The sequence below is a fragment of the Salvelinus namaycush genome, chromosome 14, assembly GCF_016432855.1.
Source record: "Salvelinus namaycush isolate Seneca chromosome 14, SaNama_1.0, whole genome shotgun sequence".
In the NCBI taxonomy this organism is placed as follows: Eukaryota; Metazoa; Chordata; class Actinopteri; order Salmoniformes; family Salmonidae; genus Salvelinus; species Salvelinus namaycush.
Genome location: NC_052320.1, coordinates 21,171,627 through 21,315,805, shown reverse-complemented (window position 1 = coordinate 21,315,805; position 144,179 = coordinate 21,171,627). Strand labels below are relative to the sequence as shown.

Sequence of the window (144,179 nt, the reverse complement as noted above, 5' to 3'; positions counted from 1 at the left end):
TTCAATTAAGACGAGCAGATGATGGGGAGTTCCTTACTAACTAGTGACCTTAATTCATCAATCAAGTACAAGGGAGGAGAACCCACAGACATTCAGCCCCCCATGGAATGAGTTTGACACATGTTGCTTACACTGATAAACTTTACTTTTTTCCTCCACCACACAATCATGATCCAGATGACCTCTGAAAGATAAATGTGTAAATATCACAGTATCTAGCTTAATAAAATCAAACATGATCACAGATGTGCATGAGACAGGCTAAGCAAGCAGTCTAAAGCATGTTTAATGTGTAGGCCTAATCTAAAAACCATGATGCAACATTGAGCTCAGAGGAAGTGGGTTTCAATAGAATCTACCCTATTTATTTAATAGATAATGATTAGTTGCATTATTCATAAATGTGTGATTATAACAACATTGTTTATTGCTTCAAGTAGTCTAAAACCAATAAATAATATACTTTTGTCATGTTGTTCACCTCAAAACAGCAGCTAATGACACCTCTTTGTTTACGTCTGCAGTGGTCTCATGTCCTCTTCCTGTTGTTGAGAATGGCGTTCGGATTGCAGGCCGTCCCCCCTATACGCACAAGTCTTTTGTGACGTATGGGTGTAACGCTGGATATGAGATGGTGGGACAAGACAGTCTGACCTGTGAAATAGAAGGCTGGTCAGCTCCTTACCCAACATGCAAAGGTAAGACTGATTTCAGTGTTTGTTATTTAACACAATTTAGCCTATAATTTAGCTCAGATATTTTGCATCATTTGGTGTTTATGACCAGAAGACCAATGTGTCAGCAAACTGGCTTTTTTAATGGAACTGACCTCTACTCATATAAACGCAATTACTTTTCATGAGACAAGATGGTATTTGAATTAATGTTCATGTTAATTGTTATTTTTCACCATATGCATGCCTGTGCATAGCAATCTCAAGTATTTATTTTGTCTATATACATTATAAGTTTGGATTTGGTCATTTTAGTTTCCATCTATTATTTCTGTCCTGTTTTTGATCCATTCCTTGATACTGGCCTCTGCATTTTTAGTAGCAAAGCTGGTTACGATTGAAGACAAACTGGTGTTCAAGTTCAACATTTGACCCATTAAAATAACCCAATGGTCTAGTGAGCTGCTTACCTTCCATTGACCACTGCTACCTTCACACTTTGAGAGGTTGACTAACCATCTTGTCCAAGACCATTCTATTCCTCAGACCACACTGGCTGACTAAAGCATTTGAGGGATCACAGCAGTAAAGTGTTGTGACAGACTGGACAAGAATAGTTAGGCTACTGGCCTAATTGTATGTCATGTCTTTATAGCCCTTCTGACTACGACAAAGCCCACTACTACAAGGAGAACCACAATCCAAGGTAGAGTCCATTTTAATCTTATATGTGTGTGTTTTAGGGCAGTCCCCGACCCCAAAATAAATTATTGGTAGACCGAGAGTCGTCTGTTCTTTCGATTGGTCGACATTTTAAAACATGCATTTTTCCCTATATAGACACACCCTATGTTTGAATAAAATCAACTATGTGTGGACTACTTTGCCTGATGCTTTAAGCACTGAAATTAAAAACTAAGACACACACATTACTGAAGAAGGATCCAGAAATCAATATAGCCTAACCAGAATAATAAAAAACTGTTCCCGATCTGCGTGCCAGTTATGGATTTCATATGCAGATTTTTGTGGCACAGTTTCATTTCATTTAAAATAAAGTCTTCATTTAAAATAGTCTTCATATCTGAAAATCAATGTCATGTGGTTAATCAAAATTCTATCTAAATGAAAATGATAGAAATTTAAAAGGAACTTCTATTGCCAATATGTAAAAATAGCCTACATAAAGCCAACAAATAAAAACGTTGCAGCGCCGCAGGTAGAAAATATCCTGATCAAAATAAATATCCTATAAATGACATTTCTATGCATGGCCTGTTTGCAAGGAACTTGAAACATTGTATCAAATATTTAACTTGGGTCCTGCCTGAAGCTTGCAATAGCGAACTTGCATCATTGTATGAAATATTCTGGGCCCTCAGTGAGGATAAGTAATCAGCGAGGCCTTTTTTATGAAATTTCCACCAGATCAGTGACTTTTATTCCCCTCCCCTTTCTTGCTTAGTAGTTATCAAAAGGGAAAGAGCTGGAAAGATTTTTCAAATATGTTACGTTGAGGAGCTATTTTCATTCTTAATTAATGTAAAACGGACTTTGTTTACTTGCTTTTTGAGGCAGAGAAAAACTACTTTTAGAAGCTCCACGGTGATTGTGCGTTAAGACAATCAGATATACACTGCTCCAAAAAATAAAGGGAACACTTAAACAACACAATGTAACTCCAAGTCAATCACACTTCTGTGAAATCAAACTGTCCACTTAGGAAGCAACACTGATTGACAATAAATTTCACATGCTGTTGTGCAAATGGAATAGACAAAAGGTGGAAATTATAGGCAATTAGCAAGACACCCCCAATAAAGGAGTGGTTCTGCAGGTGGTGAACACAGACCACTTCTCAGTTCCTATGCTTCCTGGCTGATGTTTTGGTCACTTTTGAATGCTGGCGGTGCTCTCACTCTAGTGGTAGCATGAGACGGAGTCTACAACCCACACAAGTGGCTCAGGTAGTGCAGCTCATCCAGGATGGCACATCAATGCGAGCTGTGGCAAGAAGGTTTGCTGTGTCTGTCAGCGTAGTGTCCAGAGCATGGAGGCGCTACCAGGAGACAGGCCAGTACATCAGGAGACGTGGAGGAGGCCGTAGGAGGGCAACAACCCAGCAGCAGGACCGCTACCTCCGCCTTTGTGCAAGGAGGAGCACTGCCAGAGCCTTGCAAAATGACCTCCAGCAGGCCACAAATTATGGTCATTTTACTTAAGGCCCTTGGAAATGACCTGCATACAGTGAGGGAAAAAAGTATTTGATCCCCTGCTGATCTTCACAAGGTTTTCACACACTGTTGCTGGTATTTTGGCCCATTCCTCCATGCAGATCTCCTCTAGAGCAGTGATGTTTTGGGGCTGTTGCTGGGCAACACGGACTTTCAACTCCCTCCAAAGATTTTCTGTGGGGTTGAGATCTGGAGACTGGCTAGGCCACTCCAGGACCTTAATGCTTCTTACGAAGCATTTGTGAACCTTGTGAGCGCTCCAAACAAAAGACAATGAATAAATTGACAACTTGTAAATAGAATTACATAAAACCAATAGATTTTCCTCAAGTCTAGTCTAGGTTGTGCACTCGGCCAACACCGTGTCCACTCCTACAATGACAACGGTAAGACTGTAGTAATAATAATATATTGAATGCATTAACCGAAATTACCGTAACCAAATAAACATTGTAGATTAGAAATTATGGTAATTAACGGTAAATGTACCGCTGGTGATACTGGTGTGCCTTCCCTGCGGCCTCCACAATGGATTAGTCCACTCCAGACAGGCGTGAATCAGACAGGTGTCTCGTGTGCCATACATAAAAATAAATAAAAAAGTTAAAAAAATTTACTACATTTGCCACTGCTCGACTAGAAAATCCAACAGTCGACTAAATGCGGTCAGCCCTAATGTTTGTGTGTGACCAAAGGTATGTGGACACCTGCTCGTCAAACATCTCATTCCAAAATCATTGGCATTTATATGGAGTTTAACCCCCCCCCCCTCCCCTTTCCTGCTGTAACAGCTTTCACTCTTCTGGGAAGGCTTTCCACTAGATGTTGGAACATTGCTGCGGGGACTTAATTCCGTTCAGCCACAATAGCGTCAGTGAGGTCAGGCACTGATGTTGGACGATTAGGCCTGGCTTGCAGTCGGCGTTCCAATTCATCCCAAAGGTGTTCCATGGGGTTGAGGTCAGGGCTCTGTGCAGGCCAGTCAAGTTCTTCCACACCAATCTCAACAAACCATTTCTGTATGGGCCTCGCTTTGTGCACAGGTGCATTGTCATGCTGAAACAGGAAAGGGCCATGCCCAAACGGTTGCCACAAAAGTTGGAAGTACAGAATTGTCTAGAATGTCATTTTATGCTGTGGCGTTAAGATTTCCCTTCACTGGAACTAAGGGGCCTAGCCTGAACCATGAAAAACAGCCCCAGACCATTATTCCTCCTCTACCAATGCATTCGGGCAGGTAGTGTTTTCCAGGCATCTGCCAAACCCAGATTCGTCCGTCGGAATGCCAGATGGTGAAGCATGTTTAATCACTCCAGAGAACGTGTTGCAACTGAACCAGAGTCCAATGGCTGCAAGCTTTACATCACTCCAGCCAACGCTTGGCATTGCGCATGGTGATCTTAGGCTTGTGTGCGGCTGCTTGGCCATGGAAACCCATTTCATGAAGCTGACGTGGCTTCCAGAGGCATTTTGGAAGTTGGTAGTGAGTAATGCAACCAAGGGCAGATGAGTTTTACACACTTCAGCACTCGGCGGTCCTGTTCTGTGAGCTTGTGTGAACTGCTGAGCTGTTGCTCCTAGACGTTTCCACTTCACAATAACAGCCTATGACGGTGCCACGTTGAAAGTTACTGAGCTCCTTCAGTATTTTTATTTTAACCTTTATTTAACTAGGCAAGTCGGTTAAGAACAAATTATTTACAATGACGGCTTGCACCGGCCAAACTCGGACAATGCTGGCCCCCTGGGACTCCCAATTATGGCCGTTTGTGATACAGTAAGCCCATTCTACTGCCAATGTTTTTCTATGGCGATTGCATGGCTGTGTGCTCTTTTTTTTACGCACCTGTTTGCAACAGGTTTGGCTGAAATAGCCAAATCAATTCATTTGAAGGGGTGTCCACATATATGTGTGTGTGCTTGCGATGGCTTTGCTTCTGACCCCTATCATTACCTAGCCTACAGGAAATCAGAGTGCCTGTTGTACAGCTGAATAACCTTCACATATTTGTTTTAGTGTTGATAAAGAGAAGATATTATGCCAACACTTTGTCACCTCACACCTTAACTCATTGTATTAGCCAAACCTTTGATCCTTTGTGGTAATAGTCTGAGGCTTTTGAATGACCTTAACACCAAGTTAATGTCAGTCTCTGGCTGAGGTGAAGAATCATCATTGGTTCTGTGAGGTATACACAGCCTAGTATGCTCAAAAAATTCCCCTAGTTATTTGTCTAAACTTCCATTGACACTTGAATTATACATTCAAATGGAATCTGGACGGCATCCAGTGGTAGTTTATGGTGGCTTTTCTCCATCAGACTCTCCTTCACCTGAAACAAAGGATTGATTGTGATCTGAATATATGTAACAATGTACCTGTCAAGTGGTCATGGAGAAAAACTTAACCCATATCAAATGCATGAAGTAATCCTCATTCTGCCCTCACAAACAGCTGAATCCTATCTGGAGCTGTGTGAGCTCATGGCCTCTAACAGGAAATAAAGTGTTGAATGTGTTGAAATGTAACACCAGTTTGTTGACTAGTATGCCATGCCACTAACTAGAGCTGGAATGATAAACTTGTCTACAGCGACCATACCGATCACTTATCGCGTTTTGTTGATATCGTTCATTACGTTAAGTAGCCTATACTATAGAAATGTGAAGTTTGAAATGACATTTTTGCTAATATGGATGATTGTTAATGGGACAATTGATGGCTACAACCATCAAAGTAGTAGTTTAGTTTAAAGGTTGATAATATATAAAAAAGACTTATCAACAAAACAATAATTTCATAATGTGTATCGCATCAATTCCGGAAATGTATCGCAATATGGATATTTTTTTCCCATATCGCCGAGCTCTAACACTAACACCACCTCCATGCTTTCACTACATTTATTTTGATTTGTTTTCTCTAACATCAGAATGTTTTATTAGTGTGTGTGTTAACCCCAATGTCACTTCTTTATGTTACAGATCGTGTACCTCGTCCCACTGATCTAACCCCAAAGGCCAACGGTAAGCTATGCCCCAGTTGCCATCTATCTAAATCAAATAACATTTTATTAGTCACATGTGCCGAATACAACAGTGAAATGCTTACTTACGAGCCCCTAACCGACAATGCAGTCGGTGATGTAAGGATGGGCATTTGAAATTATTTCAGTATTCAAATAATATCATATTTTCAGATATCCGGAGAGTCGAAATAGATGTTTTAAAGAAAATGTTGGTGTTATTTCTGTTTACTTCAATGGAGACGTCTGTGTGGCACAGAGGGGAGAGCAAGACCGAGAAAGTAGCCAAACCGACTCGTGCTAGTTTGACAAACTTGTTGCTGCCTTAGGTTATCTATCATACCATCTGATAGATCCTTGACTGCATCAAATTGTGGTTAAGCTAGCTAGCTAAAGTAGCTTGGCTAATTGAGGTTATTTTTCAGCGCTCCCTGTCCAATGTATACAACTCCATTCATATTTGAATAACCGTGCCCATCCCTAATATTGTTACAACAGTTAACCACTGGGTGATGGCCATCTATCAATTGTTGCACAACAGGATGGAATCTTTTGATGGTTCAAGCAGTATTTAGACTTGATGAGTCACCTTCACTGCAAATTCATGTCACCTTCCTTCTGTGTATGCTTATTTATTTACAGACAACACTGGGGTAATAGCAGGCTGTGTTGTAGGTGTACTTGGTAAGTTGCAGCAGATGTTATTTTTGAATGACGAGCTATGTGGATAACAACAATATCAATCAAGGAAGATACTATAGTCTATTGCAGTCTACCATTAGCGTCATGCTAATAAGTGGGAATTTGGTCAAATTCGCAGAACTATTCTTCTGAAGAAGAGTCATTGGATTGGCAACTTTCTTTTCAAATCAAGTTATCATTCAACAATTGTGTACTTGTTGCTGTACTATTAATTAGTTTTCTAACATACTCACCAATGTATAGACTTTATGTTTCTTGTGCAGAACTGACAGTTATTGAATAATAATTTGCTATTGTTACTGGCATACCAATATTATTTTTTCATTATATTCACAGTAAGGGAAAAGGAGCAGGAATGTTTTGGATTTAAAATGTATGCCAAGTAAAAATGAACTACCTCAGATGTTAAACAGAATAATACCTAATGGTTTCATATTTATTTTTCTCTCTAGCCATTATTTGTCTTGCAGTAGTTGCAGTCTGCAAAGTTAAACGAAGGTAAGAAGTTCTCATTTCATTAACTAACATCCAACCAATGCTTGCTTCGTCATGGCTCCTCCCTCTTTTCTTCATAACTCACTAAAATGTTTGGAGCTCAGTTTCATGTGTTGTTCTTGCACCGATGCCGGTTTCTGCCAATGCTGCATCATTTACGTTTGTAAAGCTTTCTGGTGTTTTGATATCAATACACCAGCCACAGTAGTGGAGCAAAGTGAAGGCAATGGCCATGTCAGAAGTTAATTGCTCTTTTAGCATTGAGCTGGTTGGTGTGTGTCATTGAAGAGGTCTAGAGGGGTAGTCACTTAGGTGGTGGGCAATGGTGGCGGTTTTCTACGGGTGAGAAATAGCGGATGATGACCAGTGCTCGACTTCTGGGTTACAGCTCTCGAGGCGGCTACTCATCAAATGTGGCCACTAAAAACTCTGAAGACAATGAGTTGTAGCATCCTCTGCCATGGTAAGAAGGCTTCTGAGCACACAGTTTTTATTTAATAAGAAAAGGTGGGTGGTATGTGATTTGAGAATGAATTGGCAGTGAAATGCAAAATGTTTTGTTTTTTTGAAGGGTGAGCATGAACCTTGACCTGAAACATAATGATCTCCAACTTGGCTTCAAGCTGACATGTTGTGGCAGCTATTCAGTGATATGTGTCAAAGTCCAACAGATTTGATCCAGTTTGTGCTCCACAGGTCCATGTTGGTTTTTGTTTAGCTGGGCAGATAGTTATTATCAGTATATAAATACATGTTTTTTCGGGAGTTGTCTAACAATTTTATTTGTATGTTTTTTCTTTTTAGTGCCAAGTAGCCTAATTTGCCTTAGTCGTCTCCTGCTTCATTGAGAAAGGAGTCACAGAGAACTAGCTGCTGTGACGGTGCCTCCGAATCATCTACTACCCTCCCGCTTATGAACGCAGCAGGCCCTCCCAATTACCGGGAATGGTTCATATCCTTTCAAAGGAAGCTCTATTACGTGATGATTAGGAACCTCCTGACGAATGTATTGCTTCTCTCCCATTTGGAAGCTTGTGCATAAGGAGTGGCCTAACTTGATTAGTTAATAACTATTAATGTTTCCAGTATACTTCACATATCACCTTTTCTTAATCTAAGCCTGCTTCATCTCATTGCCTACATTCTGATGTTAAGTCCCACATATGTATGGAAGCTGCTCTTTAGGGCGACCATGCATCACAAAGCCAGTTTTACCTCCTATGAAATAAAAAGATTTAAGGAAATCATATCCTTTGCAATATAAAAAAAAAACTCACAATATATCATGCAGTTTGACACCAATGTCTTGATAAAGTCATACCACCAAAGGTCAACACTGGTTTCATAGACTAGGTTGCAGATGTGTTGAATGTTACCTGGAGTTCATGAACAAAATCGGGGTTCAAAGAGAATCAATGGGCACTCACTAAGTTTAGCTCTAATCATTGGCCTTGGTCTTTAATTGTGTAAATGTCAGGTTCATTTAAAAAGGTTGGTTTTATAAGGAGACCATGGAATTGATGCAGTATGCTTATTTTGTAAAGTGCTAGTTCTTTGAAGGATCAAGGACTCATGATCCAGCTTTGGAATCTTTATTTGCACTTATAGCCTATTTATATTGTCTTGGAGTTATATTGTAGATAAGTCAATGAAAGATTTATTTTAAAAAATGTAAATGCATCTTGTTTTAATGAAGTTAAATGGGGAAAATACATGCTTACAATGTCTATTTTCAGAGATGAGTCATATTTCCGTGACACATTTTCCCTCTAAACTGTTCTGGATTTGTGTGTAATTGGCTCACATTGCATGTGTAAGAATAACTATGGAAACTGATTTAAGCAGATTGAGCAAATATATTGGAGATCTGCTATTCAACCACTTGTAATATAACATCCACCATACCCAACAGTTGAATTACTGCCTTGAGTAAATGTACAAAGTGACGTTAACCACAGTGCAAGACTATCTGGATCATGGTGTTCTGTAGGCAGGAAACCTGCAGCTCTCTGTAATAATCAGGCTCAGCTTAGTGCATTTAGAATGTTCAAAGTGCTCTGGATTCTTCACAATGCCTTATCAAGGGAAAATACCAAATATTTTGCAGTTGTACCCTTTTATTTATTTTGTATTATCTTAACAGACATTTTCCTCTGCCCTTTTTATTACATTGCTTGGTTGACTCTTTTACAGGTTGTCCTGTTTTTCTTTGTTAATGAAAACAACAGATTTAATGTTGTGATCTAATAGCACTTGTGTGGCTAAAACCAGGTTCTTATTTATTAGGCTACAAAGTTTAGGACGTTGCAAATAAAAGTGCAATGAAGAATATTTTTGGAGTTTGATGTCTATTGTATAGCCTACAGTGAATTTGCTTTATTCTGATCAATGTACCCTACTAAGCAGAGCGGTGTTCAACATATCCAAACAAGACAACCCCACTTGCCATGTTTTCAAAATGGAATAAATACATGTTCCAGAATGTCGTCTTTCATTTGATCTTTGAAACCACTATCAAATCAAATTTATTTATATAGCCCTTTGTACATCAGCTGATATCTCAAAGTGCTGTACAGAAACCCAGCCTAAAACCCCAAACAGCAAGCAATGCAGGTGTAGAAGCACGGTGTCTAGGAAAAACTCCCTAGAAAGGCCAAAACCTAGGAAGAAACCTAGAGAGGAACCAGGCTATGAGGGGTGGCCAGTCCTCTTCTGGCTGTGCCGGGTGGAGATTATAACAGAACATGGCCAAGATGTTCATAAATGACCAGCATGGTTAAATAATAATAAACACAGTAGTTGTCGAATAGAGTAGCACATTGAACAAAATGTATTAATGTAAATGTATTAATGTGTAAAGGAATACCTAGGATAGGATAAAGTAATCCTTCTAACCCCCCCCCCCCCCTTAATAGATTTAGATGCACTATTGTAAAGTGGCTGTTCCACTGGATATCATAAGGTGAATGCACCAATTTGTAAGTCGCTCTGGATAAGAGCGTCTGCTAAATGACTTAAATGTAAATGTAAATGTGTTTTGAAGTATACTGTAGTGGCACTATTCAATCTGTATTGCTGAAGCATTACAGATTGCGTAATGTAAAGGTAATATCTGATTGGTTGACATTCAGTGTTCACTGTGAATGCAGTCTCTGCTAAAGCTGGACCAATATCTTTATTTTAATCAAGCTTCCTATAAGCTGTACTTGTCTTTGGTGTCGGTGTGTCTGTAACCTGTTAAATTCAGTGTGGGACCACTAAACTGGTATGTTGTGGTTAGCCAGTTATGAAAAATATTTTTAGCACTTGTTTGTACATTAAGTTAATCAATTAAACAGCAGTCATTTTAACATGAACTGGCATCATGTCTTTGGCCATGCTTTACTCTTGATACTGAACTAGTATCTATATTTACTTTTACATTATGCTGTGTTTTGGGTCATGGCAGTTGTTGGTTCTTGACCTAATATTTACACATCTCAGATTGGTCTGTGTTATCTTGCCAAAACTATGGTTGTGAATATTTTATTTTGCTGAAGGAAATGTGGTCATACATCATGAAAATAAAGAAATGTATATGTTACTAGACATGCCTTATCTATGAACATAGACAGGGCTCTAACTCCTCTAGCTCTACAATGGGATAGGGTGCAGGCCAGGCAGCAGGCTGTTAGCCAGCCTGCCAGCTTAGTGGAGTCTGCCACTAGTACAGTCAGTGTAGTCAGCTCAGCTATCCCCATTGAGACCGTGTCTGTGCCTCGATCTAGATTGGGAAAAACTAAACTGGCTGTGTTCGCTCTAGCTGGAATAAAGACCTTCTCCATTCCTGTCATTATTGAAAGAGATTGTGATATCTCACATCTCAAAATAGGGCTACTTAATGTTAGATCCCTCACTTCCAAGGCAGTTATAGTCAATGAACTAATCAACTGATCATAATAGAGATGTGATTGACCTGACTGAAACATGGCTTAAGCCTGATGAATTTACTGTGTTAAATGAGGCCGCCTCCTGGTTACACTAGTGACCATATCCCCCGCGCATCCCGCAAAGGTGGAGATGTTGCTAACATTTACGATAGCAAATTTCAATTTACAAAAAAAAGTGCATTTTCGTCTTTTGAGCTTCTAGTCATGAAATCTATGCAGCCTACTCAATCACTTTTATAGCTACTGTTTACAGGCCGTATACAGCGTTCCTCACTGAGTTCCCTGAATTCCTATCGGACCTTGTAGTCATGGCAGATAATATTCAAATTTTTGGTGACTTTAATATTCACATGGAAAAGTTCACAGACCCACTCCAAAAGGCTTTCAGAGCCATCACCGACTCAGTGGGTTTTGTCCAACATGTCTTCAGACCAACTCACTGACACAGTCATACTCTGGACCTAGTTTTGTCCTATGGAATAAATATTGTGGATCTTAATGTTTTTCCTCATAATCCTGGACTATTGGACCACCATTTTATTACGTCTGCAATCGCAACAAACAATCTGCTCAGACCCCAACCAAGGATCATCAAAAGTCGTGCTATAAATTCTCAGACAACCCAAAGATTCCTGGATGCCATTCCAGACTCCTCCACCTACCCAAGGACATCAGAGTACAAAAAGCAGGTTAACCACCTAACTGAGGAGCTAAATGTAACCTTGCGTAATACCCTAGATGCAGTCACACCTCTATAAACAAAAAACATTTGTCATAAGAAACTAGCTCCCTGGTATACAGAAAATACCCGAGCCCTGAAGCAAGCTTCCAGTTAATTGGAAATGGCGCTACATCCAAACTGGAAGTCTTCTGATTAGCTTGGAAAGACAGTACCGTGCAGTAGTCACTGCTGCTCTATCATCCTATTTTTCCAACTTAATTGAGGAGAATATAAACAATCCAAAATGTATTTTTGATACTGTCGCAAAGCTAACTAAAAATAAGTATTCCCCAAGAGGATGGCTTTCACTTCAGCAGTGATAAATTCATGACCTTCTTCAGCGAAAATATTATGATCATTAGAAAGCAAATTCCAGACTCCTCTTAAATCTGCGTACTTCTCCAAAGCTCAGTTGTCCTGAGTCTGCACAACACTGCCAGGACCTAGGATCAAGGGAGACACTCAAGTTTTTTAATCCTATATCTATTGACACATTCATGAAAATATTAATGGGCTCTAAACCTTCAAGCTGCATACTGGACCCTATTCCAACTAAACTACTGAAAGAGCTGCTCCTGTGCTTGGCCCTCCTATGTTGAACATAGTAAACGCCTCCCTATCCACCGGATGTGTACCAAACTCACTAAAAGTGGCAGTAATAAAACCTCTCTTGAAACAGCCAAACCTTGACCCGGAAAATATAAAAAAACTATCGGCCTATATCGAATCTCCCATTCCTCTCAAACATTTTTGAAAAAGCTGTTGTGCAGCAACTCACTGCCTTCCTGAAGACTAATGAAATGCTTCAGACTGGTTTTAAACCCCATCATAGCATTGAGACTGCACTCGTGAAGGTGGTAAATTACCTTTTAATGGTATCAGACCAAGGATCTGCATCTGTCCTTGTGCTCCTAGACCTTTTAAAAAATATATATATTATTTAACCAGGAAGGGCTCATTGAGATTTAAAATCTCTTTTTCAAGAGCGTCCTGGCCAAGATAGGCAGCACCAAGTCATTACAAAAATTACAGACAAACATGAAAAACTACAAGTAATCTAGTAAAAACCACAGAATTCACAAGAGTATAACAAAAATCAAAACCAGCAAATTAAAAACATTGACAGGTCAGGGAATCAGTCTCAAGATCATTCATCAGTGATTTAAAAATACCAATCGGGGACAAGTTCTTCCAGTTTAAAAGTATTTTGTAAGGCGTTCCAAGACGATGGGGCAGAGTACATAAAAGCCCTTTTACCAAATTCAGTTCGGACATTTGGAACAGTTAGCAGGATAAAGTCCAGCGAACGAAGAGAGTACCCACCACATTTCTGAACAATAAAAATGCCTAAATAAAAAGGTAGTAAACCCAAAATGGCTTTATAAAAAAAAGTATACCAGTGACTGAGCCTACGAGTGACTAGAGAAGGCCAGCCAACCCTGGTATACAAAGTGCAGTGGTGCGTAAGGGTTTTGCAGTTTAAAATAAATCTCAAAGTGTCATGGTAAAGAGTGTCAATTGATTTCAAACACTGAGCGGAAGCATTCATATATAAAATATCCCCATAGTCTAGTAAAGGCATAAATGTAGCTGATACTAGCCTCCTTCTGGCTTCAAACGAAAAACAGGCCTTATTCCTAAAATACAATCCCAATTTCAGCTTAAATTTTTTTGTAAGTTGTTGAATATGCAATTTAAAAGAGAGGCCGTCATCAATTAAAATTCCAAGATATTTATATGAGGTTACAATTCAATCTCCTTGCCTTGACAGGTAGTAATAGGTGAAAGGTTCAGAGGTCTATTTCTTGCTTTAGAAAACACCATTAGTTTAGTTTTGTCAAGTATTGAGGATAAGCTTCAATTGACACAAGGTATGTTGAACAGTATAAAAAGCAGTTTGCAAGTTCTGGAAAGCTTTTGTAAGAGATGAGGCACAACAGTAAATAACAGTATCATCAGCATAAAAATGAAGTTGCGCATTTTGGACATTTTTGTCTAAATCATTTATATAAATAGTGAATAAGAGAGGACCAAGTACAGAGCCTTGTGGCACACACTTAAAGACAGACAATTTAACAGACATAAGCCCATCAAATTGAGTGCACTGAGTTCTATCAGACAGATAGTTAGCAAACCATGCAACTGCATGCTCTGAAAGACCTACACTCGACAATCTCTGCCTTAGTATAGCATGATCAACTGTATCAAAAGCCTTAGAGAGAGATCAATAAAAAGTGAGACACAGTGCTGTTTTTTGTCAAGGGCTTCAGTAATATCATTTAAAACCTTCATGGTTGCTGTAATTGTGCTATGCTTCTTCCTGAAGCCCGATTGGTACATTGATAAAATAGTTATTTTAACTATTTTAGCTGTTCACTCACAAGGGTTTCAAGTATCTTCACCAGGGGTGACAGCTTTGAGATTGGCCTATAATTATTTAAAAGAGTTGGATCTCCCCCTTTTAAAAGTGGTAGGACAAATGCTGATTTCCAGATTTTTGGAATTTCATTACATTCCAGGGTTACATTGAACAGATATGTAAGTGGTTCAGCTATGAAATCAGCTGCCAGATTTAAAAAGCAGGGATCCAAAAGATCAGGACCTGCAGGCTTTCTCTGATCTAAGGATTTCAGGGCTGTATGTACCACCTGCACTGAGAATGGCAAAAAGCTAAAAGTTTGACCAGCTCTCACTGGTTCATCCACACAGGGTTGTACAGAGACAGAGGACACTGGTTCATCCACACAGGTTTGTACAGAGACAGAGGACACTGGTTCATCCACACAGGGTTGTACAGAGACAGAGGACACTGAATCAAACATTTACATTTACATTTAAGTAATTTAGCAGACGCTCTTATCCAGAGCGACTTACAAGTACATACATTCATACTTTTTTTTTTTTTTTGTACTGGCCCCCTGTGGGAAACGAACCCACAACCCTGGCGTTGCAAGCGCCATGCTCTACCAACTGAGCTACACGGGACTAAACAGCCTACCAGATGATACAAAGTGCTCATTGAAACAATTCAGCATTTCAGTTTTGTCATATACAGCAACAGAGTCCTTCAAAACACATGATGGTAAATCATTAACATTACTGTTACCAGACATAGACTTAATAGCCTGTCTAGGGTCATTCAGGTTATCAGTGGTAACAGACATCAAATATTCAGACTTGGCCTTCCTGAGAAGAAAAGAACACTTGTTTCGTAACTGCCTAAAAATAAGCCAATCAGCATCAGAACATGATTTCCTTGCTTTAGCCCAGGCTAGATTACGGTCGTGAATAATACAAGACAGCTCAGAAGAAAACCATGGATTATCCCGCCCTTTAACCCTGAACCTGCGGAATGGGGCATGTTTGTTTACTATTTGGAAAAAAACATCATGAAAGAATATCCAGGCAGTTTCCACATCAGGGATAAACTCAATCTTGCTCCAGTCAAAATAAAACAAATCATGAAAGAAAGCCTGCTCATTAAAACACTACAAATTTCTCTTACAAATAAAACGTGTCTTCGTTTTAGGAACCTTAGTATTTCTAACAGCAACAACAGCACAATGGTCACTTAAATAATTACAAAAAACACCAAACGCAGAATATTTATATGGAACATTTGTTAATATCAAATCAATCATGGTAGATTTATCTGGGCATTTAAGATTAGTGCTGCTTTTGATACCATCGATTGCCACATTCTTTTGGAGAGATTGGAAACCCAAATTGGTCTACACGGACAAGTTCTGGCCTGGTTTAGAGCTTTTCTGTCGGAAAGATATGTTTGTCTCCGGACGACACTGGGCCAATTGTGTGCCGTCCCATGGGTCTCCCGGACACGGCCGGTTGTGGCACATCCCGGGAATGAACCCAGGTCTGTAGTAACGCCTCAGACCGCTGCGACACTTGGGAGGCCCCAGGGCATATCATTTCATTAGAAATCTGATTTTTTCACATGGCGATGTGGGAAGCTAATCAACTTCAAAATCACTTCAACTTCAAGATTGCTGTCTTGGTTTAGCTTAGCATTAAATAAGCAGCCTATTTTGCATTGATAACCAAATATAATATCAGCGACTGTTGTTCAAACAATAAACCAAACAACATTGTAGTCTTATAGAATCCATTAAAAAAGTATTTTGTTTAGAAGTGATATTGTTATTCTAGGCTAAAACAGATAGCCATGTGCTTTTTTTCTCCATGACTATTTTGAGCTGATTTGGGTATACACATTGAAGCAGCCTACAATATCAAATTAGGATAATGTTTTAGGTTACACTGGCAAGTATAAAAATATTTACAGGGGCATATTATTTAATTATGGAGATGTGCGAAGCTAAGAAGCTAGCTAGCAGTGTTTAGCCAACTTGCTAGCAAGTGAAGACAAGACGAGATTCTTCTTTTGCTTTCACAACAAATGAGAAAAAAACATGGAAACCCAAGAATCCACTCAAAATGTATTTAGAAGTAATAACTAGTGATTACAGGCTATTGTGAAATGGTCAAACCTGCTGTAGCCTACTAGCTAGCCATGTGCATTTTTCTCCGTGACAGAAACATGACATTCTATTTTTAGCTGATATGCGAATGAATACACAAGCAGCTATCAAATTGGGATAAGGTTTTAGGTTCTACCAGCAAGTATACGAATATTTTCCAAGCATATTTTGTTATTAGAAATCAGATTTTTTTCACATGAGCTGGGTTCGAATACTCATACTAACTGCACTAACTGTACTATTTGTGATGTGAATTGAGTATATAGTATGCTTATTGGTCATAGTAGGGATATAGTTAGTATGACAAAAGTTCCCGGATGTCGTACAAAATTCGCCAAAATACGAAGTATACATGTAGTGGACACTCTTTCCGTGCGTATCGTTAGGATCGTAAGAAAATCCATATGTAAATTGTTAGGATCGTAAGAAAAAGCATGCATTAAACATGAAACGTAACCGTTAAATTAGATCTGTAAACGTACAAACCCTATGTTACGACTATGAATGAACATTTACACGTTCAATTCTTACTTTACATCTATGGAAGACCAAGTGTTTCAAATCGTCTTACCCGGAACACGTCTTAACACTTGTAATGATCATTTTTCACTTGCTTTTTTAAGTGTCAAATGTCATTTTTTGTACACGTGATTATTTCACCAGTCCAGTGTGTGTTTACATGCGATTTGAACACTTGTTATGGACATTTTTACACGCGTTCAAAACACCTGTTCAGTGTGCATTTACATGTGTGTTTAAAGTAACCTACTTTTCCAAAACCCCATTTGTTTTATGAATAAGTTAAAGCAATAATAGTCACTATACTTTCCAAATCACAAATGCTGAATCAAAATGTTTTCTAAAAATAATTTATAAACTGTTACGAGGCAGCGGAGGAAGGACCGGGGTGCACGACATTTGAGATAAATAAGCTTCTTCTGCATATGGAAAATGTCTGGGATCTTTAATTTCAGCTCATGAAACATGAAACACGAGACCAACACTTTACATGTTGCATTTATATTTTTGTTCAGTGTATAACTAAAACTAATGAGATTGTTTCAGCATGTAAAAAGTAACAGTACAAAACATACATTATTTTAGCAAACAAAATAATAAGTGAGTTTTGACTGAATATTTAATAAACATTTCAAAACAATACATTATACTATAGACCTGCTAAAATACTCACATCCAGCATAAAAAAACATTAGAAACAGAATAAACTAAAATAATTCCGTATTTATTTCAGATGTAACAATTGTTCATGAAGCAAACATTGTATGACTTGGTGAAGGTGTGGTAGAAAGAAGCAGTCAGTTTTCCTCCCCCTCCTTCATCCATGGTGCTCATTCAACATGGCATTTGGAGATTCCTGTGAACATCAACAGTCATAAACATGTCATTTTGAGCAGCAACATCTTCCTAACAAGAATTTAGACCAGTTGACAGTTCAACAGAATTCAGTCTTGTTCATGTTGATGATCGGTACTAGAGGTCGACCGATTAATCGGAATGGCCGATTAATCGGGGCCGATTTCAAGTTTTCATAACAATCGGAAATCTGTATTTTTTTACACCTTTATTTAATCTTTATTTAACTAGGCAAGTCAGTTAAGAACACATTCTTATTTTCAATAACGGCCTAGGAACGGGGCAGAACGACAGATTTTTAACCTTGTCAGCTCGGGAGATCCAATCTTGCAACCTTACAGTTAACTAGTCCAATGCTCTAACACCTGATTACATTGCACTCCACGAGGAGCCTGCCTGTTAGCGAATGCAGTAAGCTAAGGTAAGTTGCTAGCTAGCATTAAACTTATCTTATAAAAAACAATCAATCAATGACTGTCATTGCTCCAATGTGTACTTAACCATAAACATCAATGCCTTTCTTAAAATCAATACACAAGTATATATTTTTAAACCTGCATATTTAGCTAAAAGAAATCCAGGTTAGCAGGCAATATTAACCAGGTGAAATTGTGTCATTTCTCTTGCGTTCATTGCACGCAGAGTCAGGGTATATGCAACAGTTTGGGCCGCCTGGCTCTTTGCGAACTAATTTGCCAGAATTTTACGTAATTATGACAACATTGAAGGTTGTGCAATGTAACAGGAATATTTAGACTCATGGATGCCACACGTTAGATAAAATACGGAACGGAATAAACGTTTTGTTTTCGAGGTGATAGTTTCCGGATTAGTCAAAGGTATATGGTTTAGAGAGAAATAGTCGACGCGTTATAATTCCTGTAATAACTTGCGGCTGAATTTGAAAGGGGTTCCTTCGTTATTTTACCGTTCATGTCTTCCATAGAGAATGTCTTGATCTACTTCAAATAAGGTCTGTGTTTCGTGCAGGCTTAAACCGCCTCGACGTTTTGATACCCGTGTAAATCTCACTAGGATAAGGTAACGTTTGTCAACATATTTTCATAAATCCACTCTACAATTTTTTTTATCTTCGCTTATATTAAGCCAATATTGATCAGAGTTACCTTGTCCTATGGATATCTACACAGTTATAAAATTGGCACGGTGATGTAAGCCTACACAAAACACAGACCTTATTTTAAGTGAATCTAAAAATATCCTATGGAATAAATGAAGGAACCGCTTTTCAGATTTTGCTAGAAGGTGTCATGGGAATTATGACTCGCACTTTGGTTGTCAATTCTTACCATGCCCATTATTAAAATAGGATTTCCTGCATATAGAAATTAAAGTTTTTGTTTTCAACATTCATCACAAGTAACTTAAACTCTCTTTTTATTCAAACAGTTGAGAGTATTTGTCTCCTAAGCAGACTCTTCAGTATCATTGTCACTTCAGAGCTGTGTGCGTGTGTGTGTATTTATGTATTATATTAAGTTAAAATAAGTGTTCATTGTTCATTCAGTATTGTTGCAATTGTCATTATTACAAAAATGTGTGTGTGTGTATGATATATATATATATTTAAAAATATATATTTTTTAAATAAATCGGCCGATTAATTGGTATCGGCTTTTTTGTCCTCCAATAATCGGTATCGGTATCGGCATTGAAAAATCATAATCGGTCGACCTCTAATCGGTACAACATGAGACAGATAGCAAAATAGCAAGCCATGGTATATCAGACCGTATACCAGGGGTATGAGTCAATATTACTTGTTTACTGTTGTAATTACATTGGTAACCTGTTTTTAATAGCAATAAGGCACCTTGGGGGTATATGGCCAATATACCACGGCTAAGGGCTGTATCCAGGAACTCCGCGTTGCATCGTGCAAAGAAAAGTCCTGAGCAGTAGTATATTGTCCATATAGCACAAACCCCTGAGGTGCCTTATTGCTTAAATATATCACAGATACATGCGCATGTGAGGTTTCAAATAATAATGTTACTACTACTAGCTTGCTCTCTCCCTGGTTCTCCTGAACATGTTTATCTGATATAGCTAGTTGTTATTGTTCTTCCTTGCTCATCCAAAGCAGGCTTTTCTCCTCACTAGTCTTCAGATGCTTAACTACATGATCATCATGTTGTGGCTGTAACATGGACATTGCATTAGAACAACAACTAGATACACTCTTAGAAAAAATGGTTCCAAAAGGGTTCTTCAGCTGTCCCCATAGTATAACCCTTTTTGATTCGAGGTAGAACCATTTTGGGTTCCATGTAGAGCCCTCTGTGGAAAGGGTTGTACATGGAACCCAAAATGGTTCTACTTGGAACCCAAAATGGTTCTACTTGGAACTGTTAGGGTTGCGTAAGTTCAACTGAGATAGGAACAATAGGACACCTGAACTTGATCAAAATAATTGTTTAATTCAAAAGTTAATAAATGGCAAATGCATTTTTCGTATATACGGGTCCACTGCACCACCCCGCAGGGTGGAAACAGAGAAGACACTTGTTACTGACAAAGACATTATAATAAATACTCATGACAGAGATAGTTCCCACTTCTGAGCCGGCCTGTCAGAGTAGAGACTGGGTGTGGTTTAGACTCACCCAGCCTATCGTTGATGTTGGCACACAAGCTGGTCCCAGCTTCTTTGCGCTCTCTGTTGTCCCTTCATTGTTGCTGTGTAGATTACGCTCCTTCACCCCAGAGACTGGGGTCAGACAGTTTTATAACATTGTCTGAGATATCTGCACCTGTATACAATGTCCACTGTTCTCGCTCAAGGCTAGCTACAGCTTCCCAGCTTCTTATCTGAGCTAACTGTTACTTCCAGCACACACACACAGACATCCAGGCGCCCAGACCAACAGGTTGTCAATATCAAATCACATTTAATACAGTTGCTAATCACGTTTGTTATAGTATTCAATCACATATGATATAGTTGCTAATCACGTTTGTTATAGTATTCAATCACATATGATATAGTTGCTAATCACGTTTGTTATAGTATTGGGTTATAGTCCATTGTACACCACAGTCAGCAGTCTCATGATTCACCCCCTCCTGTGTCTCTCTAAGATTAGCACAGTCTCAGTCACACAGTACAGCGCCCACCTGCTGATACATTTGTTTCATACCCACACATATTTCATACACACACACATTTCAGACTGCTTGTTCATATCTTATGCTCAGATACATTTGTTGCAATTTCAGGCTGTGGCCTCATGGTTAGACAGAGCACTTTCACACTTTAATGCATAAGAAGCCCTACTAGCTTATAGTTAGTTAAGCATGTCAAAAAACCTTACAAAAACCCCACAATCCCCCGTTTGACACCTAAAGGTGTCAACATAAACATTTTTGATTAACATAGACATTTTTTATTACATAAACATTTTTGATTGACATTTTTATTTTTGATTCCCCCGTTTGACACCTGTAAGGTGTCACAACCAATAAAAATTCCATCCCTTTTCCATATACTAGGTGGGCTCGTTACCACCCAGGAACTTAAAACCTTCTTAGGGAGAACAGTGTTATTAATAAACCTCCTTTACAGCAAACCATGGGTCATCCTCAGTCAAACCCCTCTGTTCATTGGTCTCGGCATCCTCCCCACTAGCTGCAAGCAGGGGCATCATGCCAGAGGCCTTAGCAGCATCTGCAATAGATCTCTTGGCACAAGGTAAAATGCAAGCAGCGCAACAGATTAACACAAGAAATACAATATTAGGGTCAGAAATCCAGTAACCATCAATGCAGTGTACTCACCAAACCAACCACCCAGCCAGGAGAACAGTCCACTCTCCTCCACACCTGCAAGACCCTTCATCTCCACAGATAACTTTTCCAACCCGCTCAGAGCTTTTGAAATGCTCCCATCCGGACTGGTATTGTTAGGGATAAACGTGTAACATTGTTCTACAAACATTTTACATACACCTCCCTGGTTGGCCAGAATCATGTCTAGTGCTAGCCTATTTTGTCTAGCGGTTCGAGAGGTGGCATCCAATTGTTCAGCCATCCCCTTAAGTGCAGTGTGGGTGTAGTTAACAAATCGTTGTTGATTAATTCGTGGGGGACCCCTATTGGGACCCCAACAGGTTGGTGTGGATGTTATCTGTACCCTCGGACCAAGGAGCGTCACGTTTCTGCCGTCTCCTGGGTTGGTCCCGAGGCTCTTTGTCATGTGCAGCTCCCAGGAGTTGGTTAGCTGTAACCTCAATAATAGTCAATGGTGTTATCAGACTGGCCAAAGCACATGTGCCCTGACAATCTCCTTTCAAAATGGGGGTCAACCGCCTGGCAGGTCCACACATCCACCATACATCAGCAACACCTCTAGTAATAGTGACATTAGTAATGCAGGCAGTAGTAGGGAGCCTCCCATAGTCTATACCCCTACCTGTACCAGTGTTACAGCTGTAATTTCCCCCATATGCCTCAACTCCCCATGATGCCTTCTGGGAAGGGACTTCTGGGAACACAAGACTCAGAGTTTTATACAGGGTTGAATTTGGCTTAAACTTTCCAATATGCACATCCAACCTTCCCCATTACTTAGGGCAAATGGGTGAGTAGCCAGAGTAGGTCTGGCATGCCCACATACGACACAGTCCTTTCTATTAAGTGTTTTGGCAGTGTATCTCATATAGGCCAACCACATATTCTCCCTTCCCTCATAACCAGTTTCAGTCCCCAATTGGTCACTATCTGAGATGTCTTTTACATTTATTACCTGTACCGGATTGGAGGGCTTAGGTGATGGCGTGGGACTTGGTCTTGAAGTGGTGGAGGAGGCCGGCTGAACCTAGTCTGTTGGAACTGGTGGTGGTTCTGGCAGTACTGTGATGGTAACATCCCCATCGTATCCTAATCAGACAGCTCAGGAGTACAAACAGTCCTGTAAAGCCCCACCCTCTCCCAGAGAAAACATCATCAGCAAGAAGCCAGACACACTTTCACTTCTATGAACGTACACAGTGAGGAAAGGTCGGGGGCAGGGAATTTTCATTAAGGAGTTGACCCCCGAACTCTATTAGCAACGGTTCTTCTCCTTAACTCTGTGATCATTCGGCAGTGTCAGTGTGTCTCACCCTCCAAATGCGATATGCCCCCAGGTCGAGTGAATCACCTTCTCCTTTAATTCACCTGTAATGCATAAAATCTTGGACATACATGTTTGGTTAACAAACAGTTTCTCATTTGTTCAATCTGATTCTATATTTTTATTTTTTATTTTTTTTAAATTCGTTTATTATCCAATAGGCCCCATCCTATCCTAGACCACAATGTACCCCTCCCCCGTTTGATACCTGGCCCTGGCCAGGTAACAACCTTACCTACTCTAAATAATGACTTAGGTAAGATTAGTAAAATATTCTTATGTTCTTCCATTCGGCAGCGGTCTTCATAGTCCTACGATACAAGGCATCTAGTATTATTCCGGGTTCTCCCTCAGTTGGCAGGCCGGAAGGATCTAGAATGGAACCATCATCTATCCATTCTGTCAAGTGACTTATCTACTTTAAAATATATCTGTGCTGCTTATATATGTTAACCCCCCTCTCACCTATCTTATTCCACAGTCTACCTTGCTCATTTCCTGGTCCCCCTCTCTACTCTGCTCTCAAACCTTCAAAGTCTCAACAGTACGGGGTAGACCCATCTGTCTGCCTTTTTCTAATAATAGTCAATAACAACTATGTGTTCCTTTGCAATATTAACTAAGTGTCTCAATGTTTTGACTTTATCTGAAATCATGGATTTAAAAATAACAACATGTCTTATAGTGTCAATCTCTAAAGTCCTTACATAACCTTAATAAACCTATCTCTATCCTATCAATAATCCTAAATCATCACATATGTCATATACCCCTGTCAATTTTAATACTATTTAAATAAAAATCTTCTAATGGCCAAAAAAATGCTAACCATATAAAATCCTTTCTTTACTAATAAGCTCTCTTTCCCTCCAGGATCACTCCTCTGAGAACTGAAACCTATTTCTTTACATTAATAATTTAAATGTTTATGTATTTTCATGCCCTATAGGCTTAAAATATCTCCTGTTCAAACCTCAATGTATCATATCATTCCATATTTATTATCGATGACAAATGGGATTTTTTCTGTTGTAATACCAAATCAATAATAGCCAATTCAAAACCTTCATAGCCAATGTTTAAAAACAGAATCCTGACTCCTCAGTGGTTCAAACTACAATTATGTTCAAGAGCTATAAACTCCATTATATGATTTACCTCAAAATTAGTATTCCAAATGACCACAAATTCATTATCCTCACTACATTCCCCCGTGGGTGATCAATCCACAGGAAAAATGCAACGAAAATAGGTCAAAAGGTTACACCTCCCCCTTACATTCGTGTTCCATACCATATCTAGACATATCAAAAGAACCCTTTATCTTAAAAAAGTCCCTTGTCTAAATAAAACTCAGAAAGTAAAACTCCTAATATTATCTTGTCTCTCGGAACACGGAAACCCCTTAACCCAAACGTTTACCACAAAAACAAAACCTAATAATTATGATAATACCCTCAAATCATTCGTTTTAAATTTCCCCGATGTTTCATGTAACTCATTCACACAACTGTGATAAACGTGTACTGTCCCTTTAAAAACTCCCAGCCAGCCATACCAGTTTGCGGGTCGGTCATTGTTCTCCATAATGAAAACAGATCATGTTTAGAATACGTTTACTTCTTGTTCGAATTCCCTGGTGTTACCTAAACAATAACTTTTGGCCACTTTTGAAAAGTGACTCAAAGCCATAATGTACGCATTTTCCCTCTAAATGACACAACCAATTTTTCTCTCATAATTTGATACGGCCACACCCGGTGGGGAAAGTACAAATTGTATCCCGTTCCTAATATAATACCCAATGCCAAAATCAAAGTTGTGGTTAAATATATGGATCTGCCAATCATTATCAAATGTTGAATATACAGGTTTAGTAATTTTATCAAATAGATTAGTATAGTTCAAATAAAGATATGCGTTTACTAGCGCTCAACCTGTGTTCACTGTAAATCATTGTTAAATAACTGCAACAGGCAATAGTACGGATTCGATAAACCAAACCCAATTTAACACAAAGGTTGGATCTTGAATAGAATATACAACGTCAATCAACATCTCTTAATCAAAACTATACTGCAAGAAGTAAAGAAAATGGTGTACCTGAACAATGACCAAATCCATTCGAGTAACGTAATCGTGTATCCCCCCTAGTGACGTTGTTCTACGTCGTTACAAAACAAATCATCCTGTCCCTAGCAACGTACCCTGAAAATTAGTAGCATCAAAACTATCGTATAAGTAAAATCAACTTCTCAACTTTCTCTACTCCAAAGTTTAAACGTACCATATACTTCGCTAAATTTATATCGCATGTCAGCCAATCCATAACAATAATAACATTAGTCTGTAAATTTAACCTAAATAAGTTATTAAATGTATTCTCTCTACTCCGAATTGGTTTTAAGTTTTTCTCTATGTCACCAGCATTCAAACAGGCTCCCCGTCGGCTGGGAGACCGTTGAGTGCTGCAATACTGCCCTCTTCTGTCCATACTCTGTACAGCTCTCCACTTATTTCTAGAGTAGATTTCAGTGTTATCATCACTTTTTCAATGTGGGCCATTATAGTTAAATATTTATTCCCAATGGGTATATTTGTGTAATGTGTCCTAATGTGACTATGATTAAATAGTGGGAATGTGTGTTACTGTCTATGGTATTATTAGAGTATACCTAACTACATTATATTCTTACTTCCTCTTACATATAAGCCTGACTTATTTCATACACACAATCATATAGCAACAGACATACAGTGTGACTTATCTTATATCCAACACGTCTTTATTCAATCAGTAAACTTATCTTATCTCCAAAACATTGTTGTTCGGTAATATGCGCATATAAACCCAACTTAAAATATTTTGCCGTTTACTTGTTACAGGGAACTTGTCTTACTCAGTGTATTGCCGTCGAGGGTCCACTACACCTAGACTTATCTTATATCCAATACTTCTGCCTTTCCCTGGACTATGTTGCCGTCCACTTTTAGTCGAGGGTCCACTACACCTAGACTTGTTAATCGACAATTTGTCTTATATCCCACATACCATGTAAATACATAAAAATCCGTGAAGTCGGTATATTGCCGTTCAATTATTAGAACTTGTCTTATTTCCAATATTCCGCCTGTCACGGTGGTTATGTGGCCATTGTCCTCAATCACTTCCCTAAAGTCTTATAGACTTTTAATAAAACAACCCTAGCCTAGATACATACACACACACAAACAGGCTTTTAATATCACGTCATACACACAGTCATTCCATTGTCATTCTGTTGGCCAACTGAAAATGCATTCGCCATCAAGTAGTACGTAATGAAATAATACGTAATTAGTTTTATCCTTACTTTACTAAAATGAACATATGGTTCGAAAATTTAGTAACTTACACCAGTTAGGTTTTCTCACAAAATAAATTTGGTTAAGGCCAATGTGCAGAACTTTAGTATATTAATACAATAGGTATCTGCTTACCTGTTTAAGTAGACCGGTCTTTTTGTGAGAGGACCCCGTCTGGCGACAGTCTAGGCCAAAGGCTGGATGCCTCAATGTCCAGCGAAGTTCCCTCAGTTCACGGTCGGGGTCACCATTTGTTAGGGTTGCGTAAGTTCAACTGAGATAGGAACAATAGGACACCTGAACTTGATCAAAATAATTGTTTAATTCAAAAGTTAATAAATGGCAAATGCATTTTTCGTATATACGGGTCCACTGCACCACCCCGCAGGGTGGAAACAGAGAAGACACTTGTTACTGACAAAGACATTATAATAAATACTCATGACAGAGATAGTTCCCACTTCTGAGCCGGCCTGTCAGAGTAGAGACTGGGTGTGGTTTAGACTCACCCAGCCTATCGTTGATGTTGGCACACAAGCTGGTCCCAGCTTCTTTGCGCTCTCTGTTGTCCCTTCATTGTTGCTGTGTAGATTACGCTCCTTCACCCCAGAGACTGGGGTCAGACAGTTTTATAACATTGTCTGAGATATCTGCACCTGTATACAATGTCCACTGTTCTCGCTCAAGGCTAGCTACAGCTTCCCAGCTTCTTATCTGAGCTAACTGTTACTTCCAGCACACACACACAGACATCCAGGCGCCCAGACCAACAGGTTGTCAATATCAAATCACATTTAATACAGTTGCTAATCACGTTTGTTATAGTATTCAATCACATATGATATAGTTGCTAATCACGTTTGTTATAGTATTCAATCACATATGATATAGTTGCTAATCACGTTTGTTATAGTATTGGGTTATAGTCCATTGTACACCACAGTCAGCAGTCTCATGATTCACCCCCTCCTGTGTCTCTCTAAGATTAGCACAGTCTCAGTCACACAGTACAGCGCCCACCTGCTGATACATTTGTTTCATACCCACACATATTTCATACACACACACATTTCAGACTGCTTGTTCATATCTTATGCTCAGATACATTTGTTGCAATTTCAGGCTGTGGCCTCATGGTTAGACAGAGCACTTTCAAACTTTAATGCATAAGAAGCCCTACTAGCTTATAGTTAGTTAAGCATGTCAAAAAACCTTATAAAAACCCCACAGAACCCAAAATGGTTCTACTTGGAACGAACAAAGGTTCTACCTGGAACCAACATGGGTTCTTCATAATGTTATCATATGCGGTCAGCTGAATAACTTTTTAAGTTCTAGATAGCACCTTTTTTTCTAAGAGTGTAGCTATATCAGATAGACATTTTCAGGAAAAGCAGCTAATTTAGCAAGCCAATAAAATACCTATTGCATTGGTTCAACCTTGAAATATAACTACTAAAGATAGAGATCTTACCTTTTTATCTCTGTAGCAGTTTGAGCTCACCTCGTCTGGGCACTGCAACAGCCAGATCTTATTCCCCATTCTTTATTGCCTAGAAGATTCTGCAGGGAGCTAGCCTGTTCTCCTAAAACATTAGCTAATAGCTAAATTAGCCTAATTGAGCAAATCAATCTCAGCTTGCTAACTAGCAAAGCCAACCAATTATACAACAAATATACACAAAGTAAACAATTATTTTCTAAAATAATGTTAGTCTCAACCAAATGACAAGTACAAAGAACTACTGCTCTGTTCCCGAAATGTAACAACCATTAGTTACAGGCTAGACAGAAGACTATTGCTAGCTAGCTAACCAGCCATGCTATTTCAATGAAAAGAAGCTAACTTGCCAGTGTCACCTTTGTAGTTGTAATGCTATGTGGAAAAAGTAGTTTTCATTTCTTCCTCCATTTTTCTCACCAACACTTACAGCCAAATGTTTAATACCCCGGGTATTCCCAGAACACATTATGGAAAGTCTATAGAAACAGTGGTTAGTGGTCACTTTATTAGGTACAACCCCCTTTGCATCTGGAACAGCGTGAATTCAAAACTGTTGATGAAACTGGGAAAGGAGATAGACTGTTCAAGTTTTTAAGTTCAGTTGGAGTTTATTACAGTCAGTACAAGTTTTGGAACTTTTCTGAGTTACAAAAGACAACCACAGACTGTGCTGTCATTTTGCACATTCTAAAGTTCAAACAAACAGTAACAGAATACCTGAATACTTCTCTGCATGCTTTAGTGTCAGTATATATAAATATAGAAGCGCACTGATTGATTCCTTTAAGTAAGTTTAACATCGAAAAACATCGACCTCCTCCTTTAACGTTACCAATCTGTAAGTGAGCTATTTTATTTCCAGATTTTAGATATGTATTTATGCGTTCCATCACAGTTTACAACTAGTACCGTATAGCATTTATGGATGTGTATTTCTCTATTGAAAGTCCGCTAGCATGTTGTGCTAACAAGCATCCCATACCTTTCTATTGTATTTTAGCTAGCTAAGTTAGCTGGTTAGCTGTCTTTTATACTGACTAACGTTAGCCAAGAGGGTGTTGTACCTAGTTTGTTTACTCATTTCATAGAGAAGACATCGCCCTTTTCTGACAAGTCATTTCATGCCAACTGTCAGCCCAGTAACTTGTGATAGAAATGCATGCCATCATCGTTATGTTACTGAAACTAACTTTGTAATCTATTTCATGCCTGCTAGTTAACAGTATAATGTTAGCTAATTTGTGTGCTAACCCAGCTAGCTATTTATTGTTCAAAGGCATGAAAGAGACACTGGATGTATGTCAGAGACACATACAGTAGTAACCCTCTGTAGCATCCCTGTAGGCTTGTTTGATGACATCTACCAAGCGGTCTGGACCTTTAGGGCTCAGAAAGAACAGAATAGGTCTACACAAAGATACTGGTGATATAGCTATTGGCAAGTGTGCATAACCTACACTGGTCCCACTCCTCTCCCTCAATTACTACAGTAGCATTACACTACAGTAGCATTACTTGAACTTCTATTGCTGCATACTGGAGCTGGTATAAATACCATCCTCCTGTATCACCAGCAGGTTGGAGATGTGGCCACCACCATTCCCAGTATGTACCACTTCTGTTTTTAATTTCTTTCTACTTGGAAAGGTGGTTCATGCACTTTATGTTGTCTAGTTCCAGGTGCATACAGGGATAATTTATTTTTGTGTGCTCTACTATAATAAATAGGCTTTCCACATGTCAAAAATAAAGTGGATGGTTAAAGGGCATTCCTTTCTTTGACATGTGTGCTCATATCTCAAGGTGTTTAATCTCGGTCATTGTGTTTTACAGCAATCGTCTTCAACGTGGAGACAGTGACGTACAACACCCTGAAGTTCCAGGTGTGGGATCTTGGTGTATGAGTGAGTATCATGATGAGTATCAGGTAATTACATGAATACCACAACAAGCCTTTCATGTATATGCATAAACACATAGACATTGTTGAGTGTAAAAGGAAGACAGAAGCTTCCTCAAGGCATCACAACTTGCCATACATTATTTTGCCAAGCCTCTTTGTATAATGGTTTGGTCTAGTTGCCAATGCTCGCCATATTCTTTCCCCTAACCCTTGTTTCTCTTTCCCCATCCTAATTTTTTACCCCCAAATCCTGAGCTACTGAGCTAATTGATCAGTTCAGTTATTGCCTTAATTCAACACACCTGGTCTACCAGGTCGGTTAATCAAAAACATGAAGTGCCTGCAGCACTACAGGACCAGGGTTGCCAACCTCTGACATACTGTATCGGATGGAACACACACACACTGCATTCATTGTGAGATTTCTGCAATACAACCAAATAAAATTGGCCACGCTGTTGATCCCTCACTTAAACCACACACAGCGTGCAAACATTTCATTTAAGATTACATTACATACTGGTACTTTATTTTAAATCACACCCCTGCAATCTGAAGGCCACATTCTGTAAGCCTGTGTACGTGGCAGAGATGGCAAAATATCAATGCCATCAACTGGCACTTATATCCAAGGCTGTCCGAGCATGATACAAGTTTCTGGTATTTCCAATACTTGTCAGCAAAGGCCTGATCCATTTAACAGTGAAATGAGCAGCCCACTCCTCCCCCCAATAACAATATTTGTTGTATTTGGTACAGAGGAAACCATATCATCATCAAACCAGCTTCCGCTTACACAAGAATGTTTATAGAGGTGTGTTTGCTGTTGGTGAGGCTACATTTCTCACCTCAATGGCTATCTGGTCATTGAGGCGGTCATGTCTAGCTGTATACATGTCTTTGTATGAACACCAACCATTCAACACACTCCATTACATTTGACAGCGTGTAAGATATTGAATGGGTCAGGGTTTGCAGTGCACCAGAGTGCTACATAGTTTTTTGTTGTTGTTTGAACTTGAGGTCTCACATTACCAGAAAAGTTGAGCATGTCCTTGACAATAGCAACATTCTGGTAAATGAGATTGGAGACAGTGGTCAGCATAGTCCAGCAGTGAGTTTCCCCTGCAGCCTCAGGCTCGTCCAGTGACTTTCCCCTGCAGCCTCAGGCTCGTCCAGTGAGTTTCCCCTGCAGCCTCAGGCTCGTCCAGTGACTTTCCCCTGCAGCCTCAGGCTCGTCCAGTGACTTTCCCCTGCAGCCTCAGGCTCGTCCAGTGAGTTTCCCCTGCAGCCTCAGGCTCGTCCAGTGACTTTCCCCTGCAGCCTCAGGCTCGTCCAGTGAGTTTCCCCTGCAGCCTCAGGCTCGTCCAGTGACTTTCCCCTGCAGCCTCAGGCTCGTCCAATGCTGCCACACACACAGTTGTTCAACATGGCTTATTTGTCTTCCCACTAACATGCCATTCAATAATATAAGATGAGAGAATGTAGAGTATGAAGAATGATTTCTCGTACTATTTTACGTTACATAATTAACAACTACTTCTGAAAAACAGTAATTATTCTAAACTTTCGTGTGTTTTCCGTGTTGGTTTTTTCACAGGGAAATGCACAAATAGTCCACATGCAGTATGTCCTGACCTGGGGTTTGTCTGAAGTTGGGAAGCAGCTTCACCTTGGAAACACAAATGGGCTGTTCACACAAGCCAACACTTTTAGAGTGAAACTGTGGTATTCAGTCACGACCATGTTCTGTATCAGAATCAACGTTATGAATTGCTTTGTCTTGAAATCCATTTTCCTTACCTTATCCTGACACTTTTTATGGAACCTTTAGATATAAATGTATTGTGTCGAACAAACATGCCTCACTGACTATAGAATAACAAATCATGTCAGCTCTATTCATAACATTTCTATCTGCAACGATCCACAATGAAAGTGCCCCAGTGTAACAGTATAACTTTAAACCGTCCCCTCGCCCCGACACGGGCGCGAACCAGGGACCTTCTGCACACATCAACAACGGTCGCCCACGAAGCATCGTTACCCATCGCTCCACAAAGGCCACGGCCCTTGCAGAGCAAGGGGCAACACTACTAATAGGTTTCAGGGCAAGTGACGTAACTGATTGAAACGCTACTAGCGCGTACCCGCTAACTAGCTAGCCATTTCACATCCGTTACACTCACCCCCCTTTCAACCTCCTCCTTTTCCGCAGCAACCAGTGATCCGGGTCACGGCACCAATGTAACAGTATAACTTTAAACCGTCCCCTCGCCCCGACACGGGCGCGAACCAGGGACCTTCTGCACACATCAACAACGGTCGCCCACGAAGCATCGTTACCCATCGCTCCACAAAGGCCACGGCCCTTGCAGAGCAAGGGGCAACACTACTAATAGGTTTCAGGGCAAGTGACGTAACTGATTGAAACGCTACTAGCGCGTACCCGCTAACTAGCTAGCCATTTCACATCCGTTACACCAGGAAATAGAGGAGTCCAATCAGAGGTGTATTCATTACACAAATTCTATTGCAAAACGTTTTGTAACAGAAACCGTTTACTGCAAATGCTGTCCAGTTCCATGTTGTTCAAAACTCCCTTTCCTATAGTACTCGTTTTCCTAGCTTCCTTTCCTATCGTTTCTGTGCTTCCTTTTCTTTTCTCCTTTCCCGGTTCATTTAATGATTTATTTTCCTTATATCCTAGCTCCCTTTCTTTCTTTTCTTTGCCATCTACCTTTCCTTTTCTCCTTTCCTATTCTAGCTCATCTACCTTTCCTAGCTCCCTTTGCTTAGCATTAGTGTTATTAATATCTAGTTTATCAATATGTTCAACACTATTTGGATTGGGATATTATAAATTGCTATGATTTTTTACATTTGTGAATGATGCAAGGTGGCTGACTGTGTGTGTGTATATATATTTATTATTATATAATAATAAAAAAGCTATTTTGTCAGTTCTAAATTAAATGCCACTTTAATTGTTGTGGCAGTGAGGGCTTCAAATAGTGATCAAATAGTGTATTGGTCACATAGTTTAGCATATCAAAGTGCATTTGGAATTTTACACCGGTAACAAAGTGTACACGCTACTTATTTTCCCCAATGTAGTGATTTTTTTAAATGTATAAATTTTAAATATTGTATAACATATCATGGCCTAGCGTACTGCTTGGGCTTATTAGTCAACCACAAATAAATAAACATGCCTATTCCCTATTTTTATTTTGTGCAATGGCTTGAATAATTTGCTCAGGACATGAATGTGGCCTGTTAATATTTGTCATGGTTTCACAGTCCAACCATTTATGCTACTTTGTTGATAAGCAACACACAGTATTTAAATACTTGGATGGCTCACAACTTCCTCTAGCTAAATCAAGACAAGACCAGGGTACTTATTATTGGAGCCACAGCACAGAGAGAGAATCTGGTCGCACATTTTAATTCACGGCCACTAAATATTTTTTATTCTGAACTCAATTTCTAATCACACATTACGAATGTGAACAAAATAGCATTTTACCACCCCTCAGGTGCCAAGGTACGTCCGTTTCTATCTCAGGCTGATACGGAGATGCATCCGTTCTTCTATTACAAGCAGGCTTTTGACTACTGTAATGCTCTCCTGTCTGGTCTACCCAAGAAAGTCATTGGTCAACTGCAAAACATACAGAATGCTGCAGCACAGGTACTAACCAAGACCAGACAGAGAGCACATTACACCGGTTTTAAGGTCTGCACTGGCTGCCTGTGAGTTTTAGAATTCATTTTAAGATTCTTCAATTGGTTTTCAACTCAATCCATGATTGTGCACCTCAATACATGTCAGACATGCTTTTAAGTTATGTACCCAGTAGATCTCTCAGGTCCTCTGGCACTGGCCTTTTAACTATCCTGAAGCATAGGACCAAGAGGCATGGAGAGGCAGACTTTAGTTATTACGCCCCCAGCCTCTGGAATAGCTTGCCAGGGAACCTGAGGGGCCAGAAACTGTGGACATATTTAAAAGGGATCTTAAAACACACCTTTTTAGCTTTTCTTTTCCTTAGGGTGCTTTTTTAGTCTTTTAGTTTAAAAATCTTATTCTTTTGTTTCTATTGTAAATATTTCCTTTTTCCTGTGAAGTGTTGCATTCATGTCTGAAATGTGCTATATTTTTTATTTGACCTTTATTTAGCTAGGCAATTCTTATTTACAATGACGGTCTACACCAGCAAAACCCAGACAACGCTGGGCTAATTGTGCACCGCCCTATGGGACTCCCAATCACAGCCGGTTGTGATACAGCCTGGATTCAAACCAGGGTGTCTGTAGTGATGCCTCTTAGCACTGAGATACAGTGCCTTAGACTGCTGCGCCACTCAGGAGCCCAAAGGCTGGAGGAACATATTGTTACTATAAAATAATGAATACACAATGGAGGGGATTTGTTTTCACATGGACTTAGCTTGGTACGTCAGAGGCAAAATTGTTGATATCCAGAATATAGAAATGAATGTATTATCAGGGAACAATCTTTGCAAAATAAGGCAATTGACATGTTATTAACTTGAGGTATGAAATAAGGTATCAAATAATTGGAATGTTAATGACATCTTCATGGGTCCACCTTGGGTGGGTCAAAGGTCATGCAGTACCTGTATGCATTTTGGGGTATATTGATGAGACAGAATGGGCAGCATTGGGATGTGCTTTATTATCACATGCTACCCTAGATGATAACTACACCTAACTTCCCACAGAACAAGGAGACCCATTGGAAAAGTTTCATAGAGTCATCATGGATTCAGTGTAAAATCAGTCAATGCAGCCTATTTTCAAATTGGCCGCCATTTACTTCAATGTGGAGGGACTGAATAGATTTTTCAGGGCAGAAATTAATAATTTGTGTAATAAGACCAATAAAGACTGAACATGTGTATTACTGTGAGGAAAATGCTAAAAGATGGCACAGAGAGTGAGTTACAGTATATGTATTTAGCTAAATATTACCAGAACGTCTGCTTAATTACTCAAATGTAAATGTAATCATGGTAGAAAATGACTGAAGTTAAGATGGGCTCAGGGGATCTTATACATTTTTTTCTATGAGATAATATCAGTCATTTAACATGACCTTTATGACCTTTTTTTCAATGCATAAATGCTTTAAAAAAAATCACAAAATGTGACATTAGCTACCAAATAAGTTTTTAACAATTAATGAACGTGTGTAAAAATGACCATAACAAGCATTCTAATCACCTGTAAATGCACACTGAACAGGTGTAATGAACGTGTGTAAAAATGACCATAAGTGTTCTAATCACCTGTAAATGCACACTGAACAGGTGTAATGAACGTGTGTAAAAATGACCATAAGTGTTCTAATCACCTGTAAATGCACACTGAACAGGTGTAATGAACGTGTGTAAAAATGACCATAAGTGTTCTAATCACCTGTAAATGCACACTGAACAGGTGTAATGAACGTGTGTAAAAATGACCATAAGTGTTCTAATCACCTGTAAATGCACACTGAACAGGTGTAATGAACGTGTGTAAAAATGACCATAAGTGTTCTAATCACCTGTAAATGCACACTGAACAGGTGTAAAAAAACACGTGTACAAAAAAATGACATTTTACACTTGAAAAAAGCAATTGAAAAATGATCATAACAAGTGTTCAAATCACCTGTAAACACACTAGACAGGCAAAAAAATCAGGTGTACAAAAAATTACATTTGACACGTGTCTGTAATACCAATGTGTTTCAAGCAGACCACCATAGTCCCTGTGCCCAAGAACACAAAGGCAATCTGCCCAAATGACTACAGACCCGTAGCACTCACGTCCGTAGCCATGAAGTGCTTTGAAAGGTTGGTAATGGCTCACATCAACACCATTATCCCAGAAACCCTAGACCCACTCCAATTTGCATACCGCCCAAACAGATCCACAGATGATGCAATCTCTATTGCACTGCACACTGCCCTTTCCCACCTGGACAAAAAAAATATTCATTGACTACAGCTCAGCGTTCAACACCATAGTACCCTCAAAGCTCATCACTAAGCTAAGGATCCTGGGACTAAACATCTCACTCTGCAACTGGATGCTGGACTTCCTGACGGCCCGCCCCCAGGTGGTGAGGGTAGGTAACAACACATCTGCCACGCTGATCCTCAACACTGGAGCTCCTCAGGGGTGAGTGCTCAGTCCCCTCCTGTACTCCCTGTTCACCCACGACTGCATGGCCAGGCACGACTCAAACACCATCATTAAGTTTGCAGACGACACAACAGTGGTAGACCTGATCACCGACAACGACGAGACAGCCTATAAGGAGGAGGTCAGAGACCTGGCCGTGTGGTGCCAGAATAACAACCTATCCCTCAACGTAACCAAGACTAAGGAGATGATTGTGAACTACAGGAAAACTAGGACCGAGCACGCCCCCATTCTCATCGACGGGGCTGCAGTGGAGCAGGTTGAGAGCTTCAAGTTCCTTGGTGTCCACATCAACAACAAACTAAAATGGTCCAAACACACCAAGACAGTCGTGAAGAGGGCACGACAAAGCCTATTCCCCCTCAGGAAACTAAAAAGATTTGGCATGGGTCCTGAGATCCTCAAAAGGTTCTACAGCTGCAACATCGAGAGCATTCTGACTGGTTGCATCACTGCCTGGTACGGCAATTGCTCGGTCTCTGACCACAAGGCACTACAGAGGGTAGTACGTACGGCCCAGTACATCACTGGGGCTAAGTTGCCTGCCATCCAGGACCTCTACACCAGGCGGTGTCAGAGGAAGGCCCTGAAAATTATCAAAGACCCCAGCCACCCCAGTCATAGACTGTTCTCTCTACTACCGAATGGCAAGCGGTACCGGAGTGCCAAGTCGAGGACAAAAAGGCTTCTCAAAAGTTTTTACCCCCAAGCCATAAGACTCCTGAACAGGTAATCAAATGGCTACCCAGACTATTTGCATTATGTGCCCCCCCCAACCCCTATTTTACGCTGATGCTACTCTCTGTTTATCATATATGCATAGTCACTTTAACTATACATTCATGTACATACTACCTCAATTGGGCCAACCAACCAGTGGTCCCGCACATTGGCTAACCGGGCTATCTGCATTGTGTCCCGCCACCCACCACCCACCAACCCCTCTTACGCTACTGCTACTCTCTGTTCGTCATATATGCATATTCACTTTAACCATATCTACATGTACATTCTACCTCAATCTTCTTGACTAACCTGTGTCTGTATGTAGCCTCACTACTTTTATAGCCTCGCTACTGTATATAGCCTGTCTTTTTACTGTTGTTTTATTTCTTTACTTACCTATTGTTCACCTAATACATTTTTTGCACAATTGGTTAGAGCCTGTAAGTAAGCATTTCACTGTATGGTCTACACCTGTTGTATTCGGCGCATGTGACAAATAAACTTTGATTTGAAGTGTCAATCACGTGAAAAATGATAAATACAAGTGTTGAGACGTGTTTGAGGTAAGACGATTTGAACCTTTTGGCCTTCTACAGGTTACAGATCTTTTTTATACATACAAACTTTTGTCAGGAATGTGGTATCTGCAAAGAACATGAACCGAACGTAGCTACCGTAGTCGAAGTTAGCTAGTCAATCAAGCAACTCTACGCCAGACGTTAGAGTTGCTTTGCAGCTTCCGGTTTCATTTCCAAATTAAAAGCCTAGAGTTTGTTTTAGAATGGCATTTGATGACAACGTTATACTAGTAGATGGCGTAGTATAGGCTTGGGCCTTCAGCAAATTACTTTTGTGAGAATTATACTATAAAGACACAGAAGAGCTTTGTCTAGAATAAATGCCTGAGCTGCAAAATAGAAAGTAAATATGTTTAGGCTAGGCCTATTCCACTATCTAAATATGCAATGCTGTTGTGTGTTATTTAAAATTGCATAATACATTTTTTTATAGCCGCGTGGGGCTACTGTGGTGATCATGTAACCTAATGAATCACACTTTTTCCAGTATTTGGGAGCACGGACTGTAAGCCTTATACTAGGCATTTTGACTGTTGTATTTGCAAATTCCGCTCTATATGTAGGCTTGTTATAGGCATTTACATTGCACAACCCCATCATGCTATATCCATATAAATAAATGAGACACAACAAAATATTGATTAAGTCTTGGCTATAACCTGTCCTGAGCGAAATAGCCAAGGGGTCCCAAATGGTCAAGCCTATCTATAGCCTATTCTTATTGCCAGATCTGTTTTCTCTATCAGCCACTGCATGTGCTTCTTCTACTATTTTGTAAAAAAATATATTTAGAGGCTATATTTAGAGGCCTGTTAGCTAGTGTCTCTTTAAGGGGAGGCCTATAATAAAAACAGTTCTAAAATTATTCTTCAAGACACCAGTACCCAAAATTATAGCCTAAATTGCACTGCCTACAAGTTGAAGGCCTATTTTGTGGAGGAATAGGCCTAAATTAAAACATTGAATTATTAAAGTGATAGGCTAAAGAACTTTGGAGAATTTAGATCATTTTGAATACATATGGATTTCAATAAACACATGGATAAGACTTATTTTCTCTTTGATTTAGTTCCTATTACAACTCAGACAAATGACAGAATGGATGACATACTGACTGACTGAACTTAATGAAGGATTCATTAAATGTTCAAATATGTTGGAATGATGAGTTGCAGGCATCATGCATGCTCTGCACTTTATTTGGCTAGTAGGCAAATAGGCCTACATTGGGGTATAATGACTCTATGGCTGCATGCCTCCAGAAGGGCATCTTATGATGCTGAGGGGTGCTTTTCCGAAAGCACATGATGCTGTGGTGCTGCATGGCGATCGCAAGCTCTTCAACTGGGAAGCAGTGCGATGGGAAGGAATAGCCTATACGGAGACAACCTAAGACCACTGCAACAGAGTTATTGTAAGCTTGTGCCAGTCTTAGCCTAGGTTTACCCTCTCCCTTGTTCATTTCAAGTCCATATGTTCATGACCCGATTCATCGAAATAATGTACAATTATTTTACAGAATACAGAATATGCTTTGTCAAGATTTTGAGTGATGAAATACATTTCTAAATATTCTATAAAAAAGACTCCAGTGGTCATACATAATTCATAGATTCACCAAACATCAAATATGACTAATTCAATATTGCAACATGTAACGGCTGTTGGAAGAAGGTGAGGACCAAAGCGCAGGGTGGTACGTGTTCATGTTTGTTTATTGACACTGAACACTAAATACAAAAATAACAAAGGGAATAACCGAAACAGTCCTGAAAGGTGAAAAACACTAAACAGAAAACAACTACCCACAAACACACAGGTGGAAAAAGGCTACCTAAGTATGGTTGTCAATCAGAGACAACGATAGACAGCTGTCCCTGATTGAGATCCACACCCGGCCCAACACATAGAAATACAAAATCATAGAACATACAACATAGAATGCCCACCCAAATCACACCCTGACCAAACCAAAATAGAGACATAAAAAGCTCTCTACGGTCAGGGCGTGACAGTACCCCCCCCCCCCCCCCCCCAAAGGTGTGGACTCCGGCCACAAAACCTGAACCCATAGGGGAAGGTCTGGGTGGGCATTTCTCCGTTGTGGCGGCTCTGGTGAGGGACGTAGACCCCGCTCCACTTCTGGCTCGGCCGACTTAGGTGGCGCCTCTAGAGTGGGGACCTTCGCCCGCGACCCCAGACTGGGGACCCTCGTTGCGGGGGCCAGACTGGGGACCCTTGTTGGGAGCTCCGGACTGACGGGCGCCTCTGGAAGCTCCGGACTGACGGGCGCCTCTGGAAGCTCCGGACTGACGGGCGCCTCTGGAAGCTCCGGACTGACGGGCGCCTCTGGAAGCTCCGGACTGACGGGCGCCTCTGGAAGCTCCGGACTGACGGGCGCCTCTGGAAGCTCCGGACTGACGGGCCCCTCTGGAAGCTCCGGACTGACGGGCGCCTCTGGAAGCTCCGGACTGACGGGCGCCTCTGGAAGCTCCGGACTGACGGGCGCCTCTGGAAGCTCCGGACTGACGGGCGCCTCTGGAAGCTCCGGACTGACGGGCGCCTCTGGAAGCTCCGGACTGACGGGCGCCTCTGGAAGCTCCGGACTGACGGGCGCCTCTGGAAGCTCCGGACTGACGGGCGCCTCTGGAAGCTCCGGACTGACGGGCGCCTCTGGAAGCTCCGGACTGAAGGGCGTCGCTGGAAGCTCCGGACTGAAGGGCGTCGCTGGAAGCTTCGTGCCATGGATCATCACTGGAGGCTTTGTGCCATGGATCATCACTGGAGGCTTCTTACCATGGATCATCACTGGAGGCTTCGTGCCATGGATCACCACTGGAGGCTTCTTGCCATGGATCATCACTGGAGGCTTCGTGCCATGGATCATCACTGGAGGCTTCTTGCCATGGATCATCACTGGAGGCTTCTTGCCATGGATCATCACTGGAGGCTTCTTGCCATGGATCATCACTGGAGGCTTCGTGCCATGGATCACCACTGGAGGCTTCTTGCCATGGATCATTACTGGAGTGGAGAGACACACAGGAGGTCTGGCTCTGGGAGAAGGCACAGGACTCACCAGGCTGGGGAGACATGCAGGAGGGTTAGGGCTTAGCACAGGCACAGGACTCACCAGGCTGGGGAGACATGCAGGAGGCCTCTTCCTTGGCCGAGGCACCAGATACACTGGGCCGTGGAGGCGCACTGGCGGTCTCGAGCGCAGAGCTAGCACAACTCGTCCTGGCTGGATACCCCCTGTAGCCCGGCAAGTGCGGGGAGCTGGAACAGGCCGCACTGGGCTGTGCTGGCGAACCGGGGACACCGTGCGTAGCGCTGGCGCAGGATAACCCGGGCTGAGGAGACGCACTGGGGGCCAGATGCACGGGGGGCCTCCTGGCTCGATGCCCACTCTAGCCCGGCCGATGCGAGGAGCTGCGATGTAGTGTACCGGGCTGTGAACGTGCACTGGAGACACCGTGCGCTCCACCGCATAACACGGTGCCTGACCAGTACGACGCTCCACCCGGTAAGCACAGGGAGTTGGCTCAGGTCTCCAACCTGACTCTGCCACACTCCCCGTGTGCCTCCCCCCCCAAACATTTTTGGGGCTGCCTCTCGGGCTTCCTTGCCAGCCGTGTTCCCGTGTAATCCTTGGCCCCTCTCCTAGCTGCCTCCTCAGGACGGCGATGTTCACTCCTCTGTCCCCAGGGTCCCTTGCCTTCCAGGATTTCCTCCCATGTCCAACTCTCCAGGTAACCACGCTGCTTGGTCCTCTTTTGGTGGGGTAGTTCTGTAACGGCTGTTGGAAGAAGGTGAGGACCAAAGCGCAGGGTGGTACGTGTTCATGTTTGTTTATTGACACTGAACACTAAATACAAAAATAACAAAGGGAATAACCGAAACAGTCCTGAAAGGTGAAAAACACTAAACAGAAAACAACTACCCACAAACACACAGGTGGAAAAAGGCTACCTAAGTATGGTTCTCAATCAGAGACAATGATAGACAGCTGTCCCTGATTGAGAACCACACCCGGCCCAACACATAGAAATACAAAATCATAGAACATACAACATAGACTGCCCACCCAAATCACACCCTGACCAAACCAAAATAGAGACATAAAAAACTCTCTACGGTCAGGGCGTGACACAACATCCCATTCTATGGGCTCTGTTTGCAATTATAACCAGTAGTATATACCAGGAATAATGAAACAGAATAATTATAGATTTGCTATTTTTTTGTATTTTATTAGGATCCCCATTAGCTTAAAAAGCAGCAGCTACTCTTCCTGGGGTCCACACAAACATGAAATATTACATAATACAGAACATTAGGCACACATGTGTGCCTGGTTCCTCTCTAGGTTTCTTCCTAGGTTTTGGCCTTTCTAGGGAGTTTTTCCTAGCCACCGTGCTTCTACACCTGCATTGCTTGCTGTTTGGGGTTTTAGGCTGGGTTTCTGTACAGCACTTCGAGATATTAGCTGATGTACGAAGGGCTATATAAAATAAAATAAACTTGATTGATTAACAGACAAGAACAGCTCAAAGACAGAACTACATCAATTAAAAATACATTTTTAAAAAGGCACATGTGGCTTACATATCAATGCATACACACAAACTATCTAGGTCAAATAGGGGAGAGGTGTTGTGCCGTGAGGTGTTGCTTTATCTGTTTCTTGAACCAGGTTTGCTGTTCATTTGAGCAATATGAGATGGAACGGAGTTCCATACAATAATGGCTCTATATAATACTGTACGCTTTCTTGAATTTGTTCTGGATTTGGGGACTGTGAAAAGACACCTGGTGGCTTGTCTGGTGGGGTAAGTGTGTGTGTCAGAGCTGTGTGTAAGTTGACTATGCAAACAATTTGGGATTTTCAACACATTGTTTCTTATAAAAAGAAGAAGTGACGCAGTCAGTTTCTCCTCAACTATTAACCAAGAGAGACTGGCATGTATAGTATTATTATCAGCCCTCTGATTACAATGAAGAGCAAGATGTGCCACTCTGTTCTGGACCAGCTGCAGCTTAACTAGCACTCGACCACACGACTGGACAATAATCAAGACAAGACAAAACTAGAGCCTGCAGGACTTGCTTTTTGGATTGTGGTGTCAAAAAAGCAGAGCATCTCTTTATTACGGACAGACCTCTCCCCATCTTTACAACCATTGAATCTATATGGTTTGACCATGACAGTTTACAATCTAAGGTAACAGCAAGTAATTTAATCTCCTCAATTTGTTCAACAGCCGGTGTACCACATTCCGCTGAGGTCTAGAACTTAAGGAATGATTTGTACCAAATACAATGCTCTTAGTTTTAGAGATGTTCAGGACCAGTTTATTTCTGGACACCCATTCCAAAACAGACTGCACTTCTTTGTTTTAAGGGTTTCAGTGACTTCATTAGCTGTGGTTGCTGATGCGTATATTGTTGAATCATCAGCATTCATGGACACACATGCTTTTTTAAATGCCAGTGACAGGTCATTGGTAAAAATAGAAAACACTAGAGGGCCTAGAGAGCTGCCCTGCGGTACACCACACTTTACATGTTTGACATTAGAGAAGCTTCAATTAAAGAAAACCCTTTGAGTTCTATTAGATAGATAGTTCTGGAATCTACGATATGGCAGAGGTTAAATAGCCATAACACATACGTTTTTTCAACAACTGGTTATGGTCAATAATATCAAAGGCTGTATGGGGAATGCAGGATGCTGACTGTTTAAAGGATTTGTGTACTAATCTAAATTTGACCCAGCTGATTACAAAGCCTACTCATCCAAACTTAATGGACCCTAAGAAATTGACTTGATTGACCTCATATTTACAAATACTCCAGAGAAATATGCTGGGAGTGGGGTATTTGCTTTGGATATTAGTGACCACAGTCCCATTGTATGTGTCAGGGATATATGGATGCCTAGATCCAAACCTCTTTTTATCAACAAGAGGAATTTTAAACATTTCAATGCATAGGCATTTTTTTGTGACTTTGATTGTTTTGCATCTATACTTGACCCAGAGTTGGCTCTGAACCACTTCTCAAATGTTTTCAATTGTATTGTAGATAAACAAGCTCCCTTTAAAAAACAGAGAATTAAAAATAGGTCTTGCCCTTGGTTCAGTCCAGACTTCAGCTATCTGAAGTCATACACAACAGAGATGCTGCCTGGGCCAAAGCTAGATTCACAGACTCGGGCCCAGACTAGCAGTCTTTCAGACGATTGAGAAATCTGTGTTTAAAACTAGCAAAATCTGATTATTATGTTAATACACTATCTGAATGTACAGAGAACCCAGCTAAATTCTGGAAAGCTGTTACGTCACTGAAGGGTTGTGTCTCCTCTTCTCTCCCCCAATAAATTAATTTAGATTTTGTCCCTATTACTGACAAAATTTATATAATTAATGCATTTAATCACCATTTCAAAGCTCTTGAAAAGAGTAGTTTGGATGTTGATGATGAAAATCTTTTGAATGATACTGAAAATGCTGGCCAGGAGTTTTCTTTTCGGAAATTCAACGATGAAGAAGTCCTGGATGCTTTGCTAACATTAGACAACAAAAAAAGTCCACAGGAGCTGATCATTTGGAGCCTGGTCTGCTTAAGTGTGAAGCTCACTTTATTACTGGCTCAGTAGGCCACATTTTTATTTAACATTGTTATCAGGAAGTATTCCAAAAGCATGGAAATACGCATATGTGCTGCCACTCCATAAGGGTTGGAATACAAATAATCTTGACAACTATCGCCCCATTTCAAGACTACCTTGATTAGCTAAGATTGTTGAATCCTTGGTTAATGTACTGTACAACTTTGTTCCTTTTTATCTGATAATTGTATTTTTAATATAAACCAATCAGGGTTTAGGCCTGGGCATAGTACTACCACAGCAACAACGCTAGTTGTTAATGATCTTGGATGCTAAAAAGATCTGTGCTGCCTTGTTTATTGACCTGTCAAAGGCGTTGGACACTGTTGATCATTCTGTTTTGCTGAAGAAGTTATCAAGAATAGGCCTGGGATATACAGCCTGTTTATGGTTTCAGAATTATCTTAGCAACAGACCATCTTGACAGATGGGGTTAAATCTGAATTTCTTGAGATTCAAAAAGGTGTTCCTCAGGGTTCGATTTTAGGTACATTATTGTTCACCTTGTATATTTATGACATAGGAGACACTGTTAATACTTGTAACATTCATCTCCATGCAGATGACACAGTTTAGTATTCCTGTGCCACCTCTGTGCAGCAGGTCATTCGTGAACTTCAGCATGGCTTTGATTCAATTCAGAAATCACTTACAGATCTTAAATTAGTGTTGAATACAAGTAAAACCAGGCTCATGCTATTTTCTAGGTCATGAAATGGTGACCCTGAGGACCTGCATATTTGCGCTACAAATGGAGCTCAAATTGAGCTTGTTTCTCAATATAAGTACCTGGGTGTCTGGATTGATGACAAGTTGTCCATCGTAACGCATATAGAAAATCTGACTAAGAAGCTAAGATCCAAGATTGTTTTTTTATATTGAAATAAATAATTCCTCAGTATTGAAAATAGGAGAAAGATTGTTCAAACAACGCTTCTCCCTGTATTGGATTTAGGTGATATTGTGTTTACGTGCATTTGGCTACCTCTGTTTTGAAACCATTGGACGCAATCTACCATTCCGCAATTTGTTTTATCACAGGAGACAATTTTAGGGCTCATCATCGTAGTCTGTTTGTTTATTTTACCTTTATTTAACTAGGCAAGTCAGTTAAGAACAAATTCTTATTTTCAATGACAGCATAGGAACAGTGGGTTAACTGCCTTGTTCAGGCGCAGAACAACAGATTTTTACCTTGTCAGCTCGGGATTTGATCTTGCGGTTTTTAGTCTAACTCTCTAACCACTAGGCTACCTGTCGCCCCTGTGTTGAGCCTGGTTTGTAAGAAGAGAGCTGCGTTCTCTTTGATTTACTTACAAAGCAATCTTACAGAAACTCCCTTCATATGTAACTTAATTAAGTTAAGAATAATAAGTTACCAAACCTGTTCTCAGGAATGGATAACACTAGAGATACCTTCAGTCTTCACAGATTTCGGGAAAATCTGCATTTGTTTTTTGTCTCTAATTTGTGGAACAATCTGCAGTGTTCACTGCAGTTACATGTGCTGGTGCCACTCAGGCAGTTTACATTATTGATTGAGGACCTATGTAGTTGAATGTGATTGCTGTTATTAAATATACTTATTTTGTTATTGAGTGCTGAATTATATTGTTTTATATGCATATACAGTACCGGTCAAAAGTTTGGACACATCTACTCATTCAAGTTTTTTTTTTTTTTTTACTATTTTCTACATTATAGAATAATAGTGAGGACATCAAAACTTTGAAATAACATATATGGAATCATGTAGTAAGAAAAAAAGTGTTAAATTAAACTATATTTTAGATTCTTCAAAGCAACCACCCTTTGCCTTGATGACAGCTTTGCACATTCTTGGCATTCTCTCAACCAGCTTCACCAGGAATGCTTCTCCAACAATCTTGAAGGAGTTCCCACATATGCTGAGCACTTGTTGTCTGCCTTCCTTTACTCTGCAGTCCAACTCATCCCAAACCATGTCAATTTGGTTGAGGTTAGGTGATTGTGGAGGCCAGGTCATCTGATGCAGCACTCCATCACTCTCCTTCTTTGTCAAATAGCTCTTACACACCCCGGAGGTGTGTTTTGGGTCATTGTCCTATTGAAAAACAAATGATAGTCTTAAGCTCAAACCAGATGGGATTGCGTATCGCTGCAGAATGCTTTGGTAGCCATGCTGGTTAAGCGTGCCTTCAATTCAAAATTTAAAAAAAGCACCCCCACACCTCCTCCTCCATGCTTCACGGTGGGAACCACACATGCGGAGATCATCCGTTCACCTACTCTGCGTCTCACAGAGACATGGTGGTTGGAACCAAAAATCTCAAATTTGGACTTATCAGATGAAGGACAGATTTCCACCCGTCTAATGTCCATTGCTCGTGTTTCTTGGCCCAAGCAAGTCTCTTCTTCTTATTGGTGTCCTTTAGTAGTGTTTTTTTTTGCAGCAATTCGACCATGAAGGCCTGATTCACGCAGTCTCCTCTGAACAGTTGATGTTGAGATGTGTCTGTTACTTGAACTCTGTGAAGCATTTATTTGGACTGCAATTTCTGAGGCTGGTAACTCTAATGAACTTATCCTCTATAGCAGAGGTAACTCTGGGTCTTCCTTTCATGTGGCAGTCCTCATGAGAGCCAGTTTTATCATAGTGCTTGATGGTTTTTGCGACTGCACTTGAAGAAACGTGTATAACTCTTGAAATTTTCTGCATTGACTGACCTTCCTGTCTTAAAGCAGGAGTAGGAAATTCCAGTCCTCGAGGGCCTGATTGGTGTCACAGCTAACACACCTGACTCCAATAATCACCTAATTATGATCTTCAGTTTAGAATGCAATTTCATTAATCAGCTGTGTTTGTTAGGGATGGAGAAAAAGTGTGACACCAATCAAGCCCTCGAGGATTGGAGTTGCCCACCCCTGTCTTAAAGTAATGATGGATGGTTGTTTCCCTTTGCTTATTTGAGCTATTCTTGCCATAATATGAACTTGGTCTTTTACCAAAAAGGCCTATCTTCTGTATACAATCCCTACCTTGTCACAACACAACTGATTGGCTCAAACGCATAAAGAAGGAAAGAAATTTGACAAATTAACAAGACACACCTGTTAATTGAAATGCATCCCAGGTGACTATCTCATGAAGCTGGTTGAGAGAATGCCAAGAGTGTGCAAAGCTGTCATCAAGGCAAAGGGTGGCTACTTTGAAGAATCTCAAATGTGAAATATATATTGATTTGTTTAACACTTTTTGAGTTACTACATGATTCCATGTGTTATTTCATAGTTTTGATGTATTCGCTATTATTCTACAATGTATTAAATAGTACAAATAAATAAAACCCCCAGAATGAGTAGGGGTGTTCAAACTTTTGACTGGTACTGTATGTGTATGTTTTATTATTTTGTTTTTATTGGCATTTATACAGGGCTCTCTTGTAAAAAATATTTTTAATCTCAATGTGACTCCCTGTTTAAATAAAGGTTAAATAAATATAAATATATAACAGTACAGCTCCCACAATCTTCTTATTAATCAATTTATTTCAACTAAAGCCTGCTAGCCATACAAATACGATTAGTTCTTGATATATTTGAAACGAGGTCTAGTTGTGGCCGCAGCCAGCCTAGATTGTGAACGACTCAAGGCGGAATGCATTTTTTGACTATTGTGAGGGTGATAAGCACAATGTCATTCGCGAACTGCAGCTCCCAAAAACGATTTGATCTCCAGTTCGATTTTTTTTTGTAGAGGCTGTGTATATTTTGGTTCTACAAAGCTGTGTCCATCATTAATTGCATTCGTTCTTGCACCATGCGATCTATAATGTATTTTTTTTTTAACCTCTATGCCCATGATCTAGTTTCTTGTGCGCATATGACAGACAGTCGGCGGATGACTCTGGAACCACTGAGCTGTGTATTGCTGCGTTCAAAACAACCCGGAGCTCGGAACTCAGAAATCTCCGACTTCAATTATTTCAAGACAACTGGGAACACGCAAAAAAACGAACGCCGACTGGGAAAATTTGTTTTGAACCGTCATCCAACTCGGAATTTCAAGTCGGGGACTCGGGCTTATTTCTACAACTCCGACTTTCCGGCCTTAGGATCGCCGACCTCATGATTTGACCTCGTTTTTTCCCGAGTTCCCATTTGTCATGAACGTACCATCCTGCTGTAGCCTATTACTGACTCATTGCGGACAGCACTTGCAAATCAAACGAACGACACAAATGAAGGAGTCACTCAGCAAAACGAATCATAACTCTTTAGTCAGTAAAGAGTCGCTCAAAAATAACGAATCGTTCGTGAACTGCACATCACTGCAGCTCAACCCTAACCCTAGCATAAAACCTAACTTTAGCCAGTGCTGTAAAGTAATTAAGTAACAGTTTAAGTACTACTTAAGTGTTTTTTACCTTCACTTCATTCTTAAAGAAAATAATGTACTCTATACATTTTCTCTGACACACAAAACTACTCATTACATTTTAAATGCTTAGCAGGACAGGAAAATGGTCCAATTCACACACTTATCAAGAGAACATTCCTGGTCATCTTGTCACGACTTCCGCCGAAGTTGGTTCCTCTCCTTGTTCGGTCGGCGTCGCCGGTATTCTAGCCATCATTGATCCATTTTTCATTTGTTTTGTCTCGTCTTCCCACACACCTGGTTTCAATTCCATCATTAGATGTGTATTTAACCCTATGTTCCCCCCCATGTCCTTGTCCGGAATTGTTTATTGCAAGTGCTTGTGCACGTTATTTCTGGTGTGCGACGGGTTTTGTACCCATTGTATTGATTGTTCTGTTTACCGTAATTTTTATTTATTAAACTGCGCCGTTGTAACACCGTTTTTTCTCTCCTGCGCCTGACTTCTCTGCCGCCAGTACGCACCCCTTACACATCTCTACTGCCTCCGATCCGGCGGACTCACTAAACCCAAATGCTTTGTTTGTAAATGATATCTGAGTATTGGAGTGTGCCCCTGGCTATATGTTAATAATTAAAACAATTGTCTTGTCTGGTTTGCTTAATATAATCAATTTGAAATTCTTTATACATTTACTTTAAATACTTAAGTATATTTTAGAAATACATTTACTTTTGATTCTGATATTTTGATATTTAAAACCAAATACTTAGAATTTTACTCAAGTAGTATTTTACTGGGTGACTCACTTTTACTTGAGTCGTTTTCTTTTAAAGGTATCTTTACTTTTACTCAAGTATGATAATGGGGTACTTCTTCCACCATTGACCCTAGCTTCATGTCCACATCCCAGTTCACGTTGACCACAGTTTTTGTGTGTGTGTGTGTGTGTGTGTGTGTGTGTGTGTGAGAGAGAGAGAGAAAATCACAATCATCCAAACGAGAGATTATGTTATTAGGGAATGTTATCCTGGTCCACTCATTCACACTCATATGTAGACTACAGATGAAATAAGATACTCAATTTACCCATGTGGTCAACGAATCCCATTCTTAGGGCGGATGCATAGGCATCGCGTCATTAGATCCAGTATCTCTGGTAATCTCGTGGACAGAAAACAGGAAGTGACTAACTTTTGCAAGAATTTTACTTCTGGGTAACTGAAGTATAAGAATGGCACTGAGAAAGACTCAGCCATGCCACATGGTGGACTAAACTGCAAATGACAAATGAAGCGTGTGAACACTGCCAAGACAGTCTGATCAATATCATTACATATATTATGTGTACCAGATCTATGGTATTATAATGATGTATTTATGTTCATTACAGTTACCTTTGATACCGTAATGATCACATCTTATTTAGAGTAGACCACACACACCAGCAGTGTTTCAACGCGTCATTACTGTATGTGTGTAATGTACTGCATAATCATTCAAGTGATGTGATTCAGTGTGCATTATTTTACTGTATGTGTGTAATGTACTGCATAATCATTCAAGTGATGTGATTCAGTGTGCATTATTTTACTGTATGTGTGTAATGTACTGCATAATCATTCAAGTGATGTGATTCAGTGTGCATTATTTGACACAATACTTTATTAGTAGATTCTGTTGTTAGAACTTTGACATTGACAAACATCCCCCGTTCTTTATCCCCCCACCCAGCCCACCAAGTCATCTTGCAAAACAGCAACAAAACAATAACAGCAACAAAACTAAAAGCAATTGCAGTAAATTATAATGATTATAGTATTACAGAATGTACAAAATAACACAAGTACTAGTAAAACAGGTTTTACAGTAACATTTTAAGGGAGTTCTTGACAACGGGATCCAAAACATGGGTGCCGAGGTTAATAGGCAGTGGAGAGCACAGTAACGAGACAGGAGAAGTTGGAAAGCTTGACTGTTACTTCATGGTCATTGTAAACAAACTTACCCCGTCATCTGAATGCAGCAAGAGCCCCGCAGAAGACAGGATATTCACTCAATGCAGACATTTTCCCTGCGTCTTTCCAGTTGACTTTGTCCTTTATTGTAACCGATTTCAAATGGTGCTAGAAACACAACAAGACTCTGAACATCAAAAGAAATCGGTCACCCTTGGTGATAGGACAAATAGCTGGAAGTGTCTGTATGTCTGTCTCCTCTGCTGAGACATCTCTGATAACTAGTGCCATTGACTGTTTACCATTACACCACTAAGGGAAACAGTCAATGGCCCTTAATATTCCCCCTCTCAATACGAAGTATCTTTTTCTCACTCTGCTGCTTATCTTTCAAGTCCAGTCATTCAGGGGTGTTTGGTTAGGTGTTGATGGGCCGAGGCACAAAGAAAGATGTAGCTACTTCTCACTCCAAGAACACTGATTTCAAATGGTGCTAGATAATGAGGACACTCTAAGCCACCACCTGAAACCAGCTTCCAAGAGGAGCATTGTTAGGTCACACCAACCTTAACTGATGAAACAAACAATGCGCCGAGCCTGCTGGACATTAGAAAACAAAATGTGAAATGGTTAGTATTCATCTTGCTTACAAAATTATTAATCATTGCAAGTGTTAGGATACATGTTAAAGCTTAATAGTATAATGTAGTCATGTGCTGCACATAGTAAAATTGTCACACAAAATGTTTGAGTTTAAGTGGTATTTTAACATTTGTCAATCAGTTAACTAGCAGAGAAACCTGCAGAGTTCATCCATGTAAACTTGGATTTGATGTAACCAAGGCCGTCAACATACCATTCAAATGTATGCAGGATGTCAAGCTACTAAACAGCTTGGGAGGTGTGTCTGATTTAGTGAAAAGCATGAGCTGGCACACACCCCAAAAAGTTAGTAGAGGTGCTGACTAACAGCGAGTAAACTGTGTGTAAGCTCCCAGTAATTTCAGCATCACTGTGCCTTCTTCACCCTGAACACCAACCAGGTTTACCCAATAAATTACTGGGAGCTTACATATAGAGTGTAAGGCTCTCTTTATTTATATAGCCTACAGGCGTGTTTGATTTAACACGATTGATACCTCTCATACATACTAAACATTTGTTAGCACTTTACATTACAGCACATAATAAATTGGTAATAGTATGGTACCACTATCTTGTGCTGTAAGTCACATGAAGTCCACTTATTGAACAACTCAACACTTTGCTCCCCATTCCCCCTCCCCAGCAAATATGTAAATATAATATCCTACTGTCAATTTGTTTGAGTGCTTTCCCTGTATTTAAAATCCTGCAAATTACTACATTTTTATCCCATTGAGCTTATTTTATTATTCTTATGTCGCATTGTCGAGTGTGAACCTGCAATTACGCATTTCATTGTACTGTGTATAATGTTTATCCTGTGCATATGACAAAAAAACTTGACTAATGTAAAGTACAACCAAACACTGTAAGTCAAATCTTAATGTGCTAAGTATCTCCGGCCCAAGTCCTTTTTTTATTAAGCCTCCTGAAACCCTGTTTCCGTCCATAACCTGGGTTATTTTCCCATCAGCCTACCCTCCTCTGAAATCTAAAACGTTAGTTGTGCTAGGAGGGAGGAGAGGCACACTTGTATGCTTCAACATGCCCAAAAGGAGAGGAGGACAACGACAGACAGCCATGTCAGAGTCAGTGGAAACTGAACACTACCAGGCCAGGTCCTTTTCACTGGAGTCAATTAGCTGAGTCAAACACCCCGGCAGGCCGGACCGGGAGGATCTGACATAGACTGTCTTGTCCCAAATGGCCAGGGCCAATAGGGCTGTGGTCAAAAGTAGTGGACTATGTAGGGAATAGGAGAGGCACAGAGCATGCCTGGGGCACTTTAATCTTGTAAATCTCTGACAGAAGAACATCCAACCATTTCCCATCACAGCTTCAGATACTGGCCTTTAATATGATCTGAGAGGCATCGCTGCCCTGTTAAGTACAAATGTAAAGTAATGCAGTAATGCATCGTCATTCTGTATAGAGCAATACAATATTTATTACGGTTGTCAGGATGCTCTCACTGAGCAGTAGAGGAAAAAAGATTGAGGGGAACATCTATCAAACTAGAGTTCTCCATCATATTGATGTCTGTCATTAGAGAAATGGTAGTCAAATGTAAAATCGCTATATAGGATATACTCTGTTGTATCAAGTGCTCTATCTGGGGTTACATTGGACAACAGCAGGGTGGTACAGAGTCAGCTGCACTTTTGGGTTCATCTTGAAAATCTCCAGAAGAAATGCATAATGGGACAGTACAGGAAACAGGAAGGTGGGAAAGCCCCTGCTGAGGACATCTTTCACTAAGTTAGTTCTCTGCATCAGGCAAGATAGTACTTCCATTATTACCACATGAGAGACAGAGTGAGAGAGAGAAAGACATGTAAAACCATAGATAGCACACCACACCTACTCCCTTCTCCTAGCAAACCTGACACTTGATCCAAACGAAACAGCTTGGAGTGGCGCAACATTCAACATCACATGCCGCTTAACATCTTTTTAATCTACAGTCTCACCTGCAGCCCTGAAAACAGAGACAGATGCTGGCTGGGCTTTTGACTTCGGTCCCCTTCATTTTGACTCACAGTGGTGTGGTATTCACACTCACAGCTCTCTACTACCGCCATAATGGAGAAAACCAAGGAAGTGGCAGGTAGATTCTGGCAAGGAGAGAGCTGTGACGTAGGCACACCGTTTGTGTGTGGTGATAGGTAGTGGCCAACTCACAACACTTACAGTATTGCCAACTGATTAGCTAGGCGAAATACAAAACTGCCAACCCCTCTCCCAAAACCCCCTTCTACCCTCTATGTAATTCAGTATCTCTCTCTTGTTCTCTCTCCTTGGCAGGTAAATGAACTGCTGCCTTATCCAGCTACACAGTCCCCCCCCCCCCCATCTTTATCTGTTTTAATTTTCCCTCTCTTCAACAATGCCCACAAACACTCCTTGTGCTTTAGCTGATTAGAAGAGGGTCAGGGAAGTAAGGCTACTGCCAAAATATTCCCTCCCTGTTTTTTTCCCTATTTCAAATGCATATTTACTTTGATTTCCACTGCATGAAGAACAAAGACCCTAGAGCCCATATCAGCCTGACCTACAGACAGACTGGACAATGTTTCCAGCAGTTAGCTAGTGAGTCAGTGGGAATTGTGTTTATTTTAATTTGCCACCATGACAGGTCAGACTCTGATCAGTAGGGCTGTGTGTGTAGGTGTCTGGTTCCTCCCTGGCTAAACCTTCAACCCTAGCCTGGCAGGCAGATTTATTTTTTGGGTTGTTTGTTGCCTGTGTTCCCTAGACCTGTTGTGTAATCTTTATAAAAGATTTAAAGGTACAGGAGCCTTTCCATATGCATCCAAAACAGACAGCTTTGGCCTGCCTAAATGGACTTCGGGTTCTATTCAATCCGTATGGCAGAAGTATTACAGCATGATGTAAATTTAAAGGCAATGTTCCCGCGTCACGAGAGACTGCATTCATGGTAAACGCTGCATATGTTGGCTCAATGGGAAATTACTTTTACATTTCTATCGAACAATCTGTAACGCTTCAGCTACCCAGATAGAATACACCCCTTGACTGGAGAATTTGGATTTCCATGAGAATATTTGCTTCAATACATGTTCAAAAACGAATCAATCTAACCAGTTCACCCTGAAAAAAAACACCATCAAAAGGAAATAAACCCGTTTAAGCCCATTTATATAGCCTAAACAAATGTTTGATTATTTTCACACTATGGTGATCTTAATCTGTATAGAGACTATTATAGGGCTCCCGAGTGGTGCAGCGGTCTAAGGCACTACATCTCAGTGCTAGAGGCGTCACCACAGACGCCCTGGTTCGAATCCAGGCTGTATCACAACCGGCCGTGATTGGGAGTCCCATTGGGCAGCGCACAATTGGCCCAGCATCGTCCGGGTTTGGCCGGTGTAGGCCGTCATTGTAAATAAGAATTTGTTCTTAACCGACTTGCCTGGTTAAAAAAATAAAAAACAAAACAAATAGCCCCATCAAAACAGCTTGGGAGTTTCATGCGAAGTTGTGATATTATACTGAACAAAAATATAAATGCAACATGTAAAGTGTTGGTCCCATGTTTCATGAGCTTAAATAAAAGATCCCAGAAATGTTCCATATGCACAAAAAAAACATATTTCTCTCAAATGTTGTGTACAAATTTGTTTACATCCCTGTTAGTGAGCATTTCTCCTTTGCCAAGACAAGACGCTAATTAAACAGCATGATCATTACACAGGTGCACCTTGTGCTGGGGACAATAAAATACCACTTTAAAACATGTGCGTTTTTGTCACACAACAGAAGGGAGTGTGCAATTGGCATGCTGAATGCAGGAATGCCCACCAGAGCTGTTGCCAGATAATTTAATGTTTATTTCTCTAGCATAAGCCACCTTCAATGTCGTTTTAGAGAATTTGGCAGTACGTCCAACCGCCCTTCGATGGCCACTGGCACGCTGGAGAAGTATGCTCTTCACGGATGAATCCTGGTTACAACTGTACCGGGCAGATGGCAGACAGCGTGGCGTGTATGGCGTTGTGTGGGCGAGTGGTTTGCTGATGTCAACGTTGTGAACAGAATGCCGCATGGTGGCGGTGGGGTTATGCTATGTGCAGGCATAAGCTACAAACAACGAACACATATGCCTTTTATCGATGTTCATTTTAATGTTCAGAGATACAGTATGAGATCCTGAGGCCCATTGTCGTGCCATTCATCAGCCGCCATCACCTCATGTTTCAGCATGATAATGCACGGCCCCATGTCTCAAGGATCTGTACACAATTCCTGGAAGCTGAAAACGTCCCAGTTCTTCCATGGTATGCATACTTTGGGATGCTCTGGATCAACGTGTACGACAGCGTGTACCAGTTCTCGCCAAAGATGTGGATGTCGATTATGGCAGCCCCCCGCACCTCTCTGTGTCTAAGGGGTTGGGTTAAATGCGGAAGACACATTTCAGTTGAAGGCATTCAGTTTTACAACTGACTAGGTATCCCCCTTTCCCCCAATATCCAGCAACTTCGCACAGCCATTGAAGGGGAGTGGGACATTATTCCACAAGCCACAATCAACAGCCTGATCAACTCTATGTGAAGGAAATGTGTCGCACTGCATGAGGCAAATGGTGGTCACACTGATGCTGACTGGTTTTCTGATCCACTCCCCTGCCTTTTTTTAAAGGTATCTGTGACCAACAGATGCACATCTGTATTCCCAGTCATGTGAAATGTCCCTAGATTAGGGCCTAATAAATGTATTTCAATTGACGGATTTCCTCATATGAACTGTAACTCAGTAAAATCGTTCAAATTGTTGCATGCTGGGTTTATATTTTTTTACACCCTGACGTGAATATTAATTGAGATTAGAAACATTCACCCATTCAGGATAAAATCATATCTACCATGGCAAAATGCTCATAGATATCTATTAAAAAAGCTATTTCACGACTGCCTACTAGTGAGAAAAGAAAGTGAAACGACACACTCAAACACTGAGGTATGGGTCTCCTCTCCCTGTGCCCATCTAATGACATGCTGTGTGTGTCCCCACCACACACTGTCAGGCAAGCGCTTTCTTGTTGCATCGTCATTCATAAGAAATGACCCCCATGGGGTGACACCAGCTGTGGAACCCTCAGCCTAAAAGCCTTGCAGTTTGTGCAAGCCCAACTCAGTATGTGTTTTCTTTATGGGTGTGTATCACACTCGTCTTGTGAATGCGAGTGTGTGTTTCTGAGACGGAGAGAGAGGCGCCGACTGCAGCAGTAGTGGATGCAATGCAGACCCTTGACAAACACAGTCGTTCTTGCATCACTTTAGAAAGTAGCAATGTGGCAGGTTTGTGACATCACAGAATGCCAGTTCAGAGAACCCTCCGTTGCTCCCCATCTCACGGACCACAATCGTAGTAGAGCAACAAAATCAAACACTAAGTAAGTATAGACTTCCCTCTGGGAAGGGGAGGAGAAGCGATTGGTACAGAGTCCAGACAGAACAGGAAGTGGACTGTGTTTGGCCCCCAGCATAACAGGAAAAAGACAGGGGCTGATCAATGTCAACATGACGTAGTACACCCAAACCAATCAGACTGTGAGAACACATTACACAAGACATTACTGGAGCTTAGTAAACAGATACACACTCGTGTTTACCTACAGTGCTCATGTTTCCGCTCCTTTCAGCCAAGGACTAACAATGTAATACATTGTAATACAGTAATCCCTCGTTTATCGCGGGGGTTACGTTCCGAAAATGACCCGCGATAAGTGAAATCCGCGAAATAGAAAACTTTTTTTTTTTTTACAATTAGCAACTATTACATGTATACAAATACAGTGACTCACGTGTAGGCCGTTTCGTCGACATTATGGGTTTAGGAGATGTTCGAAATTACAAGATAATTTGGCCAACTTAATGTAAATTTGCCAAGCTGTTTTATGTACGTACACATAACTGCACGAGACGACAAAATGATAGCACAATTCGTAGCATGTTTTGATACAAGAAGCGGGAGTGAGTTTTTAGCGAATCAGAATGCAGAGCACAATGCACAAAAAAAAAAAAAAAAATGCATTATGAAAATCCGCGAAATAGCGAATCCGCGATAAGTGAACCGCGAAGTGGCGAGGGATCACTGTATACAGTACATACAGCTTATATTACTGTAGATAAGGAACAATGTAAAATAAAACCATGTACTGTTACTGTACACATTTTATTAGTACCCCTATAGAACGCATACAACATTAAAAAAACGTACTGCACGATAACACTACTTCACCAGTCAGAAGCTGTCCACCACCTGCTCCCTTCTGCTCGTCCAATAGCATTGTGCTGCCACCAGAGTCTGGGGAGGTCCTCCCACCCAACGGGAGGCCAGCTCTGGCACTCAGGCCTGTGATGCAGCAGTTATAGGAAGTCTAGTGCATATGAACTGGACAGCTGCCAGTTTAGTCCCCAAGAAAGCAAGGTAAACAACTTCTCCCTCTCTCCTTCTCTGTTCCTCTCTCTTTCTGAACTCGAGCCATGACATTTAAACCCCATTTGCTGCTCCCTCCCATCCAGAGATAGAGAACAAGAACGAGAGAGAGAGAGAAAGGAAGAACAGAAAGGAGAGAAAGAAAGAACAAGAGGGAGAGAAAGAGAGCCAGCGAGAGAGGGAGAGAATAACACAGGGACAGTCATGAGCCATTCTGTCATAGAAGTACATCTCAGTAGATGACTGCGTCACAATCTCTGTTTCAGTCTGTACTAACTACGTAGAAACAACACCCCCTCTGTTTCAGTCTGTACTAACTACGCAGAAACAACACCCCCTCTGTTTCAGTCTGTACTAACTACGCAGAAACAACACCCCCTCTGTTTCAGTCTGTACTAACTACGCAGAAACAACACCCCCTCTGTTTCAGTCTGTACTAACTATGCAGAAACAACACCCCCTCTGTTTCAGTCTGTACTAACTACGCAGAAACAACACCCCCTCTGTTTCAGTCTGTACTAACTACGCAGAAACAACACCCCCTCTGTTTCAGTCTGTACTAACTACGCAGAAACAACACCCCCTCTGTTTCAGTCTGTACTAACTACGCAGAAACAACACCCCCTGTTTCAGTCTGTACTAACTACGCAGAAACAACACCCCCTCTGTTTCAGTCTGTACTAACTACGCAGAAACAACACCCCCTCTGTTTCAGTCTGTACTAACTACGCAGAAACAACACCCCCTCTGTTTCAGTCTGTACTAACTACGCAGAAACAACACCCCCTCTGTTTCAGTCTGTACTAACTACATAGAAACAATGTTTTAGGGAGGGTTTCCACTAAACCCCAGCCAGCCGCCCTAGAGACAGAAAACAAATCCCATGATAATACTGGTCTGCTACAAGATAAAGGCTCCAAATAGGTCTCCTGTTGGCTTCCTTATTAACAAAATAAGCCCAGGTTGATCCCTGGTTTACTCGATCCCGGTTCACTCTCATCCTCCTTCCTGCCTTCGACCCTATGAAGAGTTAATCACAACAAGTAACAGACAAATATGCTGCGTAGCAATATCAACAAACGTTATTGCCTGGTTTGGACCATATACGCAATAGCAGGTACTATGGGAGAAAAGGTATCCTATGATGACATTTTATTACAGCCGAACCAGCTCCATACCTGTTACAGACAGGCAGACAACACGTATTACACACACATATATATATATATATATATATATATATATATATATATATATATATATATATATATATATATATATATATATCTACATAATGATTTATGTAATCACGTATTGGTATATATGTAACCATATAATAGCAATATTCGATTACCTCGATAATTCCTAGAATACGCTCCCCAAGCGCTTTGTCTCGATAATAAGAACCTTCCGGAACGTTCTTTTGTTAACCCCTTCCCACCCTCTACTCCGACCTCATAATCAATGTCAATCAAAACACCCACACAAACTAACTGTGTCTCATCTTCAGCATCCATGTTGGAAGTCTTCTCTGCAATTCCAGATGAACTATTGTACAGATGTAGAGGCTGAGGGAGAAGCTGGTAATAAGCTCTACGGATGAGGCCGAAGAGGCAGAGGTTCTTGCCGTAACCATTGCATCTAACTCTCAGGTAGAAAACCGGATGACTCTGGGCTTCTGTTATCTTAGATTCTGTTTTCCCCCCTCGACATGAAAAAGTGACGTAGCAACTAATCCAAAATCTCTCTGACTGCCTCCCTCCCTCCCTCTCTCCCTGACTCAAACACGCGTATACACACTCTCTCTATTTTCAGCTAGTTTGCACTGATACACGCCAACAGATCAGACCACACACATAAAGAGATTGCTACGATCGTTCGAGAAAAATAGAGTGTGGTATGACGCAGCACTAATTCTCTGGGCTTTCTCAGGTGCCACTGTTGTGGCTATACACAAAACACATGCAGCAGCTTCTTAAAGAACTTGACACACCAACACACTGCTGGCAGCCACACAGACAGCTGAGCACAGGGCTGCAGTTAAAGGGACCTTGCTACCAGTTTGCCACTTCCCACTCTGTACACCCCTTTCTCTCTGACCGTGACGGATCCTGTGTCCCCATTTAATTGGGTCTCGCTCCCTCTTTTCTGTCTCTCTCTTCCTCTCCTCTATAATCGGTCTTTCCTCAGGTTTCTCTCTCGCTCTCTGCCTGGCTGTGAGCTGAGCTGATGGAGCCGAACCTCCTCTCCTTGGTCACCTGACTAGTCACTAGTCTTAAAGGCACATCATCCAAAGGGTTGTGTCAGTTACATAACTACTTGTCTTTTTAAACATTTTCTGGCTAGGGGCTGGACTGGAATTCATTGTCTGGTGTTGTATAAAAGGGAATCTATATGGATTGTAGCCAGGCAATCTATTTGTATCCACAGAAATAGGACTTCTATGTGATTCTATTTCTATATTGTGTATCTGATTCTATATATTTTTCATTCTTCAGTCTTTAGGAATAAACATCAACCCTACATTTTCTGTGCAAGTCTATAGCAATGTGATTAGATATGTGTCTGTGTGATGACAACGATGGCACCAGAGACTGTCAAATGAACATGACTACACTATATATACAAAAGTATGTGGACACCCCTTCAAATTAGTGGATTTGGCTATTTCAGCCACACCCGTTGCTGACAGGTGTATAAAATCGAGCATACAACCGTGCAATCTCCATAGACAAACATTGGCAGTAGAATGACCTTACTGAGGAGCTCAGTGACTTTCAACATGGCACCGTCATAGCATGCCACCTTTCCAACAAGTCAGTTCATCAAATTTCTGCACTACTAGAGCTGCCCCGGTCAACTGTAAGTGCTGTTATTGTGAAGTGAACGTCTGGAGCAGTGGAAACGCGTTTTCTGGAGTGATGAATCACGCTTCACCATCTGGCAGTCCGACAGACAAAGTTGGGATTGGCAGATGCCAGGAGAACACTTCCTGCCCCGAATGCATAGTGCCAACTGTAAAGCTTGGTGGAGGAAGAATAATGGTCTGGGACAGTTTATGGTTCGGGCTAGGCCCCTTAGTTCCACTGAAGGGAAATCTTAACGCTACAGCATACAATGACATTCTAGACGATTCTGTGCTTCCAACTTTGTGGCAACAGTTTGGGGAAGGCCCTTTCCTGTTTCAGCATGACAATGCCCCCGGGCACAAACCAAGGCCCATACAAAAATGGTGTGTTGAGATCGGTGTGGAAGAACTTTTGCTATTCTCTTTTCGCTAGTCCTAGTTCTGACCCCTGCCTGACTCTGGGCTTCTTTCCTGCCTGCCTGATCATCCTGCCTGGCCTGACCTTGATTCTGCCTGCCCTTCGGTACCCTTTGGACTCTGAACTGGTTTTGACCGTTTTGCCTGTCCACGACCATTGAATCTTGACTCAGATCCTGAGTTCAATAAAAGTAATTGATTGAACCCTCCAACATGCACACAATTAAAGAGATCTCTGTATAACTGAGATAATAAGATCCCCATCCACTGCAGTCACATTTTACTGTTGAGGTTTGAAGGCCTTGAAGTCAAGAGAGCCCTGGTCATTCTTTCCCAGATGGTGCCAGCCAGCCTCATAAACCTGACCGGACATAACCTGGGGAGGGAAAATAAATATCACACATTTTATTGAACTACAATTAGAATACTGCTGTAATGTTTCACTTGTCAAGCGGCAGGTCACCTAGCCTAGCGCGGCAGGTAGCCTAGCGGTTAGTGCGTTAAGCCAGTAATTGAAAGGTTGCTAATTTAAATCTCTGCCCTATGACAACAATTTTGGACCCCCTTGTGGCCCCCCTAAATGTGGAGTATGAAATCATTTTTACATAACACATTTTTGCTATTGTTCTTTTTTTACATCCGTTATTAGACAGTGGCAACGCGGAACACTAATTCAACCCACACATTTTCTAGAGGGGCGGCTTTAGGCGGAACACAACATTATCGTACCACATGCATCTGCATTATGAACATGGTCTTTTGCCTGCTAATGCCTGCAATGTAGTGAAGAAAACGATATGACAACAATAACGTCTAATGTAACTGGCCCCTCTAACAGTACAACTGGCTCCAGCTTGGCCCCCCCAGTTGAAATGGTCTAGAACCGCCACTGGTCTTGGGGGGAGTGGGATATGCAGGAAACACATTTCCTTTACACACTTGTAAGCACCCCCTATCGATCTCTTTTTTTCATGTAAAGGTAAAATAATTTCAGGTGGGAAGATCACATATACATCGATGATGAGACGATAACGTCCATTGTCCACATTCAGTATTGAAAATGAAGGATTATGTATGTTTATCTAAACTGCAAAACAGCGACACCCACCGTCCAGGAAGTGTAATGGTTTAGTGGTTTGTTTACATCAGAAATAAAAAGTGCGCATCTTATCCTACTTTCAATAATCATGTAATCCATCAAAAGGCCTACTTTGGTAAACATTAGCTTAGTCAAAGTAAGCAGAATTACGTATTTTATTTAGAGGATGACATTATTAATATCAACAATAATTTATGTCTGTATATCCTATATATTACATTACATATAAACTACCAATGGTATAATAACATCCTTGTAAATTTACCTCAGTCCAAAATATATAACAAAACTTGCCATGCCACTCCGCACTCAGCATCATAAAATACGCACAGAGAGACAGACACGCAGGTAAATAGAACTGCGCAACATCCTCCTTTTACAGTGTCAAGCCCTCTCTCCTCCGCAGCATCCCTTTTTACTGTCATGGTACCCTCCCCATCACCTTGCCTTCAATTGATGCCCTATTCCCTGGTAATACGCTCACTTTTACTAGGGATTATACATTTTATGCATTAGCCTATTGGGCTGGCACTTTAAGATTATTCATAGTGTAAGAAAATTCATAACAACTGTTTTATAACCCCATAGCCCCATATCCTACACGGCAACACTGAGGATCCTCTATTAACATTAATACAATATCAGAAACATGAACTGCCTGAAGCCTTTAGAAAAGTTACACAAACATTTTCGATTGCGCAACCTAAAGTATTTCCTGATTATATATGTACAATTTCACCTGTTATATCCTGGGATGTTGACCGTGACAGTAGACTGAAGCAACGGTGGTGTGTGATGATCCAAGCCCTATCCCACCTCTTAGGCAGAAAGGACTCACCTATGGCCCATCTCCTCAGTAGCATGTCCTGCGAACATTCTGGACAATAAAGTGCGACACTACTAGAGTAGTATTCCTGGCATTGGTCCCTTCATCATTTATTTCAAGACGTTTCCTTTTAACCTGATAATCCATCGAATTTTCCAGAGCGCCACATTCAAACCACGCCCTCTCACACACCCCCGCTTTTGGATTGGCCGCTGTACAAAAACGTAATACTGCGTTGTCGGAATCACATGCTTTTGACGCATATTTACAAACATTTGGAACTGTCACGTTAAAATGTAATACTCACGACGTGTTTATCAAAGATTTTGAAGTGCAATTCGAGTAGAGTATCCTAGGCCTACTGCCCTATAAAACAATAGGTCTACCAGTCCATAGACTAAAATTAACTAATAAGGAAAACAGGCCATTAGGCAATTGAAATAAACTTTCGTTCAGTTTCCCTTTACAATAACAACATATTTAAACCCTTACAAAACTGTAGAATGGTCATTAGTACAGAAGGGGGCGTACTAACCCAATGATAGAAAGCCTGGTTTGAAGGAAGCTCTACCCCCTGTGGAACAGAGAATAGTGCTGTTCATAGTCTCCCTGTGTTCTATATATTTTGGGGATTTAGGTCTATACTGATTCACTGATTCAGTTTTTCACAGTTTTACTTGCTTGTGGTGAAGGTGGTTTCTAAGAATATACTGCATAAAAAAATGGTCAATATTAGGCTAAAGTAGTTTTAAAGTTATCCACATTTCCTTAGAGCAAGTAAGGCACAATACACATTGGACTGTGCATATGAGATCAAAGCAATTTACATCATATAGGCTGCATTACAACAAATGTGGCGATAAATGAAGGTATGTTGTATTAGACAGTGTATCATGGACTGCAAGGCGTAGCAGGGCCAAAGGAAATGAACTTGGTTGAGTATAACATTGCATCACAGTGGAAAGAAAGAGATCATGTTTTACAGATTGTTTTTTGTTTCTCACAACAGATGTGCTGCTTTAACTGGGAGCTTCCTCATAGATTTGAGTTCAATGACATCAGAGACTTCTGCTTTGTGGGAAAGATATGTTTTATTTGTGCATCCAACACTAGTCACTTGGGTATCTAATGCAAATAATACATCCTCTAACGCCTATCAAAAAATTACACATCGCAAATTAGTCACTTGCAATTCCTCACATCTTAAGTTTATTCCTGCATAATTCATCTTTATTATACACCTTTTAGTTAAAGTCAAGCATTTTGTACTGCAGCCTGAAGTACCAGAGGAGTATTATGAGAATGTTAATATAGCTATACCAGAGGAGTACTATGATAATGTTAATATAGTTATACCAGAGGAGTACTATGATAATGTTAATATAGTTATACCAGAGGAGTACTATGATAATGTTAATATAGTTATACCAGAGGAGTACTATGAGAATGTTAATATAGTTATACCAGAGGAGTACTATGATAATGTTAATATAGTTATACCAGAGGAGTACTATGATAATGTTAATATAGTTATACCAGAGGAGTACTATGAGAATGTTAATATAGTTATACCAGAGGAGTACTATGATAATGTTAATATAGTTATACCAGAGGAGTACTATGAGAATGTTAATATAGTTATACCAGAGGAGTACTATGATAATGTTAATATAGTTATACCAGAGGAGTACTATGATAATGTTAATATAGTTATACCAGAGGAGTACTATGAGAATGTTAATATAGTTATACCAGAGGAGTACTATGATAATGTTATTATAGTTATACCAGAGGAGTACTATGAGAATGTTATTATAGTTATACCAGAGGAGTACTATGATAATGTTAATATAGTTATACCAGAGGAGTACTATGATAATGTTAATATAGTTATACCAGAGGAGTACTATGATAATGTTAATATAGTTATACCAGAGGAGTACTATGAGAATGTTAATATAGTTATACCAGAGGAGTACTATGAGAATGTTAATATAGTTATACCAGAGGAGTACTATGAGAATGTTAATATAGTTATACCAGAGGAGTACTATGATAATGTTATTATAGTTATACCAGAGGAGTACTATGAGAATGTTATTATAGTTATACCAGAGGAGTACTATGATAATGTTAATATAGTTATACCAGAGGAGTACTATGATAATGTTAATATAGTTATACCAGAGGAGTACTATGATAATGTTAATATAGTTATACCAGAGGAGTACTATGAGAATGTTAATATAGTTATACCAGAGGAGTACTATGATAATGTTAATATAGTTATACCAGAGGAGTACTATGAGAATGTTAATATAGTTATACCAGAGGAGTACTATGATAATGTTATTATAGTTATACCAGAGGAGTACTATGATAATGTTATTATAGTTATACCAGAGGAGTACTATGAGAATGTTAATATAGTTATACCAGAGGAGTACTATGATAATGTTATTATAGTTATACCAGAGGAGTACTATGAGAATGTTAATATAGTTATACCAGAGGAGTACTATGAGAATGTTAATATAGTTATACCAGAGGAGTACTATGAGAGTGTTAATATAGTTATACCAGAGGAGTACTATGATAATGTTAATATAGTTATACCAGAGGAGTACTATGATAATGTTAATATAGTTATACCAGAGGAGTACTATGAGAATGTTAATATAGTTATACCAGAGGAGTACTATGAGAATGTTATTATAGTTATACCAGAGGAGTACTATGAGAATGTTAATATAGTTATACCAGAGGAGTACTATGAGAATGTTAATATAGTTATACCAGAGGAGTACTATGATAATGTTAATATAGTTATACCAGAGGAGTACTATGAGAGTGTTAATATAGTTATACCAGAGGAGTACTATGAGAGTGTTAATATAGTTATACCAGAGGAGTACTATGAGAATGTTAATATAGTTATACCAGAGGAGTACTATGAGAGTGTTAATATACCAGAGGAGATTTTTAGTTCAAGTTTGTGTCCGGCCGCTCCGCCCCTCCCCGTGGCCTCCTATGGTATGTGGAGAGAAGGATCCTTGTGTCAAAGCTCTCCCTGTGTTACTAATAAAACCAACAGCCACTAGTATCACATTTTACACATGAACAGATTAAATGTTGCACACTGGGCCAGCTATGTGTCACAAGATTTCTCAGAGACCGAGTATGCAGTGATTGATAGGAGAGGAGAGGACAGCGTTTGGCTGGGTGTGTGTGTGCGTGTGTGTCTGTGTGTGTGTGTGCGCGTGCGTGTGTGAGAGAGAGTGGATAGGATAGGACAGTGTTTGGCCTGCGTTGGGGTGGGTGTGTCTGGTCATTCCCTTGTGTACTCAGACCAGTCACTGTGGACCCAGACTTGAATCTTTGTTTATGTGGCTCCTCCCTTATGATGGATCTCATGGGGAGTGGATATACAGTGCCTTTGGAAAGTATTCAGACCCCTTGACTTTTTCCACGTTTTGTTATGTTACAGCCTTATTCTAAAATATATGAAATAAAAACATTTCCTCAATAATCTACCCATAATGAGAAAGCGAAAACAGGTTCTTTGAAAGAGAAAAATACCTTATTTATTCAGACCTTTTGCTATGAGACTTTGAGACTCTAAATTGAGCTCAGGTGCATCCTGTTTCCAATGATCAACCTTGAGATGTTTCTACAACTTGATTGGAGTCCACCTGTGGTAAATTCAATTGATTGGACATGATTTGGAAAGGCACACACCTGTCTACATAAGGTCCCACGGTTGCGCAATCCGAGACAGGATTGTGTCGAGGCACAGATCTGGGCAAGGGTACCAAAAAAAGGTCCCCAAGAACACAGTGGCCTCCATCAGACTTAAATGGAAGAAGTTTGGAACCACCAAGTCTCTTCCTAGAGCTGGCCGCCCGCTCAAACTGAGCAATCAGGTGTGAAGGGCCTTGTTCAGGGAGGTGACCAAGAATCCGATGGTCAATCTGACAGAGCTCCAGAGTTCCTCTGTGGAGATGAGAGAACCTTCCAGAAAGACAACCATCTCTGCAGCACTCCACCAATCGGGTCTTTATGGTAGAGTGGCCAGACGGAAGCCACTCCTCAGTAAAAGGCTCATGACACCCCGCTTGGAGTTTGCCAAAAGGCACCTAAAGACTCTCAGACCATAAGAAACAAGATTCTCTGGTCTGATGAAAACCTGCTCCAGAGCGCTCAGCACCTCAGACTGGGGCGAAGGTTCACCTTCCAACAGGACAATGACCTTATAGAACACAGCCAAGACAACGCAGGAGTGGCTTCAGAACAAGTCTCTGAATGTCCTTGAGTGGTCCAGCCAGAGCCCGGAATTGAACCCGATCTAACATCTCTGGAGAGACCTGAAAATAGCTGTGCAGCGACGCTCCCCATCCAACCTGACAGAGCTTGAGAGGATCTGCAGAGAAGAATGGGAGAAACTCCCCAAATACAGGTGTGCCAAGCTTGTAGCGTCATAACCAAGAAGACTCGAGGCTGTAATCGCTGCCAAAGGTGCTTCAACAAAGTTCTGAGTAAAGGCTCTGAATGCTTATGTAAATGTGATGTTTCAGTTTATATATCTTTTATAAATTAGCAAACATTTCTAAAAAACTGTTTTTGCTTTGTCATTATATGGTATTGTGTTTAGATTGATGAGGAAGAAAAACTATTTAATACATTTTAGAATAAGGCTGTAAGGTAACAAAATGTGGAAAAAGTCAAGGGGCACTGAATCTATTGTGAGCATCTGGCATGATGCATTTAGTTTGGCTAATATTTTACTATATCACAGCTGCAGTAATATTTCTATTGGATATATTGTGTGTATGTGTGAGGATGTGTGCGTGTGCGTGTACGTGTGCGTGTGCGTGTGCGTGTGTGTGTGTGTGTGTGTGTTTATTTATGTGTGCCTGTGTGTGGTTTTAATGCAATCAACAGTATGTGAATGATGTACATTGGGACATTCCAGCCCTGTTATAGCGGTCAAATGGTGTGAATGTGAGATAGCTAGCTACAGTGTCTCCCTCTATTGGCCCATTTCAGAAACCCTCTCAGGTTTGGATCAAGGCATGCTCCACCACTAGGATCTTCTTGCAAAAACAAGCTGTAAAGCTAGACACTCTTCCATATTAACTGTGCAATGTTTGGTGGGTGGGTGCAGGAGTGGAGGTGAGGGGGTCGAGCTGGACACATTGATACCCACTAAAGGTTAACCATGTCGGGGTTCTGGTCTGATTAATACTGTATATATCAAGCACCATGATATCACGGAGTGTACAGTATAATCATCAGACATCTACAGTTTTTGCTTCAGTTATTTTGTCCTTAGTGACCTTCCTGTTGTGATGTATGCCTACTTTATTCAAGATCTACTTCACCCCCCTCTGAAATGAAAACTTGATATGCTTTTCTCATTTTAATGGAACACTGATACAAGCATTCCTACAGCTCTATGCTGATTTAGATTCATATTGTAGCCCATTACAGTAAAACTCTGTGCCAATTTGTAATGGTATTTCCTAAAAAAGAAAGGCTCTGTCAAAATGATAACTTTCCCTCATTGAGAAAAATCACCTGATCCTAGTCTAGCAAACTAACTTAGCCTGTATTGTGTTTCTGATGAAAGATCTATTTTTTTACTCTGTTGTTTTCTCCGCCCTCCACACTGTAACTACAGATCTGCTGAAACAAACTGAGGGTATGAGAGGTTGCTTTCCCAGGAGTAGACAGAGTGAGAATACAGAATACGGCCAGCCAGTTCTGGAATGATTTCCCTGACTCTGCAGATATTCCGCCTTCACTTCAGCAGCCATTGTTCTGCCTCATTGACTTCATGCTTTAGGGAGCTCAGATTGGCCGATTGGCTTTCTGTCCTACGTCTCATTGTTTGCCCCTTCCTACTGGGCAAAAACCGGTTGAATCAACGTTGTTTCCACATCATTTCAACCCCCAAATTAAATGTGATGACATTGAATCAATGTGGAAAACTGATTGGATTTGCAAAAAGTCATCAACAAAAGGGAATTTTGTATTTTTTTCACCCAATTTTTCACCTAAATCCCAATGACATGGCAAAAGGATTTGTTGATTTTACATCGAATTCACGTTGGTTGACAACTCAACCAAATGTAAATCTAAACTAGACTCAATCATCATAAGAATCTCTACATCATAAGCATCAAAGGTTCAGATATGTCCATTGTGATTGTTATTGTACAGTTCAGGGAGGGAATGGCATTGGCGTGTTCCTGATTTCATATTTATCTCCTGAGCCAATTATTATTATCATAAAGCAAAGCCATTTATCAGCTGAAATGTGCACACGTAATGGATAACACATACATGCATTCAGAAAGTACTCAGACCCTTTGACTGTTTCCACATTTTGTTACATTACAGCCTTATTCTAAAATGGATAAAAAAAAACATCTATCATCAATCTATACACAATACCCCATAATGACAAAGCAAAAACACGTTTTTAGACATTTTTGCAAATTAAAAAATCTAATAAAATGGAAATATAGAATTTACATAAGCATTCAGACCCTTTACTCAGAACTTTGTTGAAGCACCTTTGGCAGCGATTACAGCCTCGAGTCTTCTTGGGTATAAGGCTACAAGCTTGGCACACCTGTATTTGGGGAGTTTCTCCCATTCTTCTCTGCAGATCCTCTCAAGCTCTGTCAGGTTGGATGGGGAGCGTCGCTGTACAGATATTTTCAGGTCTCTCCAGAGATGTTCGATGGGTTCAAGTCCGGGCTCTGGCTGGACCACTCAAGGACATTCAGAGACTTGTCCCGAAGCTTGAGCGGGAGGCCAGCTCTAGGAAGAGTCTTGGTGGTTCCAAACTTCTTCCATTTAAGTATGATGGAGGCCACTGTGTTCTTGGGGACCTTCAATGCTGCAGAATGTTTTTGGCACAATCCTGTCTCAGAGCTCTACGGACAATTCCTTCGACCTCATGGCTTGGTTTTTGCTCTGACATGCACTGTCAACTGTAGGACCTTATATAGATTGGTGTGTGCCTTTCCAAATCATGTCCAATCAATTGAATTTACCAATCAAGGTGTCGAAACATCTCAATGATGATCAATGGAAACAGGATGCACCTGAACTCAATTTCGAGTCTCATAGCAAAGGGTCTGAATACTTATGTAAATACGTTTTTTTTTTTAATTTTTTTTTTTTTAAATTTGCTAAATGTCTAAAAACCTGTTTTCCGAATGCACTGTATCTTATCCATTGAACTACATTACAACTATCCAAAAATGTTACCTTTTCCATCAACTCCTAGGTGAAAACTCCCTCTCCCCTTTCCATGCTGGGTACCAGAGGAGATTCTCAGACAGACACTAAATGGACATCTGATCTGTAGCTGTGGAAAGTGTTCTTGTCAGAGGTTATCCTGCCCTGCTATGTCAGGCCGGATGTTAGGTCTACCCTGCAGAGAGATAAACCCTGAGTTAACATCAGCAGGCCAACAGCGAACACAGTCCAAGGGAAACAGGAAGTTGGTAAACATTCCTTGGTCCATTTCTTAATAATGGGAAACTCCTGAGCATGGATGGCCAAAATGTAACGCAAGAGGCCTGTCACATGAAGACGGGGTTTGATGCTGAGATAAGCTTTAAGCAGTGTTATCTAAAACTCTTTTGATTCATTTTTTGTTACTGCCATGACTCCACCTTCAAGGACTAGTGGTGACTATTGAACAATGATACGTCATTGTGCTGCCACACTATAGACGTGTTGGCTGACAACGTCACAAAAATGATGCAACGGCATGGATGTTGCCGGAAGGCGTGCCTTGTTATGATTCTGAACGGTCAGATAGCTATCAACAATGACAAGAAGCTGCCATGTGTGGAATCGTAGGTGGCTTGTTTCAGCTCGTTGTATCTTGTTATTGATACCATGTCTTGTTTTAGGTATTTTGACTGATATGGCAGTCAAAATACCTAAAACAAGACATGCTAATATGGCAAAAATGTGCTATCTAGCTTACCAACAATTCTAATGATGTATTTGAGAGACAACAAGTGCTCATTGTGCAAATGTATTCATGTTTTCAATAAACATTTGTAGACTAAATATAGCTGACATGTTGTTAACAGTCTAAGACAACCCTGTCTCTTTTGCCCTAAAGTAGAGCAAGCCTCGGTTTTGTTGCTAAACAACCAACCCGTCTATTCTTTATGAAACTATTCCTTAGACCGTGTGTAGTATGTAACTACTATAACCTTACATAGTCCTGAGAAAAATATCAGTGGAATTAGGGAATGATTTAGTTCATTTTTACTCAACGACACTGGAATCCTATGGGACAGTTTTACCTGCTACGGTCCTGTCCTCCTCTCCTCTCCCCTCCTCCCTCTCTCCCTCCATCCATTCCTGCCTGATATTATCTTACCATCAGTGAGGGGAGATGGGACATCAGGGGCGCGTCTTGGCAGGAAGAGGAAAAACATGACGTGTCGCACAGCTATGATTATACCAAGGGAGACCCGCCCTCCATGAAAACAGCCAGCTGAGATTTTTTTGTCCCCCCAGGGGTGGGGGGTGTGGGGATGTTTTGTCTACGGGTGGGAGGGTTGGAAAGATGGAGGGATGGAAAGGAGGGATGGAAGGGTGGAGGGGCTGTTGGGGGCTCAACCCAACCTGGGATTTGTCTAATATCGGTGTGGTCCAGTGGTCCTCCCTCACAGTAAATACTCACCCCACCTCCACCCCGACCCAGACACATCTGTCCTGTAAAATACAGATGGCTTCTCCCGGGAAAGGCTGTTTCACTACTGGAGAAAGAAGTCCTGGTGAAATAACAGTTAAATCATTCAGAGATTTCTCAATATGGAGCTAGACAAGACAATATTCCTGCCAAGATTTCTTTCACTTAAAATACAAACGATAACAGTACAGAGACTGATTTACAGACAGAATGTTTTCTGCTTTTATGCATTTTTATTTAACGCCTTTTACTGAAAATGTATCTCTATGCTTTAAACTACAATTCCTGAGAGTACTTTAATTCTAATAAGATATGGCTCTACTGTGTACTGTGATTGTAATACTGCTTTTCTACTGTCATATACTGTTAATCAAGGAACCTGGGAACATTCCAAGAACATTAGCTAAGATTCCCATTAAGTTCTAGTTAGGGTTGTATCTAACGTTAGGATGATATCCCAAAAACATTCAAGAAATATTTTTAATTAAATATCCTTGGAATCTTCTCCTAACATTCATTAAAATTCAGTGCAGTACATGTGTAACAACCACCACAGAACATTCCCCAAAAGTTATGATTAGGTTTCCAGGTAATGTAATAACACAATGTACCAGTAATGTTTTTCCAGAAAACCAAAATTGGTTCTGTGAAAGTTCCCAGAACACAACAACTGTCCAGTCATGCTGATGATTGTACAATGTTTGTATTAAACATTTGCCTGATGTTGTAAGAATGTTCCCTGAACACATTTTGTATGTTCTGTAAAGGTTCCCAGAATGTTCCATTAGGTTGTGGGAACAGTCTGGCTTGAACATTTTGGGGACGTCACAAAATAAATGTTCCCAAAACACAAAAAACGGTCCAGTTGTGCAGATGATTATAAAATGTTGCTTTCAGAGTGCAAAAAACATTTACCTGATGTTACAAGAACGTAACCAGAACACATTTTTTCTTTTGTTGAAAGGTTCCCAGAATGTTTCATTAGGTTGTGGGAACAGTCTGGTGGGAACATTGTGGGGATATAACAAAAGATATGTTCCCAAAACACAAAAATTGTCCAGTTGTGCGGAGGATTCTACAATGTTTCTTTCAGGGTGCAAAAAACATTTACCTGATGTTGCAAGAATGTTCCCAGAACACATTTAGTCTGTTCTTTAAAGGTTCCCAGAATGTTTCTTTAGGTTGTGGAAACATTGTGGGGATATGAAAAGAGAGAGGTTCCCAAAACACTAAAGCTGTCCAGTTGTGCTGACATTCAGATAATGTTTCTATCAGGGTGCTAAAAACATTCCTTTGATTTTACAAGAATGTTGACAGAACAGCCTTTCTGAATTTCCAAAGGTTCCCAGAACATGTAATTAGGTTTTGGTAACTGTGTGGATACATTGCAAGAGATAGGTTACCAAAACACCAAATATGATGACATTCATACAATGTTTACGTTGCACCGGACATTCCCTTAATGTTGCAAGAACATTTTGTGATATTCATGAAGGTTGCACAGAACATTCCCACAATGTTGCATAATGTTCCACAATTTCCAAATAAGGCCATTTTTATGACATTCATAGCATATTTGTTTTAGGTTTAATATAATAGTCCATTGATGTTCACGCAATATACACTACCGTTCAAAAGTTCGGGGTCACTTAGAAATGTCCTTGTTTTCCATGAAAACATACATGAAATGAGTTGCAAAATTAATAGGAAATATAGCCGTTGACAAGTTTATAAATAATGATTTTTAATTTAAATAATAACTATGTCCTTCAAACTTTGCTCTCGTCAAAGAATCCTCAATTTGCAGCAATTACAGCCTTGCAGACCTTTAGCATTCTAGTTGTCAATTTGTTGAGGTAATCTGAAGAGATTTCACCCCATGCTTCCTGAAGCACCTCCCACAAGTTGGATTGGCTTGATGGGCACTTCTTACGTACCATACGGTCAAGCTGCTCCCACAACAGCTCAATAGGGTGACTGTGCTGGCCACTCCATTATAGACAGAATACCAGCTGACTGCTTCTTCCCTAAATAGTTCTTGCATAGTTTGGAGCTGTGCTTTGGGTCATTGTCCTGTTGTAGGAGGAAATTGGCTCCAATTAAGCACCGTCCACAGGGTATGGCATGGCATTGCAAAATGGAGGGATAGCCTTCCTTCTTCAAGATCCTTTTTACCCTGTACAAATCTCCCACATCTACCACCACCAAAGCACCCCCAGACCATCACCTTGCCTCCACCATGCTTGACAGATGGTGTCAAGCACTCCTCCAGCATCTTTCCATTTTTTCTGCATCTCATGAATGTTCTTCTTTGTGATCCGAACATCTCAAACTTAGATTAGTATGTCCATAACACTTTTTTCCAATCTTCCTCTGTCCAGTGTCTGTGTTCTTTTGCCCATCTTAATCTTTTATTTTTATTGGCCAGTCTGAGATATGGCTTTTTCTTTGCAACTATGCCTAAAAGGACAGCATCTAGGAGTCGCCTCTTCACTGTTGACGTTGAGACTGGTGTTTTGCGAATACTATTTAACGAAGCTGTTGAAGACTTGTGAGGCATCTGTTTCTCAAACTAGACACTCTAATGTACTTGTCCTCTTGCTCAGTTGTGCACCGGGGCCTCCCACTCCTCATTCTATTCTTGTTAGAGCCAGATTGCGCTGTTCTGTGAAGGGAGTAGTACACAGCGTTGTACGAGATCTTCAGTTTCTTGGCAATTTCTCACATGGAATAGCCTTCATTTCTCAGAACAAGAATAGACTGATGAATTTCAGAAGAAAGTTCTTTGTTTCTGGCCATTTTGAACCTGTAATCGAACCCACAAATGCTGATGCTCCAGATATTCAACTAGTCTAAAGAAGCCCAGTTTTATTGCTTCTTTAATCAGGACAACAGTTTTTAGCTGTGCTAACATAATTGCAAAAGGGTTTTGTAATGATCAATTAGCCTTTTAAAATGATAAACTTGGATTAGCTAACACAACGTGCCATTGGAACACAGGAGTGATGGTTGCTGATAATGGGCCTCTGTACGCCTATGTAGATATTCCATTAAAAAATCAGCCCTTTCCAGCTACAATATTCATTTACAACATTAACAATGTCTACACTGTATTTCTGATCAATTTTATGTTATTTTAATGGACAAATTTTTTGTGCTTTTCTTTCAAAAACAAGGACATTTCTAAGTGACCCCAAACTTTTAAACGGTAGTGTACATTTTACCCTGTCTTGGAGGTCCTCATAACCTTTCAATCACATTTAGAAAATGTTATACTTACGTTTTACCTAATATCACCACAACATTCTCAGGATGCAAATGTGGAGCATAAGAAAGCAGATTGGAATACATCCCCATTATGTTTTTCTCCAGATTTAATGGATATTCTCATTTGAGGATTGTAGTCCCACTATTAGGTGATATAGACACACATGCCATTTTAATTTAATTCATAGGACATTTGAACAGCATTTAACTTCTTATGGCTGGGGGCAGTATTGAGTAGCTTGGATGAATAAGGTGCCCAGAGTAAACTGCCTGCTACCCATGCCCAGTTGCTAATATATGCATATTATTAGTAGATTTGGATAGAACACACTCTGAAGTTTCTAAAACTGTTTGAATGATGTCTGTGAGTATAACAGAACTCATATGGCAGAAAAAAACCAGAGAAAAAATCCAACCAGGAAGTGGGAAATCTGAGGTTTGTAGGTTTTCAAGTCTTTGCCTATCCAATATACAGTGTCAAATTTGGTCCGATTGCACTTCCTAAGGCTTCCACTAGATGTCAACAGTCTTTAGAACCTTGTTTCAGGCTTCTACTGTGAAGGGGGAGCGAATAAGAGCTGTTTGAGTTGGGGGTCTGGCAGAATGCCATGAGCTCAGTCAGGCGTGCGCCCGTGAGAGTGAGCTCTGTTCCTTTTAATTTCTAAAGACAAAGGAATTGTCCGGTTGAAACATTATTGAAGATTTATGTTAAAAACATCCTAAAGATTGATTCTATACATCGTTTGACATGTTTCTACGTACTGTAATATAACTTTTTTGACTTTTCGTCTGGACTAAGTGCCTGCGCCTCTTGAATTTGGATTTGTGAAATAAACGCGCAAACAAAAAGGAGGTATTTGGACATAAATTATGGACTTTATCGGACAAAACAAACATTTATTGTGGAACTGGGATTCCTGGGAGTGCATTCCAATGAAGATCATCAAAGGTAAGTGAAAATTTATAATGCTATTTCTGACTTCTGTTGACTCCACAACATGGCGGGTATCTGTATGGCTTGTTTTTGGTGCCTGAGCGCTGTACTCAGATTATTGCATGGTGTGCTTTTTTGAAATCTGACACAGCGGTTGCATTAAGGAGAAATATATCTTTAATTCCATGTATAACACTTGTATTTTCATAAACATTTATGATGAGTATTTCTGTAAATTGATGTGGCTCTCTGCAAAATCACCGGATGTTTTGGAAGCAAAACATTACTGAACATAACACGCCAATGTAAACTGAGATTTTTGGATATAAATATGAACTTCATCGAACAAAACATACATGTATTGTGTAACATGAAGTCCTATGAGTGTCATCTGATGAAGATCATCAAAGGTTAGTGATTAATTTTATCTCTATTTCTGCTTTTTGTGACTCCTCTCTTTGGCTGGAAAAATGGCTGTGTTTTTCTGTGACTTGGCGCTGACCTAACATAATCGCATGGTATGCTTTCGTCGTAAAGCCTTTTTGAAATCGGACACTATGGTGGGATTAACAACAAGTTTATCTTTAAAATGGTGTACAATACTTGTATGTTTGAGGAATTTTAATTATGAGATTTCTGTTGTTTGAATTTGGCGCCCTGCACTTTCACTGGCTGTTGTCAACTCGATCCCTGGTTAGCTCATGGTACTCTGCCAGACCCATGACTCAAAGAGCCCTCATTCCCCCCTCCTTCGCAGTAGAAGCATAAAACAAGGTTCTAAAGACTGTTAACATCTAGTGGAAGCCTTAGGAAGTGCAATATGACCAATATCCCACTGTATTTTCGATAGGCAATGAGTTGAAAACCTACAAACCTCAGATTTCCCACTTCCTGGTTGGATTTTTTCTCAGGTTTTTGCCTGTCAAATGAGTTCTGTTATACTCACAGACTTCATTCAAACAGTTTTAGAAACTTCAGAATGTGTTCTATCCAAATCTACTAATAATATGCATATATTAGCAACTGGGCATGAGTAGCAGGCAGTTTACTCTGGGCACTGTGACGACCCTCCCACTGTCTGCCGTATTCTCTCTTTGTTCTTGTTTCCTTATTAGGATGCCGGTGGGCGGAGTTGGGAGGGTCGTCAGCTACATGGGAAACACCTGGGCCCAGTGTGTCCCAGGATAAATACACCACTTCCCCATTCATGGAAGAGACTCTCTCCATGCAGACACCTTTACAGATTTTGTTGTGTATCGTGATGGTTTTTTGGTTGTTTGCTTTTTCACCTTTCAACACCCTGCATTATCACATTCATGCATGCTAAACACTCACTTATACTACTGATTACTGATTATACACACCATTGTATATTGTACTTAGTTAATAAATATATTTTGTTATTCCTTATCTCCACGTTGTCTCCCTTTTGTTACGGGCTTTGCGCCGGTTCGTGACAGCACCTTATTCATCCAAGCTACTCAATACTGCCCCCAGCCATAAGAAGTATTTGGCTAAGGTGTATGTAAACTTCCGACTTCAACTGTATCTGTTTAAAGTAAGAATTGTTGTGGACTAGACTGATCCCAGGCATGACGTCGCTCTAGTCTAGCCTCTGGGTCACATTGTGGCTCTTTGTCTGAGGGCACATTAATATTGCAGATTTAATTAACGGCCTTGGATTCATATTTTCTTTTCGGATTGGGCTGTGGGGTCACATTGGTGTCTTGTGATTATACGGAGATGGTGGCAGCTATCCAACCGTCTACCAGATGAAGTGACAGAAAGTCAGATCCAAAAATAAGGGCTGAATATAGCTTGGTTGTGCAGATTTCACGATTGTCTGAGAAATACTTTGCACTCTCATCTAACAAATTGTCTATAAAGAGAGTGCAACTTATACACTTGTCCGTTTCTCTATCAATTGTTAACCCGCCTGACACCTGGATATCACAAAACATGATCAGTACTGATCAACAGAGAGACAGCTGTGTGAGGGATGTTTTCTTTGCCCCACCCAAACACTGAAAGACAAAACTGTGAAGTGATGTCATAACTACTGCTTATGCAAACCAGCTGTGTGACCTTATGGGACACCATGGTGTGTGTGTGTGCTTGTTTTCAGTTGCGCTTTAACACATTTCCCCCCCAGCCAAAACCTTGCCTGTATATCTTCCCTCCAACACAGCAGATAGGACTGAGTGAAGTAAAGAGAGGTATCTAATTAAGTTATTGAGAGGGCTACAACTTTTCTTTACACAGGAAATTAGATGAAATTGTCAAGATTAAAAAAAAAAAAAAAAAAGTATTTTATTTTCCAAATGCTATTCTTATCGTGAACTTCAGGATGCTAGTAGAATTAAAACAGTCATTCTGGAATGTAAAAAAATACAGAAAATGAATAAAAAATAGAACTGAAAGCAAGGTAACACTTATGCGCTGAAATGTTCTCTAAAACGGCAGTTTCTTCCAGTTAGATAACCAGCAGTACTCACTGTTTTGCTGAATTTATTAAAAATAACATAGTGTTGTAATGTTATGTATAATGGAAATTGTGACATTCCCCTTAGTTCCTGATTTAAAAGGTCAGCAATATGACTTCATCATACCCAGCGGAACGACTCTCAGCTTGTAGATCTGTAAACAAGAAGTCATCCTGCTGTGTATACAGTGTACTTTAACGATAGATTGGGCTGGGTTGTTAAGAACGCCGCTCTGCAAAAATGTAGTATTGCCAAGCTTTGAACAACATATATTTGGGCAACTAGGCTAACACACTAAAAGAGACCCAAACACTACCTTGATGTCACAAAAAGCAGCAAGTAGTTTCTCTATATGTTCACTCCTCCTCCCTCTACAGTATACAGTATCTCCGCATGGCAAGCTGGTGAAAAGGATTTCTTTGGCTTAGAACAAAGCAAGTGTGAATACACAAAAACAAAACACAAAACAGAAACATCATATTATATAACATTGTTCCGTACAATACTGTATGTATTAAGTGTCTAATTATATACTGTTACAAAGGTATTAAAAAGAGAATAATACTGACTTATTTAAAAGGATTGGCACACCTGACCTCTTTATATACACGACACTGTGTCCCAGACCTTATACACATAAGTGGTATGGTTTTCAGCAGTCACCATTGTGACACTGTGTGGATCTAGTTTTTCTAACTTCTGTCAGGCCATTGGCTTATCTGGGTTTAACTTGCAGTAATGAAGGGGAGAATTCCTTCCTGCTTCGTCTCCTACAGATTGATACAGTGAGATTAAGCACCAAAAGAAGACCCCTCTCCAGGTCACTACTGGGGACCTATCTCCCCAAGCAATCACCTTGTCTGCTTATTTTAATAAATTGTATTCTAACATTTTTGGGTGACACACAGGTACATTCTCGCACAGACACACACACTCACATGCCAACACACATTCGCCTGTACACACAGAAAACAAGCAAAAACACACACTGCTTTTACACACACAGCAACACTCCTTACACGCACACACAGAACACAATAACACAAACATAACCAAACTAGCTCAGCTTCCACTCTGATATGTTTGTAAACAGATTCAAGAATGTGTTATTTTATTTTCTCCTTTTTATGATCAACTGAGGACCAATTTGAGTGGTAGTGATGCAATGCTTCAATTTATGGTTAAAGGATTTATGGAAGGAAGCTTTAAACCTGATGACATGTGAAGGCAGGGCCCCTCCTGGGCATTGAAAATGACTACATGGTTGATGTGACCCAGGCTGCAGTCTTAGAGCCACTGGTGATTGACAACATAAAACCCTCCATCCCCATCACCCAGTACTAACCCTGGCCCTGTCTCCATCCCTGTATGATGTCAGTAACCCAGGGACAGGGACACAGCCCTCGGCATCATCATCATTCACATTATCATCAACACCTGTTCATTGTAATCTTATGGTTACTTTACCATGGGGTTGTCCCTCCATTTTAATTGTTGAGGCATGTAGCCAAAGTGGGGCACACAGAGAGTCTGAAGGAGTGTTTATGTGAGGGTTAAGAGTGGTAGTTCTAGTCCCTAATGTCCATGGTAGGATGGGGTCTCTGGGGTGTTCTGGGGGGGAAAGGTTGGTGTTGGAGGAGGGGTGTGGGATCTGATCCATTCTTTTCCAGGTGTTCTAGGGGTCTTCAAAGCTCTGTGTCTGCCGTCTTGGTGGTGGAGTGGCCGTTGGTGGGAGGGGGCTGGGTCTTGGCGGCCTCTTGGGAGTCCCCGTTAGCAGGCTTCTCCAGGATCTCAGGGGGGTTGAGAGGGGCAACAGACACCAGGGTGTTTCCGTGGTTCTCCTCATCGACTGGGTACGCCTCCTCAGCCTGCACACACACACATACACAAACACACACCATACACACAGTCAACATCAACAGGCTGCTCATCAATTATAAACAAACATTATGGATGTCTTTCCTCCACTAGCAGCACTGACTTTGTTACTCTCTGAGGCACATACCCGGTGTAGGGTCTTTATCATGTGACATCACTACTGACTGGTCTTAGAGAAAAGTAGCTGTAGCTTTTTGACCAGGAGATGAAACAGTTGTATGCATACATGCACACACGTACACAGACACACACACCAAACACAGACTCCTCATCTCATTACATTGCTCCACGGCACAGTTGGCCTATGCTCAAGGTTAACTAGTGGTGCTAAAATGTATGATAAAGTAGTATACAACCAATGAATTACAAGCTAAAGTCATACACAAATGAGATCTAGAAAATATGTTAATAGCTCTAGAGTAATACACCTAGAGGCCTAGAGGTAGAGTCAACCAAAACAATGGTCAGCCAGGGTAGTAAGAGATAGAAGGTGAACTGACCAGCCTCATGCCCTTGGCGTTGTGTCCACGGTTGTTCTTCATATAGTAGCATCCGATGATGGCAGCAGCCAGCAGCAGGCCAGTAATGAGCAGGGGCACCAGCACTATGGGAGTGTGTGTTCCCCACTGAGAAGCTGCCTTCACCACACCCAGCTACACACACACACACACACACACACACACACACACACACACACACACACACACACACACACACACACACACACACACACACACACACACACACACACACACACACACACACACAGTGAGAGAGAAACAGACAGACAGAGATAGAGAGAGATCATTGGTAATAGATGGAGCCATATCCCACTGGGCAAAACGTGGTTGACTAAATCTTGTTTCCATGTCATTAAAGCATTTTTTTCCCTATGTGGTGTTGTTGACTCAACATGGAAAACTGATTGGATTTACAAAAAGTCAATGTAAGGGATTTTTTTTTAATTCCAATTTTAACCTAAATCCAATGTCATGGCGAATTTTTTTTTTGATTTCACGTTGAATTCACGCCAGTTGACAACTCAACCAAATGTAAATCAAAAATAGACTTTGAACTGATGTCTGTGCCCAGTGAGATCATAGTGACTCACTGGGCACTGATTTTTTTGTTGTTAGGACATATCTTATAGAGTTTTATACGGAAAGACACACACGGAACACCTATAAAAGACAATAGGCTCAGCTGGCGGCCATATTGGATTTTGACATAAACAAAAGCATAGAAAAATTCTGGAAGTTGTCTTTCCTAAACGATGGTGTATAGATGGACCATACACTTGCGAAATGTGCCACCGATAAGTTAGTATTACTATTGAAAAAGGGACAGATGAAGACGTCAGGGTGCCAAAAGCAGTACAACAAAAATAACATTCACGACATAGAAGGTAAGATGATGTATCAGATTGTTTACATGCTAGCTCATCTGTTTGTCGGTTTGTTTGCCTGCTTGCTAGCTAACGTTAGCCGATCTCGTAATCAGCTAAACAGCTAAACTAGCTAACTAATTGTTCATTCAGGAATGTGTCAACTATGAAGACATGGGCTGTTCAAGTACGGCCTAGCAAATGTGTGACCTTACTTGCAAGCCAATGACAAATGCAGTAAATAAATGTTTCAAATAAAAAAATATACAATACAGTCCAGTAGAGTAAATTACATTCTACTGAACTGATTCTCTACACTACATTTGCTTGTTTTGTCACAAACTGAAATTAGGCGAACTATTCGAATTTTAGCAACCAGGAAATGGCGGAGCGATTTCCGCATATACATATATATATTTTTTAATTTCAATTTATTTTGTTAATATTCTTATTTTAATATAATTATTATTCTACCACATTCTCAGAGCAATACACATTCCCAACCAACAGTCTGAAAACTGGAAGATAAGTGCTTCTTGCAGGAGATGGGGAGACTCACATTTCATTAACATCCCTCCCTACCCTAGCCCTTCATTCTTCACCTACCCTTGCCCCAAACTTCACCCCCTCAGTCTTCACCTACCCTTGCCCCAAACTTCACCCCCTCAGTCAGCCGGAGCCTTTCAGAACGGAAAGAAGTTGACCCTAGAAACTGATCCATCAGATTCTTCCTCCCTTAATGCTTAGCATTACAATTTGGGGTTTGATCATCTGATCCTAGATCAGTACCTAAGGGAAACTTGTACCCATAGCCCTCCCTGGTTCACTGTAAGATACTTAGGATTTCCTTGGCATTCTCTGTGTTCCAGGCCTGGCCATGAAGAGGGCCGTCACAGACAAGCACGTATTTGTGCAGGATCTGCGTCCCAATGTCCCGGAAGCGAAGCCAGTCCTCTTTGCGTTCCGTGGAATCCACGCGGCAGTTCTCGTACTTCACTGCCCAGAAACACATCTCCCCTATTGTACATCATCGTCAGCAGGTGGGTGTCTGAGAAGATGCCTTCAGCCAGGAAGTTGGCAATAGCAGAGTCGTGAAACACCACCCCGTTGTTGAGCTTAATGGAGTTTCTCACCTGCAGCATCCTCATCAGGTAACGTACACCCTCCTGAAGACACTTGAGGAAAATGGCTTTGTTCTTCTTGATCCACTGCTTGCGTTGGTGGAGTGTGTGGCAGTACATGTAAAGCAGTGCTCCACGTCTCCAGTAGAGGCACTCTAACACCTCTAGCCCCAGCACTGACTGCACCTCTTGGGCCAGAACCAGTCTCCCGGCCAGCACCTCTGGCTCTGTGAGGTCCTGCAGCAGCTGTTGGATCTTAAAGGGTGAGCAGTCCTCCTGGAACTCCTGGTTCACCAGCTTGTTTTCCTCATAGAACGTGACGTCCAGGATCACCTGAGTGTAATCCTGAAGCAGTTTAGGCAGACTGTTACTCTCCCCCCTTGTCTGTAAAAACTTTTCAACTTGTCTAGTATTGAAGAAGCATTCTGTAAATAGTCATCATCTTGTTTCTCAGTTCTGAGGCTGGCTCACTTATTGACCAACTCAAAAATCCTTCTCTCCAGTTCCAACGCCTGTCTTCTGCAGTCGTCGGCCATGACTAAAACCGCGATTTCTGCATAGTGCATCTTTAAGAGTGACTGATGACGTCACAGCTAGCACGCACTCAGTGTTAATTAGCCTGACTCCCAAGTTCAGCTAGTCACCTGTGTCTGTATGTGCAGAGAATCTCAGTTTTTCTAACATTATAACTCTAACCGTTTCATTCTTACCTGTGCGTGAATGCCCAGAGTAAGTACAGCATTTGTTTCCTTATGTCATATTTTCGACATTGTACAGCATTTTATACACTTGTTTTTATGCTAGCTAAGAAACTACTTTTAGCTACATTTTGCCTGTCAGCTGACTAGCTAACGTAAACTCACCCCATTCCGTACAAATGTGCGTAACCGCGACATTCAAATGAGGCTACAAAGAAAACTAATGGGACTGTAGCGACTGAGTTGACTTCAAAATTGGGGGTGTGAGCTAGGTTTCTATTCAAGCGTTGATCGACATGGTAATGGCTCTATAGTATTGGAGAAATGTTGAAAAAACTGATCCTCCGTTACATCTTGACGTGTCATGTCATAACGTAGAGCACGCATAAAGCAACTATTTCTGTCTTACAATCTCTCTCCACCAGGTGTAGCACTTCTCTCATCGTTTAAAAACAAGAAATGGACAGAGACGGGGGTAAGGGGGGGATACCTAGTCATTTCTTTCGTCATCATTGCATGCGATCATCATTCTCAAAGCCGCTGTTTACTTCTGTTTACTTAAAGATCCCTTTAGCACCGCCCTAAAAAACAGATTCAAATTCGACACAAACCTTCAAATAGGTATGTAATGACACATTATATAAACTCTTTATAGTGTTTTATTTACATTTTAGAGGCGATACGGTGATAAGTTGGACAGATCGAGTGAAAAAAGCAATTTTCCCACACGATATCTGTCCTTCTCACTACCACGCATTAGTTTCGCTTCCCCCCCCCCCGCCATTTTTAAAAAGACCCGACGGGGCTCATTGCCTGCTTGAATTATGCAGAAACGGGCAGTGTTTAGGTCATGCAATCGATTTTGTTGGAAAGGGGAGAAATTGTGCTTTACAATGGTATTGACATTACAGTTGATCTGGAAGTATTACGTATTTGGGGCGCTAAAATAAGGGCAATTGTACGGACCAAGGCGATGTACGAGTTTACGTGAGTTTATGTTAGCTAAGTTGTAGCCATTTGTATGTTGTTTTTGAGGCACTGTATTGTTATAGCAGATTATACATGTTTTTCTTGTTTGTTATTGCTAAATATATGTGCCTTATTATAGACAAGTTAACCCTGTTTCCATGATTTCTGGTAGATCATCAAAATAAATAAATAAATCACTTCACGTTTTTGGAGTCATTCTGCAGTTTTTACCTAATTAAGTAGAATACTATTGGAAATGAATGATGAAAGTTAATTTATCTGCCTAAAACACAAGTTGAAAATTATGCTGCTCCTGCTTCCTGTTGACAATAACTTTTAATAAATAGCCGAGTGTCAAAAGAGCGTTTTGAAGTGTCCAAATCAATAATCAATAAACAGTTAGATATATTGAAAACCTAAACGTACGACCTACACATACATGTGCCACAAAAGTAATCATATTGCTTATATTGTTCTTTACGAGCATCTTATAAACTGCATATGCACCAAAACCGCTGTTGTTTTGACAACAAGTGGCAATTAATCACTCATATTGATAAGTGGGAAATCAAGTTGTATGCACTGTTGAAACTAGCACAACTCAAAAAACACATGGAAATATTGTTTGCATTACTTTATAAAGGAAAACCGTCTGAAGACAACCAGCTACATTTTGGAGTGATGCATTTTGATTTGGGGGTCGCCAAAACGAAAAGAGAAATGCGACACTTTGTCAATTTGTTAATCACTGATATTGATATCACGTTGAAATCAATAGAGCAGAGCAGAAAGTTGTATGTGCTGTTTAAACTAACACTATTCAAAAGGCCACAGTGTATCTGGTTTGAATCTAAGAATAATTTGTATATCACTGGTTAGAAGAGAATTTGCTGTCATTTAAATTCTAGAATGTTGGATGGAAGTGTTTTTTGTTGTTGTTTTTTCGCTTTGTTATTTAACTTCAACGAATCACAATCCGCCATAGGATATCAACAGTGGCAAGAGTTGGCTGTTATTTGAGTGATAATTTGACTCTCAAATCCATGTATTGCTGTGAGGCTTTTATACAGAGAGCACCCCAAATGTTCCCTGCCATTTGAGTTTGAAAATAACAGTGGAATTCTAAGTCCTAAAACCACTATGACAAAACCAACGGTACAAAACCAATAATATTGATCTTTTTTAAGCAATCGATTTTGTGTCATTGTGATTACTATAAATGTTGACACTAATATCACTAATCTGAGGTAAAAAGGATGTGTAATTACCATCAATTCAATGTGGCCAAAATATAAGGTTGTCCATGTACAGGAAATTAGCACAAATAATCGTATGTAGCTTTATTGGACAATCTCACAGCTAAATAAAGCACTGAAACCTAAACATTTATGGTAAACTTCAATCAAGATTAAAGACCAGTTAACTGTAAAGGAACAGTGTCTCTCCAGGGCACAATCTCTATCTCTTTGCCTGCATACACTACCAGTCAAAAGTTTGGACACACCTACTCATTCAAGGGTTTTTCTTTATTTGTACTATTTTATACATTGTAGAATAATAGTGGACATCAAAACGATGAAATAACACATATGGAATCATATAATCATGCATTCTCTCAACCAGCTTCATGAGGTAGTCATCTGGAATGCATTTCAATTAACAGGTGTGCCTTGTTAAAAGTTAATTTGTGTAATTTCTTTCCTTCTTAATGTGTTTGAGCCAATCAGTTGTGTTGTGACAAAGTAGGGGTGGTTCAGAAGATAGACCTATTTGGTAAAAGACCAAGTCCATATTATGGCAATAACAGCTCAAATAAGCAAAGAGAAATGACAGTCCATCATTAGTTTAAGAAATGAAGGTCAGTCAATCTGGAAACTTTGAAAGTTTCTTCAAGTGCATTCGCAAAAACCATCAAGCGCTATGCTGAAACTGGCTCTCATGAGGACCGCCACAGGAAAGGAAGACCCAGAGTTACCTCTGCTATAGAGGATAAGTTCATTAGAGTTACCAGCCTCAGAAATTGCAGTCCAAATAAATGCTTCACAGAGTTCAAGTAACAGACACATCTCAACATCAACTGTTCAGAGGAGACTGCGTGAATCAGGCCTTCATGGTCGAATTGCTGCAAAGAAACCACTACTAAAGGACACCAATAAGAAGAAGTGACTTGCTTGGGCCATGAAACATGAGCAATGGACATTAGACCGGTGGAAATCTGTCCTTTGGTCTGATGAGTCCAAATCTGAGATTTTTGGTTCCAACCGCCGTGTCTTTGTGAGACGCAGAGTAGGCGAACAGATGATCTCCGCATCTGTGTTTCCCACTGTGAAGCATGGAGGAAGAGGTGTGATGGTGTGGGGGTGCTTTGCTGGTGACACTGTCAGCGATTTATTTAGAATTCAAGGCACACTTAACCAGCATTGCTACCACAGCATTCTGCAGTGATATGCTATCCCATCTAGTTTGCGCTTAGTAGGACTATAATTTGTTTTTCAACAGGACAAAGACCCAAAACCCACCTCCAGGCTGTGTAAGGGCTATTTGACCAAGGAGAGTGATGGAGTGCTGCATCAGATGACCTGGTCTCCACAATAACCTGACCTCAACCCAATTGAGATGGTTTGGAATGAGTTGGACGCAGAGTGAAGGAAAAGCAGCCAACAAGTGCTCAGCATATGTGGGAACTCCTTCAAGACTGTTGGAAAATCATTCCTCATGAAGCTGGTTGAGAGAATGCCTGATATAGGATTACAATTTTAAAAATCCAATAGATAACCCTATCACATTTTGTAACATATCCTATAGGATTTTATCCTCTAGGATAGAATCCTATAGGAGTCCAATGGGACTGGTTCCAAAATCTGATAGGATTTTCTATTGGGTCTTTAAAATTGGAATCCTGTAGGATTTCTTTACTAGGGGTTAAGCCATGCCACACTGGCCGTATCTATGGAGTAGACTCTGGGAAGCTATTGGAGATTCCTCTATAGAATTAGGAATTAGAATACTAGAATGGACATGAACCTTCTTATGATGGTCCAAAGATCAGCCATTTTGGTCAGGGAGTTGATCAATCATGGTTTGCCAGTGCTGTGATAAGATATTATGTAAAACAATGAATGTGAAGAATTTATCTGCACTGTATGCGTGTTAGCCAGCTAGCCAGACAGTTTTAGAGGAATGATTCCGTACATTTTTCAAATGAACTTACAATATGAAAACATTCCATTCAAACAATGCAGTCAAGCCATAGCCGTACACTGGCTGAAATCAGTTGATGATAGGATTTATACAAGTTGTAAATGCAACAAGTACTGATATTGTATCATATAATAGCACTCACAGCTTTAAAATAAAAGAAAATCTGAGACATTTCTGGTCTTTTACATACATTTTAGAGGCTATTTATACATATAAAACCCATATAAACTGTATTTATAAATAAATGACAATATTTTAGGTTGACTATAATTCCATTACAATTGCCAATGCATCACATGCCTACTTTTATTTTCCTGCATAAGTTAAAGCAGGAAATGCATCAACTGTGCCTGTACTGCCATTTATTCCAATTAGACTGGTTTTGGATTGCTCCCTGACCAAGATGGCTGCCATTTTGTCCCCATTATGGAACTTTGAGGGTTTATGACATTGCCCCTCTAGTAATATAATAGGATCGCTATGGATTCCTCACTCTGGTACCTGGGGGACTGTTCACGTCATGGTTAGTTCACTACCCGACTTTATGCCAAGCCACTTTGTTATTTCTATTAAACCAGATTGTGATTTGTAAGTGGGACCCTGCATAGCATTCCACTGCCTGGTTGGTTTCCTACATTGTCCATATCTCTCTCTTATAAAACTATCATGGTACCTGTGTCGCAGTCCATTTAGAGTTGTGTACATTGAAGATAGCATGTGAATCAATACATTTTCCCTTCCATCTATCGCTATGGGGATGATGGCTATACAGTAGCTACAGTTGTTAAAAGTGACCGGGAATAAGAAGAAAATAGGCCTAGTTTTCTGCTCCCATAAGTATGAGTGTGTTGAAGTGGACATACCTGGCCCTTGATGCCTTCACTGACCAGGCTCTCTGACAATTCTTTGACACCACCTGTAAGGAGAGACCAATGGGAGTTAGAAAAATACCTTCTTGGTAATTCAGTGACATATTCAGATTGTCTAGATTAGAATACTATAGCGTTCAAAGAAACTCATTACTGTAACGTATTGTTATGATTATCATTGTTATGAGGCAATACAGGGAAACCTACCATCAGCGCGTGTCAAAACCAATGTGTTAGAGTTCTCTTCCTGGAACACTTGAAGGTTGCAGTCCCCTGTGCACCAGGCTGAATCCTCCAAGATTCTCTTGGTCTCCAACTATGGGGAAAACATGTCAGTTTAACAATCATATATTGTTATTCTCAACTATAAACACAATGATTTATGTGTTAAAACCACATCACCTTGATGATGACACTGATCTGTTTATTCTCACAGAAAGCCAGAGGTCCCCAGAGTATTTTGGCACGCCCTGTTCCAGTGACCCAATGGGACTAGGCTGCGCCGACTGTTGTGGTTCTCCTACGCAGGGAGGATGTCTATCCTCATCTTAACGTCACCACACCAAACACACAATGACGGTCATGGTTTGAACCGGCTACAAACATACACTCTGCTCTCTTTCTCAGCGTTCTCTCCCTTCCTCTGTAGAGCTAATGCCTCTCAGATGCTTCACAGTAGACTTGCAGTGTTAAATGTTATGTGGGTGTGCGTGTGAATCTGTCCAGCTGAGTGTGTGAGTCAGTGTGTTCACCACGCCATATGGCTTTGTGTTTGCGTAATGGAAGATGGATAGCGTCGGATGGAAAACGACTCGGCGACCACACCCCGTCTCTCTCTCCCACCTTGGTCTTGAACTATGATATCATCACATTGCACAAGGGCCTTGGGATGGGAACTCTCCCTCCCCACTCTGTGTAATGCGATCCAGACAGCGCTTCTCTTCCCCATAGGCCGCTATGTGCAAACACAGCATCCTCAGTCAGGAGTTCCACATCTACAGCTACAGCCTGGTCTCCCCATAACACTGACTATGGGTAGGAAGGAAGGAATCCTGCACAGCCCACATCAGCTCCCCATTCCTACTACTCTACCCTACAGTACTAAGCTAATCCGTGTTTAGTATCCTGTCTCCTTCTCGTCTTCCTCTCTCTGCCTCCTGTTCCCCCCTGCCCCTCTCTCTCTCCCCCTCTCTCTCTCCCTGCTCCACCAGTGACTCATTAAAGCTACGCTCAGGATCTCTAACGTTCGTCACAATGGGCCTCTCTCAGGGATGACCTCAGCCTCACTATTGGCAACCACAACACGATGTCTGCATTTCTATTTATTTTCATTTAGATAGAAATGGGCTCTACGAGATTGCCGTTTGTGATTGACATCTAAGGCCTTGAGTGAGACTGGTGTGTGTGTTCTTTATAGTAATTGTGTTATTATTAGCTGCTGCCATTTATAGTGTTGACTGAAACCTCAGAAAAGGGGACAGCGTTTCTCATGGGAATTTACAGGGATGTTTTTTAGAGAACACATTCCAGGACTTTTCTCATTGAGAGATTTTCCACTACTTTGGAGTGGATCTCGGTTCATGAGAACGGCTCCATGGATAGAAGGTGATAGATAGACATTACTCTTGTCTTATCAAGGCTTTCCCAGCAGCTCACCCACTCTCTGTGAACGCTTGTCTTTTTTCACTTGTTTCAGACCTGGTCCCCAAGCCAATTTCTCTGGTTGAATCATGCTAGGATTAGCAGGCTAGACCCACACGTCAATCCCTTATTGTTCTGATAAGGTGTTTGTTTTTGTACATGGGTACATGTCTTCATGGAATTATCATGTCATCAGTCAACACTACCATGGTGTTTCATTCCATCTCACACCGAGGGTTCCACTACACCAGTTCCACTCTACACACCCTGCTATTCTTCCATTGACCTTTGGCCCCTGGAGCACACAGAGACGCCCAGGGAGGAAACATTGTCCTCCTCCCCGTTTGTCTTCTGTGACGACAGACGGACGGATGATTTAGAACGGCTAAAGAATGTCTGAAAACAGATCTGCCTTTATCAGGCCCCATATTTCCAACAAGCTATTTGGAACATATTCATCTTAAACATATTAAGTGGAATGAGACAGAGACTTCCTCCCATGCCAAGGCGGGAGCCAGATAAGGGCCAGGGTATATAAAACGTGGCACCAGGGCTGAAGGGTAAGAGGCCTCCTGTCTGTCTCTGTTCGTCTCCCAGGCAGTTGGCTGGTACAGGCTGATATCTCTGTAAGGGCTGTGGTTGGAAACAGAGTGTAGTACAATACACACCGTGGTAGAGGCTGGGGGAGGGCAACTGTACCAGAGATACCCTTGTATACGGCTTAGACTGTACTGTTCTGTTTCATGGTAGACGAGAGTTAGGTGGGGTGGTAGAGCACAAAGGCTAATATGGCATAGGAAAAGTCCATAAGGAGACATTTCATAATGACAGTAAAACATGTTGCTACTCACACAGCTGCTTTCTGAAGAAAGCTCCACCTTGACTGCATCCTTGTCTTTCACTGCTTCCTTGTCCACACACTCAACATTGGGCTGCAGAAATACAGAGACGGCATAAAGCTTTCACTCAAGTGTTGACATCATCAGATTCTGTAAGTTCGTCTCTCCATTCAATCACAATCTGCTACATTCCCTCTACATTGAGTTATGATATGGGGAATTTGAAGTAAATTTTCAGTCCTACAGTTGTGTCAAGTTGGCTGGATGTCCTTTGGGTGGTGGGCCATTCTTGATACACACAGGAAACTGAAAAAACAGCAGTGTTGCAGTTCTTGACACACTCAAACCGGTGCGTCTAGAACCTACTACCATACCCTGTTCAAAGGCACTTAAATCATTTGTCTTGCCCATTCACCCTCAATGGCACACATAGACAATCCGTCTCAAGGCTTGAAAATCCTTCTTTAATGTGTCTCTACCCCTTCATCTACACTGATTGAAGTTAACTAGTGACATCAATAAGGGATAATAGTTTTCACCTAGATAGTCTATGTCATGGAAAAAACAGGTGTTCCTAATGTTTTGTACACTCAGTGTATACACTAGATGACTGACGGGGCACTGTTTTGAAGCCACCGCACCTCCTTGGCACTCCCCCACCGTTATAAAAAAATATTTTGGAAGCTATAGAAATGAATACATTTGTTTTTGACACATTTATTATATTACAGACACCTTAATGCATACTTTTAAATGATATTATGTGAGATAAACATAAACAATTTAAATATATAAAAATTCTCAAAGTATAATTTTCAAAGTATAATTTTTTGAAAGTTCTAATGTTACGGTCACCATTACAACAACAAAATACTTAAATAAATGTAATTTTGCCCTTGAAACATTTAATTGAAATACTGTAGAACTCCACTTTTTCTGAGAGGAGTGCCAATATGGCTGACCAGTGGCTTCAAAGCCTCTCATTGGGCAATACATAGCATCAGCAATTCAGGGTTTATATACATCATTGTCTATCAGAATTTCATTATGATACAGCATCTAAATATATTGTAGGCATTCCCCATTAGTTAGGTATTACTTACATTCACAAGAACCTGTGTCTGGAGTACAAACAGTGCATCAGTTGCTTCAGTGCCCTGTGTGTCTACACCAGGTCCAGCCGTGGTTCCAGAAGTTTCACCTCCTGCTAAGAGGTCACTGTTTGGCACCATGGAGGAGAAGGCAGTGTCCTGGTCTGATCCAGGAGCACTGGTCCCAGTAGTGTTGTAGGCTGTGGCGTCGGCGACGGTAGTGGCCGTGTCGTCTACAGGGGATTGAGGGGTTGCGGTGGCATGAATACCATTAAAAAAATGTTTACATTGAAAACATATTTTCTACACAAGTGAAGCCGCTCCGAATAGGCTACCCAGTCCCCTTCATGAATCCTCCCAATCCCACCCCACCCTATCCTAACCCAGTCCCCTTCATGAATCCTCCCAATCCCACCCCACCCTATCCTAACCCAGTCCCCTTCATGAATCCTCCCAATCCCACCCCACCCTATCCTAACCCAGTCCCCTTCATGAATCCTCCCAATCCCACCCCACCCTATCCTAATCCAGTCCCCTTCACAAATCCTCCCAATCCCACCCCACCCTATCCTAACCCGAACATAATAATAACAGACTGGACAGGCAGACAGGCGAACATAATAATAACAGACTGGACAGGCAGACAGGACAACATCATATCAGACTGGACAGGCAGACAGGGCAGCATAATAATCACAGACTTGATAGACAGACAGGGAAACATAATATCAGACTGGACAGGCAGACAGCACAACATAATAACAACAGACTGTACAGGCAGACAGGACAACATAATAACAACAGACTGTACAGGCAGACAGGGAAACATAATAACAGACTGTACAGGCAGACAGGACAACATAATAACAACAGACTGTACAGGCAGACAGGACAACATAATAATAACAGACTGTACAGGCAGACAGGACAACATAATAATAACAGACTGTACAGGCAGACAGGACAACATAATAACAACAGACTGTACAGGCAGACAGGACAACATAATAACAGACTGTACAGGCAGACAGGACAACATAATAATAACAGACTGTACAGGCAGACAGGACAACATAATAATAACAGACTGTACAGGCAGACAGGACAACATAATAAAAACAGACTGTACAGGCAGACAGGACAACATAATAACAGACTGTACAGGCAGACAGGACAACATAATAATAACAGACTGTACAGGCAGACAGGACAACATAATAACAACAGACTGTACAGGCAGACAGGACAACATAATAACAACAGACTGTACAGGCAGACAGGACAACATAATAACAACAGACTGTACAGGCAGACAGGACAACATAATAATAACAGACTGTACAGGCAGACAGGACAACATAATAATAACAGACTGTACAGGCAGACAGGGCAACATAATAACAGACTGTACAGGCAGACAGGACAACATAATAATAACAGACTGTACAGGCAGACAGGGAAACATAATAACAACAGACTGTACAGGCAGACAGGAAAACATAATAATAACAGACTGTACAGGCAGACAGGGAAACATAATAACAACAGACTGTACAGGCAGACAGGAAAACATAATAACAGACCGGACATACAAACAGGACAATCTAATAATAACAGACTGGACAGGCAGACAAGACAACATAACAATAACAGACTGGACAGGAAAACATAATATCAGACTGGACAGGCAGACAGGGCAGCATAATAATCACAGACTTGATAGACAGACAGGACAACATAATAACAGACTGGACAGGTAGACAGGACAGCATAATAATAACAGACTGAACAGTTGTGAAAGGAAAGTGACCATATATATGGTCAAGTGTATTAAAGTTAATTTGGGAGGAAGATTGTTGTTGGGGGTGGGTCGTGTTCGGTTTTATCAACAGTTTATCAAAATAATTAGTATATAGTTCAGAATAACATTTTAAAAACTAGAGAGAAAAGGAAGTGTAACGGCAGCCTTCCTCCTCTTCATCTGAAGAGGAGGTGTAGCAGGGATCGGACCAAGACGCAGCGTAGCCAGTGCTCAACATGTTTAAATAAACGATAAACAGTGAACACTTACAAATACAAAATAACAAAATGTGGCAAACCGATACAGCCCTATCTGGTGCAGAGAAAACACAAAGACAGGAAACAACCACCCACAAACCCCAACACAAAACAAGCCACCTATATATGATTCCCAATCAGAGACAACACAAAACACCTGCCTCTGATTGAGAACCATATTAGGCCACACATAGAAACAGACAAACTAGACACACAACATAGAATGCCCACCCAGCTCACGTCCTGACCAACACTAAAACAAGCAAAACACACAAGAACTATGGTCAGAACGTGACAGGAAGAAGAAAAATGAAAAGGACTATCAGCACTTTGGGTGTCGTCAGTGAGGGCTGGGACTCCTAAACCATCAGAGCAGTGTGATAGCTTGAACTGAGCACTATAGGTCTGCTGGTGTTATAAATGTTATGAATGGGTGTGATGTAATTCACTTATAGATGAGTGACCGATGGCTAATGAAAAGGTATTACTGTTATACTGTACCTTACATTCAGTTGCCATGTAAGGTACTAATTGTAATTGTGTAATTAGAGCCAATCTCAAATCATGATGACCTGTTGTCATCTCCTGATCCTCCATATCATAACTACTGACTTCAGCTTTGATCTGGACTTTGGACAGGGATGTTTTTAATGTCTTACTTCTAACTGTAGGGTTGGAGGTTGCATCTTTGAGTTCTGATGTATCAGTTGCAACAGAGCTCGGGGCATCTGTGATGCCCATATCAGGTGCAGCAGAGGGATCAGTGGGGTCAACTCCTTGAACATCTGAGAGAGAGAAACAAAAATGAATCATAACAGTAGACCTGATACTGCCCTACTGTTCAGAGCTTAATGCAACCTTACCACGCATCCTTAATGCAACCTTACCTTGTATCCTTAGTGCAACCTTACCACGCATCCTTAGTGCAACCTTACCTTGCATCCTTAGTGCAACCTTACCTTGTATCCTTAGTGCAACCTTACCTTGCATCCTTAGTGCAACCTTACCTTGTATCCTTAGTGCAACCTTACCTTGCAACGTTAGTGCAAGGCCTTTATATCCTGTAATGATTGTAAAGCATGTCAAACAATCAATGAAACGGACAATGCAAGACTGGTTTTGCTTCACATAGGATAGTGCCAGAATTGTACTAACCCTTCCACTGTAGGGAGCGTTCAAACTTTATTTAGTGTTCCTCTCCTTTCAGACAGTAGCTCTGCACTCTCTATAAACAGTATTGTAAAAAGCGCCTGTGGTAAATTACTGTTGTAGCCCGGCTGTAGGTATCCAGAAGGCTAATCTGTGGGATGAGTTTTGGCGCTTGGGTAGTGTGTTTGTGTGACTGTGGTTCGGGGGTGGAGGGCAGGTTAACACTGCCTGGCCCCTATGACCGACACCCTGTGCCCCAACGTGCTTGGAAACTCTAACCCTGGCAATTTTACTGGTAAACTCATGGGTACACTCGGAATGGCTGCCTGGTATTGTTATGCAATACTTTCCGTGGTATTTTGGAATGTTCTATCAACTGATACTGAAGAGTTGATATTCACGTAATAATAAGGAATTCCCCTCGACCACGCCCAGAAATTGGGGAAAACAAACATTCTTTCCCATTGACCCCCAGTGGAAAAGACCCAACATTGTTTTTTGTTATACAGAAATCACAAAACATGCCGATAAGCTGCTGTGTTGTTCAATGTACATGTAACCAGGTTAAAAATCCTTACCTACGGTTCCTAATGCTCCCACATAGGGAAATAGAGCCTGCGACAAGAGCCCTGAAAATGTTGATCATTTGAATGGGGAGCACAGGGCTTAACTTGTCTCTCAAGGAGGCTAAAAAGAGAATTTGGCTTGGAAGTGGAATATTTGCAGGTAATTGGTTTAAGGGAGGAAGATTGGAGGGAAAGAGAGGGAAGGTTGAAAAGACTGAGGGAGGCAGAGGTTTGAATATGTTGAAGCTAGCAATAACAAGGGAGAGGATATGTTCAGGAAGATTGGTGTCAAGTTCAAATCAAATCAACGTTTGATTGCGCTGAATACAACAGGTGTAGACCTTACAGTGAAATGCTTACCTACAGGCTCTAACCAACAGTGCAAAAAAGGTATTAGGTGAACAATAGGTAAGTAGAGAAATAAAAACAACAGTAAAAAGACAGTGAAAAATAACAGTAGCGAGGCTACAAACAGGCACTGATTAGTCGGGCTGATTGAGGTAGTATGTACATGTAGATATGGTTAAAGTGACTATGCATATATGAATAACAGAGAGTAGCTGTAGCGTAAAAGAGGGTTTGGCGGGCGGCTGGACACAATGCAGATAGCCCGGTAAGCCAATGTGCGGGGGCACTGGTTGGTCAGGCCAATTGAGGTAGTATGTACATGAGTGTATAGTTAAAGTGACTATGCATATATGATAAACAGAGAGTAGCAGCAGCGTAAAACAGGGGTTGGGCGGGGGGGCACACAATGCAAATAGTCCAGGTAGCCATTTGATTACTTGTTCAGGAGTCTTATGGCTTGGGGGTAAACACTGTTGAGAAGCCTTTTTGTCCTAAACTTGGCACTCCGGTACCGCTTGCCATGCGGTAGTAGAGAGAACAGTCTATGACTGGGGTGGCTGGGGTCTTTGCCAATTTTTAGGGCCTTCCTCTGACACCGCCTGGTGTAGAGGTCCTGGGTGGCAGGCAGCTTAGCCCCAGTGATGTACTGGGCCGTACGCACTACCCTCTGAAGTGCCTTGCGGTCGGAGACCGAGCAATTGCCGTACCAGGCAGTGATGCAACCAGTCAGGATGCTCTTGATGTTGCAGCTGTAGAACCTTTTGAGGATCTCAGGACCCATGCCAAATCTATTTAGTTTCCTGAGGGGAATAGGCTTTGTCGTGCCTTCTTCACGACTGTCTTGGTGTGTTTGGACCATTCTAGTTTGTTGGTGATGTGGACACCAAGGAACTTGAAGCTCTCAACCTGCTCCACTACAGCCCCGTCGATGAGAATGGGGGCGTGCTCGGTCCTCCTTTTCCTGTAGTCCACAATCATCTCCTTAGTCTTGGTTACGTTGAGGGATAGGTTGTTATTCTGGCACCACCCGGCCAGGTCTCTGACCTTCTCCCTGTAGGCTGTCTCGTCGTTGTCGGTGATCAGGCCTACCACTGTTGTGTCGTCTGCCAACTTAATGGTGGTGTTGGGAGTCGTGCCTGCCCATGCAGTCGTGGGTGAACAGGGAGTACAGGAGGGGACTGAGCACGCACCCCTGGGAGGCTCCAGTGTTGAGGATCAGTGTGGCAGATGTGTTGCTACCTACCCTCACCACCTGGGGGCGGCCCATCAGGAAGTCCAGGATCCAGTTGCAGAGGGAGGTGTTTAGTCCCAGGATCCTTAGCTTAGCGATGAGCTTTGAGGGTACTATGGTGTTGAATGCTGAGCTGTAGTCAATGAATAACAATCTCGCATAGGTGTTCCTTTTGTCCAGGTGGGAAAGGGCAGTGTGGAGTGCAATAGAGATTGCATCATCTGTGGATCTGTTTGGGCGGTATGCAAATTGGAGAGGGTCTAGGGTTTCTGGGATGATGGTGTTGATGTGAGCCATTACCAGCCTTTCAAAGCACTTCATGGCTACAGATGTGAGTGCTACGGGTCTGCAGTCATTTAGGCAGGTTGCCTTCGTGTTCTTGGGCACAGGGACTATGGTGGTCTGCTTGAAACATGTTGGTATTACAGACTCAATCAGGAACATGTTGAAAATGTCAGTGAAGACACCTGCCAGTTGGTCAGCACATGCCCGGAGCATACGTCCTGGTAATCCATCTGGCCCTGCAGACTTGTGAATGTTGACCTGCTTAAAGGTCTTACTCACGTCGGCTACGGAGAGCGTGATCACCCAGTCGTCCGGAACAGCTGATGCTCTCATGCATGTTTCAGTGTTGCTTGCCTCGAAACGAGCATAGAAGTGATCTAGCTCGTCTGGTAGGCTCGTGTCACTGGGCAGCTCGCGGCTGTGCTTCCCTTTATAGCCTGTAATAGTTAGCAAGCCCTGCCACATAAGACGAGTGTCAGAGCTGGTGTAGTACGATTCAATTTTAGTCCTGTATTGACGCTTTGCCTGTTTGATGGTTCGTTGGAGGGCATAGCGGGATTTCTTTTAAGCTTCCGGGTTAGAGTCCCGCACCTTGAAAGCGGCAGCTCTATCCTTTAGTTCAGTGCGAATGTTGCCTGTAATCCATGGCTTCTGGTTGGGGTATAAACAGACTGAGCCGGATGGCAGTTCGAGTTCTGGAAGTGAAATGGAAGGGGTAGAAGGTGTTGTGAGAAGCTCGGAGAACGAGCGTTACATTGATGAGCATGGTTATGAGAAAGATACGTTTGATCCAGAAGGAGTGGCATTTTTGGAGAAAGTGGATCCTTGCCTTTTGGCAAATCCATTTGTGGTTTCAGGGTGGGTGAGAAAGGAGTTGGGTGCAGTTGAATCAGGGAAAGGAGTGATTTATGGTGTAGCGTTAAGTGTGGAGGTGGAGCAATTGAAGTTTCTTGGTGTTTGTAATGCCCAACGTTTGGTGCGATGCAGACCCGATGGTGAGCGTGGTGAAACAGAGGAGTCCCTGTCAGTCCTTTTAAGTCATTCTTTATCCGACAAGGTCATGTTAGGATATACAGTGCATTCGGAAAGTATTCAGAGCCCTTGACTTTTTCCAAATGTTGCGTGACAGCCTTATTGTCAAATGTATTACATTTTAAAAAATCCTCATCAATCTACACAGAATACTCCACAATGACTAAGTAAAAACAGGTTTTAAGAAACTGTTGCAAATTTATAAAAAATAAAAACAGAAATACCTTATTTACATACGTTTTCAGACCCTTTGCTATGAGACTTGAAATTGAGCTCAAATGCATCCTGTTTCCATTGATTATCCTTGAGATGTTTCTACAACTTGATTGGAGTCCACCTGTGGTAAATTAAATTGCAGCGACACTCCCCATCCAACCTGACAGAGCTTGAGAGGATCTGCAGAGAAGAATGGGAAACTCCCCAAAGGTGTGCCAAGCTTTTAGCATCATGCCTAAGAAGCCTCAATACTGTCATCGCTGCCAAAGGTCCTTCAACAAAGTACTAAGTAAAGGGTATGAATACTTATGTAAATGTCATATTTCCATTTAATTTAATTTAATAAATTAGCAAAAATGTATACATCTGTTTTTGCTTTGTCATTATGGGGTATTGTGTGTAGATTGATGACAAAAAAAGTAATACATTTTAAAATAAAGCTGTAACGTAACAAAATGTGAAAAAAGTCGAGGGGTCTGAATACTTTCCGAAGTCACTGTAAATCCACTCACTTCTTGTAGCTGTATATTCCGTTTGTTTGTGTTGTTGGTTTTGGCTAGCTTATAATGTTCCAGTCGGTAGCTAGCTAGCACTCACTCATGTGGCTGATAGCGCCGTCATGGAAAGGGACATGAGGGAAGCCCAACAATATTACGTTTTTATATGTCATGACTTCCGCCGAAGTTGGCTCCCCTGCCTGTTCGGGCGGTGCTCGGCGGTCGTCGTCACCGTCCTACTAGCCGCCACCGATCCCTTTTTCGTTTGTCTGTTTGTTTTGTCTTATTAGTTTCACCTGTGTTTCTGTTGTTTTCGTAAATGAGCTTCCCTATATTTAGTAGGTAGACCCGCCCTTGTTTTGTGCGGGATTGTCTTTATGTTACGTGTGTGTGTTTTAGGTAGAGGTGTATTATTTTTTCTATTTACTTGGTACCCTGTGTTTTTGGGTTATCAAGTTGTTCTCTGCGCCCTGGATGTTTGGGCTTATCATTTTTTGTGCATTAGTAAAAGGAATATTTTTTCCAAATGGATCTCTCTCTGCGTCTGATTCCTTCACCCACCTAGTCCCGCGTGACATTATAAGTAGTGAAAATGATTGGGAGAAGGCAATGTTGAAAAGTAATCTTTAGACATGTTGTACTTTTCTTAAAATGTAGATGACTAAAATATGCAGGTGAGAACTGCTTTTGAAAAGGATAACGTTTTTGCTGTGAACCAACCTAGGTAACAACAGGTTGTTTTCGCCACAGGCGGGCAGGGCCACAACGTTCGTATGGATAATCAACAAGGGGTTATGCGTTCTCTGGAAAATAATCCACGACGTGGAAGGTCTATTCTACGACGCGGATTGCATTGAAAACATATTTTATTCACAAGTGAAGCCGCTCCGAATAGGCTACCCAGTCCCCTTCATGAATCCTCCCAATCCCACCCCACCCTATCCTAACCCAGTCCCCTTCATGAATCCTCCCAATCCCACCCCACCCTATCCTAACCCAGTCCCCTTCATGAATCCTCCCAATCCCACCCCACCCTATCCTAATCCAGTCCCCTTCATGAATCCTCCCAATCCCACCCCACCCTATCCTAACCCAGTCCCCTTCATGAATCCTCCCAATCCCACCCCACCCTATCCTAACCCAGTCCCCTTCATGAATCCTCCCACCCCACCCTATCCTAACCCAGTCCCCTTCACAAATCCTCCCAATCCCACCCCACCCTATCCTAACCCAGTCCCCTTCATGAATCCTCCCAATCCCACCCCACCCTATCCTAACCCAGTCCCCTTCATGAATCCTCCCAATCCCACCCCACCCTATCCTAACCCAGTCCCCTTCATGAATCCTCCCACCCCACCCTATCCTAACCCAGTCCCCTTCACAAATCCTCCCAATCCCACCCCACCCTATCCTAACCCAGTCCCCTTCATGAATCCTCCCAATCCCACCCCACCCTATCCTAACCCAGTCCCCTTCATGAATCCTCCCAATCCCACCCCACCCTATCCTAACCCAGTCCCCTTCATGAATCCTCCCAATCTCACCCCACCCTATCCTAACCCAGTCCCCTTCATGAATCCTCCCAATCCCACCCCACCCTATCCTAACCCAGTCACCTGATGTAAGTCAATAGAAGTGAAGAAGAAAACAGGACAAATATGCAACAGATACTGGTAGAGACGTACAGGCAGACAGGACAACATAATAACAGACTGGACAGGCAGACAGGGCAACATAATAACAGACTGGACAGGCAGACAGGAAAACATAATAACAGACTGGACAGGCAGACAGGACAACTTAATAATACAGACTGAACAGTTGTGAAAGGAAAGTGACCATATATATGGTCAAGTGTATTAAAGTTAATTTGGGAGGAAGATTGTTGTTGGGGGTGGGTTGTGTTCGGTTTTATCAACAGTTTATCAACAAAATTAGTATATAGTTCAGAATAACATTTTAAAAACTAGAGAGAAAAGGAAGAAGACAAATGAAAAGGACTATCAGCACTTTGGGTGTCGTCAGTGAGGGCTGGGACTCCTAAACCATCAGAGCAGTGTGATAGCTTGAACTGAGCACTATAGGTCTGCTGGTGTTATAAATGTTATGAATGGGTGTGATGTAATTCACTTATAGATGAGTGACCGATGGCTAATGAAAAGGTATTACTGTTATACTGTACCTTACATTCAGTTGCCATGTAAGGTACTAATTGTAATTGTGTAATTAGAGCCAATCTCAAATCCTCCATATCATAACTACTGACTTCAGCTTTGATCTGGACTTTGGACAGGGATGTTTTTAATGTCTTACTTCTGACTGTAGGGTTGGAGGTTGCATCTTTGAGTACTGATGTATCAGTTGCAACAGAGCTCGGGGCATCTGTGATGCCCGTATCAGGTGCAGCAGAGGGATCAGTGGGGTCAACTCCTTGAACATCTGAGAGAGAGAAACAAAAATGAATCAATACAGTAGACCTGATACTGCCCTACTGTTCAGAGCTTAATGCAACCTTACCACGCATCCTTAATGCAACCTTACCTTGCATCCTTAGTGCAACCTTACCTTGTATCCTTAGTGCAACCTTACCACGCATCCTTAGTGCAACCTTACCTTGTATCCTTAGTGCAACCTTACCTTGTATCCTTAGTGCAACCTTACCTTGCAACGTTAGTGCAAGGCCTTTATATCCTGTAATGATTGTAAAGCATGTCAAACAATCAATGAAACGGACAATGCAAGACTGGTTTTGCTTCACATAGGCTAGTGCCAGAATTGTACTAACCCTTCCACTGTAGGGAGCGCTCAAACTTTATTTAGTGTTCCTCTCCTTTCAGACAGTAGCTCTGCACTCTCTATAAACAATATTCTAAAAAGCGCCTGTGGTAAATTACTGTTGTAGCCCGGCTGTAGGTATCCAGAAGGCTAATCTGTGGGATGAGTTTTGGCGCATGGGTAGTGTGTTTGTGTGACTGTGGTTTGGGGGTGGAGGGCAGGTTAACACTGCCTGGCCCCTATGACCGACACCCTGTGCCCCAGCCCCCCCACGCCCCCTGACGATGAACCAATTCGGACTGTTTTCTCCGTCACCCTAGATAATTAATGGCTGAAGTGTGTGGTACTGCCCACTCCACAGCCTGCACAAATAAACCCCGCTCTCCAAAGTCACGACCCCTGAATCTACACCAATCCTCCGGGAAAGATCACATTTCTAAAGTCAGATCAGGTATCCCTGCAGGTAGTGCAACCGAAGACTAGATGTTGATAAAGTCAAGTGAAACTGTAAGAAAATGTTTATCCATGTGAGTTAATGGGGTCAATGGTATGTACAGTATTTATTATGTTTTGATGATGTTATTGGAGTCTATACTTGCTATATTGGATCTTCACTTGCTATTGGGTCCAGAGTGGACATTTTCAAAGATAACTGGTTGGGCAGATGTGCTACAGTGTATGAGCTGGCATTCTAGAGCCCAGTATTGCCTCATTATCACCAAGGCAAACTCATTATCACCAAGGCTCCAGAATGCAGGCTAGGACTGGCCCTGCTACACAAGCGTCAATACCCCTCATCTGGGTTATCTAGTTACACTGACACAAAGACTGACGTGATCCTATTCTCTAACACAGCTTCAACGACCCATTGTCTCACTACTGTGTTTATCTCAGGGTGTACAAGTTGTCAAAGCAGGTTTACTGAGATATGGTGCAGTACATGAACATAACCACTGTTCTCTGTGCACTGGCTGAAAGACGTAAACTCCTATGTCATGTAGTATTCAGATACGTATCTATGGTCACAACCCTAAAAGGTGCAAAAACAATGTTTGGCAAAACGCATTTAAAAATAGTCTTTGTATGGCTAACTGTCACTGACTTTACAGTGAAGTTAAGTTTAAACCATAGAAATAGTATGAATAGAACGTGCTTGAAAACTCTAACCCTGGCAATTTTACTGGTAAACTCATGGGTACACTCGGAATGGCTGCCTGGTATTGTTATGCAATACTTTCCGTGGTATTTTGGAATGTTCTATCAACTGATACTGAAGAGTTGATATTCACGTAATAATAAGGAATTCCCCTCGACCACGCCCAGAAATTGGGGAAAACAAACATTCTTTCCCATTGACCCCCAGTGGAAAAGACCCAACATTGTTTTTTGTTATACAGAAATCACAAAACATGCCGATAAGCTGCTGTGTTGTTCAATGTACATGTAACCAGGTTAAAAATCCTTACCTACGGTTCCTAATGCTCCCACATAGGGAAATAGAGCCTGCGACAAGAGCCCTGAAAATGTTGATCATTTGAATGGGGAGCACAGGGCTTAACTTGTCTCTCAAGGAGGCTAAAAAGAGAATTTGGCTTGGAAAGTGGAATATTTGCAGGTAATTGGTTAAGGGAGGAAGATTGGAGGGAAAGAGAGGGAAGGTTGAAAAGACTGAGGGAGGCAGAGGTTTGAATATGTTGAAGCTAGCAATAACAAGGGAGAGGATATGTTCAGGAAGATTGGTGTCAAGTTGAAACAGAATGAACCGGACGCCAGTTCGAGTTCTGGAGGTGAAACGGAAGGAGTAGAAGGTGTTGTGAGGAGCTTGTTGTATGAGCCTTGCATTAATGGGTATGGTTATGATAAAGATACGTTTAATCCAGATTGAGTGACATTTTTGGAGAAAGTGGATCCTTGCCTTTTGGCGGATCCAGTTGTGGTTTCATGGTGGGTGAGAAAGGAGTTGGGTGCAGTTGAATTAAGGTAACCTGTACTGGACCTGTACTGTACTGGACCTGTACTGTACTGGACCTGTGATATTTGTTTGTGTTTCTTCTGACCAGAGGGAGCAGGCGCTCCGTGTCACACAACTTGGGTCAAGATCTGTTTCTTGCTTTGCTCTTAGGAACAGGGCACCATTGAAAGGAGTGATTTATAAGGTAGTGTTAAGTGTGGAGGTGGAGCAATTGAAGTTTCTTGGTGTTTGTAATGCCCAACATTTGGTGCGACTCAGACCTGGTGGTGAGCGTGGTGAAACAGAGGAGTCACTGTCAATCTTTTTAAGTCAGTCTTTACCTAACAAGATCATGTTAGGATATACAGTGCATTCGGAAAGTATTCAGAGCCCTTGACTTTTTCCAAATGTTGTTACGTAACAGCCTTATTATAAAATGTATTAAATTAAACATTTTCCTCATAAATCTACACAGAATACCCCATGACAAAGTAAAAACAGGTTTAGAAACTGTTGCAAATTTATAAAATAATAAAAGCAGAAATACCTTAAGTATTAAATAGTATTCAGACACTTTGCTATAAGACTTGAAATTGAGCTCAGATGCATCCTGTTTCCATTGATCATTCTTGAGATGTTTCTACAACTTGTTTAGAGTCCACCTGTGGTTTATTCAATTGCAGCAACACCCATCCGACCTGACAGAGCTTGAGAGGATCTGCAGAGAAGAATGGGATAAACTCCCCAAATACAGGTGTGCCAAGCTGATCTCGCAAATGCGTTCAGTGAGAGTTTAGTTCCACTCCGCTAAAGCGGTGTGGAATACACCTTCCACGTCGTGCATTATTTTCCAGAGAACGCACCGCCCCTCGTTGATTATACTTTTTTATACCACGGCTTTAAAATTAATTATTTGCAGATAGAAATGTGAATATGTTCACTGAAGTAGCTAGCAAGTTTACGATCTAGATAGCTACAGCAGTTGCCTTGGTAACCAAACATACTTGTTTTTTGGGTGTTTTTTTCAGATCACAGTTTATTTGGTTCTTAAAACTTATTGCGGATCAGTGGGACGCTAGCGTCCCATTTCGACAATTTCAGAGCGCCAAATTTAAATTAAATTACTATAAATATTAAACTTTCATGAAATCACAAGTGCAATACATCAAAATAAAGCTTAACTTGTTGTTAATCCAGCCGCCGTGTCAGATTTCAAAAAGGCTTTACAGCGAAAGCAAACCATGCGATTATCTGAGGACAGCGCACAGCCCAAAAATGCATAACAAATCATTTTCAACCAGGGAGTTGCGACACGAAAGTCAGAAATAGCGATATAATATATGCCTTACCTTTGAAGATCTTCTTTTGTTGGCACTCCAAAAGGTCCCAGTTACATTACCAATGGTCCTTTTGTTCGATAAAGTCTTTCGTTATATCCATAAAAACTCAGTTTATGAATGAATTATACCATGCAATTAGGGAAATATTGCAAGCCCTAGAATGCCCTTCAAGCCAATCAGAAACAAGTATTCAACAATGCCATGGTATAATTAAGCAATAAAGCACTAGGGGGTGTGGTATATGGCCAATATACCACGACTAAGGTATCGCAGAGTGCCTGGACACAACCCTTAGCTGTAGTATGTTAGCCATATACCACAAACCCCCAAGGTGCCTTATTGCTATTACAAACTGGTTACCAACGTAATTAGAGCAGTAAAAATAAATATTCTGTCATACCCATGGTATACGGTCTGATATACCATGGCTGTCAGCCAATCAGCATTCAGGGCTCAAACCTCCCAGTTTATAATATCTAAAACTACTGGGACTATGCTGGATTGCCATGGTAATGTAGAATGTTCATTCAAATGATGTTAACTGATGTGGCTCATGCAATGGAATGTATTTTTTTGTAATGCCAGTTGACTCAACAAATCACAGCACAGATTGAAGGGTACACTGCTTTTACTTCCACTTTTACTCAAAATGTCTGCCAGCCCACCCATTATGCCATCATTGACTTGAATGGAGACGCCCCTTCTATTTATTCTATTTCTATGGTTTAAACACTGCCTGATGTGGAAACAAATGTGGTTTGTAAAGCCCTATAACTGGAACAATTATCTTCCCAACGCTACGGTATAATCACAACGCTCATGAGCACACCACAACACATTATTTATCAAATCACCACAAACCATCCACACATTCTAGTGGATGTTAACTTCCTTTTTCTTCTATTGTGATGATGCATTTTAAATTTGAACATACTGCCAACCACAGATGAGAGGATGTTAGCCAACCTCTTTTTAAGGATGAACGCACAGCCACCGTCTTTGTATGGATGTTAGCTAGCAAGCATTATTAACAAGTTTGAAGCGTTACCTCAATATTTCCAATGATTAATAGCTGCCAAGTGGCCACCATAATAGTGTGTTTCCAGAGTTGCACACTAAGTCCTGTAAAATGTGCTACACTTCCCTCCTGCAGTGCACTTTGTCTTGACAGCAAGTGGCAGCGCCAACCAATGCATTGGACATTATGCAGAGCACGTCATATATTTTAATTGGCTTAGCTGGGCATAATTCCTCAACGTTTAAGTGTTATTAAAAGACCCTAGCTAACTCCCTTTGGCCCTGAGATGACACATTTATTGATACAGTAATTGTGAATGAGAATGCACAGCTAAACTTCCAAGATCTAGCAATCAAACCCCCCTACCCCATCGCTCACCTCATATGTAGGCCTTCTCATGTTGATACCTTCTTACTAACACTCACATGTTCAAGATGTTAACTTATTTTCATGTCTGCAACCATACTGTACTGTACACATGTCCTTGAATGCACTAACAAAATAACCCTGGAATGCACTAACAAAATACAAATGTATAGTCTTGCAATGAGATGCTTACAGAATGTCTCTTTTCTGATTGTTGGACCTCTCTCTCTGTACTCCAGCAGGTTATACAGTTAAGTGCTTCCTTGGCAAGTGATGATAGGAGGGGAGAAGCTGTTTATGGCGTGAGACTTTTTAGCTCTGAAAGTATTAATCATGCTATTAATGTGTTCCCCTGTCTACACACACATCCAACCTGGCCTACCTCTGCATAGCATCACCCCTAGCTTGGGCAACATGACAGTGTGACTTTTCACTTTATGTGATGCTTTACACACGCACACACACACGCACACACGCACACACACACACACACACACACACACACACACACACACACACACACACACACACACACACACACACACACACACACACACACACACACACACACACACACACACACACACACACACACACACACACAGAGAGCTGAGTGAGAAATCTCAACTACCCCCCCAGCCAAGCCAATCCCCTCTGTTATCCCTCACTACACTACCGTGTCAGGCCAACGCACGAGCCTGCTTTCAGCCCAAACACACAGTGGCTTCTTTCCTGCAGGAGTGTTTTGGGTGCTTTGGAGCATGGAGGCTGGGCACCTGTCAAATACAGCTCCTACCCTGTATGAGGCCTCAGTACCCCCAGTACCCTAAGTCTTCACCAGCCAATGCTACTCTGGGTGTTTTAGCCTGTATCACATTGTGGTGGGGAGGCACGACCGCCGTAGGCCACTAAATCATGGGCTGCAGTGTGGATGGGATGTGACGGGCCTGGTAGTGCGTGACAGCTGAAACGCTGCTTCTATAGCCTGGCTGTGGTTGGACCCATCAACAGCACATGATACCATAGTAAGTAGTAACGTTCTATGACCAAATGAGAGGACAACCCATAGAATTACATATAGAATCTATATAGAAGAGTGATTTAATCGGATCTCTGTGGGACAGCCACAGACCTAACTGACACGCTACAGAGATGTGTCGATCTGTGGGTAATTCTGTTGGGTTGATGTATGGAGAGGAGATGGTTGACTTCATGGTTATATTTTCTGAGGGGAGCTGGGTATTTTCCCTGGGTGAGGTCACTGACTTGACATACTATAGAAAGTCACACTGTATATATATCAAGTATCTACACATCCATAAATAAGTGCTATTCCTGGAAGTATGTTATGTATTTCACGACTGTACGCAGTCATTTTTAAATCGAGAGTTCCAGGAAGGTCACAAGGAGTAAATATTATTTATAAATCTCAGGTCATCCTAACGATGAGCTACCACTCTAGCTATGAATGCACATACCTGAAAATGTATGTACTTTCATAACCACATAGGCTTTTCTCTTCTAAAACACCCCTGTTGGAGCTGACAACACTGAAAATCCCCTGTTGGAGCTGACAACACTGAAAATCCCCTGTTGGAGCTGACAACACTGAAAATCCCCTGTTGGAGCTGACAACACTGAAAATCCCCTGTTGGAGCTGACAACACTGAAAATCCCCTGTTGGAGCTGACAACACTGAAACACCCCTGTTGGAGCTGACACGACATTGAAACTCCCCTGTTGGAGCTGACAACACTGAAACACCCCTGTTGGAGCTGACACGACATTGAAACTCCCCTGTTGGAGCTGACAACACTGAAACACCCCTGTTGGAGCTGACAACACTGAAACTCCCCTGTTGGAGCTGACACGACATTGAAACTCCTGTTGGAGCTGACAACACTGAAAATCCCCTGTTGGAGCTGACAACACTGAAACACCCCTGTTGGAGCTGACAACACTGAAACTCCCCTGTTGGAGCTGACAACACTGAAACTCCCCTGTTGGAGCTGACACGACATTGAAACTCCCCTGTTGGAGCTGACAACACTGAAACTCCCCTGTTGGAGCTGACACGACATTGAAAATCCCCTGTTGGAGCTGACACTGTAACTCCCCTGTTGGAGCTGACACTGTAACTCCCCTGTTGGAGCTGACACTGTAACTCCCCTGTTGGAGCTGACACTTAAACTCCCATGTTGGAGCTGACACGACGCTGAAACTCCCCTGTTGAAGCTGACACGACACTGAAACTCCTCTGTTGGAGCTGACACGACACTGAAACTCCCCTGTTCGAGCTGACACAGCGCTGAAACTCCCCTGTTGGAGCTGACACGACACTGAAACTCCCCTGTTCGAGCTGACACGGCGCTGAAACTCCCTTGTTGGAGCTGACACGGCACTGAATCTTTCTAGTGTGAGCAGACACGGAGATGAAACTCGCCAGTGTGAGCTGACACGGCGCTGAAACTCCCCTGTTGGAACTAACACGGCGCTGAAACTCCCCTTTTGGGGCTGACACGACACTGAAACTCACCTGTTGGAGCTGACACGACGCTGAAACTCCCTTGTTGGAGCTGACACGACATTGAAACTCCCCTGTTGGAGCTGACACGACAATGAACCTCCCCGGTTGGAGATTACACAACACTGAATCTCCCCTGTCGGAGCTGACACGACACTGAAACTCCCCTGTTGGAGCTGACACGACACTGAAACTCCCCTGTTGGAGCTGACACGACGCTGAAACTCCCCTTTTGGGGCTGACACGACACTGAAACTCACCTGTTGGAGCTGACACGACGCTGAAACTCCCCTGTTGGAGCTGACACGACGCTGAAACTCCCCAGTGTGAGCTGACACGACGCTGAAACTCCCCAGTGTGAGCTGACACGGCGCTGAACCTCCCAGTGTGAGCTGACACAGCACTGAAACTCCCATATTGGAGCTGACACAATGCTGAAGCTCCCCTGTTGGAGCTAACACAACGCTGAACCTCCCCTGTTGGAGCTTACACGACACTGAAACTCCCCTGTTGGAAATGACACGGCGCTGAACCTCCCCTGTTGGAGCTGACACGACGCTGAAACTCCTTTGTTGGAGCTGACACGACATTGAAACTCCCCTGTTGGAGCTGACACGACAATGAACCTCCGCTGTTGGAGCTTTCACAACACTGAAACTCCCCTGTCGGAGCTGACACAACGCTGAAACTCCCCTGTTGGAGCTGACACAGCGCTGAAACTCCCCTGTTGGAGCGAACACAACACCGAAACTCCCCTGTTGGAGCTGACACTGTAACTCCCCTGTTAGAGCTGACACGGTAACTCCCCTGTTGGAGCTGACGCTACACTGAAACTCCCCAGTGTGAGCTGACACAGCACTGAAACTCCCCTGATGGAGCTGACAAAACGCTGAAACTCCCCTGTTGGAGCTGACACGGCGCTGAAACTCCCCTGTTGGGGCTGACACGACACTGAAACTCACCTGTTGGAGCTGATACGACGCTGAACTCCCTTGTTGGAGCTGACACGACATTGAAACTCCCCTGTTGGAGCTGACACAACGCTGAACCTCCCCTGTTGGAGCTTACACGACACTGAATCTCCTCTGTCGGTGCTGACATGACACTGAAACTCCCCTGTTGGAAATATCACGGTGCTGAAACTCCCCTTTTGGAGCTGACACGACATTGAAACTCCCCTCTTGGAGCCGACACGGCGCTGAAACTCCCCTGTTGGGGCTGACACGACACTGAAACTCACCTGTTGGAGCTGACACGACGCTGAACTCCCTTGTTGGAGCTGACACGACATTGAAACTCCCCTGTTGGAGCTGACACGACAATGAACCTCCGCTGTTGGAGATTACACGACACTGAATCTCCCCTGTCGGAGCTGACACAGCACTGAAAGTCCCCTGTTGGAGCTTACATGACACTGAAACTCCCCTGTTGGAGCTGACACGACGCTGAATCTCCCCAGTTGGAGCTGACACGACGCTGAAAGTCCCCTGTTGGAGCTGACACGGCGCTGAAACTCCCCTGTTGGAGCTGACACGGCGCTGAAACTCACCAGTGTGAGCTGACACGGCGCTGAAACTCCCCAGTGTGAGCTGACACGACGCTGAAACTCCCCAGTGTGAGCTGACACGGCGCTGAACCTCCCAGTGTGAGCTGACACAGCACTGAAACTCCCATATTGGAGCTGACACAATGCTGAAGCTCCCCTGTTGGAGCTAACACAACGCTGAACCTCCCCTGTTGGAGCTTACACGACACTGAAACTCCCCTGTTGGAAATATCACGGTGCTGAAGCTCCCCTTTTGGAGCTGACACGACACTGAAACTCCCCTCTTGGAGCTGACACTGCGCTGAACCTCCCCTGTTGGAGCTTACACGACATTGAAACTCCCCTGTTGGAGCTGACAACACTGAAACACCCCTGTTGGAGCTGACAACACTGAAACTCCCCTGTTGGAGCTGACACGACATTGAAACTCCTGTTGGAGCTGACAACACTGAAAATCCCCTGTTGGAGCTGACAACACTGAAAATCCCCTGTTGGAGCTGACAACACTGAAAATCCCCTGTTGGAGCTGACAACACTGAAACACCCCTGTTGGAGCTGACAACACTGAAACTCCCCTGTTGGAGCTGACAACACTGAAACTCCCCTGTTGGAGCTGACACGACATTGAAACTCCCCTGTTGGAGCTGACAACACTGAACCTCCCCTGTTGGAGCTGACACGACATTGAAAATCCCCTGTTGGAGCTGACACTGTAACTCCCCTGTTGGAGCTGACACTGTAACTCCCTTGTTGGAGCTGACACGGCACTGAATCTTTCTAGTGTGAGCAGACACGGAGATGAAACTCGCCAGTGTGAGCTGACACGGCGCTGAAACTCCCCTGTTGGAACTAACACGGCGCTGAAACTCCCCTTTTGGGGCTGACACGACACTGAAACTCACCTGTTGGAGCTGACACGACGCTGAAACTCCCTTGTTGGAGCTGACACGACATTGAAACTCCCCTGTTGGAGCTGACACGACACTGAAACTCCCCTGTTGGAGCTGACACTGTAACTCCCCTGTTGGAGCTGACACGACATTGAAACTCCCCTGTTGGAGCTGACACGACACTGAAACGCCCCTGTTGGAGCTGACACGACACTGAAACTCCTCTGTTGGAGCTGACACGACACAGAAACTCCTTTGTTGGAGCTGACACAAACACAGAAACTCCCCTGTTGGAGCTGACACGACACTGAAACTCACCTGTTGGAGCTGACACGACATTGAAACTCCCCTGTTGGAGCTGACACGACGCGGAAACTCCCCTGTTGGAGCTGACACGGCACTGAAACTCCCCTGTTGGAACTGACACGGCGCTGAAACTCCCCTGTTGGTGCTGACACGGCGCTGAAACTCCCCTGTTGGAGCTGACACGGCTCTGAAACTCCCCAACGTGAGCTGACACGGAGATGAAACTCCCCAGTGTGAGCTGACACGGCGCTGAAACTCCCCAGTGTGAGCTGACACAACGCTGAAACTCCTCTGTTGGAGCTGACACAACGCTGAAACTCCCCTGTTGGAGCTGACACGACGCTGAAACTCCCTTGTTGGAGATGACACGACATTGACACTCCAATGTTGGAGCTGACATGACGCTGAAACTCCCCTGTCGGAGCTGACAAAACGCTGAAACTCCCCTGTTGGAACTGACACTGTGCTGAAACTCCCCTGGTGGAGCTGACACGGCGCTGAAACTTCCCTGTTGGAACTGACACGGCGCTGAAACTCCCCTGTTGGAGCTGACACTGTAAACCCCCTGTTGGAGCTGACATTGTAACTCCCCAGCCCAGTGTGAGCTGACACGACACTGTAACATCCCAGTGTGAGCTGACACGACACTGTAACATCCCAGTGTGAGCTGACACGACACTGTAACTCCCCTGTTGGAGCTGACACGGTAACTCCCCTGTTGGAGCTGACACTGTAACTCCCCTGTTGGAGCTGACACGACATTGAAACTCCCCTGTTGGAGCTGACACGACACTGAAACGCCCCTGTTGGAGCTGACACGACACTGTAACTCCCCTGTTGGCGCTGACACGACACTGAAACTCCCCTGTTGGAGCTGACAAAACGCTGAAACTCCCCTGTTGGAGCTGACACGACACTGAAACTCCCCTGTTGGAGCTGACATGACGCTGAAACTCCCCTGTCGGAGCTGACACGGCGCTGAAACTCCCCTGTTGGAGCTAACACGGCGCTGAAACTCCCCTGTTGGAGCTGACATGGCGCTGAGACTCCCCAGTGTGAGTTGACACAGCGCTGAAACTCCCCAGTGTGAGCTGACACAGCACTGAAACTCCCCTGTTGGAGCTGACACGACGCTGAAAGTCCCTTGTTGGAGCTGACACAACACTGAAACTCCCCTGTTGGAGCTGACACGACACTGAACCTCCCCTGTTGGAGCTTATACAACACTGAAACTCCCCTGTTGGAGCTGACACGACACTGAAACTCCCCTGTTGGGGCTGACATAATGCTGAAACTCTTTTGTTTGAGCTGACACTGTAACTCCCCTGTTGGAGCTGACACTGTAACTCCCCTGTTTGAGCTGACACTGTAATTCCCCTGTTGGAGCTGACACTGTAACTCCCCTGTTTGAGCTGACACTGTAACTCCCCTGTTGGAGCTGACACTGTAACACCCCTGTTGGAGCTGACACTGTAACTCCCCTGTTGGAGCTGACACGACACTGTATCTCCCCTGTTTGAGCTGACACGGTAACTCCCCTGTTCGAGCTGACACTGTAACACCCCTGTTTGAGCTGACACTGTAACTCCCCTGTTCGAGCTGACACTGTAACACCCCTGTTCGAGCTGACACTGTAACTCCCCTGTTCGAGCTGACACTGTAACTCCCCTGTTGGAGCTGACACTGTAACTCCCCTGTTGGAGCTGACACTGTAACTCCCCTGTTGGAGCTGACACTGTAACACCCCTGTTGGAGCTGACACTGTAACTCCCCTGTTGGAGCTGACACTGTAACTCCCCTGTTGGAGCTGACACTGTAACTCCCCTGTTGGAGCTGACACTGTAACTCCCCTGTTGGAGCTGACACGACACTGTATCTCCCCTGTTAGAGCTGACACGGTAACTCCCCTGTTGGAGCTGACACGGTAACTCCCCTGTTAGAGCTGACACGGTAACTCCCCTGTTGGAGCTGACACGGTAACTCCCCTGTTGGAGCTGACGCGACACTGAAACTCCCCTGTTGGAGCTGACACGACACTGAAGGACATTGGTGTGAGCAGTTTTCAGTATTGACCATGTTGCCATAGGAAACCAACCATGGAGGAGTGAGGGAATGTAGGGAGAGAGAGATTATAAGCAGGAGGAGGGAGGGGTCTCTTATCATTAATTTACATGTGTTGATGTCTGTATGATAGCCAGATCCCACATTTGGTTTTGCTTCCCAACCAGCCAGGCAACCTCCCTTTGGTCCCTCTAGCTCATCAGAGAGAGAGAGGGGCCCTTGTCTAACTCACACACACTGAGCGAGCCAGGAGGATTGTGTCTGGACTGGAGAGAGTTATACACATTCATCTATTAGCCCATTATTGTTGATGGCTGCTCTTTTCACGTTTCATTTCATTACACATATGCACAGCGGTACACCAGCTTGGTCTCAGAACATTTTGTATTATTCTGTACATAAATCCATGACATTCCATTTAGTATGATAGGTTACATTTCGTATGGTACTGTATGTATTATTTTGTAGATGTTCATAACCCATTTCATATGATATGTTACAAATTATAATTCTTATTATTATGAATTTGCAAAATGTACAATATGTTACGAATTTGCAAACGTACTATAAGTTACACATTTGGAAAACATATGATATGTTACGAATTCTAGCTGTCTAACTTATGCTAGGATTTAGGGTTAGGGGTCAGGGTTAAGGTTAGGAGTTACGGAAGGGTTAGCTAAAAGGGTTAGGGGAAGGGTTATCTGACATGCTAAGTAGTTGCAAAGTAGCTAAAAAGTAATGAGTAGTTGAAAAGTTACTAATTACCTAAAATGCTAAAGTTGTCTGTGATGAGATTTAAACGTGCACCTTTAGGTTGCTACACGTTCGCGTTATACGCCCACCATACCAAACGTAACATATCATACTAATTTGTATCCCGGATTTATGTTTACTATATTACGTCTAGTCTATGAGACCAGGCTGGGTACACAGACAAGTAAACTATTAGTGGAACTTCAACCAAAGAATCAGTAAATACAGGCAAGACGTTCTCTTTTAACTTGATGAACTTGAGGACAGACAGTGCAAGTTTAAACTAACAGTGCAAGTTTAAGACTTTGAGTTTAAGACTTTGGGCGTGGTTCTGTGTTTGTGCAGAGTGTGCGTGCGTGTGTCCAGCTCCTTTCAGGACAGGGTCCAGGTCCATCCTCTCCACAGCCCCATCCAGCCCTGTGGAGAGCGTTTCCTGGCCCCTCACTGATGTCATCATGGCACCAACGGAACAGATTGTCTCATTGTGCTCATGAGCAGCTCGGGTCTCCATAAAGAAACGCATAAAATGTGGTTGCCAGATTTGTATGGGTGCAGAAGGGAAAAATGGCAAAATGATATTTTGTTTGCTCCATACTGCTACAGCACGTGGCAGAGTAATGTAGTGAGGCTGTGGCTAGCTGTGGCTCAGGAACAGGGAAGCCAGTTACCTACGTCCACTGGGAACACACACACACACACACACACACACACACACACACACACACACACACACACACACACACACACACACACACACACACACACACACACACACACACACACACACACACACACACACACACACACACACACACACACACACACACACACACACACACACATAGAGTAGACATGTGACAGGAACGAGGCCAGGTAATGACAGCTCAGCTCTGAGTAAAACCTCTGTGTGATCACAGCAGGACCAACGGAAACGTAGAGACATCTTGAAAAGCTCACCTAATGGAAGAGGTCATGGAGAACAGTGGAACATGCAATTCATGCTCCAGTGCAGCACTAGAAAATTAACCAGTGTGTGTCTCCATATCCCCAGGAGGGTGTAAGGAGGATGTGACTTTTGCCATTTGGCTGCTGTAACCGATCTGGCTTAGGGGGCCAGAACTCAGCTGACTCCCCAGCCCAGCCCAACCAGGAGCAATGTTGTGTGGAAAGATCAACAAGCTGTGTTGCATCATGTTTACTCCGCACAACATCTTTCTGCTTTCAACGATGCCTTAATTACAGACCATTTAACCCTGATTTACTGGGCTTTTCTAGATGCTCGCTCTCGGTATAAGAGAGTCTAAAATGTAAATATTGTGACGTTTTTGATGATTTATTGTGAAGACGTCTTTATTCTCACTTACTCACTGTGTCCCTGTGTCCTCCTTTTTCCTTCTGCACTTCCTTCTACAACCTTTTACCATTGTGATAGCTATCTCTGGCCCTTCCTATTTTCCCAGTGTAAGGGATGCAGGGTGGGGAAGGAGAACAGAGACTAAACCAAAACAAACATCTCTACACTGAATTAAAGGGGCAGACAGAGAGCAAGGGACAAAAGTCCTGTTGCGTGGCCTATCTAACCTCTAATTAGGGCCTAGTTCTTCTCTGGGGAGGGCTGGGGATGTGGCCTTGTCTGGCCTGTAGCGGGGTTGGGTCCTGGGGGCCTCCAACAGGGTGGGGTCTAGCCCAGCTGATGTCAGTCTCCCTGGGGATCCATGGTCCGTCTCTCTCCTTGGCCCTGCCTAGTTTTAGGGAGATGATCAGGAGGTCCTTTGACGTCATGCAGCCACTCAGAGACAGACAGGCCTCAGGCTCAGCCTACAGCCTGGGCTCGCCTCCCCACCCAAGCCACAGAGACGGCACCTTGGCTGTTACTAACTCTCCCACTTCCAGATGTCAGTAGTAGAACCCTGACTTCCCTGATTCTCCTAGGCTAGACTGTCACCTCAGACCCAGGCCACGGTGGAATTCCTCCAGGCTTCCAGAGCCTCCAGAGAATGCCTGCGGCCAGAGGAATGTACAGGGAGGCTGGACAGGGATCCTATTCCTACTAGTCAGCAAGTCAACTGAGCCCCTCTGTACTGGGACACCTTCCATTAAGTGTCCATGTAGCCTATAGTAGAACAATGTGGACACCCCTGTTCTGTTCTGCCAGCCTGTAGCTACTAGACAGCCACACCAGCCTGCCCTGCATGAAGCACTGGCCAGAAAAACTGTTTCCCTGGTAACCAAATACAGCTTACAGTTTTTCCTCTCCTGTGACCAGACGGCCAGTCCAAACACCAAACCACAATCTGGAAAAAACCTGCATTGGAACAGTCACCGGGTCCCACTCTCTGTCTACATGAAAATAACTTGATAACTATTTATGCTTCTGAAACCAGGATGGTCAGGATGGTTGTTTTTAAACAAAACACGAACAGGATGACTTTTTTTGTGAATTAGCGACGAACGTTGGAACATTGTCCATGCACATCCTTGGACAGGAAATGGCTCTTACGTCACTTGGCACACAGTGACCTCACTAAGCCTAAGAGCTGAGGAGACCGGGCCCATCAATAATACCCAGAACAGCCAGCAGGCCTCCCACAGAGACACACACAGCAGGTTCACCAATCACCACACAATGTCACGGAGAGAGAGAGCCACCAGTCAAAAGCAAATGGTTCATAATGCCACAGGCATATTACAGTATACTGTAACTGCCACTCGATTTCCACCTCTGCTGGCTATACATCTCTACACTCTACACTGCTATTGAAATCCACTCGAGAGCAAAGAGAAGAATCGTGGATGAGGCTTTGTTGTGGGTTTGAAAAATGGTCTGAAACATGGCTCTGGTATTTCTTCAGCGCTAACAACGCTGTCATCTAAATTTGGACAGGCAGCCCCTCCGTAACATAAAACCTCAGTTTCCTAAATAGACCGTCCATCTCATTACTGAAGGATAGGCCAGGCCTTGTTCCTCTATACCAAGGCTGCGATCCAAAATGGCATCCTATTCCCTACGTAGTACACTGCTTTTTACCAAGGACTCCGGTCAAAGTAGCCTAGAACACTATATTGGGAATAGGGTGTCATTTGGGACACAGGCCAAATACCAGCTGCTCTGACAGGCTTGTTCTTTGCCTCACAGCTCCCACTGTCAGAACCAAAGCTGCCTGGGCTGTTACTGTTGCTGAATGCAGATGTTGCTGGATGGCTTCCAACAGCTTTTTGACATCAGAGTAGGGAGTGAAAGGGGAGAGGTTGTGTTAGAGGATATGTAAATGTATAGTTACCCTCCAATGGCTAGCTTTATACAATGGTTTGGATTAAGGAGGGATGAAGGAAAAGCAGAAAGATGGTGGGAAGACTAAAAGACACACTGCCTGGTTAAACTCCCTGATTATCCCTCATAGAGGAGACCTTCCCAGACACCTGGGTCCTTGCTGTTGCCTCACATTCTCTCACTCTCTCTCCCTCAAACTGCCATGAGAACAGAAAGTCCCAGTGCCATCCAAAGCAGGAACAGGACGTCATCTTGTGTTTTCAATTAGCCAGCAGCATAAAGAAGGGCCCCAACGACCGAAGCATTTCTAGCTGAACATTAATTACAAGGAGCAATTACTCTAGCAGTGAAAGGGCCTCAGCCAAGCCTCATTAAAAGACCCTTTATTCCTCAGGCTAAATTGTACACACCACCATAAAGAGGCATGCCTCACTCTGCCTTCTCCTGACAAGCATGCCTTGCCTTAGACGACGTATACTTGTCATATACTTACTGTTATTATAAACCTGCTGTGGTCTTATATGCTGACAGTCTGTGACATTACCATGACCTGGGATCTTCCAAACATGAGCTAAGTAAGTTTGTGATAAGCTTTCATCGCTGCCTGAGCTCATGTAACAAGCATTGGTGATGACGCACATACTCCATGTCGATCTTTAGAAATTTCCCCTAATTTCAGGGTTGTTCATTAGTTTAACTCTGTATGACTTGAGTGTGGAAGACTGTTGTCTACAAGCTCCCAAGTGTTTCTGCTCCCTGTCCAAGGCTGCTGTGGTGTGTTGAAATCAAAGAGAACTAGGAGGAGAGGAGAGGGTTGTTGCTCCTCGTATGAATCCCAATGGTACTCTATTCCCTATATAGTCCACTACTTTTGACTAACTCCATATTGGCCATGGTCAAAAGTAGTGCACTATATAGGGAATAGGGTGTCATTTGGGACACACCCTTGTTAAAGCTCCAACAGCTATAAAACTGCACCAGGGTGCCAGGGGATCATGGAACATAAAGGTTGCTAGAAACAGCATAATGAGGAGAGGATGTTTTGAATGGTAACACACCGTCTGTAATTCATTAAGACTGTTTAGTTGGGTAAATATGGTTGCTAGAGTCTGCAGTCTTTTGTATTTTTCTGGTTCATTGCCCTAGAAGGGTAATCATTCTGGGCAATTGTGATTGTTCTTATCCTTGGTTTTGTTGCCTTTTTAATAAGTTTTCTTTGGAATAGGGTTGATAGAAGCCAAAGCCCAAATGAAGATGTTCTGTTGAACAGAACAGTTACTTGTGGAGTGTGTTGATGTAGTCCAGAGTGTGAGGCCATAGAATGGACAAAGGGGAGTGAGAAGTTTTCCTGTCGAACCCTCTAGCCAGATTGACACTGACAAACAAGATGATTTCATCTTTATTTTGACTGGTACCTATTACCTTTGACAAAACCACTGAGGCAACTGCCATTTAACTGTAATCCAGCTCTAATGATTTGGTCTCATGGTCTTTGGATCGTGACTATAGGCCCACGAGGACAGGACACGCACCCAACACCCTGCTCCCTCTGACATAACACAGTCATCTGCCAGACTGTTACGTAAAAAGCCCCACACCCTCCCCTGGATGACGTGAGTCCACGTCAACCATCCTGACTTGGGACTGATGGAATGCTAGTCAATAGCTGAGGGCCATGAGAAAAAAAGAGGGCCAATATTCTGCACTTGTTTATGTTGGCCTGAAATGTTGTCTGTTAAAGAGAGCGTTATGGAGTCAACCATGGAGATATGAAGGGCACAATCTTATCATACAGGGCCTCTCCCCATTGGTAATGGCATGCCTCTCTCCTTGAACTGAACACAGTTTGATGTCCATTCGCACAGAACCCATCTCACTCCCAATACTGGTATTCAGATGTCCAATCAACTAACACGTGATGGAGCTAGCTTTCCTCTTTGTGTTGGTCTTCGCAGTGCCGAGTTGTGTGTCCATATTCATTGAGACTTTATGGTTCACACCACCCTGAATGACTGTGCTGTCTAGCCATGCTTTTTTGTTGTTGTACCTGTTATTTAACTTATTTCTTTAAAATGCTCAGACATGTAAAAAGATGTGGTGTAAGGAGAGACAAGGATTGTATTCCCCCAAATCATAGGAATGCACATTGTGTCTGTCCCTCTTTCACCCAAGTTGGAATACTTTGGAATACAGACATCACAATGGCTCACTCTACTGTGCCACAGGCACTGAATTAGTGGCACAAATGATGCAGCTCCTGGAGTACCAGCCCAGCCGTGAAATTAAACACGTTCACGTGTTTTTCTCTCTCTCCATATAGCTCTAAAGCTAGCTAGTTTTCCCTCTCTCCACAGAAAACTAGGGCTCCTTACATGAAATGTATTCCGAGGCATTGGTATGACATCATGCAGGATTTCTAACCCAGCCCATTTCACTGCTACATATTTGAGAGTCTACATAACTGCTGAATCAAAGCCACGGGAAACGGGAACATAAACTCAATCAGTGTTTGTGATGAAAGTGTGTAGTTTGAACATCTGGCTTGGATAAGAGTAAAATGTTAGTTCAGCTTAACACTTTCACCATTAAGTTGAGTCATAGAAAGCTCCCCCCCCCTCTCTGTCTTCTTCTCTCTTTTCTCTTTGTCTCTCTCTTACTCTTTCGATCTCTCCTCGTCTGTCTCAGTCAGTGGCTGACACCTCTAAAAAAAGGTTGGCATTGGCATTCCTGCTGCAACATCTGATCCCTACATGTACCATTGGAATGCATGGCCTTCCGTTGTCAGGTGCTTAGGAGCCCTAATGGCTAGACAGAGGCTCCCATCTCAGTTACCCTCTGTCATCTTTTAGTCACCATAGCCATGCTGCAACTGCTGTAGATACAGCTCAACTGTAACTGTAGCCTCCAACTGTAACTCACCACAGTGGAGCTCCAGTGTCTGGGGGTTGGTGTCATGTGGTTGGTCTCAATGTTCTCTCCCCAGATGCAGGCTTTGCATGCTATGCTGCTATCAGACTATCCACAAACACGCATATTTGTATGAAAGATAATCCCAGTGGCCCCTGGGAAATGAGTTTATTGGTTTCCAGATATATCCAGAGGCCTGTACTGTATGGTTCATGTCCGGCTCTTCTGAGTAGAAGCACAAAGAAGGTTCTTTAGTAGAACCCTGGAATCAGCTGTTCTGCTCTCATTCCCTCTCTGGGCTAATGACATCACTAGCCCTAAATCCACTGTGTCATTGATTAAACCTTATCCACAGCAAATACCCTCCATGAACAAGACCACAACTGTCCTCTGAACTGATGCTGGATTCATCAAAACACCAAGACATGAAAAAGAACTCCTGGGCCTTCTGAGTGGTCTAAGGCACTGCATCACAGTGCTAGCTACGCCACTAGAGATTCTGGGTTCGTTTCCAGGCTCTGTCGCAGCCGGACGCGACCGGGAGACCCATGGGGCGGCGAACAATTGCCCCAGAGTCGTCCGGGTTAGGGGAGAGTTTGGCCGGCCGGGATGTCCTTATGCCATCGCGCACTAGCAAATCCTGTGGCGGGCCGGGCGCGGTGCATGCTGACAGGGTCACCAGGTGAATGGTGTTTCCTTCGACACATTAGTGTGGCTCGCTTCTGGGTTAAGTGGGCATTGTGTCAAGAAGCAGTGCGGCTTGGTTGGGTCGTGTTTCGGAGGACGCACGGCTCTTGACCTTCGCCTCTCCTGAGTCTCTACGGGAGTTGCAGCGATGAGTCAAGACTGTAACTACCAATTGGATACCACAAAATGGGGGGTAAAAGTAACAAACATTTAAAAAATATATATAATAATAATTTAAACTCCCCAATATAGAGACAATGTTAACTGACCATGAAACATTAAAGTAGTCTTCTTCTGGAGAATAAGGAGTATTGACATCATGGAACTTGATCTCCAACCTCTTTATGTCTGTACAGCCAGAGAGCTGTAGTTTAGAAACGTGGTTGAAAAGGGGGGATAATGGGGGCAGATATGGGACAGGGATCATGGGGGAAGATATGGGACAGGGATCATGGGGGCAGATATGGGACAGGGATCATGGGGGCAGACATGGGACAGGGATCATGGGGGCAGACATGGGACAGGGATCATGGAGGCAGATATGGGACAGGGATCATGGGGGCAGACATGGGACAGGGATCATGGGGGAAGATATGGGACAGGGATCATGGGGGCAGATATGGGACAGGGATCATGGGGGCAGATATGGGACAGGGATCATGGAGGCAGATATGGGACAGGGATCATGGGGGCAGATATGGGACAGGGATCATGGGGGAAGATATGGGACAGGGATCATGGGGGCAGATATGGGACAGGGATCATGGGGGCAGATATGGGGACAGGGATCATGGTGGCAGATATGGGACAGGGAATATGGGGGCAGATATGGGACAGGGATCATGGGGGCAGATATGGGACAGGGATCATGGGGGCAGATATGGGACACATTATTTAAAAATCAGTACCACCAGCTCCTACAAAACACCAGTCATCTAGGCCGTACACACACACACACAACTGAATCACCACGGCAACCATCTACAGCTGATTATGTTCCCGGGTTGCCAGAAATGTTCCAATGTTGTGTTCCAATACCTTATGCTGACCATTCCTTGGCAATTCACATAGCAGTGCCGGTGGCACACAAGTGTCAACTATGTAGCAGGTTAGTGTGATTGGTGGAGTGTGGTCTGGAATGGAGGAGGATATAGGGAGGACTTGTGGCAACATCCCTGTGCTATTCTCCATGTGAAACCCAAGAGCTGTTAACCTGAACAGGAATGGGAAACGTTCTACTCGTGTAAGGGTTTTATTTCAAACAATTTCACAATATTAATCAACATGGTTGATAGTTGGTTGAACATCTAATAACCATTTGTAAGAAGACTCCAAATAAAGTAACTAAATAGCCTACAATTAAAGGCATAGTAAAAGCACAATACATGTATCTCTGTTTCAGATTAAGATGAATCTTAATGTGCCTTTCTAATGTGCCGTGCGCATGTTCCTTTCCACTTTAGAGTAACATTAAGCTCTTCACTGTTTATTTCCATCCTTCTGGTTAGTCTGGCATAGTGTTCCCCCAGTTTACACTGTGCCAAAGAGCTTATGTTTTACTGTCCCAGTGCCCAGATGAGCCACTATGGAGTTCTGGAGAAGTCATCACGCAGACCGAACCAACACCAGTACCACCAGTCTCATCTTTTAACCATAACATCACCAGGCAATTATCATCTATATTAACAGACTTAAGAGTATGGTTTGGATCTGACTGCTGAAGCTTCCACTCACACCTTCCCAACATGAGGAAAAGAGAGGTACCCGTATAAACAGAAATACCCACTACACACAGTATACCCATACACACACAGTATGACAGTTTCCACCACCTAAGGGGCGTCATCTTGTGGATGTAATTTTACTCCCTGCTGAGTCACTTTCCCATATCTCTCTTTCACGCACATCCATTCATTCTTCCCAACCATCCTGCTGGCTAATAGTATAAACAGGATGCATCTCCACTGGAGAAGCAGGAAACAAACACAGGATGAACTTCCTTCTCCTATTAAACTTCTGGAAATACAGATGAAAAAAAGATTTAATTTGAGTTAAAGCTGCCTGATGGCCCTACATCTGAAATGAGCAGAGAATGTTTTAGAAGGAATGGGCGTTCCATCCCTGCAAAGTGTATGCGTACACACACACACACACACACACACACACACACACACACACACACACACACACACACACACACACACACACACACACACACACACACACACACACACACACACACACACACACACACACACACACTGTTCTCAGGATGTAGTCCATCATTATTTTTAATGGCAACTTTCCCCATTGTGTCGGCTAGCCCCCAAACACACGGCGAAGATCAAATTGAACTTCCAGAAGTATATTTCCCCAATTTAAAAAGATTTAATCTGAGTTAAAGCTGCCTGATGGCCCTACATCTGAAATGAGCAGAGAATGTTTTAGAAGGAGTGGGCGTTCCATCCCTGCAAAGTGTATGCTTACACACACACACACACACACACACACACACACACACACACACACACACACACACACACACACACACACACACACACACACACACTGTTCTCAGGATGTAGTCCATCATTATTTTTAATGGCAACTTTCCCCATTGTGTCGGCTAGCCACACCCACAACTTTTTACCAGCCCTAAACTCCTAAAAGCTCATAGCTGCCTCATGTCACACCATAATAACAAAAGTATTACATAACTCACTTGTGAAAAAGCCATATGTAATTTAAGACAATTGAAACTACATTAAAGGAAAATATTTATTGGCATGTTCACCTCTCGGGGGAAAGTTTAAGTTAGTAATTCATGTTGCACATGCTCATAAACACTCCCATGGCTTGCTATACCTGGGTCAGTCAGGCTTAGGTTTATTGAGGTACCATGCTTAGAGTTAGCTTACTAGAGTTATCCATAGTTCAAGATTGAGCATGTAAGACACAGATAACTTCTGAGCCATGAGGTAGAGAGGTGTAAAGAGATGTACTACTCACTGTGTAGGAACAGAGCACAGAGAACCAGGGCTAGAGTCAACCCTCGCCAGGACCCATTCATTCTTCTCATGGACACAGCCATCCTCCAGTCCTTTGTGAGTGCAGCCGGTGTCTGTGTGTGTTTCCCTGTAGGAGTGTGTGAGAGAGTAAGAGCGAGCTAAGTGAGTGTTTGAGCGCTGGGGGAGTCTGTGTGTGTTTCCTGTGAATGCTCGCAGAGCGTGACAGACTGGCAGGAAAAAAGCGTGGCTTGTGTTCCTCTGTTTTTATATGGCCCCTCTCCTTTGCCCTCCCTCTCCCCCCCCTCTCTCTCCCTCTCTCTTCCCCTCTCTCTCCCGCTCCCTCCTTCTTTCTCCACACCCCTTTTCTTACTGGTTGGGTTTAACCCCTCTTAAGGCAGCTGGTCCTCCTCGTTTGTGTGCGTAAGAAAGAGCGCGTGTAAGAACCCAAGTCAGTGAGTGAGCAGTGCATACTGTAGTAAGTTTGTGTGAGTGCAATGGTAATATAATGCTGGTGTGACTTGCGTATCGAGCCATCTGTCTGTCTGAGGCATACATCATTAGTACACATTTGTTGAAAACTAAGTAAATTCACATCAGGCTATACGATACCACAAGTGAACTAGCACCACAGCTGTATATTTGGAGTTGACCCCAACCATGACTCGCTGTCCCCCTGAGTACCTAATTGAGACATACCAGTCCCAGGCAGCCTGCTGGCTCTGGCTCGTCTGATAGGCTGAGAGAGTTTCTGCTTTGAAGATGCCGCTGGTAACAAGAAGTGCTCCCCCCCGGTCTCATCTGCCTACCTGCTTCATATTGTGCTGCATAGCTGAGAGGCCTGTAAAAGCACATGGCGTCACGCACATTGCTGTGCTGTGCCTGGGCTTTAGTGTGTCCCTGGACTGGTGAGTCAGAATTATACTGGGATGAGTCATCCACTGAACCCCCCCCCTCCCACACACACACACACACACACACACACACACCAGGTACGTCTGCTCACACCACACACAGCTGCTCACACTTGATGCCACTGGGATGTATAGCTGCCATTTTACGGACTACTGACCAATTATGCTATTCTGTGTGTTTTTTTTGCATTGATCTTAACTTTTTTTGTACATTATGTTTCCGCCATCGTTTCCTATGACCGAAAATATATTCTGGACATCAGAACAATGATCACTAACCTCGATTTGGATGAAGAATTTTACTTCAATGACTCGGCGGCGCAGGACACTGCTTACCCCAGACCAGGCCCTAATCGCCGACACCCTACCCCAGACCAGGCCCTAATCGCCGACACCCTACCCCAGACCAGGCCCTAATCGCCGACACCCTACCCCAGACCAGGCCCTAATCGCCGACACCCTACCCCAGACCAGGCCCTAATCGCCGACACCCTACCCCAGACCAGGCCCTAATCGCCGACACCCTACCCCAGACCAGGCCCTAATCGCCGACACCCTACCCCAGACAAGGCCCTCTGAAGAGGAAAAGATGGGGATGAGACTATAGGGAGGAGGTCAGAGACCTGGCAGTGTGGTGCCAAGACAACAACCTCTCCCTCAACGTCAGTGTGACAAAGGACTTGATCGTGGACTACAAGAAAATGGACACATCACTAAGGATCTATCATGGTCCAAACACATCAACACCTCTTCACCCTTAGGAGCCTGAAAATATTTGGCATGGGCCCTCAGATCCTCAAAAAGTTCTACAGCTTCACCATCGAGAGCATCCTGACTGGCTGCATCCCCATTTGGTATGGTAACTGCTTGGCATCTGACCGCAAGGCTCTACAGAGCGTAGTGCATACGAGCTCCCTGCCATCCACGACCTCTATACCAGGCGGTGTCAGAGGAAGCCACCCAAGCTGCAGACTGTTCTGTCTGCTACCGCACAGCTAGTCTGGAACCAACAGGACCCTGAACAGCTTCTAACCCCAAGCCATAAAACTTCTAAACAAACACACACGCTGCGGCTAGTCACTTTACCCGTACCTATACAGTATGTACAGTATATAGCTACCTCAATTACCTCGTACACCTGCACATTGACTCGGTACTGGTACTCCCTGTATATAGCCATGTTATTTTTACTCTTTATTTTGATTCATTATTCACTGTGTCACTATTTTTTATTAAAATGTTTTATCTAATCTTTAACTCTGCATTGTTGGAATATGACCCGTAAGTAAGCGTTTCACTGTTAGTCTATACCCATTGTCTACGAAGCATGTGACAAATAACATTTTATTTGACACTCACGGAAATCATAAAACCATATTCACACACACATGCCATATGCACACACTCACTGAAATCTATGGGATTATAATGATGACAGAACTACGTGAGTTTATATTTAGAATTTTGGGGTTGCAAGTACAATTCGCAAATGTGTAATTACATTTTGCAAGCTTGTATCATGATGTGTATAAGATGTAACAACGGTTGCAAACTTGTAACATGACATTTGAATACATTCAATTAGATTTGCAAGCATAATTTATTTTAATAATTATTGCAAGTCCATTTACGACAATGAATATTCTGCTGTGAATCAAAAATACACTTGGACTTCTACTCTTGGAGTTCTGTCACTGTTGTCTCGTTGTAGAAAGTTTTGTGCATTTGTAGAAAGGGATTCGAAAGTCAAATTTTGACTTGTGCTCTGGGGCCACCTTTTACAGGGTGGCAGGTAGCCTGGTGGTTAGAGCATTGGACTACTAACCGGAAGGTTGAAAGATCAAATCCCCAAGCTGACAAGGTAAAATTCTGTCGTTCTGCCCCAGAACAAGGCAGTTAACCCACTGTTCCTAGGCTGTCATTGAAAATAAGAATTTGTTCTTAACTCACTTGCCTAGTTAAATAATGGTTAAATTAAAAAAAATACTCCTGACCAATGAGTTCCCTCTGCCAAAACAACAGCCAGAAAGTAGCCAACCACATGAGCAAGAAAGGATGAATTAAAGAAAAAAAAGGATCTAATTGAAGATAATTGTCCCTTTTATCTGTGTATATTGATTTTGGGGGGGAGTGAAAAGGCATGACAGTCGTTTTTTTTATCATGTGAAATATAATGGTTCATTTCAAACGAACTCCAGACCAGCCATTGCATTGACAGCCGTTATTGCATTAGATAGTAAAGCTAGGATGAATGTCAGAGGCTATCAACTGGCTAGCTTATTCAAGCAGTTTTAGATGTGAGGGGAAAACAAATATATTTGCTATCTGATTGATAAAGTTGAAATAAATGCCATTGGCTAGCTAGATGGCTAACTAAATTGAAACTGCTGGGGGAAAGGTAGCTAGCTAACTCCATCATCACTGCAGTGTAGCTAATGTTGGCTAGGTTTCTAGAAAATAAAAACTATTAACTATAGCTATATTTGCTAGCTATATTTTAAAGACTTGCTACTGACTTTTGAACACTTTTTGTCAAACTGCTTCATTCCACTGCCTGTTGCTACTAACAATCCAGCCAATGGTTAGGTGGCTGTGGTTTTGGTAAAGGGAACTGATTGGTCAGGAGTAAAAGGTCCTGCCCCCAGAGTGCAAATCAAATATTTACTTGCAAATCTCTTTCTACAAATTGACAAAACTTTCTAAAATGAGACAACAGTGACAGAACTCAGAGAGCGTGCTGATTCAAAATCTGCAAGTGTATTTTTGATTCACAGCAGAATATACAATGGTTCCTCCTTTAAAAGTTGCTCCATACTGCAGCTCATCTTGCGGGCTGCCGCAGAATTCTATGGCACGTTATTTAATTGTCAGCCATTGTTACCATTAATGCTAGCTGGTGCTAGTTTGACCACCAGAGGGAATCTTTGAGAAGCATTTGATAGCCTTCAATAGTGGTTGTACTAGAGAATTTAAAACATTTTGTGTAAGAACATAGTATATGGGATTGATTTTAAGAAATTTTGATTAATTAATTAGATTAATATTAGGATGTTTCTATTCCAAGAAAAATGAAAAACGAAACCATCAGGGTTTCATTTAGGATGGAAGGGGGAAAGTGCAGCTGTACAACGTGACGGACGGGAGTAGGCTACAGTACTAAGAGCATAACATTCTAACTTCAATATGCTTTTTAAATAAATAAGACCTACACCACTTTTAACAGCACATTACTCAACACTATACTGTCGCACACAGTATATCGAAATATGTTTTTTCAATGACGTGACTCTCCATCAATAGTTACATTTAGAGGATTCTTCGTTAGGGAAAATCTGATCTGTGAGAATATCTAAGGGGATTTTATATCATTCTAAATGAATTAATACAGTGCCCTGCAAAAGTATTCACCCCTCTTGGCGTTTTTCCTATTTAGTTGCATTACAACCTGTAATTTAAATGGATTTTTATTTGGATTTCATGTAATAGACATACACAAAATAGTTCAAATTGGTGAAGTGAAATAAAAAAATAACTTGTTTCAAAAAATTATAAAAAATGTAAAACGGAAAAGTGGTGCATGCATATGTATTCACCCCCTTTGCTATGAAGCCCCTAAATAAGATCTGGTGCCTTCAGAAGTCACATATTTAGTTAAATAAAGTCCACCTGTGTGCAATCTAACTGTCACATGATCTGTCACATGATCTCAGTATATATACACCTGTTCTGAAAGGCTCCAGAGTCTGCAACACCACTAAGCAAGGGGCACCACCAAGCAAGTGGCACCATGAAGACCAAGGAGCTCTCCAAACAGGTCAGGGACAAAGTTGTGGAGAAGTACAGATCAGGGTTGGGTTATAAAAAAATATCTAAAACTTTGAACATCCCACAAACCACCATTTAAAACCTCTTTGGTGTAGGGGGCAGTATTTTCACGTCAGGATGAAAAGCATGCCCAGAGTAAACAGCCTGCTACAAAGCCATAACAGCTAGAATATGCATATTATTAGTAGATTTGGATAGAAAACACTCTGAAGTTTCTAAAACTGTTTGAATGATGTCTGTGAGTATAACAGAACTCATCAGGCAGGCAAAAACCTGAGAAAGAATCCAACCAGGAAGTGGGAAATCTGAGGTTGTTCGATTTTCAACTCAGCTCCTATTGAAGATACAGTGGAATATTTGTAATGTTGCACTTCCTAAGGCTTCCACTAGATGTCAACAGTCGTTAGAACCTTGTCTGATGCCTCTACTGTTTAGTGGGGCCGAAGGAGAGAGGAATGAGTCAGGTCTGCCATGAGGTGACCATGCTCTGACCATGCGCGTTCACGTGAGAGCGAGCTCTGTTCCATCGCAATTCTGAAGACACAGGAATACTCCGGTTGGAACATTATTGAAGAATTACGTTAAAAACATCCTAAAGATTGATTCAATACTTCGTTTGTCATGTTTTTACGGACTGTAATATAACTTTTTAAACTTTTTGTCCGTACTTTCCGCTGGACCTGCCCGCCCGTCGTGAGTTTGGAAAGTGTACTGAACGCTAGAACAACAAGGAGGAATTTGGACATACATGATGAACATTATCGAACAAAACAAACATTTATTGTGGAACTGGGATTCCTGGGAGTGCATTCTGATGAAGATCATCAAAGGTATGTGAATGTTTATAATGTTACTTCTGACTTCTGTTGACTGCATAATATGGCGGCTATATTTGTGTCTTGATTGGGCTCTGAGCGCCGACTCAGATTATTGCATGGTTAGCTTTTTTCGTAAAGCTTTTTTGAAATCTGACACAGCGGTTGCATTAAGGGGAAGTGCATCTAAAATTCCATGCATAACAGTTGTATCTTTTAGCAATGTTTATTATGAGTATTCCTGTAAATTGATGTGGCTCTCTGCAAAATCAAAGGAAGTTTTGTGACTTCTGAACGTAAGGCGCCAATGTAAACTCAGATTTTTGGATATAAATATGAACTTTACCGAACAAAACATACATGAATTATGTAACATGAAGTCCTATGAGTGTCATCTGATGAAGATCATCAAAGGTTAGTGATTAATGTTACCTATATTTCTGCTTTTGTGAATCCTCTCTTTGGCTGGAAAGATGGCTGTGTTATTCTGTGAATAGGTACTCACCTAACATAATCGTTTGGTTTGCTTTCGTCGTAAAGCCTTTTTGAAATCGGACACTGTGGCTGGATTTACAACAAGTGTATCTTTAAAATGGTGTGAAATACATGTATGTTTGAGGAATTTTAATTATGGGATTTTTGTTGTTTTGAATTTGGCGCCCTGCAGTTTCACTGGCTGTTGAAGAGGTGGGACGCTACCGTCTCACGTACCCTAGAGAGGTTAACTTCTTAGGGCTAGGCCCCTTTTTTCTCCACTTTCTGTCTGAATGACGTGCCCAAAGTAAACTGCCTGTAGCTCAGGCCCTGAATCCAAGATATGCATATAATTGGTACAATTGGAAAGAAAATACTTTGAAGTTTGTAGAAATGTTAAAATAATGTAGGAGAATATAACACAGTAGATATGGCAGGAGAAAATACAAAGAAAAACCAACCTGAAATGTTTTTTTGAGAGAGACCATCCTCTTAGAAATGTAAGAGACTTGGGATCTTCATAACACCAGATCTGAATAGCCTTTTCAAGGAAAATTATCTTCTACTCCTGGATCGAATCAAGAACGATCTTCAAACCTGGATCTCCCTCCCAATTAGCTTAGTAGGAAGAATTAATGTCATCCGTATGAACATCCTCCCTAGACTGTACTATTTATTTCAGATGCTCCCATGCTATCTCCGTTTCCTTTTTCAAAACAACTTACCAAAGCTTCGCCAAATTTATATGGGGCAATAAAAAACCTAGGATCAAGTTCTCCACTCTATCGAAACCTGAATCTAAGGGTGGTCTTGCCCTTCCCTCCCTTCAATTGTACTACTGGTCTGCCCAAATCCGCAACATGCTAACATGGATCACAAACAGACAAGAGTCAACGTGGATTCAGATAGAAGCCCAATCCTGTGGTTCATTGCCCCCAAGCTCAATTATATTCATTAATAACTTTAGTGAAGTGGGCAACATAGCCAAAACCTTTGTGATTTACAGCACCCTACTAGCGTGGAGGGACTGTAAGAAATACCTGGGCATTTCCTCCCAAATATGTTCTCACTCGCCTATAGTAGGCAACCCAGACTTGCCAAAAGCCCTGAGTAATGCCAACTTTAATCTTTGGCATACTCTAGGAATCAGGACCTTTTCAGACCTATTTCATCAGAAAACCCCTACACTGAAATCCTTTCAAGAGCTCTGCAGGGAATTCAATGAGCCAAGATCCCTTAAAAAAAAAATCTTCAAATTAGACATGTCATTTCCTCATTTACTTCCAAGAGGAGGTTTAGAGCTCAGCTGAATGAAGTTGAAACCCTTCTTGTCACAGCACAATCCATTAAAGGCAAAATCTCCTATATCTATAGACTCCTTTCTGAGAAGGGAGGCTCCTCCTTTACTCCTTTGAAAATAATCTGGGAAAAAGACCTTGGTCTGACTATCAGTGATGAGTTATGGGCGGAGGTTTGCGACAGGGTATATTGCTCCTCTACTAATGTAAAAATGAAAGAATCTAATTACAAATGTTTTACAAATGTTATTACACTCCAATGAGACTCCATAGAATGAAAACAGACATTTCTCCTAACTGTAAAAGATGTACCTCTGAAAGTGAAACTTATATGCATGTATTTTGGAGCTGAAGAGAGATTGCCAGATTTTGGCAATCTATACATACTGCTGCACAAAAAATACTATAGAAAGGTCATATTGAAAATTAGCTCCCTGGATGCAATTCCCATGGCTTCCACATGGTGTCAGCAGTCTATATTCAAGGTTTCAGGCTTGTAACTTCAAAAACAAATAAGAAATATCAGAAATACCATGAAGACATTATGCACCTGCTAAAATCGGTTTCCTATTAAACATACTTCTTTCTGAAATAAATATTATAGTTTGATTAGATTTTAGGGTATCTGAGGAGTAAATAGAAACGTATTTTGACTTGTTGAAACAAAGTTTAGGGGTAGATTTTCGGATTCCTTTCTCCCAATTACGGTCAATGTAAACAGCCTGGATTTGAAACAGGGACGGTAGTGATGCCTCTTGCACTGAGATGCAGTGCCTTAGACCACTGCACCACTCGGGAGCCATGACCAATCTGACCAATATATTTTGTCCTGCTAATAGCCCATCCTAGAAACGTTGTTTGCAGAATTCACAGCCTGCTATGCTTGTGAAAAACAGGGTTAATAATATATCTGTGAGAATATCTAAGGGGCTTTTATATCATTCTAAATTAATTATATAATAATAATAATAATAATAATAATAAAAGGCCTTTCTTGAACATGGGGTGAGACATTCTTACTAATTTGTAAATAAATCCAGTTCGTTATTTAGAATGATGTATTTCTGTTTTTAGAGGGAGAGAAACCAAAATCCCACAGTCACCTCATGGCACTGTACAACGTGACCGGTTGAGAGTAGGCTACAGTACTACAGTAAGAGCAAATAATCCTAACATTTCCACACCCTAAATGTAGTCTAAGTTTCTCTTCGAATAAAAACCTTAGTGTCACAACAGTTTTAGTAAGTAATACTGAAGTTGTCCACAATTATCAGTTTCTATTTGGTTTATGTCACCCATTCATTGTCAGTTAGAGACACAGTAGCGCCTTGGGACCCAAAAGCATAATCAGTGCTCAAACTCCCCCTCGCGCTGGTCTGGAGCAATGAAGTGGTGACGCAGGGTACCATACCAAACCACAAATTACCTCTAAGTCCCGCAGCATAATCACAAAGCTTTTACATAGTTGTAAATTGACTTGCAATAATTCTGAAAAGAACTCATGCTTGCAAATATTATTGAATCTATTCAAATATCAAGTTACAAGTTTTTGATCGTTGTTAAATCTTTCACACATCATGATACAAGCTTCTGAAATTAAATGACACATTTGCGAATCGTACTTGCAACCACAAATCTGAATGTGCGACCACGAAATTCAAAATGCAAACTCGCATAGTTCTGTCATCATTATAATCCCAAATAAATCCCTATACACACACATGCCATACACTCACTGAATCACCCTATTCACACATGCATGCTGTTTTGCAATCTCACACTCCATCCCAGCAACGATTGGGATCCAGCAGTTGTGCTGTTTTTTCTCTCTCTCTCTTTGTAAATGTGCTGTTGTTGCTGGTTGTTCACACATAGATGTGTACTAGCCTAGTAGAGAGAAAGGCAGGACACATCTGGAAGCAGTGCAGCCACACTGGTGTTTTCTTGGGGATTGCCTGCAAAATTGCTTGTCAAACAATCGGACCAGATGGGGCTGAATCAAGTCCCTGTGCATGTTCCCTTTCTTTTGGGACTGACTGGGATTTGGTAATCTGATCCCTTTACGAACCCCCTCTTCAAGTCCCCCTGACCCCCACCCCACCCCTCCACGGACCCTCTCTCATTATCTGAAAATGGCAATGCATGGTAAGGGTGTCCCCCCACCCCTACCATGCATTGCCATTTCCAGATAATGAGTGCATCCTTAACTTTCTAATGCTGACCAGACACAAGCACACTCCCGAGCACACATATGGATCTTCATTTAATCACTTTTTTTGCTGTTGAGAATATTCCTACGCTGCAAGAAATGCCAGTGAGCTTCATGATTGACATAAATTCAAGTGAAAACCTGCACTAACACAGGGTTATCTTAACAGTATTGCATGTTTCATGTAGCCTACTTTTGTCCAGCCAATAGCCTAACCACCGATCAAGCAACATTATGGACTAAAATGTTCAAATCCTGTTGCTGCAGGATTATTTTGTTCCGACAATGCTGATCAAATTAAGATCCCATACCTGTAAACTCACACACTCCCGAGCACACACACACACCCGAGCAGGCACACACACACATAATACACACACACACTACCCTTCCCCCATCTAGGAGCACTCATCACTGAACTTGTGGCTAGTTTTAATGCGGCTGCTGAGAGGGGCAAAGGGTTATGGTGATTTATCTTTACTAGGCTACTGACCTAGTGAGGTGGAGGACTACTGATAGGACTGGATACTAGACATTCTACCTTGGATACTAGACTTGATCAGAGACTTCAATGGACAATCTGTTTAGCAGATCTTCTACACTCAGTATCCCAACAGATTTCCCGACAACTGCTTCCAATTGCTGTGTAGATTAGATAATGACATCTCTGTGTTCCTCTCTTGGCAGGGTGACTTGTCTATGTGGCTTTGTAAGTATGTTCTGTTATGGTTTCCAATTTCCAAACACTGAACTACTCTGTTTAAAAAGAGACATGGAGTTGTATCTTGATATAAATGGTATGAAATACTGTATATACATATGAGATGAGTAATGCAAGATATGTAAACATGATTAAAGTTGCATTATTAAAGTGACTAGTGATCCATTTATTCAAGTGGCCAATGATTTCAAGTCTGTAGGCAGCAGCCTGTCTGTGTTAGTGATGGCTGTTTAACAGTCTGGTGGCCTTGAGATAGAAGCTTTTTCAGTCTCGGTCCCAGCTTTGATGCATCTGTACTGACCTCGCCTTCTGGATGATAGCGTGGGTGAACAGGCAGTGGCTCGGGTGGTTGTTGTCCTTGATTATCTTTTTGGCCTTCCTGTGACATTGGGTGCTGTAGGTGTCCTGGAGGGCAGGTAGTTTGCTCCCGGTGATGCGTTGTGCAGACCACACCACCCTCTGGAGAGCCTTGCGATTGTGGGCGGTGCAGTTGCCGTACCAGGCTGTGATACAGCTCAACAGGATGCTCTCAATTGTGCATCTGTAAAAGTTTGTGAGGGTTTAAGGTGACAAGCCAAATTTCTTCAGCCTCCTGAGGTTGAAGAGGCGCTGTTGAGCCTTCTTCACTACACTGTCAGTGTGGGTGGACCATTTCAGTTTGTCCGTGATGTGTACGCCGAGTAACTTACAACTTTCCAACTTCTCCACTGCTGTCCCATCGATGTGGATAGGGGGATGCTCTCTGCTGTATCCTGAAGTCCACGATCATCTCCTTTGTTTTGTTGACGTTGAGTGAGAGGTTCCTGACACCACACTCCGAGTGCCCTCACCTCCTCCCTTTAGGCTGTCTCGTCGTTGTTGGTAATCAAGCCTACTACTGTTGTGTCGTCTGCAAACTTGATGATTGAGTTGGAGACGTGCATGACCACACAGTCATGGGTGAACAGGGAGTACAGGAGAGGGCTGAGGACACACCCTTGTGTTGAGGATCAGCGAAGTGGAGATGTTATTTCCTACCTTCACCACCTGGGGACGGCCCGTCAGAAAGTCCAGGACACAATTGCACAGGGCGGGGTTGAGACCCAGGGCCTCAAGCTTAATGATGAGCTTGGAGGGTACTATTGTGTTGAATGCTGATCTGTTATGGATGAACAGCATTCTTACATAGGTATTCCTCTTTTCCAGATGGGATAGGGCAGTGTGCAGTGTGGTGGCAATTGCATCGTCTGTGGACCTATTGGGGCGGTATGCAAATTGGAGTGGATTTAGGGTGACAGGTAAGGTGGAGGTGATATGATCCTTGACTAGTCTCTCAAAGCACTTCATGATGACAGAAGTGAGTGCTATGGGGTGATTGTCATTTAGTTCAGTTACATTTCCCTTCTTGGGTACAGGAACAATTGTGGCCAGCTTGACGCATGTGGGGACAGCAGATTGGGATAGGGAGAGATTGAATATGTCCGTAAACACACCAGCGGGTGGTCTGCGCATGCTCTGAGGACGCAGCTAGAGTTGCGAGAGTTAACATGTTTAAATGTCTTACTCACGTCGGCCACGGAGAAGGAGAGCCCACAGTCCTTGGTAGTGGACCACGTAGGTGGCACTGTATTAACCTCAAAAAAGGCAAAGAAGGTGTTTAGTTTGTCTGGAAGCAAGAAGTTGGTGTCCGTGACGTGGCTGGTTTTCCTTTTGTAGTGCATGATTGTCTGTAGACCCTGCCACATACGTCTCGTGTCTAAGCCGTTGAATTGTGACTCCACTTTGTCTCTATACTGACATTTTGCTTGTTTGATTGCCTTGCGGAAGGAATAACTACACTGTTTGTATTCGGCCATATTCCCAGTCACCTTTCCATGGTTTAATGCGGTGGTTCGCGTTTTCAGTTTTCCTCAAATGCCGCCATCTATCCACGGTTTCTGGTTAGGGTAGGTTTTAATAGTCACAGTAGGTACAACCACTCCTATGCACATCCTTATAAACTCACTCACCGAATCTGTTTAAAAGGAGACTTGGAGTCGTTTCTTGATTGGCTGGAATATTAGGGTTATATTAAGAGCATGTCCATGTACTACTGTCCATTTTTAGAGCATTTCTTATTTAAGCTCCAGATCCTGGTCCCTGTAATAGTATCTGCTGCTACTCTCTGTTTATCATATATGCATAGTCACTTTAACTATACATTCATGTACATACTACCTCAATTGGGCCGACCAACCAGTGCTCCCGCACATTGGCTAACCCAGCTATCTGCATTGTGTCCCACCCTCCACCCGCCAACCCCTCTTTTACGCTAGTGCTACTCTCTGTTCATCATATATGCATAGTCACTTTAACCATATCTACATGTACATACTACCTCAATCAGCCTGACTAACCGGTGTCTGTAAGTAGCCTCGCTACTTTTATAGCCTCACTGCTGTATATAGCCTGTCTTTTTACTGTTGTTTTATTTCTTTACCTACCTATTGTTCACCTAATACCTTTTTATATATACATGCCTGGAATATTTCAATTTTGGGGAATCTCTTATAAAATGGGTTAAAGTTATGTATAGTAACCCTAGGTGTAAAATAGTGAATAATGGCTACATCTCAGAAAGTTTTAAACTATCTAGAGGAGTAAAACAAGGTTGTCCACTATCGGCATATCTATTTATTATTGCCATCGAAATGTTAGCTGTTAAGATTAGATCAAACAATAATATTAAGGGATTAGAAATCCGTGGCTTAAAAACTAAGGTGTCATTGTACGCTGATGATTCATGTTTTCTTTTAAAACCACAATTAGTCTCTCCACGGCCTCATAGAGGATCTAGATACTTTTGCTATCCTCTCTGGATTAAAACCAAATTATACTATATTACGTATTGGATCACTAAAAAATGCTAATTTTACATTACCATGTAGTTTACCAATTAAATGGTCTGACGGAGATGTGGACATACTCGGTATACAAATCCCAAAAGAAAGAAATGATCTCACTCCAATAAATTTTTATAGAAAGTTAGCAAAAATAGATAAGATCTTGCTACCATGGAAAGGAAAATACCTGTCTATTTGTGGAAAAATCACCCTGATTAACTCTTTAGTCATATCACAGTTTACCTATTTGCTTATGGTTTTGCCTACACCTAGTGACCTGCTTTTTAAATTATATGAACCAAAAATATTCAATTTTATTTGGAACGGCAAGCCAGATAATATTAAAAGGGCCTATTTTTATAACAAATATGAATTCGGAGGGCAGAAATGATTAAATATTAAAGCATTAGACCTCTCACTAAAGGCATCAGTCATACAAAAGTTATACTTAAATCCAAACTGGTTCTCTAGTAAATTGGTACGAATGTCTCATCCTATGTTCAAGAAGGGCCTTTTTCCCTTTATTCAGATTACACCTGCTCACTTTCGGCTGTTTGAAAAGGAAATAATCTCCAAAATATCTTTATTTTTTAAACAAGCCTTAGAAAGTTGGTTGCAATTTCAGTTTAATCCACCTGAAAAGACACATCAAATAATACAACAAATATTGTGGTTAAATTCAAACATACTAATTGATTTTAAAAAACTGTATTTTTCGAAGATTATTTTTTTTAAAGGTATAATTTTAGTGAATGATATCATAAATAGGACTGGTGGAGTTATGTCATACATGCAGCTAACACACACATATGGAAATGTCTGCTCTACCCAAAATAACAACCAATTAATTGCAGCATTACCACAAAAATGGAAGAGGCAAGTAGAAGGGGAAAAAAAGTAAAGAACTTGTATGTCGGCCCTGTATTAAAGAAAATAAATGGTTAAAGAAAAGTGTGATAAATAAAAACATATACCAATTTCATTTAAGGACCAAAAAAACGGTTGTGCCTTATATGTGCCTATTGCAAAATAGTTGGGAAGAGATTTTCGATGTACCCATTCCATGGCACATGGTTTATGAATTAATACGCAAAACAACGTCGGATTCAAAACGTCTAATTTTTCAATTTAAATTACTATACAACATTCTTGCAACTAATATAATGTTATATATATGGGGGATACAACCTTCCCAGCTCTGCAGATTTTGCTGCGAGGAGGCAGAGTCATTAGATCATTTATGTTGGTATTGTCCATAAGTAGCTTGTTTTTGGTCACAGGTCCAGGAATGGCTGAAGAATTGCAACATTTGCCTAGAACTAACACTACAGATAGCAATACTGGGTGATTTGAAAAGCCATAGTCAATCAATCAATAATATAATAATTATTTTAGCAAAAATGTTTATTTTTAATTTACAATCTGTCGAAGCTATGAGAATAGGAAGGTTCAATTCTTTTGTGAAGCATCACAGCACAGTTGAAAAATATATGGCAAATAGAAATCCGAAATGGATGATGTTGAGAGATAGATGGGAGGGGTTGAATGGAGCTGAAGGATGGGACTAATAACAAGATAAACAATGTAAAACATACGGGATCTGTAAAATGTATATAGGTTCGGAACTTTTGTGAAATAGCACAGTTACAAATAAAAATCAAACTGGATGGACATCAGAAATAGAGGAAGGACTAAGAACAAACAAGAGAGAACTATTGTAAAGTAGACTGTGTCTGTAAAATGTGTATAAGATGTTTAAATTGAAGGTAAAAGCCGAAGTGTTTATTAGTTTACTCCAATTGGGGGATCGGTGGTAGGGTTTGCGGGGAATAATAATAAAGGTATATTCTTTTTAAAAGTATGTATGTCTATATAGGTATGTGTATGTATATATGTGTATATGTATGCATGCGTGTATGGATTTATATATTTACCCCCAAAATATATGGGGGATTGGAAATGATGCAGACAATTACAATGATGGAAGCAACATTCTTTCCGCAATATTAAGCTGATCCACCCCTTAAATTTTTTAAAATAATAAATAAATTAAAAATAAAAAAAAATACCTTTTTTGCACTATTGGTTAGTAAGCATTATTCGGCGCACATGACACATAAACTTTGATTTGATTTGATTCTTGCTGGTCCCTGTAATAGTCCTGCTGGTCCCTGTAATTGTCCTGCTGGTCCCTGTAATAGTCCTGCTGGTCCCTGTAATTGTCTTGCTGGTCCCTGTAATTGTCCTGCTGGTCCCTGTAATTGTCCTGCTGGTCCCTGTAATAGTCCTGCTGGTCCCTGTAATTGTCTTGCTGGTCCCTGTAATTGTCCTGCTGGTCCCTGTAATTGTCCTGCTGGTCCCTGTAATTGTCCTGCTGGTCCCTGTAATTGTCCTGCTGGTCCCTGTAATAGTCCTGCTGGTCCCTGTAATTGTCCTGCTGGTCCCTGTAATTGTCTTGCTGGTCCCTGTAATAGTCCTGCTGGTCCCTGTAATTGTCCTGCTGGTCCCTGTAATTGTCTTGCTGGTCCCTGTAATAGTCCTGCTGGTCCCTGTAATTGTCCTGCTGGTCCCTGTAATTGTCCTGCTGGTCCCTGTAATAGTCCTGCTGGTCCCTGTATTGTCTTGCTGGTCCCTGTAATTGTCCTGCTGGTCCCTGTAATAGTCCTGCTGGTCCCTGTAATAGTCCTGCTGGTCCCTGTAATAGTCCTGCTGATCCCTGTAATAGTCCTGCTGATCCGTGTAGTAGGCCTGCTGGTCCGTGTAATAGTCCTGCTGGTCCCTGTAATTGTCTTGCTGGTCCCTGTAATTGTCCTGCTGGTCCCCGTAATTGTCCTGCTGGTCCCTGTAATTGTCCTGCTGGTCCCTGTAATAGTCCTGCTGGTCCCTGTAATTGTCCTGCTGGTCCCTGTAATTGTCTTGCTGGTCCCTGTAATAGTCCTGCTGGTCCCTGTAATTGTCCTGCTGGTCCCTGTAATTGTCCTGCTGGTCCCTGTAATAGTCCTGCTGGTCCCTGTAATTGTCCTGCTGGTCCCTGTAATAGTCCTGCTGGTCCCTGTAATTGTCCTGCTGGTCCCTGTAATTGTCCTGCTGGTCCCTGTAATAGTCCTGCTGGTCCCTGTATTGTCTTGCTGGTCCCTGTAATTGTCCTGCTGGTCCCTGTAATAGTCCTGCTGGTCCCTGTAATTGTCCTGCTGGTCCCTGTAATTGTCCTGCTGGTCCCTGTAATAGTCCTGCTGGTCCCTGTAATAGTCCTGCTGGTCCCTGTAATAGTCCTGCTGATCCCTGTAATAGTCCTGCTGATCCGTGTAGTAGGCCTGCTGGTCCGTGTAATAGTCCTGCTGATCCGTGTAGTAGGCCTGCTGGTCTGTGTAATAGTTCTGCTGATCCGTGTAGTAGGCCTGCTGGTCCGTGTAATAGTCCTGCTGATCCGTGTAGTAGGCCTGCTGGTCCGTGTAATAGTCCTGCTGATCCGTGTAGTAGGCCTGCTGGTCTGTGTAATAGTCCTGCTGATCCGTGTAATAGTCCTGCTGATTCGTGTAGTAGGCCTGCTGATCCATGTAGTAGGCCTGCTGATCCATGTAGTAGGCCTGCTGATCCATGTAGTAGGCCTGCTGGTCCGTGTAATAGTCCTGCTGATTCGTGTAGTAGGCCTGCTGATCCATGTAGTAGGCCTGCTGGTCTGTGTAATAGTCCTGCTGATCCATGTAACAGTCCTGCTGATCCGTGTAGTAGGCCTGCTGGTCCGTGTAATAGTTCTGCTGGTCCGTGTAGTAGGCCTGCTGGTCCGTGTAATAGTCCTGCTGATCCGTGTAGTAGGCCTGCTGGTCCGTGTAATAGTCCTGCTGGTCCCTGTAATTGTCCTGCTGGTCCCTGTAATAGTCCTGCTGGTCCCTGTAATTGTCCTGCTGGTCCCTGTAATTGTCTTGCTGGTCCCTGTAATAGTCCTGCTGGTCCCTGTAATTGTCCTGCTGGTCCCTGTAATTGTCCTGCTGGTCCCTGTAATAGTCCTGCTGGTCCCTGTATTGTCTTGCTGGTCCCTGTAATTGTCCTGCTGGTCCCTGTAATAGTCCTGCTGGTCCCTGTAATTGTCCTGCTGGTCCCTGTAATTGTCCTGCTGGTCCCTGTAATAGTCCTGCTGGTCCCTGTAATAGTCCTGCTGGTCCCTGTAATAGTCCTGCTGATCCCTGTAATAGTCCTGCTGATCCGTGTAGTAGGCCTGCTGGTCCGTGTAATAGTCCTGCTGATCCGTGTAGTAGGCCTGCTGGTCTGTGTAATAGTTCTGCTGATCCGTGTAGTAGGCCTGCTGGTCCGTGTAATAGTCCTGCTGATCCGTGTAGTAGGCCTGCTGGTCCGTGTAATAGTCCTGCTGATCCGTGTAGTAGGCCTGCTGGTCTGTGTAATAGTCCTGCTGATCCGTGTAATAGTCCTGCTGATTCGTGTAGTAGGCCTGCTGATCCATGTAGTAGGCCTGCTGATCCATGTAGTAGGCCTGCTGGTCCGTGTAATAGTCCTGCTGATTTGTGTAGTAGGCCTGCTGATCCATGTAGTAGGCCTGCTGGTCTGTGTAATAGTCCTGCTGATCCATGTAACAGTCCTGCTGATCCGTGTAGTAGGCCTGCTGGTCCGTGTAATAGTTCTGCTGGTCCGTGTAGTAGGCCTGCTGGTCCGTGTAATAGTCCTGCTGATCCGTGTAGTAGGCCTGCTGGTCCGTGTAATAGTCCTGCTGATCCGTGTAATAGTCCTGCTGGTCCGTGTAATAGTCCTGCTGATCCGTGTAGTAGGCCTGCTGGTCCGTGTAATAGTCCTGCTGATCCGTGTAGTAGGCCTGCTGGTCCGTGTAATAGTCGTCCTGCTGAGATCCGTGTAGTAGGCCTGCTGGTCCATGTAATAGTCCTGCTGATCCGTGTAATAGTCCTGCTGGTCCGTGTTGTAGTCCTGCTGATCTGTGTAGTAGGCCTGCTGATCCGTGTAGTAGGCCTGCTGGTCCGTGTAATAGTCCTGCTGGTCTGTGTAATAGTTCTGCTGATCCGTGTAATAGTCCTGCTGCTGGTCTGTGTAATAGTCCTGCTGGTCTGTGTAATAGTCCTGCTGATCCGTGTAGTAGGCCTGCTGCTGGTCTGTGTAATAGTCCTGCTGGTCTGTGTAATAGTCCTGCTGATCCGTGTAATAGTCCTGCTGCTGGTCTGTGTAATAGTCCTGCTGGTCTGTGTAATAGTTCTGCTGATCCGTGTAGTAGTCCTGATGCTGGTCTGTGTAATAGTCCTGCTGGTCCGTGTAATAGTCCTGCTGATCCGTGTAATAGTCCTGCTGCTGGTCTGTGTAATAGTCCTGCTGGTCCGTGTAATAGTCCTGCTGATCCGTGTAGTAGTCCTGATGCTGGTCTGTGTAATAGTCCTGCTGGTCCGTGTAATAGTCCTGCTGATCCGTGTAATAGTCCTGCTGCTGGTCTGTGTAATAGTCCTGCTGGTCTGTGTAATAGTTCTGCTGATCCGTGTAATAGTCCTGCTGCTGGTCTGTGTAATAGTCCTGGTTAAGGCTGTATTTACCCTTTGGTGTTTTTTTTCCTGTGGTTGGATAGTGTTAACCTCCTGTCTGAAGGAGCAGGCAGCCAGGTTGAACTGCAGTAGGACTGTCTCTGGCAGACTACTGTGGCTGGGTTTCTCGTTCACTGACCAATGACCACCACATTGCACTGTTGGACTGCAGTCCCAAGTCATAATGAAAAACCATGGGGTTTCCTTGTTCTTCCTCTAAAAACTGTATCTTGCTGCTGTGGACGAAGAAAATAAGAACATTTTATTACCAGATTTGTCAAAATTACGGATTGTGAAGATGAAAAAATAAGGTATCACACATCTCGATATTAAGTGGAACTCAACAGCAACACTAATGTGTAATTAATTTCCCCTTGAGCAATCAGGAGACCTCCAAAAAGGAAGGTCAACTTGACCATAGAGCGGTCATGAAAGTGATTATATGACCACAAAGGAGGCAACTTTCCTGCTTCCAGGATTGTTAGAATGGAATTCCGACTCAGAATTCCTGGAAGTGGGAAATGGTGAGGAGAGAACAGGAATAGAGTCAGAGTGTGACCTGGCCTGAGAGACGAGCAGCTTGAGAGAGTAGCAGGATGTGACAGAGAGCGAGGGGACTGTTTTCCAAGCCAGGATCATCAGTGAGTACTCAGGCATGCTGCCAGAGGAGGAAACACTAGAGAGACTAAGACCTCCAGATAAACCCCCGGTTCTCCTCTCTCTCCCTCTCTCGTATTTCTCTCTCCCGCAATCATCCTGCTGACCTCCCATCTCTCCTATTTCCTGCTATTCTTAGGACCTCTGTAGGTATCCCCCAAAATATTTACAGATTAGGGCTTGTAGGGGTCGTAGAGAAAAACGGTGAACATCATTGAGTTCGAAAGAGAGTCTCCCCTTTCTTAGTATGTCAAACCATTTGGACGCTACAGAAGTTTTTGTGAGAAGACCGCAGATGCGGAAGGGCGACATAGGAGGATGTGGTAGATTGAGACGACCCATGCAAAAAAACTGGCCAGTGGAGAGGCTCCAGTCAATCCAGATGGCCAATGGAGAGTCCTGAATCAGCCCTGTCCCTAGTGAGCCTGGTGAGGAGGCATGAGGGAACCTTGGTCCTGCCAAGGCCTGATGCTACTCCTGGCACAGAGGGAAGACTACAGACAACACCAGAGGGAAACAGACTGTCAGTCAAGACGGAGGCAAACAGGAAGGAAGGAAACACAATGTAGCCCTCACCAACGCAACAACCATGGTATTGCATCATGTTCTTGGAAGGCAGCACTGC

General features: G+C 42.2%; 2 protein-coding genes and 1 pseudogene across 9 annotated transcripts in view; 1 reads left to right on the top strand and 2 right to left on the bottom strand.

The window, feature by feature from the left end:
* Positions 1-9,613, top strand: part of LOC120059264 (C4b-binding protein alpha chain-like) — a 15,109-nt gene extending 5,496 nt beyond the window's left edge. For 3 of the 5 annotated variants that reach the window (XM_039008176.1, XM_039008175.1, XM_039008179.1), the window contains 7 exons: positions 525-698; positions 1,330-1,380; positions 5,894-5,935; positions 6,577-6,618; positions 7,089-7,134; positions 7,520-7,594; positions 7,936-9,613. In XM_039008176.1, coding sequence (XP_038864104.1) covers positions 525-698; positions 1,330-1,380; positions 5,894-5,935; positions 6,577-6,618; positions 7,089-7,134; positions 7,520-7,580 — 416 coding nt within the window. In that variant the 3' untranslated portion in view covers positions 7,581-7,594; positions 7,936-9,613. The remainder of the gene's footprint in view (positions 1-524; positions 699-1,329; positions 1,381-5,893; positions 5,936-6,576; positions 6,619-7,088; positions 7,135-7,519; positions 7,595-7,935) is intronic. The other 2 variants (XM_039008177.1, XM_039008178.1) reach the window with 2 other exon arrangements.
* Positions 9,614-77,775: 68,162 nt separating this feature from the next.
* LOC120059262 lies at positions 77,776-124,477 on the bottom strand. 4 transcript variants are annotated; one of them, XM_039008170.1, is made up of 9 exons: positions 124,251-124,477; positions 101,157-101,282; positions 94,179-94,304; positions 91,474-91,694; positions 90,383-90,463; positions 88,098-88,206; positions 87,885-87,937; positions 80,149-80,301; positions 77,776-79,638 (listed from the first exon to the last, which is right to left on the bottom strand). In XM_039008170.1, exons 1-9 carry the CDS (start codon positions 124,330-124,332, stop codon positions 79,456-79,458), a joined length of 1,134 nt encoding a protein of 377 aa, XP_038864098.1. In that variant the 5' UTR covers positions 124,333-124,477; the 3' UTR covers positions 77,776-79,455. The 4 variants fall into 4 exon arrangements, with proteins under 4 accessions (XP_038864098.1, XP_038864100.1, XP_038864101.1 ...); XM_039008172.1 differs by lacking the exons at positions 101,157-101,282; positions 124,251-124,477 and adding an exon at positions 94,450-95,606 and having other exon boundaries at positions 94,179-94,401; XM_039008173.1 differs by lacking the exons at positions 101,157-101,282; positions 124,251-124,477 and adding an exon at positions 94,455-95,606 and having other exon boundaries at positions 94,179-94,406.
* On the bottom strand, positions 80,755-83,325 carry LOC120059263 (annotated as a pseudogene).
* Positions 124,478-144,179: the final 19,702 nt, after the last annotated feature.

Excerpts from the sequence above, each read along its gene's own strand:
- LOC120059262 (XM_039008170.1), bottom strand. The coding sequence starts at position 124,332 with ATGGCTGTGTCCATGAGAAGAATGAATGGGTCCTGGCGAGGGTTGACT. Across the intron at positions 101,283-124,250 it reads CTGTGCTCTGTTCCTACACA|ATGTTCAAGGAGTTGACCCC; the intron begins GTGAGTAGTACA and ends TCTCTCTCTCAG. Across the intron at positions 79,639-80,148 it reads ACGCCAAGGGCATGAGGCTG|GCTGAGGAGGCGTACCCAGT; the intron begins GTCAGTTCACCT and ends GTGTGTGTGCAG.